The 134,971-nt window shown below is 45.0% G+C and overlaps 1 protein-coding gene across 1 annotated transcript; it reads right to left on the reverse strand.

Moving 5' to 3' along the window:
* Positions 1 to 23,187: 23,187 nt before the first annotated feature.
* FSHR (follicle stimulating hormone receptor) lies at positions 23,188 to 121,566 on the reverse strand. Its single transcript, XM_054395296.1, has 10 exons — positions 121,331 to 121,566; positions 84,739 to 84,810; positions 54,955 to 55,029; positions 54,500 to 54,574; positions 45,314 to 45,385; positions 41,155 to 41,232; positions 36,559 to 36,627; positions 36,374 to 36,448; positions 29,995 to 30,180; positions 23,188 to 24,415 (listed from the first exon to the last, which is right to left on the reverse strand). Exons 1-10 carry the CDS (start codon positions 121,513 to 121,515, stop codon positions 23,188 to 23,190), a joined length of 2,115 nt encoding a protein of 704 aa, XP_054251271.1. The 5' UTR covers positions 121,516 to 121,566.
* Between the last annotated feature and the right edge of the window lie 13,405 nt (positions 121,567 to 134,971).

Genomic DNA, 134,971 nt, shown 5'->3' on the forward strand with positions numbered 1-134,971 from the left:
TTTTTTGTTTTGTCTTGGTTTTGTTTGTTTTTAATGCCATACCTAAAGGTTTTGCAAGCTCAGAAATCATCTAGCCTAATGAGCACATTTCCCTGAGGTGTGGAAGCATGGGATTTGCTAATCCAGAGTATTTTTTTCTAGTCGAAGTGATTAGTAAACAAAAAACTTCCCTGTGTGAAATCATAGAACCATAGGAGCTGGAAGGGACCTCTGGAGAGGTCCCACCCTGCCAGAGCAGGACCACCTAGGGCAGGTCACACAGGTACACATCCAGGTGGGTTTCAAAAGTCTCCAAGAAGGAGACTCCACAACCTCTCCATGCAGCGGGCTCCAGGACTCCAGCACTCACGGCAGTGTTGTTCTGGTGTTGAGGTGGAACTTCTTGTGCTCCAATTTACGTCTGTTGCTCCTTGTCCTATCACAGGACACAACTGACAAGAGCCTGGCCCCTTCTTCTTGATGGCCAGCCTTCAGATATTTGTGGACATTGCTCAGATCCCCTCTCAGCTTTCTCTTCTCCAGACTAAGCAGCCCCAGGGCTCTCAGCCTTTCTTCAGCACACAGATGCTGCACTCCCTTAACCATCCTCATAGCCTCTATTGGACTATCTATCTCTGGTAGTTCCCTGTCTGTCTTGAACTGTGGAGCCCAGAACTGGACACAGTACTGCAGATGTGATCTCACTAGGGCAGAGCACTTTACTTCCCTGAGCAGCTGCATAACCCACTAGATTTTAGTTCACAACATGAAAAAAAATTATACTGCTTATCCAAAATGGCTCAAAGGTCCAGAAAATCTTGACTGAACTTCTCGAGTGTGTGCTCAATGAGGTCTCCCCTCAGCCTTCTCTTCTCCAGACCAAACAACCCCAGTTCCTTCAGCCACTCCTCATATGCCATGCCCTCCAAACCCCTCACCAGCCTTGTTGCTCTTCCCTGGACACACTCTAGGACCTCAATGCTATCCCATTCATATATTCAGCACTGGATGCTGTAGAAATTCAGGACAGCTGCTTTCTGCTTTAGAAGAAAAGAGAAGCGTCTGAATTGTTAGTGTGGATGGATTGAGTCTGGATATCTATGCAACTGCCAGTTAATCCCAGTAAAGGGAATGCCTAGGGAGGTGTGATGAAGCCTCACAAGAACCAAAATAGCAGGTGGTCAGAAAGCCATGGTGCTAGAGGAGGGTGGGCACATTGCACAAGCTTGCTCTGTCCTCTGGCCCCACCAAGCCCAGCTGGCAAGAGCTGAAGAGCAGCAGGGACAGCGCACTGCCAGGTCCCCATCTGCAGATGCTGTGCCCTTCCCCTCTGCCTGCAGAGATTACCAGGTGGGGCGAGAATGTGCTAAAGAGCTAGGGAATGTGAAGGGGGGGGTGTGTGTGGGAAATGCATGTTCCCAGCAATTGCCAAGCAAAAGGCATTTCTGCTTTCTAGAGCAGCTGCTCAGTGCTAGGAGCTTGGCTGGGCTGCCTGCAAATTGTGAGGCACAACCATCCAGCCAGCCTCATTCTGTGGCTTGAGGATGCTTAATAGAGGGTTGTTTTTTGTTTTTTGGTTTTTTTTTTTGTTTGGTTTGGTTTGGTTTGGTTTGTTTTTTGGCAGGGCTTTGAAAGCACAGCAGATTTCTTTAGGCTGCTGCTGCTCTTCTTAGCTGGTAAATGCCAGCCAATGTCCTGTAAATAATGTGACAGTCAGTTTCCTTAATTGCTAGCATCCCTACCTCTCCATCTCAGAATATGTAAACCTTGCTCTTCCAACGGTTTAGTCTTTGGTTGCAAAAGCTGACCCTGGATCTCCAGGATCCCTTGGGTTTGGCCACTGCAGTTCCTTCCATTTCTTCTTCTTCCCTGCTCATCAACCTCTTGACCAAGCTTAGATTTCTTACTTTGAGCTCCTTAAATCTCCCCTCTAAACTGTTTGTGTGCTTGAAGAGTGTAGGATATCCCCTTTAGACGTGAAACATCTCGGTTAGTTCAAAGAAATGTATCAGGGAAGGAAAGGGCAGGAACAGAAAAGCATTTAAGCAAAAGGAGAGAAAGAGAACACTCTGGAGAGATGGTGAAAGAAACACCACAGGGGGTTACAGAGGAGAAATGTGGTGCAGCTTGGTGAATAAGGAAGGTGGCACCGTAAGAAGGAGCTGTAACAGTGGCAGAGCTGTAGGCACTGCAAGTGCTGCCTGATCCTCAGAACCAGCTGGACTGGCTGCTTTCTCCTCTTCTCAACAAACAGATGCTTTAACTTCTAAAGTTCTACACCTAGAAAATACGCAGGCTTAGGTAGGAAGCAGAGGTTCTACCTCTCCTCCCCTAAAATAGCCAGGTCCAACCCTGGAGTAGCTGTCAGGCTGCCCTTGCTTCCACCAAGCCTGCAGATCACACTCTTCAGAAGCTAAACTCTTCAAGCAACATCCTATTCTTGTTCGTTTATGGCTTAAGAACAATGCAGTTACAAAGCACAATGTGTTTGCTTCCCCAGCTGCTTTTTGGCTCCCTTGCTCTTCATACATGTGCTAGAACAAACGACCTGTGTGAAATGGTAGGGAGGGCAGGGACTCTTTTCAGCGGTGGCCAGTGACAGGACAAAAGGCAACAGGCACAAACTAGAACACAGGAGGTTTCACTTGGACTTAAGTAAAAAAATTCTTTATTTTGAGGATGTCAGAGCACTGGAACAGGCTGCCTAGAGAGGTTGCTCTGGTGAGATTCCAAACTCACTTGGATGCTTTTCTGTGTGACCCGCTGCTTTAGCAGGGGGGTTGGACTGGAAGATCTCCAGAGATCCATTCCAATCCCTACCATTCTGTGATTCTGTGGCTCCTCAGCCCACTGTCTGCTCTCCTCCACGCAGCCCTCACTATCTATTGTACTTTAATGCCCCCACAGTAGGTGGGACATGATATGCTCAGTTGTTTTGGGTGCTTTTCTCTGCAGGTTCCTCTGAGGCTGTGTGCCATCAGAACCGATGCTGCAGAAGCGCTGAGGGAGCTCTCTCGTTTGGCAGCACTGACACTGCTGCCTGGGGAAAGCGTTCTTTGCACACACGTGTAAGTTTGCCAGTTCCAATTACCTCCAAGGAGGAAAGAAGAGGCTGGCTTCCACCTGCTGATACTGCTGTGATTGTTGATTTTGACATTAGTAAGGGATGGGGGTCCCAGCAAGAGAGTTTACTCTCTCCCAGGAGGAGAGTTTACTCTGTCACTAGCGGAGATATTAATACCCTGTGCAGGAGTGGGGAGACTATGAGAGTGGCAAATGGGATACTCATTGCACACAGGCTTTCTGGTGGTAGGAAGAACTCGGTTAGAAATGGATTTCTCTCATGAAAACTGAAGGAAAAGATGGAGCTGAAGCCTGGATGTGATGAGCCGTGTGACACTTGCATTCGGCAGTGGTGACGAAACAAAGGAAATGGACATGATGGAGGGGGTCCCAGGAAATGCTCAGGAGTTGGAGCACCTCTGCTATGAGGACAGGCTTTGGGGGCTGGGGTTGTTCAGCCTGGAGAAGAGGAGGCTCCAGGGGGCTTAGAGCTGCCTTCCAATACCTGAAGGCATCCTACAGGAAGGTTGCAGAGGGACTTTTCACGAGGGTGTCTAGACACAGGCCAAGGGGGAATGGTTTGAAGCTGAGGGACAGCAGGGTTAGACTGGAGCTGAGGAAGAAGTTCTTCAGTATGAGAATGGTGAGACTCTGGAATCAGCTGCCCAGGGATGTTGTGGATGCCTCCTGCCTGGGAGTTGGCCTCTAGCTGAGAGGTGTCACTGCCCACGGCAGGGACGTTGGAATAGATGATCTCTGAGGTCTCTTCCAACCTGATCCATTCTAGGATTCTATGAAAATGCTGCAGATGCAGCCACGAGAGCTCGTGGGGATGAAGGTGCCACGATTTCCTAAATGTTGCCAAATCCCTCTGAAAGTACTTCAGTGAATGACACGCTAAACGTGATGTGCAGTCTCTATTTTTTTTGGGCCATGCACACAATATATTTCAGAGGGCTGCCTACAGAATCAACTCACAGCACCTGTTTTTCCTTTCCATGCCTTCAGGATCCACTGAGGTGCTCACCCTGCATCCCCAGCAGTAGAAAACAATGTGGGATGTCAACACTCCCATGCGGGTTTCTGTCAGGAACTTCAACCATTTGTTAAGTGCTGAACTCTTTCTTCTAAAATTCCTTAGATTTTGGAGCAGAACGTGAAGCCAGATCTAGCTCCTTTTGTGAGCTGCTCTTGCATTTAGTAGAGGATAAACTTAGTAAGAGATGAGTCTTCCAGTTGGTCCTAAGTGACTTAAGGGGCTAGAAGGGGCTGGGCTTAGCTCTGAGGAGATAAATCCATGTCATGTGCAGTGGACCCATCACCAGATTCCGAAAGCAGGAAGAGGGCTTTCAGGTAAGCGTCCTGCTTGGCTGAGACAATCCGAGGCCCTCCCTGGGCTTCGGACCCTATCAGCAGCTGTGGCTCAGCCGGCACAGCTGCCTGCGCTTGGCTACAGGTGTTGCTCATACATACACCCAGTATAAAGAGGGCAGTGTGGAGAGGAGGGGGAGCTTCTGCTAGAGCTTCCTGCTGGTGCTCCTCCTTCTTCTGCTCCTGAGGACCGTCTGCGTGGATGTTGTGCCTGCTGCCTCTCAGTGCTGTGAGTATCACTTTCTAGGCTTTGGCCTGACGTTACCCTTAGTTTGGAGAGTTGATTAAATCCCTTTTCACTTCACCCTGTGGGGCTTCTCTCCCGCCCCCTTCTCTGTTGGGGAGGGGTCATCAGGGGAGTTTAGCCCCAGGCACAAGCTAAATGCCGACACCACAAGCCCGGGGCTGTGTTTGTACCTCAGCTTCCCTGGTGTGGAGGGTGGCCAAGCTGCTGTGCCTTCAGCAGTTCCACGAGGACTTGGAGCTGCCCTGGGGTGCTGCGTGGAAGAAGGCAGGCCCCGGGCGAGCTCGGTGGAAGAACAGCTGCCCACCCATGCACCATTCCTTCCTGGTGCCACAGGAGCAGAGGCCAGCAGCTGCTTCCTGAGCCCTGTGCTTTTCTTCAGCCCCCAGGTGCTGCTACTTGAGGTTAGTTGTGTGCTCGGCCCCTGCTTTGTGCTCCGAATAGCCCCGGGGCTAGGGGGACGCTGCAGGAATCGGTGCCTGTGGGGGCAGCACGGCAGTGTGAGGCAGTGGGTCCTTTCCCCCCGGGGAACACGGGTGCGTGCCACAGGGACAGCAGCTCTGACCCTCTGTACAGAAGCTGCAAAGGTCTGGGGAACGAGCTGCTTTGCTTTGTTTGGGATGCGCTTTGTAAATCAACTCTCAAGAGGCAAAGGCAATGAAGGGAGGGCACAGGGCTCAGCACCCTGGAAGCAGAGAGTTTCACAAGGCAGTCTGCAGCCAGGGTGGAAGGAACAACATTACCCTGGGACAAGGGGTGTGACGCTCACGCTTTGTGTTTTGCCCTCTCAGGAAGCTAAGGCTCTCTCTCTGCCTGTACTGGGACAAGGGGAAGAGTTTTCCTGTAACTCAGTTCCTGTTTTCTCCTGCAGCCAGAGGATGGTGGCCAGCAGGGCAAAAGACAGGATGCTGTGCCTGCCTTGGCTCTGCTGTGCACAGGCCCTACCTGCAGTCCTGCCTTCAGGTCTGGTATCCCCAGCAGGAGGATCCAGAGCTGCTGGAGCAAGTCCAGATGAGGCCACAATGATGATCCAAGGGCTGGAGCACCTCTGCTGTAAGGCCAGGGTGAGGGAGTGGTGGGGGGGCATGCAGCTGGGAGAAGAGGCAGGCTGTAGGGAGGCTTTTCCTTACTCCATGCTACTTTATGAACTGACAAGAGGGAGAGGGTCGGGGTCACAGAGCTTTCTACACAGACAGGAGCTGAGAGTAGAGCTGCAGTGAAACTGACTCTGTAAACTGTTTTGATACTTTTCTGTAAGTATTTTTTTACACTTTGGGTTTGGAAGGGGAAGGGGGTTGGGCTCATGTCTCTACAGGCATGGTTGGGCAGGGCATTACTTGTGCCTTGAAGGCTGGGGGGACTAGTGCTGGCATGGGCTTGTGCCTGTAGGCACTGTGCTGGACATGGCCCTGTGTGGGCTGGACTGAACTGGGGGGGGGTGGGGCGGGGCTTGTGTCTCTGAGGGCTGTGGGGGGGCTAGACTTGCACCTCCGGGAGCTGGAGGGGGCTAGGTTGGGCTAGGCTCGTGCATCCAAGGGGTGGGCTGTGCTGGACTCACGTTTCCAGGGATGGGCTGGATTTGTGTGCTGGGGGTGCGGGAGGGGGGCACTGGGTTTGTGCCTCTGCTGGCTGGGCTGGTTTGGGAAGGACTCATGTCTGATGAGGGGCTGGATTTGCATCTCTGTTGGCTGTGTTGGGCTGGACTCATGCATCTAAGGGATTTCGGAACGGTTCAGATCATGTTGGAATGGTTGGGATCATTTCGGAATGGCCCTGCATCAGATGCATGAGTCCAGCCCAACCTAGCCCACAGAGGTGCAAATCCAGCCCACCCCTAAGACACACAAGTCCGTCCCACCATTTGGAGATATGAGGCCAGCTTAGCCCATCCCTTGGACACAAGAGTCCAGCCCAGCCCACAGAGATGCAAATCCAGCCCACCCCTTGGACACAAGAGTCCAGCCCTGTCTAGCCTTCACAGACGCAAATCCAGCCCACCACTCAGACACACAAGTCCAGCCCACACCTCCAAGGCACAAATCCAACCCAGCCCAGTGTAGCCCACAGTGGCACAAGTATGGTCCACTCCTTGGAGATATGAGTCCAGCTGCCCTGTCAGCCACACAAGTCCAGCTCAGCCCATCCCTTAGATGCATGAGTCCAGCCCAACACAGCCCACAGAGGTGCAAATCCAGCCCACCCCTCAGACACACAAGCCCAGCCCAGCCCTTGGACGCAAGAGTGCAGCCCACCCCGTGGAGGTATGAGTCCAGCCAACAGAGATGCAAATCCAGCCCCTCATCAGACATGAGTCCTTCCCAAACCAGCCCAGCCAGCAGAGGCACAAACCCAGTGCCCCCCTCCCGCACCCCCAGCACACAAATCCAGCCCATCCCTGGAAACGTGAGTCCAGCACAGCCCACCCCTTGGATGCACGAGCCTAGCCCAACCTAGCCCCCTCCAGCTCCCGGAGGTGCAAGTCTAGCCCCCCCACAGCCCTCAGAGACACAAGCCCTGCCCCACCCCCCCCAGTTCAGTCCAGCCCACACAGGGCCATGTCCAGCACAGTGCCTACAGGCACAAGCCCATGCCAGCACTAGTCCCCCCAGCCTTCAAGGCACAAGTAATGCCCTGCCCAACCATGCCTGTAGAGACATGAGCCCAACCCCCTTCCCCTTCCAAACCCAAAGTGTAAAAAAATACTTACAGAAAAGTATCAAAACAGTTTACAGAGTCAGTTTCACTGCAGCTCTACTCTCAGCTCCTGTCTGTGTAGAAAGCTCTGTGACCCCGACCCTCTCCCTCTTGTCAGTTCATAAAGTAGCATGGAGTAAGGAAAAGCCTCCCTACAGCCTGCCTCTTCTCCCAGCTGCATGCCCCCCCACCACTCCCTCACCCTGGCCTTACAGCAGAGGTGCTCCAGCCCTTGGATCATCATTGTGGCCTCATCTGGACTTGCTCCAGCAGCTCTGGATCCTCCTGCTGGGGATACCAGACCTGAAGGCAGGACTGCAGGTAGGGCCTGTGCACAGCAGAGCCAAGGCAGGCACAGCATCCTGTCTTTTGCCCTGCTGGCCACCATCCTCTGGCTGCAGGAGAAAACAGGAACTGAGTTACAGGAAAACTCTTCCCCTTGTCCCAGTACAGGCAGAGAGAGAGCCTTAGCTTCCTGAGAGGGCAAAACACAAAGCGTGAGCGTCACACCCCTTGTCCCAGGGTAATGTTGTTCCTTCCACCCTGGCTGCAGACTGCCTTGTGAAACTCTCTGCTTCCAGGGTGCTGAGCCCTGTGCCCTCCCTTCATTGCCTTTGCCTCTTGAGAGTTGATTTACAAAGCGCATCCCAAACAAAGCAAAGCAGCTCGTTCCCCAGACCTTTGCAGCTTCTGTACAGAGGGTCAGAGCTGCTGTCCCTGTGGCACGCACCCGTGTTCCCCGGGGGGAAAGGACCCACTGCCTCACACTGCCGTGCTGCCCCCACAGGCACCGATTCCTGCAGCGTCCCCCTAGCCCCGGGGCTATTCGGAGCACAAAGCAGGGGCCGAGCACACAACTAACCTCAAGTAGCAGCACCTGGGGGCTGAAGAAAAGCACAGGGCTCAGGAAGCAGCTGCTGGCCTCTGCTCCTGTGGCACCAGGAAGGAATGGTGCATGGGTGGGCAGCTGTTCTTCCACCGAGCTCGCCCGGGGCCTGCCTTCTTCCACGCAGCACCCCAGGGCAGCTCCAAGTCCTCGTGGAACTGCTGAAGGCACAGCAGCTTGGCCACCCTCCACACCAGGGAAGCTGAGGTACAAACACAGCCCCGGGCTTGTGGTGTCGGCATTTAGCTTGTGCCTGGGGCTAAACTCCCCTGATGACCCCTCCCCAACAGAGAAGGGGGCGGGAGAGAAGCCCCACAGGGTGAAGTGAAAAGGGATTTAATCAACTCTCCAAACTAAGGGTAACGTCAGGCCAAAGCCTAGAAAGTGATACTCACAGCACTGAGAGGCAGCAGGCACAACATCCACGCAGACGGTCCTCAGGAGCAGAAGAAGGAGGAGCACCAGCAGGAAGCTCTAGCAGAAGCTCCCCCTCCTCTCCACACTGCCCTCTTTATACTGGGTGTATGTATGAGCAACACCTGTAGCCAAGCGCAGGCAGCTGTGCCGGCTGAGCCACAGCTGCTGATAGGGTCCGAAGCCCAGAGAGGGCCTCGGATTGTCTCAGCCAAGCAGGACGCTTACCTGAAAGCCCTCTTCCTGCTTTCGGAATCTGGTGATGGGTCCACTGCACATGACATGGATTTATCTCCTCAGAGCTAAGCCCAGCCCCTTCTAGCCCCTTAAGTCACTTAGGACCAACTGGAAGACTCATCTCTTACTAAGTTTATCCTCTACTAAATGCAAGAGCAGCTCACAAAAGGAGCTAGATCTGGCTTCACGTTCTGCTCCAAAATCTAAGGAATTTTAGAAGAAAGAGTTCAGCACTTAACAAATGGTTGAAGTTCCTGACAGAAACCCGCATGGGAGTGTTGACATCCCACATTGTTTTCTACTGCTGGGGATGCAGGGTGAGCACCTCAGTGGATCCTGAAGGCATGGAAAGGAAAAACAGGTGCTGTGAGTTTCAGTTATACCACACCCGACCATGGGGCAAGTCAGCAAAGGACCAAGCAGAACCCTCTAGCCAAGAATACATCTCAAATATGTTTCATTCTCTCCCTTTGAGAAAGCAAAAGCCTTGCCTGAGGAAGAACATACACAGAAGTAGCACGAGGAGAGAGGGGGGAAAAACCCACCTTTGAGCTGTCCTCAAGAATCTCAGCTGTCAGAAAAAGGGAAAAAAAACTCCAGAACACACAACAAAACATCATCTTAGACTTGGAGGAAAAAAAGAAATTCTAAGGAAACTGAAAGGTTAGCGGTGATGTAGAAGTGCTCTCGAGCCCCCCCAGAGATCTTGAAATGTTTATCTTCACAAGAGGCTGGCCCAGGTCTCTGAAAACATAACAATCAAGGTATGAAAGGGAAAGATTGCCTGTAGCAGAGCACCAGGCTGAAGAAAGGGTGAAAAAAAATGACACAGAAAAACATCTGGTTGGAGGAGACCTCTGGGATCATCCAGTCCAACCCTCGACCCGGCATTGCAGGGTCAATGCTAAACCATGTCCCTAAGTACCAGGTCTTCTGCAGGCAGCCCTCTGAAATAAAATCTGTGCACAAAAAACAGAGACTGCACATCATGCTTAGCGTGACTCAGATTGTTGCTGTAGCTACAGTGGGGAGAAATCTCTTCTTGAGTCCTTTTTTTGTGCTGGGAGGAGAGGAAGAAGGTTCCCCAGACAGGCTGAGAGAGTTGGGGTGGTTCAGTTTGAGAAGAACAGGCTCTGAGGAGACCTTATTGTGGCCTCCCAGTATCTGAAAGGGGGCTACAAGAAAGCTGGGCAGGGACTTTTTAGGGTGTCCGGGAGTGATAGGGCTAAGGGTAACGGATCCAAGCTACAGGAGGGGAGATTTAGATGAGACATTAGGAAGAAGTTCTTCACCATGAGGCGGGTGAGAGTGGCAAGCCCACACCTAAACAAACCAGAGCTCAGTTGGCACTTCCCAAACCTCATTTTTTGATGCCAAAGTTTGGTTCACTCAAGGCTTATAGCTCTTCATCCACATGCCTGCAGGCCCTTATTCAAGCTATCCTTGATTATCTATTTTGTCCCAGAATCATGGAATTGTTTTGGTTGGTAAAGAACTCAAAGATCACTAAGTCCTACTGTCAACCCAACACCACCACAGGCACTAAATCACATCCCTAAGTGCCATGTCCACACATTTCTTGAACACCTGCAGGGATGGTGACTCCACCACATCCCTGGGCAGCCTATCCAGTTCTGGGCTCCCCAGTTCAAGAGGGACAGGGATCTGCTTGAGAAAGTCCAATGGAGGACTAACATGGATGAAGAGATTGGAGCACTGCCTTGTGAAGAAAGGATGAGAAACCTGTCGCTGTTTAGTCTGGAGAGGAGAAGACTGAGAGGGGATCTGATCAATCTCTACAAACATCTGAGGACTGGGTGTCAGGAAGGAAGGGACAGGCTCTGCTCAGTTGCATCCTATGATAGGACAAGGGACAAACAGATGGAAATTACAGCACAGGAGTTTCCACCTCAACACAAAGAAGAACTTCTTTACTGTAAGGGTCACAGAGCCCTGGAACAGGCTGCCCAGAGAGGTTGTGGAGTCTCCTTCTCTGGAGACTTTCCAGGCCTGTCTGGATGTGTTCCTATGTGACCTGCACTAGATTCTATGGTCCTGCTCTGGCAGGGGGGTTGGGTTCAGTGGTCTCCAGCAGTCCCTTCTGAGCCCTAACATTCTGTGATCATCTTCGTTCCATGAGTGCTTCACATTACAGCACCATGGGTTGGCCACATGCATTCTCACTGACTCCCCCTGAGCCTCTCTTACCCTATTATCTTAATCCAAGTCTGGTTCAGAGGTGTCCCTGCCCCATGGCAGAGGGTTGGGGTAGATGATCTCTGAGGTCCCGTCCAGTCTGAGCCACTCTGATTATCCTCTTACCCATTACTCTGTGAAGTCTTTCAGTAAGAGCAGTGTATTAAAACCTTTCCTCCAATCCTTTAGTCTTTTCTTGATGCTGCTTTAGGGAAGGATTTTTTTTGGTTGGCTTGTTTGGTCCCTTTTTTTTTGGGTTGGTGGTTTTTTGTGGGGTTTTTTTGGGTTTGTGGATTTTTTTGGTTGTTTTTTTGAGGGGGATCGTAAGGTTTTTGTGGTTGTTTTGGGTTTTGTTGTTTGATAATTGGTTGGGATTTTTGGAGGTGTTTTTAGGTTGGTTTTCTTAGGGGGTTTGTGGAGGGGTGTTTTTTTGTTTTTGTTTGGGGTTTTGGTTTTGTTGCATGTGGTTTTTTATTGTTATTAGGAGGTTTTTTTGTTGGTTTGGTTTTTCCTTTTTTTAATTTTTTTTTCTTCTTTCTTGCAAAGTTTCCTCTAAGGCCTCTGAAAGTTCATGCCTCTGAAAGAAAGTTTGGCACTGCTTTTCTTCTGGCATTCTAGACAGAAGAATTGGGAACCAGAAAATGATGCTTTTGTGTTTGCTGGGCATCCTATCAAGAGGAGGCTATTTTTGTTGTCTTCTCCACAGGATAATTTGATCAATACCTAACTACCTTTGACCCAACACTTTTTTGGCATAGGGCAGGAAGGGTAGGACCATGGGGAAAGGGAGCAAAACTGCAAGTGGGTAGATTCAGATCGGATGTCAGGAAGAAATTCTTCCCCCTGAGGGTGGTGAGACACTGGAACAAGTTGCCCAGGGAGGTGGTGCAAGCCTCATCCCTGAAGGTTTTTGCAGCCAGGCTGGACGTGGCTGTGAGCAACCTGATCTAGTGTGAGGTGTCCCTGCCCATGGCAGTGGGGTTGGAACTGAATGATCCTTGAGGTCCCTTCCAACCATGATGATTCTATGATTCTATGACTTGTTGCACTTTTTTTTTTTTTTTTGGTATTAAGAGATTATGAATGTAAGAGCAATAAGCTCACATTTTTCACCTTATTAATGCACACACTGAATGCTGGAGGCATTTTGCCCACTTGTATCCGGTTTTCAAGGCTCTTTTTTGGCACAGTGACTGACCTATCACACAGCTCTGCCTCAGCTCTCGCTGACATTAACGTTCTCATGCCAAACACAATCTGCTGCCTGTTGGCTCACGTTTGCTGTCCCAGAAATGCTCTGTGACTCATTTTTAGGAAGCCTTCTGTTTGTGCCCTGGCTACCTGAAGAACGTGGCACTTGCTTCAAGGTGGTTTGTTGAGTTTTCAAAATACTCAGAAAACCGAAAACATAGAGCAGTAGGGGTTGGAAAGGACCTCCAGAGATCACCCAGTCCAAACCCCGCTTCCAGAGCAGGATCACCTGAAGCAGGTCACACAGGAGCACATCTAAAGGGGTTTTGGAAGTCTCCAAAGGAGGAGACTCCACAACCTCTCTGGAAAGCCTGCTTCAAGGCTCCAAAACTCTCACGGTCAAGAATTTTTTCATGTGAAGGCAGAACTTCCTGTGCTGCAGTTTGTGTCCATTGCCCCTTGTCCTGTCACAGGACACAACAGAAAAGAGCCCGACCCCTTCTTTACAGCCACTCTTCAGGTATTTGTAAACATTCCTCGAACGCCCTTTCAGCCTTCTCTTCTCCAGGCTAACCAGCCCCAGGGCTCTCAGCCTGTCCTCATCACACAGCTGCTCCAGTCCCTCACCCTTGTAGTCTCTATTGGACATTCTCTGTATATCCCTATCCTTCTTGATCTGGGGCGCCCAAAACTGGACACTATTCCAGGCATGGTGTCACCAGGGCAGAGTAGAGGGAGAGGAGAACCTCCCTAGACCTGCTGGCCACGTTCATCTTAACACACCCCAGGATGCCCTTGGCCTCTCTGTCTGGTGTCTACCACAGGAACTGTTTCTTGGTGTGTGTTCCAAATTGAAGCCCTCCTAGAAGGAAGGGAGCAAAGCTTTTTCTGGTCACCTTCACACATTTCCCCAGTCCTGTGCTACAGACTCAGGGAGGCTGATACCCCCCCCCCCCTTCATGGAAGCACTTAACTGCGCCCATAAATTCCTCAGCTTCCAATGGGAATTCAACACATTGAATCCTTGCCCTCCGTCCTGGCTTTCATTTCAGTCTCTCCCCCCAGCTCTGTTGAATTTTTGATAGATCTACAACTAGTTTTCCCTATCCAAACTCACATAGCGCAGCCATGCACTCTCGAAGCTTTCCTTGTTTTACCTCATTCTCTGACGGGGGGAAGTGGATCTACCAACAAAAGAGTCATGATAGAACAGGCAGGTTTATAAAGTTCTTCTAAACAAACTTTTGAGAGGTAACTAATTGCAGGTGAAGTGTGATGGCTTTCACTGCACCTATCAAAGCTTCTCTTCACTGGGGAAATTATAACATACAGAAACTCACAGTTTAATAGGTAGGAGGCCACAGGAATGAGGGGGACAGACAGTAATTTATCATTATTCATACAGCCTCCAAGAATGTTTTGGCTCTGTGCTGAGACCCTGAGAAAGCACATCAGACATGCTTAGTCCTTCTCCTTCTCCCAAACATTCCCAAAAGAGAGGTTTTAATAAAGACAGAGGCTCAACAGGGAGAAAAACATCCAATATCTCACAGAAACAAAACCACAGAAGCCAAGCCCTTAATTCCCTGTTTTGAAGCTCTGTCAAAACAGCAAGACAGTCATTTTGCCTTTGGGAAGAGGAGCAGCATTGCTTCACTCAGCATCTCAGGAAGCCCCAGTTCCCATAATACAATGCCAGCTGGGTGCTTGTTTCCTTCAGGTTTCTTGAAATACACTAAGCAAAGTATACAGACAGTTCCTTCACACACAGAGAAGAGTACTTTTGTTACTGCTGGCTGTGTTTAGCTTCCATCTGGGGCTAAACTCCAGCAGCTGCTTTATCCCTGATGACCCCTGCCCAGCAGAGAAGCCCCACAGGGTGAACTGAAAATGGATATGATGAACTGGCCAAACTAAAATTGATGTCAGTACAGAGTATAGAAAGTGATACTCATGGCAGCTGAGGGGCAAGAGGCACGGCAGGCAGGCAGCGCTCAGGAGCAGGAGAAAGAAGAGGAGAAGGGTGAGAAAGAAGCCAAAACAGAGCCTCAAACTGGAACCTCCCTTCTCCCCAGCCAACTTCCCCCTTTATCGTGGTCGTGGTGCTCATGGGCTGGGACATGCTTGCAGCCAGCTGCAGTCAGCTCTGCTGGCTGGCCCACAGCTGCTGGAATCTGTCCCAGCAAACCAAGACAGGTAAGTTCTGCTTCAGAGCAGAATTCCTTTCCTTCCTTTCATGAAGAACTTTTCCAAGCTCGTGTTTTCCAAGCAAGGTCCTTGCAGGAAGCCAAGCAAAGGAGATCAGAGAAGGTCTTCACAAAGAGGTTAGGTTTTTTTACACATTGTGTTGCTTTGGTGCTATTTTGTGATGCAGAGCTTCAGAGCTACAGGGGCACCCACAAATGTGGGTTAGGAGTGGCTGGGGGCAACGGGGCAGCCACAGGCAATTTTTCACTGGTGAAACACCAGGGTTCTCTCTTCGGTGTGCAATTCATTGCAGTGCAGAGGGCCAGCACAAAACTTACACATCCTGTCTGCTCCACTTTAAAGGTCATTTAAATGTGGAAATAGGCACAGAATCACAGAACGGTAGGGGGTTGGAATGGACCTCTGGAGATCATCTAGTCCAAGCCCCCTGCCAAATCAGGATCACCTAGGGTAGGCCACACGGGATGCATAGTCTTTGTGCTGGTTCTCTGAAAAGGGATGAATATTAGCCTTGGGGGAGAACATTAGTTTGCAGGAGGCTCAGCTTAGAAAAATTACCTGGTGTTTTTTATAAGCCTCCTCAGTGCAAATCTTTGCACTCCCCTCATAAGAATTATTTGCAGAGTCTGATTTTAAGGAGGAGAAATTCCATTCTCCCTACCTTCCTCCTTCCTCTACACTGTTTCAACACTAAAAAAGAGAGAAGGCCTTTCAAAGCCTCACTAGAACTCCTTACACAGCCATCTTCTCTTTGCTGGCTGAAGAGCACAGGACATGGAAGACTTTGCCCCGGTAATACCATCTGGTTTCTGGGTGCAGACGTAAGAAAACTGTTCTGCTTCTGACATATGTCAAAAACTCCTGTTCAGAGCACTCATTTTCCTGGGCACTATCCATTCCTCTCTCCCTCCCTCTTTCTCCCATTTGTGATGCTCCTCACTCAGCTACCAGTGAGTGCTTCTCCAGGCTTACCTCTTAAAAGCCTTTTTATTCTTGTGGTCTTTTGGGAAGAGGGAGAAAACAATGTGGGTAAGAAGGGCACTGCTGGGGAACAGCCTTTGCGTAGGTAAGTATTAAAATAGGGCAGATGATAATTTTGCCTCCTGCGAAACCACAATCCCTCCCCCAGATAGTTTTATAAGACTCCAGGGATGCTAAAATCCTCAAGTCTTCAAAGGCTGTCTGCCTGTGAATGCCCATGAATCACAGAATGGTGTGGGTTGGAAAAGGACCTGTGGTGGTCATCTAGTCCAACCCCCCCTGCTAGAGCAGGTTATACAAGACGGGGTCCGAGTGTTCTGGAGGTCTCTCTTAGGAGGAGAGGCTGAGAGACCTGGGGCTCTTTAGGCTGGAAAAGAGCATCCTGAGAGGGGACCTTATAAATGCTTATGAATATCTAAAGGGTGAAGGTCATCAGGGTGGGGCTGGGCTCTTTTCAGTGGTGGCCAGTGACAAGGCGAAACAAGTACGGACTAGAACGCAGGAGATTTCACTTGAACTGAAGGAATCCTACCTAATTCCTCAGGTCCCTCTGAAGATCTCTGCCTAGGTTCTTGACTACTGTGTACATGGAACTGTCAAGCAGAGCTTTGCAAGAGTGAGGGAAATGTGGAGGTTGCAATAAATTGAAGATTAAAGGAAGCCTGCAGTTATGCAAACAGCCTCAGCTGGCTCACAGCCTTAGGCACTGCCATCTGTAGCTGCTAGGCAAAAGAGTGCCAGACAGAGCACTGATGTTGTCTCTCACCTTTTGGAAAGGAGACAAAAGGATCTTTAATTATAAAAGAAGTAACCAGAAGCCACTTGGGCTATGACTCACATGGGACCCTTTGCAGAAAGAAAATATATTAATGAATTATTCCCAAAGGGGAGACAGATGAATGGATTCCTGGATGATTATTTTCTAGAAATTAGCTCAGACCTAATTAGCTTCATAATTATTTGCCTGATTACCTAAGCAGTTAACTGTAAATGATCTTTTAAACTTGTGGTGACAAATGCATGCATGCATGTTACACAGAAGAGCTCCTACGGTGCTTTGCAGAGTGCAGCTCTGAAATAGAATCATAGAATTGTTAGGGTTGGAGGAGTCCTCAAGGATCATCTAATTCCAACCCCCCTGCCATGGGCAGGGACACCTCACACTAAATCTGATTGCCCAGAGCCACATCCAGCCAGGCCTTGAAAACCTCCAGGGCTGAGGCTTCCACCACCTCCATGGGCAACCTGTTCCAGAGTCTCGCCACCCTCGTGGGGAAGAACTTCTTCCTTACATCCAATCTGAATCTACCCGTTTCTATCTCTGGAGCAGGCTGCCTGGGGAGGTTCTGGAGTCTCCGTATCCAGAGATTTTAAAAACCCACCTGGACATGTTCCCGTGTGTCCTGCCCTAGGTGATGCTGCTTTGACAGAGGGGTTGGACTCCATGATCTCCAGATGTCCCTTCCAAGCCCTAACATTCTGTGATTCTGTGAAGATAAGTTAAAGCTGAGGGAATGAAAAGACAAGAATATAGACACAGAATCACAGATTTGTTAGGGTTGGAAGGCACCTCAAGGATCAGCCAGTTCCAACCTCAGACTGGATCAGATCGCTCAGAGCCACATCCAGCCTGGCCTTAAAATCCTCCAGGGATGAGGCTTCTACCAACCTCCCTGGGCAACCTGTTCCAGTGTCTCACCACCCTCATGGGGAAGGATTTCTTCCTGACATCCAAGAGGCACCTGCCTGTCCATGCAGCATAGGCATGAAAAGAAAAAGAAATTGGGAGCATTTCAAGCTAATTGGCATTTGTAGCTCACAAGCAACACACAAAACTGCAATGGAAAAGTGAGTGATGATGGTGCAGTGTGGATCTTTGATGGTCCCTAAAGGAGTTGCTGTCCCTTTTACCAGAGGTAGCACCTACACACTATTTCTAGCACTGGTTTGCTTTTATTCTTTAATTGTGAAGTAAAAACTCGTGGCCTGAAGTTCCTTTTAAGTTTATCTCTCTTGTAGGATTTTTTCCATGCAAATTTCTGTTGCTCATACCCTGGGAAAACAGTCCCTTTAATGCAGAATTTTACCACTGGAGATTCAGATGACTCAACAGAAAAGCCCATATTGCTCAGTCCTGCTCCACAATCTTCCACCCACTCATAAAGACAGTAAATTCCCATCTGTGCACTGCTCTCACTGTGATCTTCCTAATTTTTCCTGCTCTTTTCTTTTTTGTTGTTGTTGGTGGGAGGGGCAGAGGGGGAGGATCCATCTTAGAATCACAGAATTGTCAGTGTGGGAAGGGACCTCAAGGCTCATCCAGTTCCAGCCCCCCGTGCCATGGGCAGGGACACCTCACACCAGAGCAGGTTGCTCACAGCCACGTCCAGCCTGGCCTTAAAAACCTCCAGGGATGAGGCTTGCACCACCTCCCTGGGCAACTTGTTCCAGTGTCTCACCACCCTCATGGGGAAGAATTTCTTCCTAACATCCAATCTGAATCTACCCGCTTCTAGTTTTGCTCTATTCCCCCTAGTCTGATCATTACCTGACACCCTAAAAAGTCCCTCCCCAGCTTTCTTGTAGGCCCCCTTCAGGCACTGGAAGACCACAACAGAGAAGAGCCTTCTCCTCTCCAGACTGAAGAACCCCAACTCCCTCAGTCTGTCTCTAGAGCAGAGGTGCTCCATCCCTCTGATCATCCTTGTGGCCCTTCTCTGGACATGTTCCAGCACCTCCAGATCTTTCCTGTAACAGGGGCTCCAGAACTGGACACAGTACTCCAGGTGGGGTCCTGCCAGAGGGGAGCAGAGGGGAGGAATCTCCTCCCTTGCCCTGCTGGCTATGCTTCTGTTGATGCAGCCCAAGATGTGATTGGCTTTCTGGGCTGCAAGGGCATACTGCTGGCTCCTGTGGAGCTTCTCACCCACCAGCACCCCCAAGTCTTTTTTTTCAGGGCTGCTTCCAAGCCAGTCCCTGCCCAGCCTACATCTGTACTTGAGATTTCCCCGACCCAGATACAGGACTTTGCATCTTGGTGCAGTAGTCCAGGCTGGGGTAACAAAGTTCCACGGAACACATGCAACATCTGCATGAGAGAAAAAAGAAAATGAAATACATACGTTACAGCAAGGGTGAGGGAAGCCTTCATCTCATGTGTTGGACCTGGAAACGTATTTTTGTCTCATCCAGCATCGTTTCTTCTGGAAAACCAATGCTTCACAAAAGATTTTCCATGGACTTGGTGAGGTTGGAGGGCAAAGGGTCTTTCTTCACAGTCTCCTAATGCTTGAAATCCATTCCTGAGTACTTTCATCCCTAATTAAAGGTCACCTACTGGTTTGAGTACAACTGTTAATGCAGAGTTTAATTATCCATCTGACAGCTGTAAAACCCTACTCCTGTACTTAAACAAGTCCCAGATTTTTCAGTATCTGCTGGTAATCAAGCACTGAAAGCAAAAACTCCCTCTGAGGAAGAGTCTGTGTGTGCAATTCACATTTGCATGCAGAATGGGAGCCCATATTAAAGATGCAAATCTGTCAGGAGGTTTCTCTGTGCTTATCTGACCATTTGAACCAGACCCACCTTTCCCTTCTCTTCTTTCATTCCAGGGAGGGGCAGGGATGGTTAAATTATTCCTGCAGGATAAATCATTTCACATTATTAACTCTTCCTAACAACAAAGCTGCATAAATTAAACCTAAGATGATCTGCTGTGTCCTCAGTGGAATGATTAGGAGGGAATCTACAGGAAAGAAATGTGGTCAAATTATTTGAAGACTTGCTAACTGGGATGCAAAGCCCTCATCACGCATTCTTAACAAGCTGGAATGTAGACCTGCCTTCTAATGAGCGAACCCTGCCTGCCATATCTGTGCAACCCCCATAGCAAGGCTGTAAAGGAAATGGCTCATGGTTTGTTTTCTCTGCTGAGTGGAGGGTTTTGTTTTGTTTGGTTTTGTTTTTTTTCCCTCCTCCTTTATTGATGCTTTTGACTGGCTGCTCCATTACCTATGGTGGTAATTTCCCTCAAGCGGTTTTCAATCTGCCAGGCTGAAGCGGCTCCATTTCTCACTTCCCATCACAATACCAGGGATGTGTTTCTTGGGGAAGTCAGGTATGGGTTCCCCACAATATCCCTGCATGAAAGAAGGATGCTTCAGTCAAGCTGATGAAGAAATTGCTTATCGTGTCCTCGCTGCCGGGACAGTTCCTCTAATGATGGCACCAAAAGGGCAAAGACAGTCATTATTCTTTAACCCTACATTTTCTGGGGCCTAGTGGACACTGAAATTCGAGGGCCACATATAGGCATGGAGGAAGATCAGAAGGTATTAAAACATTGTCAACTATCAGGTGGGCTTTAGGCTCCAAGTTAGAACTGCAAGGTGTTTCCTGTGAGTCACAACTTTGACTCAGTTTCCTTGTTACCTGTGGCTGATCTCTCCTCCACACGTATGCACACAGAGACATGCTTCTGTGCATCCAGGAGGACCTGGATGAGCTGGAGAGGTGGGCCCAGGTGACCCTCATGAGGTTCAACAAGATGAAGTACAGGATCCTGCACGTGGGTTGGAACAATCCTCATTACCAATGCAGGCTGGGTGATGACGAGATTGAGAGCAGCCCTGTGGAAAAGGACTTGGGGTGCTGGTGGATGAGAAGCTGGACATGAGCCAGCAATGGGTACTTGCAGCCCAGAAGGCCAATGGCAGCCTGGGCTGCACCAAAAGAAGCCTGGTCAGCAGATGGAGAGAGGGGATTCTGCCATTCTGCTCTGGTGCGACCTCACCTGGAGTACTGTGTCCAGTTATGGGTACTTCAACACAGGAAGGACATGGACCTGATGGAGTGGGTCCGGAGAAGGGCCATGAAGATGATCAGGGGACTGGAGCACCTCTGTTACGAGGACAGGCTGAGGAAGCTGGAGTTGTTCAGCCTGGAGAACAGAAGGCTTTGGGAAGATCTAATAGCAGCCTTCCAATACCTCAAGGGAGCTACAAAAAGGCTGCAGAGGGACTGTTTCCAAAGGCCTCCAGTGATAGGATGAGGGATAATGGTTTGAGATTAGAGAAAAGCAGACTTAGACTGGATATTAGGAACAAGTTCTGCACCATGAGGATGGTGGAACAGTGGAACAGGTCACCCAGGGCTGTGGTTGGGGCCCCATCCTTGGAGATATTCCAGATCAGTCTTGATAAGGCTCTTAGCAGCCTGACCTAATGGAGGATGTCCCTGCTCACTGCATGGCAGTTGAACTAAATGACCTTTGGAGGTTCCGTCCAACCCAGACCATTCTGTGATTCTTTGATTCTGTCTAAACAGAAGCCTCAACCAAACCACGCTCCAAACACTGGCTACAAAGATGAAGGAAAGAAAATTATAGTACATCACATAAGAAAATCCATTTATATATCTGAGAAAGGAGGATAACACTTCTTAAATTTCCGTCAGTGTCCTAGAACCCTGTTTCATAGGCAATGTGAATTAATAGAACAGATTGGTTCCAACAAAGACAGCTCAGCTTTAGCAAGTTACCTGTTTGAGAGGTTTCAAACATACCTTTCTCCATTTGGTTAACTGTCCAGGAGGGTTTTCTTTGCAGAGTCTCCCATCAGCTGAGTTTCACCCATAGGTCGCTATGCCCAGACTGCAGAGGCTGTGCCGTGGCAGTGGAGCTCTCCAGATCAGCAGTAACCTTCAGCCTGTCCTTTGCCTGCATGGCTCTGGCCATACACTTGTTCTCGAGGCATTCTGCTTTGATATTGGTTTTATTAAAATAGATTTCAGAAAGGGAAATGTAAAATAGCTTAAAGATTGCACACAGAGATCTTGGTCAGTGCTGAGAAAATCCACACCAGACACCAGGAGGCTTTTTTGACATTAAAAACACGAATAAAATATATCCTGCTGCCTTTTTTTTTGCCTTTTCCCTTCCCTTTGCTTCCTTTCCCTTCCCTCTCTGAGCCAATGTCCCACACAGAGAAAGATACAGGTCCTGCAATGCCCCTCACGATTCAGAAGGTGCTCCAAATCCAAAGCTGAAATTTAAAGAACAACCATGAAAAAAACATTTCTCTGCATAGTGAAAGTCAAGGAGATCTGAGGACTACAAGAAAGAGGTTTTTGCTTTGGCAGCCACGTGCTCAGCCTCCCAGCTTTGCAGCTGCTGCCGCAGGCTGAGCTGCCACTGGACCTCCTGTGCAGCACACATGGGCAGGATGATGTGCTCCTCAAGCACTTTTGTGCTGTCCTCCTGCTAGGGAGGAGGTAAGGTGTCCAGTTATGCAGGCTCTACTTGCTCTTCAACTATCATCCTTTGTCTGCTCTGGAGGAAAACCGTAGTCTAGATGTCTTCATACATTGGATGCTGCTCTGATGCTGGCTAGAAGCCCCACTCCTGCAAGTTCTCTGGTCAGGCCTGGTTATTGTGTATGTGTAAGGCATATTTAACTGGGTCCTGCTGCTGCAGCTGTCTGGGCAAAGGGTCTGTATGAGGTAGATGAGCTGTACCAAGCTCATGTGCCTGATGTATGAGACTGATTTCTAGGCTGTGCCTGTGATTTTCTGAGGTGCCAAGGTTCCATCCTATTTCCTTTGCAAATGGTCAGGACTTGGGAAAAAAAAAGTGAGGCTACGAGAATTTCCATTATTCATCAGCAAAAATTGGCTAGTATTTACTCAACAGACCCCTCATTTTTTTGGACCAAGAATAGAATAAGGAGTCTGTCTTTAGACCAACTAAAACATTTGCTGTTTGGGAATTGAGATACTTCCCTTGGGATGGATTTGAATGGCTGCACACACATCAAGCATTTGGGAAGCAATGACTTCTCTGACAAGTCAGCAGAGCTTCCCACAGATGAACTGTCTCCTTTTTTTTTTTTTTTTTTTTTTTTTACCTTCCCCTTTTTCTCTTTCATTCTTCTTTCTCCTGGATCTTGCAGGGAATGTTATTTGTGTTGAGTATTGCAATTCCCCCCTCCAAAACACACCGTCTTTGATCTGCCCTGTTTTATGCACTAGAGAGCTGATACTTCCTTCCCTGGCTAGGACTGATTGAATAATCATCTCCTGTAGTTATTCCCATCAGGTTTAGATGCTGAAACTTAAAGCTGATGACAGAGGAAGTTATGGATAGAATTCCACTGACATTTTAGGAGTGATATGCAGGCAGGCAGCATTCACAGTACATCACCTTTAATCATGAAGGCTCCAAAGATTCATAACCTCATAGGGCAAAACCATGAGGTGGGAATAAAGCCCAGACTCTTTTCCTGGTGTTTTGTTTATGCCTATCTACCCATACACAGACAATTAGCAGGAGAAAACCTTAGTCAACTCTAATTTGTTTCTGTGTGTTTGATTTGGAATGAATCACCCTCAAAAGGCTTGGTATTCAAATCATGTGAAAGACTCTGTACAATCACTGACATGTTATTCAAAAACCCTCTCAAATCAGCAAGTCTTGATGAACAGTTGAGGGTTTTTTATTAGTCTTTAAGGCCAGGATGGATGAGGCCTTGAGTGACCTGGTCTGGTAGATGGTGTCCTTGCCCAAAACCAAACCAAACAAACAAAAAATAGCAAGGTAAGAAAATGTGTGTTTTTTTTTTTTTTCTCATAAAAACTAAGTTTATAATCTATGCTGAAGTCACTATTCAAGTTCGCAGTTGAAAGTGACTATCACACTGCCTCACACACAATTCATGCAAGCAATTCAGTTCAAATGATTCAAAGGAACCAAGGTATACGTAGTGCCCTCGCTGTTTTTTGATGCAGGAGGGCAATGGCCATTTCTTGTGTGGAAATTATGAGCAGACGAGGAGGTCTCTGTTCTGTACATCTGGGCCTGCATTTCACAGCAACCGAACTTGCTCAGCAGGATGAAGAAATCCCTGCGGAAAGTCTTGGTGAAGATGGCGTAGAGGAAAGGGTTAGCGCAGGAATTAATGGGGTAGAAGAGAACCAGAAGGATCTTGGATTTGGACACTGTGATGAGAGGCACCTTCAGCGAGGCTGATATTGCAAAGAAAGAAATCGGTGCCATGCAGAGGAAATCCGTGAAGATGAGTACGGCCATGCGCTTGGCGATCTTGGTGTCGCTGTTGGAAGCGATGACGTTGGGGTTTCTGACGGTGAAGTAGATGCAGATGTAGCAGGCACAGATAGTCACAAAGGCAAGCACGTTCAGCACCAGCAGAAAGATAACGTAAGCCTGAGAAAACGGCGTCTCTATATCCATGGGCAAACAAATGCTGACCTTCATGTAGCTGCTGACTCCAAAGATGGGCAGCAGTGCCACGGTGAAAGCAAACGCCCAGCCGACACCCATGATGAGGACGGCGTGGCGGAAGCGGACCTTGCGGTCCAGCTGCATGGCGTAGGTGATGGTGTGCCACCTCTCCAGGGTGATCACAGTCAGGGTGTAGACCGAGAGCTCGCTCGCAAACACCGTAAAAAACCCTGCAGCGTTGCATCCCGCCCCGGTTTGCCAGTCAATGGCGTAGTTGTAATACTGACTTTTGGTCTGGATATCGACGGAGGCGATGAACAAGAGGTAGATCCCTATGCAGAGGTCGGCAAGAGCGAGGTTGCACATCAGAAAGCGAGGCACGGTGAGCTTGTACTGGCTGCTGATTAAAATAATGAGGACAACGATGTTCCCGGTGATGGCTAAAATGCTGATAAACCATATCAGGACTCTCAGGATGTTGTACCCCATGATGTCTTCACACGGATTGAAAGCGTCGGGCTTAGGCGAGCAAGCTACATTGACTACCTCGTTGCATAGACCGTAGTCAAATTCGTTCTCTGCTGGGTCAGATCCTAGGCCGTAGCTGGAAATGTCATCTTCAGCTGCAAACTGCCTGTGTGGCCTATTCCCAGCTTGCTCCCTGAGGTCTCGCTTGGCCTGAGATATGCTACATATCGGATGCAACTCGGTGCTGAAATTGTAAAAGGAGTAGAGTCGGAAACAAAAAGACGAGACGGGAGTTATACAACAAAGACAAAATCGTCCCACTGCTGTCAACAGCTCAGTTTTTCTGCTTAGCTGACTATGCAGACTACCCTGGAGCTGGAAATAATAGCCTGGCTGGCCCCTATTTATAAAATACTCTATGAAAGTCTAAATTACTTGGAAACATCATACACTGTAAGGAAAAGGAAAGCCTAATTTTGCCTTACTAACATTCACGATGCAGTTGTCCACCTGGGTAATGCATTCTGTGAGAAGCCTCCCTTCTTTCAACTAAATTTCTCACTTAAGCTGTCATCAACAAGCAGATTCTTGCATGAGGGAAATATGTGATGATGAATTCTGATGGTAGACTGAACCTTGAAGAATGAGTCGATTCAGCTCTGCCCATAGGAGCCTCTACAGTCATAATAATGCTACTAGCCCTTAGTATTACTCTCAAATTCTCATTTTCCTGGAGTTCTTGACAGTTAGTGTGCCGTGTTCTAGCTTGTAGTTCCTGTCAGGGCATAGAACAGCTTCAGTTTGTGTCAGTCAATTCAAGGATCTCATATCAGATTGGTAACACAAGTAAAGCATCAATAGGCTTTTGCAGGCATCCAGATGGGACATGGAAGCCCAGATGCCAACACAGATATGAACACAAGACACGGTAGAACATTTTACTTCCAAACTGTTTGTCAAGGAAAATGGGTTAGAAACCAAGGGAAGCGCAGTCAAGCCAAGACACACCAAACCAAACCTTACCAAACCAAACTAGAACAAACCACACCAAACTAAACCAAATTACACCATACCAAACTAACTAAATCATACCATACCAAACCAAAATAACCAAATCACACCAACGAAACCACACCATACCAAACTAACCAAACGGCACCATACCAAACTAACCAAACCATACCATACCAAACCACACCAAGCTAACCAAACCACACCAAACTAACTAAATCATACCATACCAAACCAAAATAACCAAATCACACCAACGAAACCACACCATACCAAACTAACCAAATGGCACCATACCAAACTAACCAAACCATACCATACCAAACCACACCAAACTAACCAAACCACTCCATACCAAACCAAACTAACCAAACCACACCATACAGCACCATACCAAACTAACCAAATGGCACCATACCAATCTGCACCATACCAAAATAACCAAATGATATCATACCAAACTAAACCCAACCATACCAAAGCAAACTAATCCAAATCACACCACGCCATACAAAACCACACAACAGAAAATTAAACCAAACCAAACTAACCAAACCACACCATACTACACAAAAACAAACCACAGCGTACCAAACCAAGCTAAACCAAACCACACTGTACCAAACTAAACGAAACCACACAATACCAAACTACACCACAGAAAACTAGACCAAACCACACCAGAACAAACTAGACCAAACCACACCATACCATACCAAACGTTTCCATGCAAGCAGCACGTGCTGTTGTTTCTGTCAAAAAATCTTTTTTAAACGGAGAATTTTCGGTAGCAAAGATAAATATAGGAAAAGAGTTTAAAGGAAAAGGTGCCCTTGAATGTAAAAGTAGTATTTTTGGGTAGTTTGGGCTTTATTTCCTAGAGTATTAACTCTGTGTCTTTCTCCATACCTAGACCAACAGTACAAGCAAGTATTTTGGCTGAGATGATAGAAAGACAATTGGTTTCATCACGCTAGCAAGGTGGGTCAACAGGAACTAAAAGATCAGATTTTAACAGCTGCTTCTCCTAGACCACCCATGAAGTTTGCTGTCCCCGAAACTTGCATCTATAGCTTTGCATAAAATGGACCCAGATCTAATCTGAGCTAGGAAATAAACCAGCTTAAGATGTATTGCACACCCAACACGGTTCAGCTCTGCCTAACTTTCACCTACAGCCCAGAGAGAAATTTACCTATGCGATTTCTAGGACAGGACCTCAGTTTATCTTCCACCCCAGCTTGCCATACAGTTGGGAGAAGAGCTTTCTAGGCAAGCTAGTTGGAAACTTTGAAACAATTGGTAGCAGCTTGAAAGGAAGAATTCTTCTGCTTAACCTAATTTTACCCTTTGGCATTGTACACTCAACACACCTTCCAAAAAAACCAGAGTTTGAAAGGTCTGGCAAGAAAGGAAAACTAATGAAGGCCCAGCACCTGAAGGTGAGGGACGTTCTCTGTGAGGTTCTGAACATCCTCTGCTATTATCAATATTTTTTATCTTGCCTGTCAAGTGAGGCAGGAAACTGATTTTCTGTGAGGTCAGACATGCACTGTGGAGGTCACAACAGCAATAACATAACATTGTGTTCCCCTGTGTTCTGCTTGCATAAGGATGAGCGAGGGGTCCAGTGTCCTGATCAATATATCAACAGTTCTCTAGCTCAGGGGGAATATAGGCTTTCAAGGAGCAATAACTGCAGAGAAAGTCCCTTGGATTTGAGTGCAGCAGACGCTTGAGAGTGCTGAAAGCTACTGGAAATGAATCGAGGGAAGCGTTTTATCCACCAGTTTGTCAGTGATGAGTTAAATACAAACCTTTGCCCAGCTTATGGAGGCACTGCCTGGAGCTAAATCTGCTAAGTCTGCTAGGTAAGGCCAATTAATAAATATTTCTGATTATTACAATTTAATTGTTGGAATCATAGAACTGTTTCTGTTGGAAAAGACCTCTGAGATCATTGAGTCCAACCATCAACTCAACACCACCATGGCCATTAAACCGTGTCCCCAAGTGCCATGGCCACACACTTTTTGAACACCTCCAGGGATGGTGATTCCACCACCTCCCTGCGCAGCCTGTTCCAGTGCCTCACCACTTTTGCAGCAAAGAAATTGTTCCTGTTATACAAATTGCTCCCTTGGTGCAATCTGAGGCCGTTTCCTCTCATTCTATCACTTGATACTAGGGAGAAGAAACCAATCTGGGTCCAACTTCCTTTCAGGGAGCTGTTGAGAGCAATAATTTTTACAATGGTTGTACAGAGCAAATATTTTACTGCCAGCAGTCCCAGAGAAAACCGGGGTCCCACAGAGTCAGCTGCTGTCTTTGCTCCAAGGGAAGGTGGTGGTGAGTCTCCTGGCTGTTTACCTCTACTGGGAACAGCTAATATGGGCAGTGGCAAATTCCCCATGGGAAAAGAGGGCCATCCTTTCTTCTGGTACTGACTTAAGGTACAGACTGCTTACCTGTTATTTTCCCTGGGAGCTTTGCCCTTCGGGCTCTGCAGTGCATTCAGAGAAACAAAACTTTTTTTTGGCAAGGAATGGGTCCTTGCTTCCTTTAATGGGTCCTGGCTTACTTTTGAGATCCATAGATTCATATAATGTTTTGGGTTGGAAAGGACCTTAAAGATCATCTAGTTCCAACTCCCCTGCCACGGGCAGGGACACCTACCCCTAGCCCAGGTTGCTCAAGGCTTCATCCAACCTGGCCTTGAACACCTCCAGGGAGGGGACATCCAGAACAGCCCTAGGCAACCTGTTCTAGTGTCTCACCATCCTCACTGTAAAGAATTTGTTTCTAATCTCCAGTCTAAATCTTCCCTCCTCAAGCTTAATGCACTTTCCCCTTGTCCTATCACTACAAGCCCTTGGTAGGTGTCATCATACAATTCATTTATTCAGCCTTTTTGTAACCTTCTGTTGCTGTTTAACATTGCTTTGCTCAAGTCAAACCTCTGAAAAATAAACTAGAGAAAGGACAACTTAAAAAAGTAACATTAAAATTGGCAGAGTGCTCAGAGAAAAAATACCCCCAAATTGCTACTTTTGTACATGTGGTTGTTTTATGCACTTCACCTGGATCTGGTGGCAGCACGATCTTGTGTGCTGAGAAACATGCTCAGCAGAAGCAATAGTACTGACCTGGCTTCTGTATTAAGCCCTGTCTCAACCCAACTGTCCTCACTGAGAAGTGACATCAAGTGAGCAACTGGTACTATGTTCTCATGAGACAAAGTCCAAACACAACTCCTGCTGCTGCCACATGTTTGTTTTGTTTTTGTTTTTGTTTTTTTTTTTAAACAGAATTTCAAGTGACAGCTCCTCCAAAACGTAATGATCAAGTGCAAGGACAGAGCCATATCAATGTCATTCTTGCAGGCAGAAGGTGAGCTTTATGTCAAGGCAAGCAAAAAGCTTGCCGAAGTTCATAATGGTTTATGTCAAGTTGAGGGTTTTAACATCCAACCTCTGCCCTTTCTGCACTTCAAGGATATTATTTTCCAGTCACAGAAAAATGTGAGGGGAGTTCAACATATTGCATTGGGCTTGTCCTCTAGAAGCAGCTTACCTTTCCTCAGGCCAGCATCACAATGTTCCGTTCTCTTCAGTCCTCCTTTTCTTGCTGATATTTTTGTAGAAGCGTTTCCTGTTATCTTTAACAGCTGAAGCCAAATTAATTTCCAGTTGGACTTTGGCCCTTCTGATTTCCTCCCTGCATAGTCTCATGACAATCTTGTAGTCCTCCTGAGTGCTGTGCCCCTTCTTCCAATGACCATAGGCTCTCCTTTTCTCCATAACCAGCAACCAAACCTTTCCATTCACCCAGGCCCCTTCTCTGCTGACTCCTTTTTGGGCGCATGGGGACAGCCAGTTCTATGCCTTTAAGAGTTCCCTCTTGAGCAGTATCCAGCCCCTCAGGACTGCCTCCCAAGGGACTCTGCCCACCAGTGTTGAACCAGGCAGAAGCCTGCCTGATGGAAGTCCCAGGTGGCAGTTCCACTGACCCCTCTCTTTACTTCTCTGGAAGCTGAGAACTCTGTCATTTCATGGTCCTGTGACCAAGATAGCCCCCAACCATTACATCTCCCACAAGTCCCTCTCCGTTCACAAACAGCAGGTCCAGCAAGGTACCTCCCCTAGTTGGCTCTGTCACCACCTGTATCAGGAAGTTTTCCTCTACACACTCTAGGAACCTCCAGAACTGCTCCCTCTCTGCTTTATTTCCAGGAGACATTGGGGAAGTTGAAATCCCCTGCAAGAACAGGGACCAGCAATTGTGAGACTTCTGCCAGATGCCTAAATAATATTTTAGCTGTCTTTTCAGCCTGGTTGGGTGGTCTAGAACAGACTCCCACCAGGATATCTGCTTTATTTGCCTTCCCTCTGATTCTTACCCATAAAAACTCTATCCTCAGCATTCTCAGCCTCAATACAATGCAAACAATCCCTGACATACAGGGCCACGCCATCACCTCTCTATCCTTGCCTATCCCTTCTGAACACTTTATAGCCATCTGCAGCATGGCTCCAGGCTGATCAAGGAGAGGAGGTTGCAGTGAAAGATGGATCTGTGACAGGTGAGGACTAGAACACAGCTGGCAAAATGTATTACCCCCCAGTGACACATTTACTGGAGAAGCAGTTCACTGTGTAGCATGCATCAGCCTGTATGTGTATTTTTTTCTATCCATTTACTCACCTGCACTGAAAAGAACCTTTTTCATGCAGATTTTGGAGGAAGTTTATCTAATTCACTATTCAACTACTGAGAGGCAACAAAAAGAAAAAAACAAATGTACTCACTTACTTTTGTCTTTTCCAGTTTGCAAACGCACAGCAGTGGCTGGGATAGGTGAGGTTGGCCTCAATCAAAGATCTAAATTTGCTTAAATCAGGAAGCTTTTTTAAATTGGATGTAGACCTTGCTCTTAGCTTCTTGATGAGTTCTAATCCATGACTTGGCAGGAAACTGATTCTTGTCCTTGAAATATCCCTTTAGGAAAACATATGAAAATCTCAGTGCAAAGCAAATTTGCTTCTGGTCCATAGTGGGTATGTGGTTTAGACTGTCCTAGCTAGAGCAGGGATTGAAAAGAGATCTGCTGGAAATCTACACTGAAAGGATCCAGGGATAAATTAGGTTTTTCTCCAGGAAACCTGAACTATTATAGCCATAGGAAACAACAATCAAATTATGTTAGCCTGGGCTGAGATAAAAGAAAAAAAATAACTCCCTGGTAGCAGGGACATAAACCTTTGATACTGGGCTTAGTAAATATCCAGTCAATGCAACTATCAGAGTGCTGTTAAAGGACAAAAAAATGTTGATGAAAACACAACAGAGGTTTGCTACATGGGTGTCACATTATGGCAAAGCTGCTATGGAGATAGTAAACACAAAGAAAGAAGCAGTAAACACAAAAAAAGAAGCTCAGATAGAGATACAGACATGAGGAGAGGTTGGAGATATCAGGGTTTGGTACTCATTAGGAAGGAAAAGAGGTTCAAAAGAAACAGGAGTGACATGGGTTAAACTGTAAGGGACAAAAAATAACATTCCCAGAGGTTTAAAAAACAAAGGGAGCACAGAACAAAGTGGAGAAAGGGGCAAGATTACAGGAGGTTAGGAGAGATGTATTTCTGTGGAAGACAATTACTGTGTGGGACAGGCTATCAAAGGCAGTGACGGAAGCAGCAGCTACGACTGTATTAAGGAGAGAATTAGTGGGGCTTTTAAAAGGAACCACATTATGCAGGCACTAAATCTTCACTTGTGCCATACAGATGGGGAAAAAGAAGAAGGACCCCAGGTGTTCCATCTCCAAGATAAAAGGTACTTGGGAACCCATCCCCATGATTCCAGAGTATAGCAGCTGGAGCAAAACATCCCTACATTTGCCTCGTGAAGGCACAAACTGTCCCACTCAGCTCATGACTGCACTTTCTCCTCAAAACGACACTAAAAATGAACTGAACAAAAATCCCCCTGCCCTCCCTTAGCCCCTGTGTTTGCATGGCCTGAAACAGCTCCAGGATGCAGTGGCTGCTGAGGTGGCTCTGCTCTCTGTAGAATCATACAATTCTCCGACACAAGAAAGACTTTTTCTCTAATCATAGAATCACAGAAGCACAGAATGGCTTAGGTTGGAAGGGACCTCAGAGATCATCTACTCCAACCTGTCCACACTGTGCCCACAGCTGAGCCTTTGCTCCCAGGCTCTCAGGGAATGCACCACCTTTCACAACTGGACCTTTAGCTGTGGCAGCAGAGGGACAAACATGGATCCCCCTCTGCCACTCTGACCTAGGGCCATTGCTCCTACTGCAAAGGCAAGACAGACTTGGTGGAGCCAGAAATGCTTTGAATCTGTGCAGGTCGAGTTAAGAGAAGCCACACTATGGTCTTGATGTTGTTCTGGGCTTGACCTGCTTCTCATAGGTGATAAAAGCTAAATTTTTGGCTACCATTTTCTCATGCAGCCACTTGAAGAGATAGTTGGGTGGCAACAACCAACCTCGATTGTTTCATGGACTACTGCCCTCAGTACCTTCCTAATGGCAAGTGTCACCTAAAAGATCTGCTTGTGACTCCAGAACTAAACAGCAGTTTTCTTCCTAAATCCATAGACAGAATCATTAGGAGCCTGTGAAACTTCACAAGGGCTCATAACTCTGAACAAGACCACGCAAAATCTTTTCTTTGCCTTGTTAGTGAAAAATCTTTGCCAAGTCCAAACCGTAATTATTTTGGGTGGAAATAACAAGTAAATATGAATGGCACTCACTCTTTACATCTTTGTAAACATGAATGACGTCACCACTTAGTGTCCTCCTCTCCAAGCTAAAGAGCCTCAGCTCCCTCACTCACTCCTCATAAGGAAGATGTTCCACTCCTTTCATCATTTTTGTGGATTTGCACTGGACTCTCTCAGGCAGTTCCCTGAGTCCCTTCTTGAACTGAGGGGCCGGAACTGGACACAATATTCCAGATGCAGCCTCAGCAGGGCAGAACAGAGGGGAAGGAGAACCTCTCTCAACCTACTAACCACAGCCCTTCTAATCCACCCCAGAATGGCATTAGCCTCCTTGGCCACAAGAACACATTGCCAAGCAGTTGATAGACTAAGCCCCTGAACAGCAAACACAGGCATCGTGCAGCTTGTTAAGTAACTTACTCTGCTGAGACACCACATGCTGACCTCGGTGCAGAGGTTCTTTGGGATGCTGCTCTCTAGATAGTGCCTTGATAAATTAATTAAGCATGAGGAACAAGATAATAAGGTGGCAGGAGGAAGTCAAACCAAAAAGCATTAGCGAGTGGAATACAGGAATAATGCTAGTCGTCAGCCTTGACAGCAGTCAGTGCAGGAACAGCACAATGAATCTGACTCTAATCCAATCACTTTGCTTTCCCACTGGGAGTCTGCTGGATTAGCAAAAACCCTGACCAGCTGATGAGGTGTGAAAGGCAGAGACAGAAATAACAAGAAATGGCTGGTGGAGCAGAAATCAGAGACTCATCACAGACCCATTTCCTCTGTGCTCGTCACCGAATGGTAGGGGTTGGAAGGGACCTCTGGAGATCATTTAGCCCAACACCTTTGCTAATACAGGGTCACTTAGATCAGGTTGCACAGAAAGATGCTCACTGCAGGGGAGTTGGACTAGATGACCTTTGGAGGTCCCTGCCAGCAGAAACCATTCTATAGTTTTATGATTCTATGTCCAGGAGAATTTGGAAAGTGTCCAGAGAAGGAGACACCACAACCTCACTGGGCAGCCTGGTCCAGTGCTCTGTCACCCTTAAAGAAAAGAAATTTCTTCTTAACTTCAAGTCAAAAGTGATCTCTGGCTGTGCTTGAGGGACTCAGCTGTTGAGCTAGGGATCTACTGGAGCACTCCTGAACTTGTTGATGACAAAAGAGGGTTGACTCATTGGCGGATCCTGAGGCAGTAGAAGCCAGCAAGGAAATCAAGGAGAGCTCTGGTAAATGGTTGAGGCCCCATCCCTGGAGACCTTCAAGATCAATCTCAATGTGTCCCTGGGCAGCCTGATCTAGTTGAAGGTGTCCCTGCTGAGTGCAGGGGATGTTGGACAAGGTGACCTTTGAGGGTCCCTTCTAACCCAATGCAATCTGTGAATCTGTAAAGACAGATTGCAAGAATAGGATCGGCCGCAGCCATACCTTGTCCTCCATCTGAAGCAGAATGCAGCCAGAGGATTCCCAAGGACTTCAGTAAAAGTTGGTGCAAGCCACTACAGCTCTGGGAGCACCAGAAGATGATGAAATGAAACAATATGACTGAAAATTGAAGCTGTGAAGCTCCAAGTTGGAAACACAGTGCATTCCTCTATAGAAGAAATATGCATAGTTGTGGCAGGAATTAGCTATTTGATTTACTTGCCTGCTGTCAGTGCTGAAATCCTTTAATTCAAAATTTGATGTCTTTCCAAAAAACGACATTCTAGTTCAGCCAAGAGCTGCAAGCCTGAGAGAGAGGATTTGATTCATGAAATTGTGCAGCCTGTACAAGGGCTGAGATCAGTGCTTTCTGCTATTCCTGTTTGTGTTTGGTTCTCTTTCACATTATTTTAAAATCATAGAATGCACAATTCTGAAATAGAAGTTGGTGTTAATTGCATCAAAAGAAGTGTAGCCAGCAGGTCGAGGGAGGTGATTCTCCCCTCTGGTGAGACCCCACTGGCAGTACTGTGTCCAGTTCTGGAGCCCCTATTACAAGAAAGATCTGGACCTTCTGGAATGTATCCAAGTGAAGGACCATGAGGATGATCAGAGGGCTGGAGTTCCTCTGCTATGGAGACAGAGTGAGAGTGTTGGGGTTGTTCAGTCTGGAGAAGAAAAGGCTCTGAGGAGACCTTCTTGTGGCCTTCCAGTATCTGAAGGGGGCCTACAAGAAAGCTGGGGAGGGACTTTTCAGGATGTCAGGTAGTGATAGGACTAGGGGGAATAGAGCAAAACCAGAATTGGGTAGATTCAGATTGGATGTTAGGAAGAAGTTCTTCACCATGAGGGTGTTGAGACACTGGAACAGATTGCCCAGGGAGGTGGTAGAAGCCTCATCCCTGGAGGTTTTTGCAGCCAGGCTGGATGTGGCTCTCAGCAAACTAGTGTGAGGTGTCCCTGTCCATGGCAGAGGGGTTGGAACTGGATGATTTTTGAGGTCACATCCCTGACAATTCTATGATTCTATGACTGTAGCACACTGGTTCCTGAAAATCAAGAGTTAAAACATTCTGATACTGATTCTACTTAAACATTGAAGTCTGCACTGCAGATTTGTCCCAGCAAAGACATGATTGTGGGTCAGTCATCTACAACAGTGAAAGGCCATTCCTGGTCCACACTACAATGATGGATGAGGATTCATGACCTGAGGATATAAAGGTGATTTCCCACCCATGGAACAGTATCTGTATCTTGGTAATGGGACAGAAATCTACTTACACAAATAACTTGGTGTTAGAAATGGAACTATCAAATGAACCTGAACTACAGCCAAATCAATTTGATAAGCCTCCAGTATATGGTTGTAGCAGATACAGTTTGCAAAAAAAAAGAAAAAAAATTGCATTTACTTCTTGCTACAGGAAACTAAACTTTTCCAACCAAGCCTCTATGATATTACTGGTGAAAAGATGCTCCACTGGCAGTCTCTCCCCCAAAAAGTAAGGCTCTGAGGGAATAATGGAAGGAGAGCAGAAGGCAGTAACCTGTACCTTAGCTCTTTACATCATAGGTGCATTGACCATCACAAAAGGCCTTCAGAAGAGCTCTCACCTGAACTCAAGGTTAAGCAGACATTTTTCTCTCTCTTTTTTTGAGATTTCTAGCCACCCTAACCTCTCCCAACAGCTCCAATAACCTCTTTTTCACTCTTTGTAGGTGACCCCTAGACCTATCTGGACAGACATGATAGATGGGAGGAGAGAAATGCTCTGATGCACTTGTTACACAAAAAAAGACTCCCATGTGCTTATTGCAGCCTTTATGTCTTGTGGCTGGTGCTCAGAAACACAAACAGATGTGCACACTCACAGGCATTTTCAGATCCCATGGTAAATTGTGGCTTGATGTAAGAGTGACTGAGAATCCTGAGCATCCTGCTGCTGAATTCTCTACTGCTGAGATCTTGCTTTCCAGCTTGTCAGCCACCAAAGGCATCCTGCTGTAACAGTGTGAGATGTATTTCATGCCTATCTCTGTAGGGGATGGGACATCCCAGTGCCTGTCCCTGTAGGGTAGGGGTTAAGCCTTACAATCCAGGGGGGTTGTGGAGTCTTCCTCTCCGGAGATATTAAAAAACCTGCTTGGATATATTCCTGTGTGACCTGCCCTAGGTGATCCTGCTCTGGCAGGGGGCTTGGACTAGATGATCTTTCAAGGTCCCTTCCAACCCCTAACATTCTGTGATTCAGAGATGCAGAGGCAGGTCTTCAGTGGTTAGCAATTCAGATTTAAGCACTGAGGACCCACTCACTCATTCTTGATTCTGCTTAAACAGCAACAAAAAAATCCCCTCGCAGCATTTTACTCTGGAGAAAAAGAAAAATCAAACAAAACAAAGCAGAAGTATTCTCTTCCAGTGCTTCATCAGCTTGGGAGAGGAATCTGAACCTAAATCCCTAGATCCAAATACTGCTCTCTTCCAGAGCATCATCAGTTGGGGAGAGGAATTTGAACCTAAATCCCTGGATCCAAATACTGTTCTAGAGCTTCATCATCTGGGCAGGGGACTCTGAACCTAAATCCCTAGATCCAGATACTGCTCTCTTCCAGTGCTTCGTCACCTGGGGAGAGGAATCTGAACTGAAATTCCTAGATCCAAATACTGCTCTCTTCCAGTGCTTCATCACCTGGGGAGAGGAATCTGAACCGAAATTCCTAGATCCAAATACTACTCTCTTCCAGTGTTTCATCAGCTGGGGAGAGGAATCTGAAAGCTAAATCCCTGGATCCAAATACTACTGAAAAACTTGAGGACAAAGTGAAAACATGGATCTAGACTGAAAATTCAGTTATGGCTTCTGGGGTTTTGTTTTGTTTTGTTTTCTGCTTGATTCAGAACTCCAAGATTTTGAGTGAGATGTTGAAATCCCTATGTTCTTCTCTGTTCTTTTCAAGGGAGGTAATAATGAGGAAAAAAATGATCTGGATATTACTTACAAAACAACAGGCCCGTTGGCTCCATGGAAGACCTCATTTGGTAATTTTTCTAGGTTATGATTATCGCTTAAGTTTCTGAAAAACACAATAATATTTATGCTAAGGCAATCTGAGATTAAGAAACACCCCAAGTTCTTCCCTCCTAGTGATTTATTTCCAGAAGAGCAAGCAACAAAAATAGTTACAGCTCATCCAGGTAGGTTCCATTGAAGGCATGGTTCTCAATTTCCCGAATCCCATTTTTATTCAGCCACCTGCAATAGAGAGAGAGAAAAAAATATATATAAATAAAAATGATTGTGTTCTTATCCCTGCTTCATAACTAATATATTTCTAATTAAAATCTTGGAAAGGGATCTCATACATATAAAATTAATAAATGGTGGAATTTCTAGGAGTATTAGCTGCTAAGGTCCCGATTGTTGGGAGGGAAGCTTTGGAAAGTACAAACATGAACAGGGCAGATGATTGCTGGAGTAGGTTTCTGAAGCAAAGGCAGAGCTGATGAAGAATCTGGTGGTGCTCACAGCTGCCCTGGGAAGGTTGCAGTGGGGTGAGTGGAGGCTCTTTCAGATTAATCCCAGGAGTGATGGACATCTGGATCTTTCCTTCTGGCACTGTGGGTGCCACTTAGCTTTACTTTTGTTTTGTAAGGTGCTTTTGAAACACCAGGCCATGGCTTAAGTTTTGCCATTTATTAGTAAAAAAGACCTTCTGTGGTGGTCTGACCTCCTCAGCTGGGCAGGTGGGGGAGGAAGGCTGAGCGTCGCTGAGCTGTGCGGGAGGACAGGAGATGGGCGGTGACGATGCCCAGCTGCCCGGGAAGCAGTTGATTCCTCCTCTGTCTGCTGCCTTTACAAATTACACTCCCAGTCTCCTCTGCTGCCCCAGTCCCACCTCCCCAGGCTCCGTCCTCCCCAAGAGGAGATAAGTAGTGAGCCTGAGAATTGCAGCTCCCAGGGCTTCCTGCCAGATTATTACCGTAGTGCATTAACTAATTAACATTTCGCGTCCTTCCTTCTCTTCCCTTCATGCTCCTAAACATTTACATTTGGGTCAGTCCTATTTGTCATCTTTATGGTGCAATCTCTCACCCTGCTTTACAAATGTCACTTGGCAGCTCACCTCCTTTCCAACAGCTGATGACAGCTCTGATTGATGGCAAAAACCCGTCCTGATTTAATTAAACTGTCAGCAAACCTGGAGGTTTTGTTTCTAACTCATGCTGAAAGCTGAGCATGCAAGTGACCCTCTTATCTAAGGTCTGAGGTGGTGAGCTAAGGTCAGCAGGAAAATCAGGTATGGGCCTGGCTGAAAGGATTACCCTTCTGACCATGACAGGCAGATGTGCATAGCTCTGTGTCCATAATGTCTGTCAGGTTGGATCAGGAGACCTGTCACTGTCCCCTTCACTTGCAAGCACTATTAGACATGAGTGAGCAGGCAGAGAGGAGAGACATGTCTCTGCTTGGAGCATTTAAAACATTTATGATATTACATTGATCTTATCCTTTCACTGCTGCCAGCCTGATAGATATGCTTTTAATCACAGTATTAGCACTTACTGCCTTCTCTCACTGAACATGATGCTAATGCAATGAGATACTAAGGTTGTAAAATCAGAGTCACAGTTGCCAAACTCTACAGTCCTGTCACCTGGCTGATTGCATTCAAGCAGCAAAAAGGGAAAAAAAACCCAAAACCCAAAAAAACTTACTTAAATCCCAGTACCTCATTGTACTCTATATAGACAAACTTCTGTTGAGACTAATTCTTCCTTCGCTTCAACCAGTGTCCTTGTGACTCCACCAACTCTTTCTGTTAGTGACAATGGAGGCAGGAATCCAGAGTTTGGATAAATGGGCTTTTCATGCAGGCATGGAATGGTTTGGGTAGGAGGGGACCTTACTGATCACATAGCTGCATCCCACCCCTGTCATGGCCAGGGACACCTCCTACTAGACCAGGTTGCTGAAGGCCCCATGCCACCTGGCTTCATGCCTGTGGCAGTACTTTTAAGGTGCACCTTAAAATTCATCCAGTGCAGGAGTCCACTGCCCCTGAGGCACTATTTACACCTCATTTCAGGGCAGGAAAGTTCTATCTTGGGCTCCAAGTGGGCTCTAAATGGCATGCAGACCTGGAAGCAAGGTGAATCTCTTCTGTTGCATTTGGGGTATCATAACTTGCATATCATAGAATGGTCTGAGTTGGAAGTGTGTCGGTGTGAGCTGAAATTCCCCGCCCCCCCCACCAACAATAACCAGGCTAGCCCAGTCTGGAAGCAAATGAAAAGCTGTATTTACAAGCAGAGTCTAAAATCTACGATGAAATGCAATGAATATGTACAAATACACAAAATTCACAACATTTACAAATATATACAATCAACAGAAAAGCACAACCGATCTCCCTTTGCTTCCCCTCAAGGGGACCCTCCCAAAGGGGCCTCTCTCTCTCCCAGGAGCTTCCCCCCCAGACCCCCCTGGACAGAGAAGCAGAGTTAGTTAAGCAGAAAGTTGTTAACTTAGCTGCCAAGGTCAGTACGTGTTATCTTCAGCCAGAAGAGAAGAAGAAACAGCAGCCAGACAGCCCAGCAACTGCCCCCACTGCCGAACGCAGAATGTGCAGAGTGCCTACTTTGTTTTGGGTAATAGTTCTTAAACATTTCTATCTATCCAATGGAAGTGTTTAGAACAATCGTCATTTTGCTTTCTTACACCCAGTAGTGACTTATTTACATTCTTTCACTTTCTCTGTTCTGAACTTTGCAAGGAAAAATTAAAAAGACAGTTTCAAACCATCACAGAAGGGATCTCCAAAGGTCATCCAGTCCAACCCCCCTGCAGTGAGCAGGGACATCCTCCAACTAGATCAGGTTGCTTAGAGCCTTGTTGAGCCTGACCTTGAGTATGTCCAAGGATGGGGCCTCAACTACCTCCCTGGGCGACCTGTTGCAGTGTTCCACCACCCTCATGGTGCAGAACTTGTTCCTAACATCCAATCTAAATCTGCTCTTCCTTTGTTTCAAACTATTGCCCCTCATCCTATCACTGTAGGCCTTTGGAAACAGTCCCTTTGCAGCCTTCTTGTAACCCCATCAGGTACTGGAAGATTGCTATGAGGTCTTGCCAGAGCCCCCTCTTCTCCACGCTGAACAACCCCAGCTCCCTCAGCCTGTCCTTGCTGGAGAGGTGCTCAAGCCTCCTGATCATCTCTGTGGCTGTCCCCTGGACCCTCTCCATCATATTTTCCTTGTTTGAGAAATCTCTTTGTGTTTGTTTAAAATTTCAGAGACTCTGACACAGACAAAGATTGTGCATGCCTGGTGGGGAAAAAGAAGAGCTCATAGTCATGTAACTTGTTGCTGGCTTCTCTTCAAATATTGGTGGTTCAACCTTGCTCCAACCCAAATCAAGGTGAGCCCTACCAGTCAGGCAACTCTTGCTTGTCTACTTCAGGCTATGTAGTAAATTGCACACACACAGTGGGAACTTTTTGCAGGCCAGCCACTGGCTAGGTGAAATGAAAGCACCTTGTTAGCAAGCAAGCAGTTTTGATCACACACAGAATCACACAGAATTATTGAGGCTGGAGAAAACCTCTGAGATCATCAAGTCCAGTCTATGAGCTAACACCACCACATCAGCTAAACCATGTCACCAAGTGCCACATCCAAGCTTTTCTTAAAGACATCATCCTTAAAGGGATGGTGACTCCACCACCTCCCTGGGCAGTCCATCCTAGTGCCTAATCAGCCTTTCTGTGAGGAACTGCTTCCTAATATCCAACCTAAACCTCCCCTGGCACACCATGCCCTCTTGTCCTGTCACTGGTTGCCTGGGAGAAGAGCCTGACCCCCACCTGACTACAACTTCCTTTTAGGTAGTTGTAGAGAGTGATGAGATCCCCTCTAAGTCTCCTCTTCTCCATATCCCTCAGCCTTTCCACATATGCTCTCCAGCCCCCTCAGCAGTCTGGTTGCTCTCCTCTGGACCTGCTCCAGCACCTCAAGATCCTTCCTGCAGTGAGAGGCCCAGAGCTGCACACAGTATTCGAGGTGAGGCCTCACCAGTGCCAGTACAGGAGCAGAATTCCATCCCTAGTCCTGCTGGCCACACTATTCCTGATACAAGCCAAGATGCCATTGGCCTACCATGCCACCTGGGCACACTGCTGGCTCATGTTCAGATATATCAACAGGAAGAAAAACCTAAGGAGGCAGATAGTTCCATAAAATACATAAGTGTTCAAGTCAAATGTAGAGTCATCTCCCCATGCGGCTTGAAATTGCATTCTGAAGCAGTGTGTGTGTGTGTGTGTGTGTGCATTAACACTGTGTACAAACACACCACATTCCCACTGCAGCTGCATCTATTTTGCCTGAGTAATAAACATCTCTGAATGATGTGGCTGGCTGTAAATATTTATGAACCATGCCATCCCTTTGAACACAATTTGTATCACATGGGATTGTTGTGGTGAGTGGAATGTGTTTAACCTTGCCATCAGTAATTACTAAATTTGCTCTATCCTGTGCTTCTGAAATAAAGAGCAGGACTAGAACACAATAGGAAAAAAAAAAAAACAACCTGCAAACATTAATTTTTCATGACAGGGAAACAGAATGCAGAGATTTCAGAGATAAGGAAGAAGTCTAAACCCACAAACTGGATTTGGAAGCTTGAATGGTGTCATTCCCCTCGTTTCCTTGACCCTATTCTGGTAAAGAAATGAGCTAAGAAGGAGAAGAAGGAATGAATTTGCTCAGTCTTACTTACAGAATCACACTTTCAGAACTCAGGCCCACGAAGGAATTTCTTTCAATGGTACATATGTTGATATTGTCTTGAATATCTCTGAAAATTAAAACATAATAGAAAATAGACTTTTTGTTGTTTTGTTTTGGTACTTCTGTGAGCTTTTCAATAAAACATACTACTTCAAACATCATATTTTCCCTCACATTATCATAAAATTACAGAATGGTTTGGGGTGGAAGGGACCTTAAAGTTGCAGGCCCTCTGCCATGGGCAGAGACACCTTCCACTAGCCCAGGTTGCTCAAAGCCTCATCCAACCTGGCCTTTAACACCTCCAGGGATGAGGTGTCCACAACCTCCCTGGACAACTTGTTCCAGTGTCTCACCACCCTCACTGTGAAGAACTTTTTCCTAATATCCAGTCCAATTTTTCTTCCTTAACCAATATTTTCCCCTAATATTCAGTCTGCTGAAGTATCATAGGTAATGACTTGTGCTTTAGAGACATTCTGTTTGCAAAACACAAAGGCAAAGAAGGCTGGAGTGAAACTCTTTGAACACCTTCCACCTCCCCTCCCTACTTTCCTCCCAAATAGGCTGAAGCCCTGAAAACATAACAAAGCTGGAGCTAGATGAAATAGTTCCTCCAGCAAACACACTACTCAGAACATGAGTGCAGGCCACCCTTTCTAGCAGCCTCCCATCAAGGCGAGGCAAAGCTGTTAGCCCTTTCTGGCCTGATTCAGCAGGGTACCCCACCAGCCTATGAAGCAGTCCCTGCTGATGGCAAAAGGGTTGCTTACAAGCTTTTGTGGTAGTTGCAGGCTGTGCCTAGGGAATTTTCCACAAATTTCGAGCAGAAAAGTAGTAGAATGTGAATAACTTACCATTGGATGTAAAAAGGAAAACAATGATAAGGTCTAAATAATGCCATTGCTCTGAAAGCTAACATAAAGCTAGTTGTGTAAACTAACTCTTGCTCTTTTCAGCTTCTAGATGTTTGCTTCTGACCTTGGCTGCATTTCTTTGTTGTGCCTAAGTACTAACAGCCTACTCTCTGCTCTTCTCACTCTCTCTTTTACCTTGTCTAGTGTGGGGAAAGGGAGCAGGGAAGGGGAAGTTGTTGGTAACCCCCTGGTTTTGTCCAGGGAGGTTCTGGTGTTGTTCATAAATTGTAACTACATATAAAATCTTGTGTATTTTGTACATAATCATTGCATTCCATATTTCTAGATTTTAGTGTGTTTGTAAATACAGCTTCATTTGCTTTCAAACTGAGCTGCTCTATCAGTTTTACTTTGGGGGCTGGGGGGAGGGAATTTCAACCCACCACAGCTTTGTATGTGCTTAAGAACTACAGACTTGGGAGCCCTGTCAGTGCAGATTGTTGCACTGACAAGCAGGCATTTCAAAACCTTTTAGAAGTTTTGACTGGTGCAAGGGAAGGGCTGGCTGACAGACATTCTGTTGCTTTCTCAAAATAGATCTCCAAGATCTTAAGTAGCACTACTCATCATTTAGACTGGGGATATGGTTGTTTTCCTGCTGTTTCTGTTGGAAAGCACAGAAGAAAATTAATTATATCCTCAAAGCCTGAAGTTTAAGTGCAGCTCCAGAATTACCTCATGCTGACAATTCAGTGTGGCCACAGCTCTGCACTTTGTGACACACAGAGGACTCGTTCTATGAACCGAGGTCAGCAGAGGTAGGAATAGGGAAAGTGCATGGCAGCCATACAAGTGAAGTGTATCCCTTTAGTAAAGCTCTACACAAGCCCTTTGTAAACCTCACTGACCCATCAGGACCTATTTTAGAGGCTTAAATATGGCCACGGCTGAAGCCAATGGGAATTTTCTTAATGACCTCAGTGGAGCCAGGATTTGAGCCAAGGGTTAGTTTGGCACTCGAGCGCTATCAAGGCCTAGGATATTAGGAGGAAGAAGCTCTTTGTAGTGAGGGTGGTGAAATACTGAAACAGGTTGCCCAGAGGTGTGGTGGAGGCCCCATCCCTGGAAATGTTCAAGGTCAAACTTGATGAGGCACTGAGCAAGCTGATCTAGTTAATGATCATAGAATTACAGAATTGTCAGGGTTAGAAGGGTCCCCAAAGATTATCTACTTCCAACCCTCCTGCCATGGACAGGGACACCCTCTGCTACATCAGGTTGCTCAGAGCCACATCCAGCCTGGCCTTCAAAACCTCCAGGGATGAGGCTTCCACCACCTCCCTGGGCAACCTGTTCCAGTGTCACAGGATCCTCATGGTGAAGAACTTCTTCCTGATGTCTAATCTAAATTCCCCTCCTCTAGCTTGGAGCCATTCCCCCAGGTCCTATCACTACCTGACACCCTAAAAAGTCCCTCCCCAGCTTTCTTGTAGGCCCCCGTTCAATTCCGGAAGGCCACAATAAGGTCTCCTTAGAGCCTTCTCTTTTCCAAACTGAACCCCAACTCTCTCAGCCTGTCCTCATAGGAGAGGAGCTCCAGCCCTCTGGTCATCCTCGTGGTCCTTCTCTGATGTCCCTACTCACTGCAAGGAGAGTGGACAAGATGACCTCTGAGGGTCCCTTCCACCCCAATGCATTCTATGGTTCCATTTATTCTTACAGGAAAGTGAGGAGGGTCACCTGAAAAAAAAAAAAAAAAAAAACAAAAACAAACCAAAAACAAAACCAAAAAACCTCTTGCTCAACAGCACACAATAATTCAGGTCTGGTTGAGCCTGATGATCACCAGAAAAAAACCCCAACTTAGACAATTGCAGGATTAATGCTTCTTCAGCTTGAAGTCTTCTAATCAAAGATTTAAACTCTAAGAATTTTGCCTGTGCACTAGCAATATATCTTGTTCAAAGGAAGAGAAGAAACAGTTGCTTATTCCCTGGGTTTTGTGCTTGAAGTTATACTAAGAACTAACTGCAAAATTTATGTTAAGATCTTTTGCAGTAAGAAGAAAAAAACCACCACAAACATAAAAATCAAGTTTTTTCCTGATATCTGTTTTTTTGAAGGGAAAAAAAGAAAAAAGGTGTTTTTAGAGGAAAACATTGTACAATCCCCTCCCCACTGGAGGGGCCACAAGAATTTTCCATAGAAAATAATATTTCCTTGTCTGCACAATTTTACAGCAAGTGAAAAACAATGAGCACAGTAGAGTTATTTCCCTGATGTTTATCCCTTTTTCTCTCTCTCTGTGACATGGCCACCTCGACAAAGAAAACACTTTTGAGGTCAGCAGCTCTCCATGCAGGCTGGAGAACTGTCACCAGGTGGCAACAAATTTCCACTGTCACCAGCCTGGTTTGGATTTCAAGGGGTGAAAATGCAGTAAAAGTCCTCTGGGCCATCCAGGCATACATACACAGCATGGCTGAAGCAATAGTGGTCATAGAATCATAGAATCATCAGGGTGGGAAGGGACCCCAAGGATCATCCAGTTCCAACCCCCCTGCCATGGGCAGGGACACCTCACACTAGAGCAGGTTGCTCACAGCCACATCCAGCCTGGCTGCAAAAACCTCAGGGATGAGGCTTCCACCACCTCCCTGGGCAACCTGTTCCAGTGTCTCACCACCCTCATGGGGAAGAATTTCTTCCTAACATCCAATCTGAATCTACCCATTTCTAGTTTTGCTCCATTCCCTCTAGTCCTATCACTACATGACACATTAAAAAGTCCTTCCCCAGCTTTCCTGTAGCCCCCTTCAGGTACTGGAAGGCCACAATAAGGTCCCTTTGGAGCCTTCTCTTCTCCAGACTGAACAGCCCCAACTCTCTCACTCTGTCTCCATAGCAGAGGAGCTCCAGCCCTCTGATCATCCTTGTGGTCCTTCTCTGGACATGTTACAGCACGTCCAAATCCTTCCTGTAACAGGGGCTCCAGAACTGGACACAGTGGGGACTCCAGGTGGGGCGTCACCAGAGTAGAGCAGAGGGGGAGAATCACCTCCCTCAACCTGCTGGCTGCACTCCTCTTGATGCAGCCTAGGAAGCTATAATGCTTCATAGAAGGCAGATCTAGAGAGAACTGGAACCTTTTGGGCCATATTACCATCAATGCCTACACAAATACAACCCAAAATGCTTCTGTGAGGGAATTATGTCTCAAAAGGTTTGGATGGATCAGGAGAACATTCAAAGGGAGCTTTAAAGAAGTAACAAGCAGACAGTAATACTTACAGTAAAACCTTCTGGAAAGAGTGCACCTTATGGAGGACAGGTAAAAAACGAAGGCCAGTGTTTGATATTAGCCTAAGGGAGAAAAGAGATAAGATTATCACAGTATCACAGTACATTAGAGGTTGGAAGGGACCTCCAGAAATTGAGTCCAACCCCCCCTGCCAAAGCAGGATCACCCAGGGCAATCTGCACAGGAATGCATCCAGGTGGGTTTTGAATGTGTCCAGAGGAGGAGATTCCACAACCTCTCTGGGCAGCCTGTTCCAGTGCCCCATCACCCTCACTGTGAAGAAGTTTCTTCTCATGTTGAGCTGAAATCTTCTATGTTCAAGCTTGTACTTGCTGTTCTTTGTCTTATCACCAAAAAGAGATTGCCCCCCTGCACAACACCCACTCCTCAGATATTTATGGATATTGATCAGATCCCCTCTCAGTCTTCTCTTCTAAACAGCCCCAGGGCTCTCAGTCTCTCTTCCCAGGGCAGATGCTGAAGTCCCCTACTCATCCTCATGGCTCTCCATTGGATTCTCTCCAGCAGGTCTCTGTCTCTCTTGAACTGGGGAGCCCAAAACTGGACACAGGATTGCAGGTGTGGTCTCACCAGGGCAAAGTAGAGGGGGAGAAGAACCTCCCTAGACCTGCTGGACACACTTTTCTTGATGCATCCCAGGATACCATTATTGACTGTGAAGGACAACCCTGTACCCACAGCCAGGAAGGAAACATGATGACAGTTATCCACAGAGAGCTACCATGTCCAGTTTAAGCAGATTTTATCATCCAGAGCAGTAGCAAGGACAAGACAAACATGATACTGACATGCAACAGGAGATGGCTGGAAGGAGAACTGTGAGCAGGAGGAAGGAGGAGCTGGACCAGGCTAGGCTTTGACCAGCTGGCAGTTTTTCCCAGCCACCAAAAAAAAAATCTGATTTTGACTCTACCAAACAAAGAGAAAAATCTACATTAAAAGGTTAGTTTTATCATGTGAGATGGTAGAGAAGGTAACCTTTAACTGAGACTATTAATTCCTTAAGGAACATAGTAGTATATGGAAGGTATTTTTTATCCTGACACATAAACAGAACAATATTACTTCATTTTTGGATGTGGGGTTTGCTTTGTTTGCAGATTTATTTCTAATAGTTGAATGAACAGGCTGGGGAATGATGAGATTGAGAGCAGCCCTGCAGAAAAGCACTTGGGGGTGCTGGTGGGTGAGAAGCTGGACAGGAGCCAGCAATGGGCACTTGCAGCCCAGAAGGGCAATGGCAGCCTGGGCTGCATCAAAAGCAGCCTGGCCAGCAGGTCGAGAGAGGGAATTCTGTCACTCTGCTCAGCTTTGTGAGACCTCACCTGGAGTACTGTGTCCAGCCTCCAATAGAAGAGAGACATGGACCTGCTGGTGGCAGTCCAGAGGAGGGCTACAAAGAGGATTAGAGGCTGGAGCACCTCTGCTATGAAGACAGGCTGAGAGACTTGGGGCTGTTCAGCCTGGAGAAGAGAAGGATCCAGGGAGACTTTAGAGCTACATTTCGATACATGAAGGGGACCTACAGTAATGCTGGGGAGGGACTGTTTAGAAGGGCCTGTGGTGATAGGATGAAGGGCAACGGTTTGGAACTGGAGCAGGGCAGATTTAGGTTGGCCATCAAGAGGAAGTTCTGCACAACGTGAGTGGTGAAATACTGGAACAGGTTGCCCAGGGATGTGGTTGAAGCCCCATCCCTGGGACATTCAAGATCAGTCTTGATGTGGCCCTGGGTAGCCTGACCTAGCTGGAGGTGTTCCTGCTGATTGCAGAGGAGTTGGACAAAATGACCTTTGAGGGCCCCTTCCAAACCAGCACAATCTGTGAATCTGTGAAAAGCACTGGAAGAAAGTAACACATCCATTTGATGCTTGTTATGAACCTGGATTATTTCATGAGAGTTGCAACCTTTCCAATTTCATAACCTAAACTGGAACTGAACACCTCCATGTGACAGCAAAATCCTCCACTTGGGCCCTCAGGGTGACACATAGGTCCATGAAGCTGTCCTTCCCTTGCATAAGTATTGCTGTGAGCTCTCTGAGTTGGACATCCTCAGATATTGAAGAGCCAAATTCTTATCTTGCTTTTAGTACATTACTTTTTGATATTAAGATATGCAGGGGGAAAAAATAGAATTAAAGAAGTGTAATGAATATAAAAAGAGCCTGTTTGGGAAAGTTGCTGAAATGTCACCACTGTTTCTACTCAGGAGTCAAAGTGGTGTGACATTGCATTGACTTAAAAATAACAGCTGTCAGTTGTGGCCAAGGAACCTCTCTGAAAATGCCTGTGAAAAACTGTTGCACATGGTTAAATAGAAAGCATGAGTAATGAGGAGGTGGATTTCACAAGGCCGTTGTGATTTACAGTATGTCTGCACTCACACTTTGTAAAATCACTTAGCTGAAAAAATGAGGAGCACTAGAAGAACCTGAAACTTCCCTCTTACAGCATTTTTAAAAGATACTCTCTAAATTACTGGAGATCTACAAGGTTTCAGTTGCAGCCTGCCTTTAACTTTAAATGAGTCAAATGCTAAGAATTCTCTGTAAGAACCTTGTTAAATACAAATTATGACTTGTGGTTCCCTTAGTAGGTAAATGAAGAAGCAAACTGCTGCCAAGTAGTGTATGGCTATTGTAGGTCAGAGGAGAAGACAGAAAAAGCTTCCCTTTCTCCAGTACATTCCCTAGAAAATCTCAGTCTCCACATTGCAGGAATGACAGATGATGGAACTGGAACATCTGCTAGCCAAACACTGGGGACAATGGCAGCTTACTCCCAACATTTCAAAATGCCACACTGGTTAGCAGCCTTTCACCATGCATGCTTCTGGGAACTCCTTGAAAGAGTCCAGCACAGCCACAAAGATGCTGAAGGGAGTGGAACATCTCCCTGCTGAGGAAAGGCTGAGGGAGCTGGGGCTCTTTAGCTTGGAGCAGAGGAGCCTGAGGGGTGACCTCATTCATGTTGATAAAGATGTGCAGGGCAGTGTCAGGCCCTGCTCAGGGATGTCTAATGATAGACCAAGGGACAATGGGTGCATGCTGGAGCAGAGGAGGTTCCATAGGAACAGAAGGAAAAACTTTTTCACTGTGAGGGTGCCAGAGCCCTGGAGCAGGCTCCCCAGAGAGGTTGTGGAGTCTCCTTCTTTAGAGACCTTCAAAAGCCTCCTAGATGTGTTCCTGTGTGATCCACCCTAGGTTATCCTGCTCTGTCAGGGGGTTTGGACTAGATGATCTTTTGAGGTCCCTTCCAACGCCTGACATTCTGTGATTCTGAGATGGGGAACAAAACACATTCCAAGCCTTGAGTGATGCCACATTCCTGATCTTTCCACTAACCACAAAGCCTTTGGGGCTCAATTTGTACTGGTGTCAACTGAGCAGCATGAGATGAACAGGAAAGCAATGCTGACAAATCATCCTATACTGAAATACACCTACAGGTGGCAGAAAGCACTGATTGCACAGAGGTGCAGAGCAGTGATTAGGAGAGGATGTTCTTTTAATTAATTGCAGGAAAAGAACTTAAAAAAATAGATTTAGGTAGGCTACAGCCCAGATCTTCCCTCCTCTTTTATTCAACAAGCAAATCTCCAGAGGCTCTTAAGTGGATAATCTTGTTAAAATGTAGATAATCCAATTTATGGAATATCTTTCCTGCAGGACAGTTTTGTCAATATATTTACCATAGAACACATACATCCTTAGTAGCCTCACTCGAAACAAGTGTCCCCTTTAATTTGTGCTACTACTGAGTTCCCCCTTGCCATGCATAAACAGCTCAGTAAGAACCTGGTGTTTTTCAGATGGCTGATGGCTGCTTTCCAAAGCAGGAATTGTCTTTCTGAAAAGGCTTACTGCAGTCAGCACTTGAGAAAACACAGCACCATCAGCAGCAGGGGAAAAGAAATCTTTCAGAAATGAATTCCTGGAAGGTTCTGGTTGCTCATCTCCAGATATAGCAACATGGCTACTGGCTTTTATGGCAAAGAAAGTAATAGGAGCTACAAAACTTGAAACACACTTTGCCTGATTAATTTAATATAGGTGTTGGCTAAATTGCAAACCCCAGGTAAGCAAAGATAAATACAGCATCAGTCAGGAGACAATTTTTGTGTCCCTTATTCATTTTAAACTAGAGCAGGGTAGATTTAGATGGAACATTAGGAAGAGGTTGTTCACTGTGAGGATGGTGAGACACTGGAAGAGGTTGCCCAGAGAAGTTGAGGATGTCTCATTCCTGGGAGTGTTTAAGAGCAGGACGGATGAGGCTTTGAGCAACCTGGTCTAGTGGGAGGTGTCCCTGCCCATGGCATGAAGGGTTGGGTGATCTTTAAAATCCCTTCCAGCTCAAGCCATTCTGTGATTCTTATGCTGAGTACTTCATACTTGACATGAGCTTGACTCCAACAAGATCTGGATTTAGACTGGATCTTAGGAAGAAGCTCTTCAGTATGAGGGTGCTGAGACTCTGGAACATGTTGCCCACAGTGGTTGTGGATGCCTCCTCCCTGGGAGTGTTTAAGGCCAGATTGGATGAAGCCTCAGGCAACCAAGTCTAGTTGAGAGGCATCCCTGCTCATGGTGGGGAGTTCGAAGTATATGATCTCTGAGGTCCCTTCCAACCCAGGCCCTTCTCTGATTCTATGGTTCTATGATTCCTTTGACCCCTGTGTCCCATCCATGCAGACTAACCCACGACACCCACTTCTGGGGCAAGGTCTTTAACTGCTATGCAAAAGGAAGGAGTGAAGCTTCACTTCTTTTTTAGTGAAGAACCAATTCCATGCAAAGGGTCAGCAACTCTGGGGACTTCACTGCTTCCACAGCAAATTCAAGTCTGGATGCTGGATTTAGGAAGCATGCCAAGTATGTGTACAGAATCATAGAATCATAGAATTATCAGGGTTGGAAGGGACCCCAAGGATCATCTTGTTCCAACCCCCCTGCCATGGGCAGGACACCTCACACTACATCAGGTTGCTCACAGCCACATCCAGCCTGGCCTTCAAAACCTCCAGGGATGAGGCTTCTACCACCTCCCTGGGCAACCTGTGCCAGTGTCTCACCAGCCTCATGGTGATGAATTTCTTCCTAACATCCAATCTGAATCTACCCATTTCTAGTTTTGCTCCATTCCCCCTAGTCCAATTACTACCTGACACCCTAAAAAGTCCCTCCCCAGCTTTCTTGTAGGCCTCCTTCAGGTACTGGAAGGCCACAATAAGGTCCTTCACAAAAGAAGATCAGACACATAAAGCATCTGCAAAACTTTAATGTGAGCTCTGCTGTCCCCAATTCAAACTATCTTGCAGGTGAAACTCATGCTTTTGTGACCTACATTTCACCTCATCTCCAACTATCCAGCTGATAGCTGATCTGAGTGCTTCTTTCACATCTTTCTATTTTAAACTGAGATTGCTTAATACAGCACATCGACACATCCACTGTAAAAAAAAAGAAAAAAATCCCACCAACAACCAAAGGACAGAGATTACACTTGAGAGCTAATTCTGGAGAGAAAATAGGTTTGAAAAGCCGTCATTACATTATTAAACAGACAATGCCACAGCCCTCCCTAATGAGAGCCAGATAAATAATCTTGTACCCATGAAAAGGTCAATATGTTACCATTTTGAAGCAGTCTGTCTCGTTGGCATATATCCAAGAAGGCCAATTAAAAATTCTCTCTACTGCTTCTGAAGGACTGGTGAGGAAGTTAAGGTTGTGAACTTTTGTTTTTTTTTTTTTTCTAGAAGGTTTAAGAGTATTTCAGCACTGCATTTTTAAAGCTTTTTTGTTTCCTCCTCCACATTTTGGCCATACTAATAATGACAATGCAGGGGACAAAGAGATGGGGGTGGGGGGTGGGGAAGTGGGAAATGTATTTGTAGCCCAGTTGACAGAGATAAAAGCATCTTAATGTTCAACAGCTAGTGGCTGTAACGAGCCTGTGAATCTGATGAGAGATCTGACAAGGCTAGCCAGAGCTTCTTGTCTGCTCATAAATAAGACTTAGTGGCTGTACAACTATTTGTGAAGAATCACAGAGGAAGCCTTGCAAGCAATGTGTTGCAGAGGTCATCAAACTGATGGGTGCTGGTGCCTGGGCTCAGTCTCAGGCATTAACACTGACTAATTTTTCTCTTTTTATTTTTTTTTTAAATGAAAACTGCCAGCAAATATATTTTTCCTTTTATTTTCTTTTTCCTGAGAGATTTTCTGAACTGTGTTTTAACACTTCTGTCACAGCCACAGCATTGTTGTGAGGAATCAGACCACACATCTCATACCTTGCCAGACTGCCACCATGACTGGAAACTTCAGAACTGCAACAAGCCAGGCAATGGGCAGGTACTGAGTCCCTCTGCTTTGCTGTGCTGGTTGCTGCTATACAGATATATGGGGGTGCCTGTGTCAGATGTCCTGGGTCTCTTTAGCTTGGAGCAGAGGAGCCTGAGGGGTGACCTCATTCATGTTTATAAAGATGTGAAGGGCAGTGTCAGGAGGATGGAGCCAGGCTCTGCTCAGTGTTGTCCAGTGATAGGACAAGGGGCAATGGGTGCAAGCTGGAGCAGAGGAGGTGCCATGGGAACAGAAGGAGAAACTTTTTCACTGTTTTTCAATCATATGGAATTCCATCTCTACATGAGGAAAAGGTGAGGGTGCCAGAGCTCTGGAGCAGGCTGCCCAGAGAGGTTGTGGAGTCTCCTTCTCTGGACACATTCAAAACCTGCCTAGAGCTGTTCCTGTGTGACCTGTCCTAGGGGATCCTGCTCTGGCAGGGGCATTGGATTGGATGATCTTTAGAGGTCCCTTCCAACCTCTAACATTCTGTGATTCTGACTGGTAGGTCAGAGCAGAAAGGGCTTAGAGATCTACAGCAGAAGGTTGGGCCAAGCACCTCTCCAAATATATGCCTCTGTCTCCAGCTGTGCTGCTTCAACCTGGACTGTTGGGAAGCTGTCATAGACTCCAGCTGGGGAGGAGATACACCACATGGGTAACAAGAGTATGTCCCATGGTTGTGATCTATAAATATTTGTTAGTTTGCCTTCATGGCCTTCAAATTCACATCATTTATCAAAGGGCTGTTGATAGCATTTTTACCCACACAGAGTGTTGGCCCTTTTCTGAATTATTTAAAACTCTCACCCCAAATGTTTGCAACCTTCTTTTACTTCTCTATTGGGTGAAATGCTTAAAAAAAACCCAAAACTGAACCCACACCAAAACCCTCAGAAAATGAGCACAAAACCTATTGAACCTCATCAGCATCTCCTCTTCTGTTTTCACTGACTGACCCTTCTTCAGATGTCACAGGAAGGTGGGCCCCAGCACTGGTGTCTACATCTAGCCCATATCTGGGACTGAATTTGAGCAGTTGCTCTATCACCCCATGATCTCTCCACAGCAGAGAAAAGGAGAGAACGAGAGAGAAAAAGAAGAGAATACACAAAAGTTGAAATGGAAAAAGAATGTAATAAAATAGCAAAACTGGTACCAATGATACCTGTGGGGCAGCTACCTCAAACTTAGTCATTGGAATCAGAGAATCACAGAATGCACTGGGTTGGAAGGGACCTCTAGAGGTCATCTAGTTCAACCCCCACTGCAGTAAGTAGGAGCATCCCCAACTATAGAGGTTGTTCAGAGCTCCATCAAGCCTCACCTTAAAAGGTATCCAGGGATGGGGCCTCCACCACCTGCTGGGCAATTTGTTCCAGTGTTCTATTACCCAAATGGTAAAAACCTTTTACCTAATATCCAAGCTCAACCTACCCTGCTCTAGTTTCAAATCATAGTCCCTTATTCTATTGCAGCATGCCTTTGTAAACAGTCCCTCCCCAGCTTTCCTGTAGGCCCCTAGAAGGAAGGCTGCTCTAAGGTTTCCCTGGAGCCATCTCCAGACTGGCCAACAACCAACTCTCTCAGCCTGTCTCAGGATGAGACACATTCATCTATTGTGACACTTACACCTTTTGTACTACTTATAGTCATAGCTGAGGGGCTGGTGTTTGCCTCCAGAAATGAAGGCTCAGAGGGGCTGCAGGGTCAATCCATTGGTGAAGTAAACACCAAAGACGGGTTTGATCAATTGAAAAACTTTGGCAGAGCAATGAATGTGAATGAAGTGGCCAGGATTTAAATCAGAGGACATTTTCTAGTTACTGAATCGTTGGACTTCTGGAAGAAGAAAGAAGAAAGCAAGCAGGGAACAGTGGAAAGCATCAAAAAATGTCAATAAAGCATTTAATTAATGGGATGCCTGGAATGGAGCCAGTGAGAAATGGAATGGTCTGGGGAGTCTTTGTCAATCCTGTGCTCAGAAAGGAGAGAATACCTTAACAAGTACTCCAAATATATTTTCCTCTGATTTGAGCCAGTGAATAGAACTAGCTAAAGAGGAGTGAGGAATGTATTTTCAATCTTCTGTATTTTCAAGCTAAGGCCCTCAGTCCACCTCTCCAGCCTGCACTGGTACCTTTGGATGGCAACCATCTTGTCCTTCAGACTTACCAACCACACCACTCAGCTTGGTATCATCTGGAGACTTGCTATGGGTGCCTCAATCTTGCTGTCCATAGCATTGCAACCACATTTATAATGAGGCTGGCTAATGAAATAAAGTTAATCCATACACCAAGATATTTGCATTCTAAGGTTGTAATCATCTCACATCAAGCATTAATGAAAACCATTGCTATAGCACTGCCATTGCTAAGGAAGAGAGAACTTGAATGCTTAATACCATGTGCATGAAGGCTAACAGAAGGCAGAGCCATAGCAAAGAGATGAGAGAGATTTTGTCCCAAAGCTCTCAGTAGGAATTTCAACCGAAAGTTGTTTCTATAGACAGAAAAAAAGCCCAGCTTCTTTTGTCACCATGCAGGTTCAAACCGTTGCTTAGAAAGTCTCAAGGATCTTATGTGTGTGACTACTCCACAGAGGGTATTATGTTCAGCTTTCCTGAGGATTGTGAGCAGATGTGGGGATGAAAACGTGGATTGACAATGTGGACCTAGCAGGGGAAGAGAGGGCATTATCCTGTCTTATTACCAAAAGTGCTCAGCACAGGTTGCACAGAAACACAACTGACTCATGCAAAATGACTTGAAAAACTTGAAAAAAGCAAAAAGATCTTACAAATATCTGAGGCTTGGAAGGTGTTGGAAGGCATCTTGATCAATGTACACGAGGTTGTTGGCCTTCTCAATTCTTCTGCAAAAAAGAACATGAAACAGCAGAGGGAATCGATCAACATATTGGTCTTAAAATACCTGTGGCTGCCCCATGCTGTAGTGGTGCAATACACTGAGGCTTTCTTTTTGACAGCAGAAGATCTGCACCTTTTCAAAGGCTTACCATAGACCCCACCACCTTTTGTTATCAGCAGTTGTTTGAGGATAAGTTTCAGGATGAGCAGGGAAAGAAAGGGACAGTTAGATAAGAAGATGGAAAAGACGGAGGGGAGATTTCAAATGTTCCTTTATCGCTATGATTTCTTCAGAGCTTACCCAAACCAAACTGCCAAACCTTTGATACTTGCTCATAACGAATCTAGAATTGTCTCTTTTGAATTTAGATTGCTCATTACTTACATTTCATGCAGTTTGGGAAGGCTGGAAAACACATTTGCTTCTATGACCTCCAAGGCATCGTTCTGTGAGATCTCTCTGGAAAAAAAAAAAGAAAAAAGAAAGAATTTAAAAGTTAAGATTTTTTTCAAGCCATGGTGAAGGAAAGAATAGGCAAGTGAAAAACTCACAAGGAACTTCTTCCTAGAGCTTTAAACATAAGGTGGATATCAGATAAGAAAACACATCCCCCAAAACACCAATGAGCTGCCACCGAGCCAAAAAAAGAATTCAGGAGCAGATATCTTCTGGACAGGAGGTTTGTAACAGCAGTCCTGCACCTCCTGCTGCCACCATTCCCTGTGCATCAGCAGGCAGTGCCCATCCATCGTTAGCTATTGGATCTCTGAGATCACTAATTACTGACAGAGCTTTAATGAAAGCTTTTGACTTGGTGAGGAAGGGAGGGGTGAAAGGTGACTGAAACAGAGAAGGCAGCAAAAAAGTTGCCAAGAAACATGGCACAATTTCAGCAGTAGGCCACCATTCTGCCTTGACCTAACAGAAATGACAGAGATTCAAATTAAGCTGTCAGCAGACATGTCCTTATTAGCAGGAGCTGGAGACCACAGACATGAAGAAATCTTTCACACCTTGGAGAAAATCCTATTTGATCTCTTCTGTATACAATTAATGCTCACTTCCAGCCCCAGAACTGCAGGATGAAGCTAGCCAGTTGTCTGTGATCAACACCCCAGAATACATCTCCTGCTGGTCCAGAGGATATTTTGATTTTATTCTATCTTAATCTGTGGCTTGGCAAAAAAAAAAAAAAAAAAAAAAAGATGGCTCAGCAGCTCTCCTGGTGAATCAAGGAGTAATAACTGCAGTGCAACCTGTCCTGATTACATCTCTTACCCAGGCAGTCACCAGGAACATGGAAGTAAAGCCAGCTATGCCAAAAGAGTTCCCCACTGCTCCATTTTGGAAGTGGTACAAAAATGCCATTTTCCCAGGCTGAGGTCGACTGCAGGAAGTAAAATTTGTAACCCAGACGTAACTCAGTGATAGTCTACTGGATTTTAATGGCAAGGTAACTGAGCACATCTTTGGAATGAAACAGCAGATAAACAGATTGCAAACTGGCTGGCACTTCTTCCTCAGTGTCTTGTGCTTTTGAAATTAGATTGGTTGCAAATAGATTTGAACAGGCTTGAGGTAGAACAATAGATCACAAGGATAGGTGCAGGCTCACAAAAATTATTACAAGTAATATAAAAAGTATTCCACTTCCTTCTCACTACCAACTGAACCATACCTGACAGATTACCTGCCCGTTTAAGACAAACAAAAGTTCTGCAGAAGAAAGGAGGTTGCTCATCTCACCTTTTCTGCTCTATAAAAACAACTCAGTGGTTTGAGATATTTTCTTTTAGTAAGAAGCTCTCCCTCTTGTTTCCTCAACAGTTGTTTTTTTTTTTTTTTTAATAGGAGCTTTTTTGTGCTCTGGGAGCTCTCCACTTACTGGATGACAAGAAAATAAAAGTACAGGAGGACTGACAGTAGAATCACACACCCCTCAACTAGGCTTGGCTGTTCAAAGCCTCATCCAACCTGGCCTTGAACACCCCCAGGGGGAAGGCATCCACAACCACTCTGGGCAGCCTATTCCAGGGTCCCACCACCCTTGTACTGAAGAACTTCTTCCTAAGCTCCAGTCTAACCCTGCTCTCCCTCATCTTCAAACCATTCCCCTTCTCCTGCCTCTAGACACCCTGATGAAAAGTCCCTCTCCAAGAGGTGCTTGGTAGGGTGCAATGAGAACTGGGTTTGGTTGGCAGGGAACAGCTCACATATGGGCAAATTTGCCTTTATGGTTTCAGCAGCATCAAAATGCTTCGACTGGGACTGGAATTCCTGCCTGCTGTGCCAGCCATTGCAAGGGGTGTTTCAAAGATTGTTTTATCACCTTCCTGTTTCCCTTAAAAGAAGGCAATGTAAGATAAATGGGAGAAGTGATCACCTGTATTGTGTTTTTATTACAGTAAAATGGAATTGCTTAACTAGAAGATTTATCAACATGGGAGGTGTCCCATAATATTGAGATTCAGGGGAGTGTTGCTCATGTTCTTTTTGGGTGGCCAGCAGTATATTTGATACCCCCCTCAATCTAAAAATCAGTTTGCTAGAAACAGACATCCTAGAAAGAGCAGAAGATTTGATACCCATAAATCCATTTAGCTAGAGGAGACTTCATGCCACTGAACAGCTCAGGGAAAAATGGTGCAGATCTGTTGGCCTTATACAGGCAACAAAAAGTTTATTAAGGAGCCACCCTACAGGAGTGACCTTGCCTAACAAGTAGGGTTGGTGAGGGTAATCATTTTTTGTCATCCAATCTGCTATCTAACTTTGGAACAAATTATCTCTTTTAATGGAATGTTTAAAACTCCTTCTGCATCAGCAGAGTGGTTTGGCTTCCTGAGATTGGGATGGGATGGGTTGGGAGTTTTGTTTCAGTTTGAAGAATGGAAGATGCAGAGCTGATGAAAGCAGGGCACGAGTAGGCCATGACAATTTGGGAGGCATAGTTAAGGAAGGAATGAAAAAGAGGAAGGGAGACCTGCATCTCCAAACTCTTTTTGCAAGATTAAGGTTTAAAAGATTGAAATAAAAGTCTAGATGATCTGAGGTTGGACTAGATGATCTCCAGATGTCCCTTACAACCCCTACCATTCTGTGATTTTGTGATAAGGGGGTTGTTTAAGAGATTTGAGGACTGACATGGATTGCTTTCTAATGTTTCTATTCACAGGTGCAAAAGCATTAGCCTTTTTTTTTAATAGGCAATGAAAATATGCCCATCTAAAATTATTTTTGTTGTCCTCCAAGTCAAGCAAACAAATACTGCAGCCATTGTGGTTATGAGCATCTCATAACCTCTTGCAGTGAGTGTTATGGGCCCCTCACTACAAAAAGGACATTGGCAAAGCAATGTGAAGGGTCTGGAGAACAGGGCTGGCGAGGAGCAGCTGAGGCAACTGAGGTTGTTTAACCTGGCAAAAAGGAAGCTGAGGGGAGACCTTTTCATTCTCTACAATTCCCTGAAATGAGGTTGGAGTGAAGTTGGGGTCGGTCTCTTCTTCCAAGTAACAAGCAATAGGACAGGAGAAAAGGACCTTAAGTTTTACCAGAGCAAGTTTAGGTTGGACATTAGGAAAAATGTCGTGACCCAAAGGGTTGTCAAGGCCTGAAATGTGCTGTGCAGGGAAGTGGTTGATTCACCATTCCTAGAGGTATTGAAAAGATGCAGAGATGTGGCATTTAGGGATGTGGTTTAGTGGTGACCTGGCAGTGCTGGGTTAATGACTGGGCTTAATGTTTTTTTTTTCCATCATAAAAAATTCTGTGATTCTATGAAGACAAGAGAAGGGAACAAAAGGGTAACTTGTCAATGGCAGAAGGCAGTAACCCTTCTGGTGCTGGGCTTCATCCTCTGTGTTCAGGGGAATTCAGGGGGTGGGGGAAAAGGGCAAGACCTTCTGTTCCCTGCAAGGAATGTCTGTTCACAGAAGAATCCCAACAGACTGTTTGTTGACTGTTATTTGCTGACAACAGGCTGTTGTTTTTTGTATCCTTTGGGGTGTCCCTACACCTGCTAGAGGCTGTCATTCAGGTAAAAAGGGTAAATTAAAATAACACATTCAGTTTAGACCAGGCACTTGCTGTGAACCACGGGCAACAGTACTGTGGGATTTGCTTGCATAATTTGTGTAAACCATTCATTTGTACCTGGCAAAACATCCACACCCTACCCATGGAAAACTGAAGGAAGGCTATCTTGGCATCTTTGGCATTTCAAGTACAAACCACTGATGCTCACCTCAACCAAACAGCTCAGCAAACTCTTGTAAAGATCTTCTCCTCCTCTACTCTGCCTTGGTGTGAACACACCTGGAGCATTGTGTCCATGTCTGGGTTCCCCAATTCAAGAGAAAGAGAAACCTGCTGGAGAGAATCCAACCAAGAGCCACAAGGATGCTTAGGGGACTTGAGCATCTCCGCTATGAAGAGAGACTGAGACACCTGGGGCTCTTCAGTCTTGAGAAGACTGAGAGGGGATCTGATCAATGTCTATCAGTAGCTGAGGGGTGGGTGTCAAGTGGAGGGTGTCAATCTCATTCTGATGGTGCACAGTAATAAGACAAGGAACAATGGATACAAACTTAAACAGAGAAGGTTTCACCTCAACATGAGGAGAAACTTCTTTACAGTGAGGGTGACAGAGCACTGGAAGAGGCTGCCCAGAGAGATTGTGGAGTCTCCTCTCTGGAGACTTTCAAAACCCACCTGGATGCATTCCTGTGCAGACTACCCTAGGAGATCTTGCTTTTGGTAGAGGGGCAGTACTTGATGATCTTTGGAGATCCCTTCCGACCTCTAACATTCTGTGATTCTGTGAAAGGTGAGCAAATAATACCTGCAGCAGCAGCTGCAAGCAGGGAAAAAAAGGGGGTTGCTGGCTAGCGTTTGTGCAAGCGATTTGTCTTACAGTCTAAATGCACACAATCAGATGATTGCTTGTAATGCATAGCTTATTATATGTCATCACAAGAGGAGATGGAGCTGTTATTGCGTTGTTTGCTTGTAATGAATGATTCTGTTAGCTCTACTGGTAGCTTTCTCAGCAAATCCAGATAATTTCAGCCTCATGTCTGATGCCTGCAAGCCTTTGAAGAGATAGAATGCCAAGTAATCAGGGGCAATATCTTAAAAAAAAAACCCCAGACCTCCAAACCCTCAAACCACCCAGTGGTTGCAAAGTGCTCAGGTATCTGCCTAAACTTAGTTTCCACTGCCTGCACAGCTCTACTGATATCAACACTGATTACAAGCTTACATTTTTTACTCAAATACAGCCTAAAGAAGGAAAAACTACTCAGCAAAGATGTTTTACAAAGAATAATTTTTTTACTTTTATTCACAGAATGCTTCGGGTTGGAAGGGACCTCCAGAGATCATCAAGTCCAAGCCACCTACAAAGCAGGACCACTTAGGGCAGGTCACACAGGAACACATCCAGGAGAGGTTTTGAAGATCTCCAGACAAGGAGACTCCACAACCTCTCTGGGCAGCCTGCTCCAGGGCTCTGGCACCCTCACAGTAAAGAAGCTTTTCCTCATGTTGATGTGGAATTTCCTGTGGTTGAGTTTATGTCCAGTGCCTCTCATCCTGTCCCTGGGTGTCACTGAAAAGAGCCTGGCTCCATCCTCCTGACTGTCACCCTACAGATATTTGTAGACATTGAGAAGGTCTCCTCTCAACCTTCTCTTCCCCAGACTAAACAGCCCCAAGTCACAGAATCAGTGAGGTTGGAAAAAGCCTCAGAGATCATCAAGTCCTACCTATTACCTAATATCTAACACCACCTGACAACTAAACCATGGCTCCAAGTGCCATAGTATTCCTTCCTTTCAATATCACAGAATCACAGACTGGTAGGGATTAAAAGCAACCTCTGAAGATCAAATCCAGTCTCTCAGCCTTTCCTTATATGAGAGATGCTCCAGTCCCTTCATCATCCTTATAGCTCTCCATTGAACGCTTTCCAGTATTTTCCTGTCCCTCTTGAACTGGGGAGCAGAAAACAAGACACAGTATTCCAAATGTGGCCTAACTAAAGCTGAGTAGAGGGAGAGAAGAACCCCTCTCAACCTGCTGGCCCCACTCTTCTTAATGCACCCTAAGATATAATTGACCTCCTTGGCCAGCAGGGCACATTGCTGTCCCATAGATAACTTATTCTCCGCCAGGGCTCCAAGGTCCTTCTCTGCAGAGCTACTCTACAGCAGGTCAACCCCTAACCTGTACTGGTGCATGGTGTTTTGCCTCCCCAGGTGCAGGACTCTACACTCACACTTGTGGAATTTCATTATCTTCATCTTTACCCAGCTGTCCAATCTGTCCAGCTCTTGCTGAATGTCAGCACAGCTTGATGGGGTGTCAGCCACTGCTCCCAGTTTGGTGTCATCCAAAGAGAACATTAGGATGCAACGACATCATGGGATGAAGAATGCCTTCTAATTTGCCACTGAGGTAGCAAAAGGTCAGCAAAACAGCTGACTGCAGTGTAGCATTCCCATGTGTGGCAGCCAAAGCCAGGGACAGCAGAGAAAGAGAGGGAAAACCAAGAGGAAGAGGAATGTACTGCCTAGTTTCAGTACAGTCTTAGCTTAGTTTAAAGCTGCCTTCAGGCAGGGCTGATCGTACATCTTTGTGACATCTGTGCCAGAGCCCACTGCAAAACATAGGAAGTTTTCCTCCTCAAACCAGCTGCACTCAGAAAGCAAGCCATAAAAATCAAGATACATTGAAATGGCCTTTTAAACAGATCTATTAGCAAGGATTTTATAGTTCATGGCAGATTCTTTGTAGTCCTCTAAAGAAAAGGTTTCTTAGACTAATCAAAGTCTTGCAGCAAAAGCAGGACCATTAAACTCACAAGGAAGGGTGTTGCAGCCAAGCGGCCTCGTATTTCAAACTAATGAAAGAATAAAAGCCTGGACGTTTATGTGCCTTTTATGCTCAGAATTCCTTTCAGGATCAGTGTAGAGCACCCAGACAAGGATAAGGACCTTTTTTTTCCCCTGCTAGGAAACGTACCTATTTAAAAAAACTCTGTGTGTATGGATGTCTGTGCCTGTATGGAGAGAGAAGTTTAACAGAGAGGAGCAAGCCCAAACTTACGTCAAAAGAGGAGCAAAGGACATACATGGCAGAAAAGCAGCTCAGAAGCAGTGCCTAGTGATATATGCTCTCAGTCACAAAGATCTGGCTGCACCAGTGGGTAAGGAATTGGTTGGATGATCACTTCCAAAGGGTAGTGGTCAACAGCTGGATGTCCAGATGGAGATGGGTGACAAGTGGTGTCCCTCAAGGGTCTGTACTGGGATCAGCGCTGTTCAATATCTTCAGCAATGCTATAGACAGAGAGACTGAGGCAGGTTTGCAGTTGATACCAAGGTGAGTGCTGCTGTTGATAAGATTGAAGGATGAGATGGGATGTCATCCAGAGGGACCTGGACAGGCTGGAGAGGTGAACTGAGGAGAAGCTCATGAGGTTCAATAAGGCCAAGTGCAAAGTCCTGCACCTAGGTAAGGGCAACCCTTCATATCAATCCAGGCTGGGGGATGGTGAGATTGAGAGCAGCCCTGCAGAAAAAAGGACTTGGGGGTGCTGGTGGCTGAGAAGCTGGACATGAGCCAGCAATGGGCACTCACAGCAGAGAAGGCCAATGGCAGCCTGGGCTGCATCTGAAGAAGTGTGGGCAGAAATGAAGAGAAGTGATTCTGCCACTCTGCTCTGCAAGATGTCACCTGCAGTGCTGTATTCAGCTCTAGGGCCCCCAGAACACAAGACACAGCAGAGAGGGCAGTTATTTGGTGCATGTACCTTGCCCACAGACATGGCACATGGTGTGCAGGGCAGATTTTCCCTCCCTCCATTCACACTGCTGGGGGCAACCCATTCCCTGCAAACTCCTGAATCTTTCCTCAAATTTCCTTCCAGAGCAGATATGTGCATGGGCTACACACTTCAGATTTCACATTACATCTTACAGAATCATTGAGGTTGGAAAAGACCTCCGAGATCATCAAGTCCAACTGCTGACTGTACACCACCATGCCCGCTAAACCATGTCCCCAAGTGCCCTGTCTACGTGGCTTTTGAACACCTCCAGAGGTGGTAACTCCACCACATCCCTGGGCAGCCTGTTCCAATGCCTGACCACTCTTCCAGGGAAGAAAGTTTTCCTAATATCCAACCTAAACCTCACCTGGTGCAACATGAGGCCACTTCCTCTTGTTCTAGCACTTGATACTAGGGAAAAGAAAGCAAGCCCCACCTCACTCCAACCTCCTTTCAGGGAATGGTAGAGAGAGAAGATCTCCCCTCAGCTTCCTATTCTCCAGGCTAAACAACCCCAGTTCCCTCAGCCATTCCTTGTAAGACTTGTTCTCCAGACCCCTCATCAGTTTCATTGCCCTTCTCCATTAGATGTTGTACAATGCCAAGATTTGGGAAAAGCAGAATCCAAGAATTATGGAACTGTTTCCTGAAATACATAAGAACTGGGCCTTTTATCCTCAGCCTCCCAGGCATTTTTTTTTGTGGGATAAATATCCTGTAGAATCCCTCTAGCAGTGATACTGGAAGCATCAGGTACTGGTTCCCGGAGCAGGTGATCTCATTGAACTTTCTGCATCACAACAGATCAATACTTTTGCAGTGATTTAAGGGAAAAGGGAAGGAAAAAAAAAGATGCCAACGATTTTGATCTTCTTCCTCCTTTCTTTAAATGTAAATACTCTTTAGAGAAATTTGCCAGGTCACCTTTAATCAGTGACTTGGTAAATCCAAAAGAGAGGAAATGTGAGAGAGCCAGCTGCTACTGTAAAGAGCTATGTATCTGGAACACCAATGCCCCAATTTATGTTAGTCTTAAGAAGGAATTAGCAGCAGTGTTGTGTCACACAGGCAACCCTGCCCAGCATTCACTGGTTGAGCACCCACAGGAGCCATCTGTGATATGTCTGAGCTGCAAAATTAAACACCTGGCTACCTCTGTCTCTATGCTGTAGATGGTCTGATCAGAAATGAGTCAATCTGAAATCTCCTTTAGAAGACTTCCCTCTAAAGTGACAGCAAAATGCTACTACATTGATTTAAACAGGTTACAAAAGAAAATCTGTTTTCCTTAAAAGTATTAGAGGCTTTGGACCTTTTGAAAAGAGATAGTTGACACTTTCCCCTGCCACTTTCCTTGTGAACATGAAAAACTTGCCTCCCTACCATGATTTATTGGGCATCAGGGAGTTACAGGCTAACACATCTTGGCAGTTAGTTATTGGCATTTCAAAAATGAATTCAAGCACTGACTCTTCTCATCATCTCTCTACTTTGCACATGTTCTACTGACCTGACTGAATAGATGGGCTCCTCATTTGACTAATTGAGTATTAATAGTGATTTCACACTTAGAGCTAAATAATGTATGTGTAAGTCTTTGAAGGACATAACCAGGAGGCACCAATCCTGTGCCTTCCTCTGTTCCTCCTGACACCATATTCTCCAATAAATCAGTGCAGGCATGAGAAAAAGAAAAGGTAAATTTCCCCACAGCAGATGGAAGCAGAGGGGGTTTTATGTCTATTGGGGTCAGTGATCCAGCTGAAAGTCTGTTGAGAGTTTGGCAGCACCAAATTAATTGTCCATGTAGCAGTTTTATGCTGGAGTCTCTGATCTGCACAAGCAGATGATCAGTCTGCAAAATGTGAGCTGAGAGCAACCTGATCCAACAGCAGAAGACACAGCATTGTAAGAACTGGATGGAGCCAGGCTCTTCTCAGTGATGCCCAATGACAAGACAAGGGGCAAGGGTGGAAGCGGAGGCATAGGAAGTTCCATACATGAGGAAAAATTTTTTCACTGTCAGGGTGATGGAACATTGGAACAGGCTGCTCAGGGTGGGTTGTAGATTCTCCCTCTCTGGAAATACTCAAGACCTGCCTGGATGTGTTCCTGTGTAACCTGTTCCAGGTGATGCTGCTCTGGCAGGGGCATTGGACTGGATGATCTTTTGAGGTCCCTCCCAACCCCTAACATTCTGTGATTCTGTGAACTGATTTTGCCAACTTCATGAAGGCAGAGTGCAAGGTTCTGCCCTGGGGTTGGGGCAAGTCCAAGATAAATAGAGGCTGGATGATGAGTGGATTGAAATCAGCCCTGCAGAGAAGGACTTGGGGGTACTGGCTGATGAGGTGCTTGACATGAGCCAGCAGCTTGTCCCAGGCTGCATCAAAAGATGAGTGGCCAGTAGGTCAAAGGAGGGGATTCTACCCCTCTGCTCTGCATTCATGAGACCCCACATGGAGTACTGTGCCCAGCTCTGGAGCCTCCAACATAAGAAAGGCATGGACCTGTTGAAGAAAGTCCAGAGAGGACCACAAAACTGATCAGAGGTTTGGAACACCTCTCCTGTGAAGACAGGCTGAAGGAGTTTGGTTTGTTCAGTCTGGAGAAGAGAAGATTCCAGGGATGCCTTAGAGTGGCCTTCCAGTACCTGAAGTGGGCTACAGGGAAGCTGGAGTGGGGCTGTGATCACAGGAGAAGCGGCAATGGTTTTAAACTAGAACAGGGGAGATTTAGATTGGACATTAGGAAGTAGTTCTTTACTATGTGGGTGGTGTGGCAGTTTAGGCTGGGTGCCCCCTGCTACTGCCGCATGAGATACACCTCTGGTGTCCTGGGTGCCCACCCACAGGGGTGGACACAGGAAACGGCGTATTTCTACCCATAAATCCTGCACCCTATAAGGCCATCTGCAGAGTCATTCTCTTCCTCTTTCTTCCCTCTCTGCTCCCATGGGAGATGTCCTCTCTTATTGGGTAATGCCGGGGGAGTATCCTCAAGGCCTCTTAGGCCTGTCTAGGCCTAATGCCAGGAGGAGAATGGAGGGGGGGCAGTCTCAGACCTGGCCAGCCTGAGACTTGCCTAGCAGTGGGAAGGGGAAGAAAGAGCCCTGGGGGGTTTGGGTTTACCCTCAGGTGGGAAGAAGGGAAGGATTGGGAAGCTTTGGGAATTCTGTGAGGGGTTCTGTACACTTTGGGATACTCTTTGTCACTATGCTTTGTAGCTTGTAGTTCTCTGTAGCTTCACCAATTGCTTTTCCATTTAAACTTTCCATCACTCTCCAATCCATTTGTGTGAGTCTCATTCTTTTGTCCCTTTCGGGGCAAGAGACGATCTGTCTGGCCCCAAACCAGCACAGGTGATGAGACACTGGAATAGATTGGCCAGAGAAGATGCAGAAGTCTCACCCCTGGAAATGTTGAAGACCAGGCTGGATGAACCTTTGAACAGCCTGGTCTAGTGTAAGGTGTCCCTGCTGATGGAAGGGTACCTGGAAAGAAATGTTCTTTAAGGTCTCTTCCAACCCAAACCATGCTATGATATGACATTTCCTCATAGTCTAGCACTAAAGGGATGTATGATACTAGTTTTAGCTTGTTGCCAGCAAAGCTGAAATTGTGTGAAGCTTTGTAAAGTCACACAAGGCTTGGGTCTTTGGAGGACAGAACAGCTGTCTAATAAAATGTTGACTCCACACAGCCAGCCCAGAGAGATGAGGTATGAGCTTTGTAACTCAATGCCCTCCAGTTGCTAGGGCAAATGTACCTGCTGCCTTCCGCATTTGGGCATCACCAAATTGTACCTTTGACTATAAAAGCTTGTAGGAAGGCAGAAAAATGTCCTTCAACTGCAAACAGCCACTCTGGCAATGGCACTGTTTATCTCAAATGTAATGGATTCCAGAGGATCTTGGGAGCACACTGGCAGACAAAGAGGATTGTTCAGCTGGAGATGGATCCTCCTCCTTCAGAGATGCTGACACAAGCTGCATGCCCACATCGTAACTCCTCCATGGAAATAGGCTAGCAGCATTTATTGCCACTTATCTTTTATTATTTCTCTTCTGGCTTTGATAGCCAGCTAATGATGAATAGTTTTATTAAGATGACCTGGGCAGAGGAGGAGAGTACCTCTGAGATAATCACTCAGGAAAGCATCAGGTAGGGAAAATAATTTCTGGGGAAAATCAATAGGCAGACTGCCTTGGACTGGGGGAACATTTAGCTTCCAGAACCTAGAGCCAAGTGATGGCCTTTCCAAACAGATCATCTTGAAGAAGTCATTCCCAGATGCTTCAGCATACAGTTTTGAAGTGCTTTAAGGAGGCACAGAAGCACAAAAGGCCTCTCTGGAAGCCAGTTCATGACTACCTTAAATAAACTACAGAACCAGGAAGATTCAGACTAGCAAGTGCCTCAGATAGCCATAATTAAGCTTTTTAGCTAAGAGGTAAAACTGGAATAAAGCTTCCTTTTACTCCTCAATTCTGGCATCAAAATTTATTTCCAGGCTTATGAGAGGACTCTCAGTATCCACCAGAGCCAATCATGCAGCATGTTACACTGACTTCAAGTGGAAATAAACCTCCATGACTTGATCCGTGATGAGAAAAATATTATCACTGCCTGGTGTTAAACACAATTGTCAGTGCAGACATTATCTTAGAGCTGCTAACACCTCCCACTACATCTTTCAGATGTCTTCCTGAAGTGATTTTAGGATTCTTTTATTGCATGTTACCGTCTCCCTGGGAAATAGCTTTTTTTATTTTCCAAATAAAGAGATTTCCTTCTGTCTTCTCTTCCTGCTTCCCTTCCATAAAAACTTACAGGTTTCCTTGTGGTTCATATTTCACCAAGACACTGATCATACAAACTCTTATCCCTGAGCTTTGGCTCAAGCATAAGCAGGACATGGAACTGCTGGAGTGGGTACAGAGGAGGGCCACAAAGATGATCAGAGGGTTGGAGAATCCCCCCTGTGGAGAAAAGCTGAGAGAGTTGGGACTGCTCAACCTGAAGACAAGAAGGCCCTGGGAAAAAAGCCCTGGGGCTTATGGTAAACCCTGGGTGGGGAAGAAAAGGAGTACTGGGGCTTTGGTCTGAATTGGTTGGCCTGGTGTAAAGAGAATTTGTGTAAAGCTTTGGCTTAATGAGCTTGTGTGTTAAGCCTTGACTGTGGATTTCTCTGTATTTTATATGCTTTTCTATGCTCACCATTATGTAGAACTGTAGCATTATAGTTTGCAAATAGCCTTTCTGCTGAAACTTTCCCTTACTCTCCAACCCATTGTGTGAGCATTATTCTTTTGCCCCTTTTGGAGCAACAGAGCAGTCTGTCCACTCATTAAACCATGACAAGAGTCTAGGATCTATCTATAATCTTATTTGACAAATAACTGAACAGCTCTCCGTCTCTGAAACTCTGGAAAATCACACGCCTCCACCTGACACAAACAACCCTCAGCAGCAGAGGATGCTGCCAGGCTGCACAGAGACAGCAAAATCTTAATAGGGGGAAGGAAGCATGTGAGAAAATGTGAGCCAAAATTTGGTATCATAGAATCTACAAGGCTGGCAAAGACCTCCAAGATCATCAAGTCCAAGCATCAACCCAGCACCACCATGGCCACTAAACCATGTTTCCAAGTGCCATGTCCATATATTTCTTGAATACCTCCAGGGATGGTGACTCCAGCACCTCCTTGGGCAGCCTGTTCTAATAAATTTCCAGTCAAGAAATTTTTTCTGCTGTCCAATGTAAACCTCCCCTGGCACAATTTCAGGCCATTTCCTCCTGTCCTTGTTCTTACATGCTTAAATATTATTCTTAAGGTCTGCTTAAGAGAACTGTGATTAAAAGATGGCTCTGTGCAACTTGAGGCCATTTCCTCTTGTCCTGTCACTAGTTGAGTGAGAGAAGAGGCCACCATATTTCTATGCATGCACACAATATTGCAACAAAGACAACAAAAATAATAGACTTAAGGCCACATGATGGTGCTTACTCACTAAAATCAGCCAGCAGCATCCTTTCTGTACATCTAATCCCATTTATAAATTAAGTTGCTCATGTATAGCTGCCACAGCTATGGTGTGTAACTCACGTTTGTAGAAATGCCAGACAAGCAAGACAGTCCTCAGACTGGAATCAGCCCTTTGATGGGGAGTCCTCAAGAGTGTAGGAATGAGGCAAAACTCTAGAGAACCCAAAGGCAGTTCCCAGCCTTTTTGTTTCTCCTGCATAAGAGCACTTTGATGTCCCTGTGCCCTTCTCCTCCACACTATTCTAGGCCATAGCTAACTGGGAACATAGGAAGAAGTTGGAGCTAGAGATGATGCAAAAAAACCATCTCTAAAGTACTTCTTCCTTTTTCATCAAGGGAAAACTAAGATGAATGTTGCTCCCCAGCCACAGCACTTAAAGAAGTCTGAACAAGAAATGTGGTTTGAATTAAAAAAGGATGTTTTCCTTGGAAGTTGCTATGTCTATTCTCTTGCTGTACTGCACTGCATATACTTAGGATATTTTTCTATCTGTCTTCCTGTACTGATGTAAACTAACTGGAACTAAACAGTTTGCACACAAGCCTGGCAAAATCCAGTTTCCACTAAAACACTTGGAAAAAAAATTGCTGATGAGGTGGTAGTGGGGAAAGAAAACCTTGAAGACATCCAAACCCACTAAAAATGACCATTTGGAAAAGTTAAGTTGGTGAAATATCCTTAAAAAATAATAACACTGGTAAAAAAATAATGAAGCTCAGCACTTCTGATTAGTATCATTGGCTTAATTGAGAGTGAAGGAGATTTCAGGCTCAGCAGCAGAAGATGCAGAAAGCCATTGATTTTCATATGGCTGATCTGTATTTATGTTAATATTCTACATTTTGAAGGAGTTCATCTTTTCCTGTAGTTTAAAATAAGCATTCGCATTAGAAAGCACACAGCTCAATACACAGAAGGAGACAGAAATACACAAGCTTGAAGGTAATCCCATGAAAGCAATTTAGTTTTCCTGTTTAAAGGAATGCTTTGTGTATGTTAAATGCTGAATTCTAAACTAAAAGCCAACTCCTCAAAACCAGAAGGCAACTCCTGTGTTATTCCTTCCACCTGACTGAAAACCTAACATGCATTCTTTTTATTATCTTCAGAGGAAAAGCAAGAAACAAATATAACACATTCTGGGACTTGATCAGAGCTCCTCTGACAGGTGTTCTATCTTTAGGTTAACCAAATTCCTAAGGATGCAGACTGGATCCCTGAACAGGGGTGTATTTTCCTTAGGGGCAGAGAGCTACAGGAAATAGAAAGCATCTAGTAGGGTCTGTACTGGGACCAGTGCTGGGGGATAATGAGATGGAGAGCAGTCCTGCAGAAAAGGTCTCAGGGGTGCTGGTGGATGAGAAGCTGGATGTGAGGCAGCAATGGGCACTTGCAGCCCAGAAAGCCAATGGCAGCCTGGGCTGCATCAAAAGAACCCTGGCCAGCAAATGGAGAGAGGAGATTCTGCAACTCTGCTCTGGTGAGACCTCACCCACAGTACTTTATCCAGCTCTGGGACCCCCAATACAAATGAGACACAGACCTACTGGAATGGGTCCAGAAAAGGGCCACAAGATGATGAGAGGGCTTGAGGCACCTCTGCTGTGAAGACAGGCTGAAAGAATTTGGGCTGTTCAGCCTGGAGAAGAGCAGGTTCCAGGTAGACCTTCTAAGGGGACCTACATGAAGGCTGGGGAGGGACTGTTCAGAAGGGCTTGTAGCAAAAGGGCAAGGGGCCATGGTTTGAAACTGGAGCTGGGAAGATTTAGGTTGGACATCAGGAGGAAGCTCTTCACAATGAGAGTGGTGAAATACTGGAACAGGTTGCCTAGAGACGTACTTGAAGCCCCATCCCTGGAGACATTCAATATTGGACTGGATGTGTCCCTGGGCAGCCTGCTGTAGTTGGAGGTGTCCCTGCTGAGTGCAGGGCTGTTGGACAAGATGACCTTTGAGGATCCCTTCCAACCCAACTGAGTCTATAAATCTGTGACCAGTACACACCTCATTCTTTCACAGACAGGTAACAGATTTTCATTATCTTCTTTATATTAGTTTGAAGATGGCTCTGGATAAGAGATTCCTCAGGTGAGTCCCTTGTGCCCCATGTCCAGCAGGGAACCTCTGGTGAAGACAGATTAGGCAGCAGCCAGGTGTAAAGGTTTTTAATTTGTGCTTCCTGGGGGTATGAATTACTGGTGGTATTTACTGGGTACTTCGAAATGGCAGGCTCAGGACTTGTCTCCACAGAGCCCCCAAACAGATGTTTCAGTTTCATTGTCAGGGTGTTTTTACTCTGACATAATTGATCTTTATAATTTCTTTCATTTATTTATTTGGGTTTTTTTGTTTGTTTGTGGTTTTCATTTTTGCCTTTGGGGGGGGGGGGGCTTTGCTTATTTATTGTTGTTTTGGGGTGGTTTTTTTGTTCTTTTAAGTGGCACACAGTTTTTATTAATCAATTTTCAATTAAATGAATGCAACTCCAGCAGCTTGCAAGCCCCAAGAAGTCACACAGAGAATACTCCATTTATTTATGTGACCTGTTAAAAGAGTGGCTGCTCACTTCCTTCTTTGTGCAGCTAAAGTCAATTTAAGGGCATTTATCCACTGAAGCCTGAGAGAAGCAGAGGAACTCATGTTCACTTGGATATGAACTGAACTCAGCTCACCCCGATTTCCCATCCAGTCCTGTGACTCACTGAGATGCATTTTGCCTCATCATTCAAACTGTCTAGAAGGGTAGCAACCTCCTCCTCCTCCTTAAAGACATGCAGATGGAGAGTCATTAGGAGAGCAAAGATCTGTACGTGACATGATTAGTTAGCAAGGAGGAGAAGGAGGAGAGGTAAGATTCCCAATAAAAAGGGAAGAATTCCTCTTGGTTTTTCTTTGGGTTGCATTTAGTTAAAAATAGGTTGAAAAGACTCTGTTAGATGTGTCTGGCAAAAGACTCCGTTTATCCACAGCTGAGGCACAGCATAGCCAAGGCAAACCAATCAACCCACCGTGGCCAACGATGGAGCGTGGGCACCCACTGAGACACCAGCTCTGCTGCAGAGCCATTTCAAAGCCTAGCCAAAAGAGGCTGCTGCTGAAAGCCAGCTGCAGCAGCCCTAGCTTGCAATGAATCACCATCTCCTGAGGGCACAGGCTGAGATCATCCTCTCATGGTATGCAAGCCACCAACCTATCCATGTGAAAATAAACCATTCATCACCAATGTGCAGACTGGATATGAATAAGTGACCTGGAAACCTAGGGGGGTTCCAAGTCTTTGTACCCTCTGCCTGAGTCACTCTGCCATCACAAGCAGCCTGTTCTGACATATTTAGTCTGGGCTGCAGGGTTGGAGGTGGTGGGGGGTGGAGAGCAACCCCAAATCTATTTTGTCACTTAGTCCTAACTCACTCAATAGACAAAGAAGACAATCACTACAAAAGAGGAAAACATGGTAGGGAGGGAAAAACTTCCTTGTTGCATATTGTATCTTCATTTGACTGCCAGAATAAATCTGAATGAATTATGCATTTTAATTTGTTTAACTATGCTAATAGTCACCATGCTCTAGTGGGTTTAGCATTATTTTCTCTTTATGTGTATGACTCAAGGATTACCATAGCAACTTGCTTCCTAATTAGCCTTCAGTTACCAACAATCAATAGAATTAGACAAGGTCAGTGGTGGAGTAAGCTCCAGAGATTTTGAAAAGGCTACTGAGAGTCAGTAATGGCAAGAAGAGGAGGAGAGGGCTCCTGATGATTTTCCCCAGAGGATGGTCACTGGTCTGCTATTATTCACCCTCCTATAAACAAAAGGAGCTGTGGCAAATGGGAGCTTTGCCACTTAGACAACTGCAGAAAGCTTTTAACCTGCCAACCAATTCACAAACCATGGAGAAGAGAAGCATCCTTAGATCTGCAGATAAAAAGACATCTTCCTGTCACATCGCTGGGACTGATGCTGACAGCACACCACCAAAACCATGAATAAATCTGTCATAGATTTTGATCAACGCAGCTACACCTGATAATCAATCTCCCTGCATGGGAGGGATTCCTGAAACCTGGAACAGTGTGACACTGGCCAGAACTCAAGAAGATGCCCCCTGGGATTGAAACCTGTGCAGTGCTCAGCTGAGAGCCCATTAGCAGCTCCTCATCTGGTGACCTGAGCGATTGCCCGTTGCTGACACAACTTCCCTCTCATTTTTACAGCCTGTTTCAGTTGTTCACACCTTATCTCTTACCCCGAAAGCACAGTGCCTGGCAGCACAGTAGGATGAAAACATAATGTGCTATTCAGATGCACTCTGGGTCCTGGGAATACAAAACAGGCTCCTTGGTACAGACAGATGAAGGCTTGTGAAAAGCCACTTGACTTGTTAGCACGTCTAAGATTGCCACTGAGGCACACAGGCAGAATCAAGCTTATTTTTAAATAAACAGTGTGTACTGTCAGTTATGCCTGGGCACGTGGCTGCCACAGAACAACTGTGATCCATAATTACTTGTCTCTGCAAAACGTGCTGCCTCTCCTCTGTTCCCCTCTAGAGGTTATCTCTCTGCTGTGGCTGATCCTTCAGCCTCAGCTCAGCCTGGCTCCCGGCCCCGTGTCCCCAAAGAGAAGGTTGGGCTCAGGGAAGAGAGGAGCCAAGATGCAGCATAAGGTGAAGATGTAATGACATGACAGTCTGATCAGAGCTGTATGATGCCCCTTCAAGCCAGGAGCTTGAGACATATGTCTTGATCTTCCTCTGCACAAAACAGCCCAAAGAAGAATTAAAGGATTTTAAGCCCTCCACAGAGGAAGGACATGGACCTGATGGAGTGGGTCCAGAGGAGGGCCATGAAAATGATCAGGGGGTTGGAGCAGCTCTGCTATGAGGATAGGCTGAGGGAGCTGGGGGTGTTCAGCCTGGAAAAGAAGAGGCTGCAGGGAGACCTGATAGCAGCCTTCCAGTACCTGAAGGGGGCTACAGGAAGGATGGAGAGAGACTGTTTACAAAGGCCTGCAGTGATAGGACAAAGGGCAATGGCTTCAAACTAGAGAAGAGCAGATTTAGATTGGATGTTAGGGACAAGTTCTTCACTATTAGGGTGATGGAACACTGGGAAAGGTTGCCCAGGGATGTGGTTGAGGCCCCTTGCCTGGAGACATTCAAGGTGAGGTTTGATGAGGCCCTGGGCAGCCTGATCTAGTTGGGGATGTCCCTACTGACTGCAGGGAGGTCAGACTGGATAACCTTTGGAGGTCCCTTCCGACCTGGACCATTCTGTGATTTTATGATTCTAAGCTCAATAAAGGCAGTTTTTATTAGAAAAGAAATGAGGATAATGAAATTTACAACAGAAAATCCTTAAAGGATATTGGAAGAGAACTGATAAGAATTTATATGTCCCCCTACCCTGACAACCAGTGCCTTTGGAGTTCCTCAAATGGCTTATTCCAAGTGGCAATAAACTCCTCCAACCTCTGCAAAACCCTTTTCATGACCCCTGAGGCTGCTCCCTGCTCTTCAGTGCACTATCCTCTCATCTGGAAACCTCCTGTCACTAGTAGCACCTCAAAGCTTCTCGCCTCCAAACATACCCATTAGCCCTCAAAGGGAATACACAACCTCTCTTCCTCCAGTGAGCTCTGATGCTGCCAGTTTTCCTAAAGGACATTAACTATTTGGGAACAGAAGTAACAAAAAAGCAAATCCTTTTCACCCTGTCGTACTCCACCCTTTTCTCACTGCACAGATGAGGAAAGCCAAAATCCTAAATATTCAGCACTTACAAATTAAAAAAGTGGAAAATCAATCTAAAACCCACATCCTCAGAGAATCTCATTCAAAATGAAAGAGAAGTAATTAGTTAAGCAGTATGGGTTTTATGGATGAACCACTCAGTAGATAGAGAACTGGCTTGATGGCTGCACCCAAAGAGTGGCTGTCAATGGGTCCACACCCAAGCGGAGGCCAGTGACAAATGGAGTTCCTCACGGATCAGCACTGGGACCAGCCTTGTTTAACAGCAGATCGAGGAAAAGATTCTCCCCCTCTACAGCCCTCTACACTAGGAGTACTGTGTCCAGTTCTGGAGCCCCTATTACAAGGAAGATCTGGACCTGCTGGAACGTGTCCAGAGAAGGACCATGAGGATGATCAGAGGGCTGGAGCTCCTCTGCTATGGAGACAGAGTGAGAGAGTTGGGGTTGTTCAGTCTGGAGAAGAAAAGGCTCCAAAGAGAGACCTTCTTGTGGCCTTCCAGTATCTTAAGGGGGCCTACAAGAAAGCTGGGGACAGACTTCTTAGGGTGTCAGGTAGTGCTAGGACTCAGGGGAATGGATCAAAGCTAGAGAAGGGTAGATTCAGACTGGATGTTAGGAAGAAGTTCTTCCCCATGAGGGTGGTGAGACTGGAACTGGAACAGGTTGTCCAGGGAGGTGGTAGAAGCCTCAACCCTGGAGGCTTTTGCAGCCAGGCTGGACGTGGCTGTGAGCAACCTGATCTAGTGTGAGGTGTCCCTACCCATGGCAAGGGGGTTGGAACTGGATGATCCTTGAGGTCCCTTCCAACCCTAACAATTCTATGATTCAGGAAGTAGTTTACTCACAAAAGGTACACCCCACTCTTACTTATTATTAAAGACTCAAAGACATATGTGGAAGCTTTCACCAAAACCAGGTTACTACTCAAGAAATCAAAACAAATATTCCAGTATTTTGTAAGCAAATTGTTCTTGGCTTGGTCACAAAACAAATAATGGGCACAAAGAATGCCTGGTTTTACACCTGGGATGAATAGGGAGCAGCAGCATTGTTCATAGAAAAATCAAAATGCAGCTCACTAATAATGATAAAATGCTCAGCTGCCTCTCCACTGAGGAAAGCAACCATTAAACTAATGATTAAACCCACATCAGTCATTTGTCAGAAGAGGAAAAAAGGCCATGCAATATAATGTTGTCAGAGAATCAGCATCTCCTGCTTGGAAAATGAATGTCTTGCCTTCATCTTAACATTTGTTTTCTGTAAACACTGAGGTTTCCATCAGCATTCACAGAGCAATGGGAAACCATCCTTCATTGCAGGGTGCCAACCCCACTAACATGATTCTTAAAAGCAACAGAAAAGCAAGATAAAATGTATGTGGGGAAGGTGTTTCTGAAATCCTCCTGAAAGTAAATTATCAAGACTGATCTGGTGCCACACTTCCTTCACACAATCACAAAACTGTTCTGGTTGAAAAAGACTCTCAGGGTTACCAACTCCAACCGATAACCACACTCAGAATCACAGAATCAGCCACACTGGAAAAGACCTCTGAGATCATCCAGTCCAACCTATCACCCAACACCATCTAATCAACTAAACCATGGCACTAAGTGCCTCATCCAGTCTTTTCTTAGACACTTCCAGGGAGGGTGACTCCACCACCTCCCTGGGCAGCACATTCCAATGCCTGACCACTCTTGATGGGAAGAATTTTTCTAATATCCAGTCTAAACCTACCCAGTCAAAGCAAAGCTTGAGGCTGTTCCCTCTTGTTCTGTCACTAATTACCTGTGAGAAGAGACCAGCACCAACCTCTCCACAAGGTCATTTCAGGTAGTTGTAGACAGCAATGAGGTCTCCCCTCAGCCTCCTCTTTTTCGAGCTAACCATCCCCAGCTCCTTCAGTCACTCCTCATCAGATTTATTCTCCAGGCCCTTCCCCAGCTTCCTTGCCCTCGTCTGCACTGTCTCTCTTAGAATCATAGAATCATAGAATCAAGAAGGCTGGAAGAGACCTCAAGGATCATCGAGTCCAACCTGTCACCCTACACCTCATGACTATCTAAACCATGGCACCAAGTGCCACGTCCAATCCCCTCTTGAACACCTCCAGGGATGGTGACTCCACCACCTCCCTGGGCAGCCCATTCCAATGGCCAACCACTCTCTCTGTGAAGAACTTTCTCCTCATCTCGAGTCTAAACCTCCCCTGGCACAGCTTGAGACTGTGTCCTCTTGTTCTGGTGCTGGTTGCCTGGGAGAAGAGACCAACCCCCTCCTGGCTACAACCTCCCTTCAGGTAGTTGTAGACAGCAATGAGGTCTCCCCTGAGCCTCCTCTTCTCCAGGCTAAACAGTCCCAGCTCCCTCAGCCTCTCCTCATAGGGCTTGTGCTCAAGGCCTCTCCCCAGCCTCATTGCCCTTCTCTGGACATGCTCCAGCAATTCAACATCTTTCCTAAACTGAGGGGCCCAGAACTGGACACAGTACTCAAGGTGTGGCCTAACCAGAGCTGTGTACAGGGGTACAATGACCTCCCTGCTCCTGCTGGCCACACTATGCCTGATGCAGGCCAGGATGCCATTGGCTCTCTTGGCCACCTGGGCACACTGCTGGCTCCTGTTCAGCTGCTGTCAACCAGTACCCCCAGGTCCCTTTCCACCTGGCTGCTCTCCAGCCACTCTGACCCCAGCCTGTAGCTCTGCATGGGGTTGTTGTGGCCAAAGTGCAACACCCAGCACTTGGATTTGTTGAATGCCATCCTGTTGGACTCTGCCCATCTGTCCAGCCTGGCAAGGTCCCTCTGCAGAGCCCTTCTACCTTCTAACAGATCAACACCTGCTCCCAGCTTGGTGTCATCTGCAAATTTACTGATGATGGACTCAATCCCCTCATCCAGATCATCAATAAAGATATTGAACAGGATGGGGCCCAACACTGATCCCTGGGGGACACCACTAGTGACAGGCTGCCAGCTGGATGTGGCACCATTCACCACCACTCTCTGCTCAAAACTGGACACAATACTCAATACTCAAGGTGTGGCCTCACCAGAGCTGAGTACCAGGGGACAATCCTCTCTCTACTCCTGCTGGACACCACATTTCTAATCCCAGCCAGAATGCCATTGGCTTTCTTGGCCACTGCCTCCTTAGCACACTGCTGGCTCATATTCAGCTGCTTGTCCATTAGAATCCCCAGGTCCCTTTCTGCCAGACAGCTTTCCAGCCATTAGTTTTATCAAAAAAAATGGAATTACTTAGATCAGAGAAATAGTCTGAAGCATCGTGAGAAGAAACACCTTTTGCCACAAATTACATTTGGAAATGTAAAATCCAATTAGAACCAGCTACTCTGAGTTCTCATTTCATTTTCTGATGTCAATAGGGAAGTTTCATAAATGTATTACTCAGTTTAAGAATCATAGAATGACCTAGGCTGGAAGAGACCTTCGACATCATGTAATCCAACCTCCTTGTCATGGGCAGGGACAGCTTAGACCAGGTTACTCAAGACCCTATCTAACCTGGGCATTGAACATCTCCGGGGAGGAGGCATCCACAACCTCTCTGGACAATCCATTCCAGAGTCTCACCACCTTCATAGTGAAGAATTTCTTCCTAAGCTCCAACCTAAACCAATTGAAATCCATTTCCCCTTGTCCTGTTGGTGAACACCTTTAAGAAAAGTCCCTCTGTGGCCTTCCTGTAGGTTCCCTTCAGGTACTGGGAGGCAGTTATAAGGTCCCCCAAGAGTCTTCTCTTCTCAACTTACATGGTCACTGATTCCAGTTTAAAGTAGAAGAATCTCAAATTAAAATACAACTTGAACTTTGCTTTAAAATAGAGTGAAGCTCCTGGAAGGAAGAGATGAAAACTGAAGAAGTGACATGTGTGCAGGAGGAAAAAACTGTCTCTGCCAGCAGCCAGCTTGCATTTTACAACACTGTTTATGGCCTCTCTTGAAGCAAAAAACCCACCCAAAATCACTAGAGATGAATCTCAGAAAGCTGGCTGGTAAGTGGATGTATTAATCCTGCCTCTTCAGTATGCATAAAGCATACCCCACAAGAGAAAAGAGGAAAGATTATGGTATTAATTCTGCACCATGGGATAATTATCAAATCTGAGGCTTCTTGCTATGTTTATCAGTTGCAATAATCAGCCTCATGCCTCTGATGCAAAGACTTAGTGTGAAGCTGCCTTGCAAAAATGGAGTGATTCAAAGGAAGCAAATATCTACCAAGTATCTCCCCAGGAATAACCACAGCATGCAGCCCACCTGGCCCAGCATCCTGCTCTAGTATTGGTAGAGAAGGTCCAGAAAATGGTTTAAGGGCAGGGCAAACCCGTTGAGAAACAGTAGCTGAGGACAAAAAGTCTTTCTCATTGGAACATTTTCATCTGGAGAGGTGTTTCTCACCGCTGAGCTGAGAACTCTGCATCTCACCCTCAAATCTCATTTTAAACACATGAGGCTACCTCAGAGCCCCCCACACATGTGTAAGAGCTATTTGATTTTAGTCTGCACTCAATTTTATCTGATTTCTTTGTGCAGAGGAAGGCAGAAGAACGCTGGATTGAAGTTTCCTCCTAAAGAAGAGGGAGAACTCACAGAAGCATTTGCCCACGTTTCATCTTTGATGAATTCAGGGAACCTGAACAGTTTGTCTCTGGGGAGAGGCATGAGAGCATTTAGCATACATTCAGAAAAGTGGATTTCCCTCTTTTTTTTTTTTTTCCTTTGTCTGTCTCTCTGTCTAGAAAGCTGTAAAGCAGGGACCAGAAATTATGTCCAAGATGATTCTTGCATTAAATACTTCAGCCTCTAACACTGGCTTCATGCCAATGCAGTTAGTGAATGAAGATTCTGCTAAGAGTTCATTATGACCAAATTTGTTCTTATTCAACAACAGGAAATAATTGCAGAATGCATTCTCTTTTCTTCCTCCCACCCTCCCCCCTTCCTTTCTAAATCTCTTTAATTAAAGCAAGCAAGCATCAAGATACCAAACTACACAGAAAGAATTGTAGAATACTTCTTTTCTTGTCCTGTAACATATTTCAATTAAAAAAAGCAAATAGTAGCCTGAATTCTGGGACTTTTTTTTTTTAACAGAAAAAATAACACATGTTGATATGGACACTATGAATTGATTTTACATTTTCTAGCTTCTTCTTTTAAGGGTTTTTATTTTATTTATCATTTTTTGTTCCACCCAAGTGTTACCAAAAGATTGAGACTGGGTTGAGCACTTATTGAAATCTAACAAAGCTGTAATTAAAAGCTCTGCTCTTTGACATCAGCAGTGACTTACTGACATGGATAATAAAAGCCCACCTCAATTTTTAAATTTTTTTTTTTGGCAAGTGTAAGGTCTCTTCCACCAAGCAGAATGCCAGGTGTCCCCAGGTGGGACATGGTTTAATGGCTGTGGTGGTGTTAGATCTATGGTTGGACTCCATGATCTTAAAGGTCTTTTCCAATCAGAACAATTCTGTGATTCTATGATGATGCAACAAAGTGTCCTTTCACTACTTTTCTGTTTAGAACATAAGGCATAGCTTCTGCTTTCAATGAAGAAGGTGGTGGAACACTGGAACAGGTTGCCCAGGGAGGTGGTTGGGGCCCCATCTCAGGAAATACTCAAGGTGAGGCTTGACAGGGCTCTGAGCAACCTGATCTAGTGCTTACTGCTGAGGGGGTTGGACTAGATCACCTTTGGAGGTCCTTTCAATCCCAGACCATTCTATGATTCTATGAAGAAACTGAATCAAGAACACACTGGGCTTCCAATGTATTCATACCACCACAGTGGTCCCATTAAAACACTTTTTTTAGGATGTCAGCCTGAACTTTGAATTTCTTTGCTCATGCTGGTTACTCACCTGAGTGTTTTTGAACTCTAGTTCTCTGTTTCCCTGAGAGAAAATGCATATTTAGACTCATTTAAATGCATTAAGTAGTATAGTTATTTTCATGCCCTGTCCTTAAGATGCAGAATATTGCACATAACTTCCTATAATGTAAATTAGAATTTAATCTCCATGGAGTTGCACCTAGAGAACATAGCCTGGAGTATTTATTATCAAAGTATGATTGTTACTTACTCAGTACATAATTTGGCATAGAGAATGGCCTGATCCCTGCTTTTACCATAGACAAATATTTTGGAAACGATCACTATTTAACTTCTATGTCATAGCAGAGCCTGCAAATCCAGATTTTGCCTCTTGCAAAAACATAAAAAGCAGATTTACCCAAAGGGTGAAAACAAAGAGATAGGAAGGAACTCCTGCCTAAAACCAATTTCCAAATGTCTTGGTTACACTGAATCCTAGCCATTTTCTCAGAATAGCTTTAATGATCTTATTTAATCACAGCCTTTCACATACCAAATGAGGCAGCACATGATACTGTGCAAGAAAAAATAGAGAAGCTGCAGAGCCCAGAATTGGACACAATACTCCAGATGAGGCCTCATTAGGACAAATAAAGGGGGAGGAGAATCTCCCTAGACCTGATGGCCACACTATTCTTAAAGCACCCCAGGATACCATTGGCCTTCTTGGCCACAAGAGCACATTGCTGGCACATGGATAACTTATTGTCCACCAACACTCCAAGGTCTTTCTCCACAGAGCTGCTCTGCAGCAGGTCAATCCCTAATCTGTACTGGTGCATACATATATAATATACATAGGCATACTATATGCACATATTATATGCATATCGTAGTCCAACAGAATAAATAACTGAAGGTGACTTCTCTTGTGCCTCAGGGTACAAACGTGAAGCCTGTTTGGCCTGCATATGGTGAGGCAATCAGGCAAAAGTTCCTATAAATCTGATGTTGGAATCAGATCTTGCCAGACCAACCTGCACAAATCTGCTTTGCTACCTTGTAGTAAAAAGAGGAAACTTAGCAAGAGAAAAAGGGAGACTTCAATACTGCTTCAGACTGTCTCTCCTCCAAATTAAGCAATTCCACATAGGTTGAAGATGACGCAGCAGATGCAGAGCACGTTGAATTGATTTTGTCAGGTATGTGCCTGCACAAGGCTCCTTTTTAATTTAGTAACTGGGGGGTTAATTAGTTCTGGGAGTGTGAACAGGTTGATTGAGCAGGAGTCCAGGTGAGCTGCCACGTTCCAGTTGGCTAAAACCTTGGAGCAGACTAAATGTATTGAGAAAAACTAATCTGCTTCCCTAGATATCCATTTGTTAGATTAACACGAAGCAAGAGGTGTGCAGAAGTTGGAGAACTGCTAGCAATAAGATGGTTAGGCTGTTCCTCACATCTGTGGCTTTCTGAAGCAGTTTTGGATAAGAAAATTCATGTTGCACATTTAGTAAGAGAGATTTCAGATGCTTAGAGCCTGTCAATTTATTTCATAACATGAAACATTCTATTTAAGAAGAAAAGAAGGGTCTTCCTCTTAGAACGTGCTTGGGAAGTGTTGTTCCTCTGTATGACAGTCTTCAGAATGGACATTTCATGGGTTTGGAGTAGCTGAAGAAATTTAGATGGATGAGAAGAAAGCAATGAGCTAGAGAATGTTCAAATGGTCTCTTATTCTCTCAAAAGAACCTTCCAAATGGCAAAATTATCCCAGTGACAATTTCACCAAGTAAAATTCCAGATTGCATTTTGCCATATTAAAAGCAAATGAAAAGGGGAAAAAAAAAAAAAGGGCAAAAAAAGAAAACTCCAGCATATAAAAACCAAAAGATTTTGACTTGGTAACTAAACCTGGAGCTTCACAAGGGAGGGCAGATCAAGTGCTCCATGCTGACATTTCCAGGTCACACTTTATGAGTCCATTCTGGAAAGTCCAAATGGGAACCAACCAGGACCTTCCCTGGATACTGTGACTGAAGCCTGACTAGAAATAGCTGGAAGTATTTGACATTTTGTGGAAAAACACATCTATCTGTTCAAAGCTCTCAGCTCTTTGGGTGTTTAGAAGGAAACTAAGAGAGAAAGGGAAAGCAGGAATGTTGAAAATGTTATTGAATGATTTTTCTTTGAAGACCATAGAAAGTTTTGGTCATTGCGTCCAAAAGCCTTAATTCATTTTGAGCATAAATACAACAGAGTTAAGATGCTGACAGAGGACTCATCTCTGATTTAACTTGTTTTCAACCAGGTCATCCTTAGCAGATGATTCCAAAGACCAACATTCTCCGGAATGTCTGGGCTTTAAATCTGACCTTGTTCTCAGAGTCACAGTTAGAAACAATCTGGGAATGATAAAAATCCTATGTTGGACTGTATGAAACACTGGTCTTCTTTAGACACCTTCAAGATCATTGAGTCCAACCATCAACCAACACCACCATGGCCATTAAACCATGCCCCAAAGTGCCATGGCCACACATTTCTTGAACACCTCCAGGGATGGTGACTCCACCATTACCCTAGGTTCCAATGCCTGACTGCTTTTTCAGTAAGTTCTTTTTCCCCCCAATATCTAATCTAAACCTTCTATGGTGCAACTGGAATCCATTTCCTCTCTTTCTGTCACTTGATACTGGGGAGGAGAGACCAATCCCCACCTCACCACAACCTTCTTTCAGGTAGATGTAGGGCAATGACCAGTAACACCCTCAAGAATTCTGCTTAGTTCTAGGTGAGCACAAGCCTGTACTGCATTGAAGTATCTCATTTGTATACATCAAGCTATCCACAACCTACCATATGGAGACATCACATTATTAATAGCTGTTTTCTTTAAATAGACCAAAATTTGCTTTCATCTGCCTTTCCCTGCACGATCTTGCAAGAGTGAAAAAAAAAATAGAAAAGCTTCTATACAAAGGCTGTGTTTTTATATGCAAATCTATCAGTTGATTACAAACTTTTCTGTCTCTACATTATGATGACTATTTCTGATGAATGTTTTAGGGGTTAGGCTTAGGATTTGTGAGCTATTTCAGGTTGTATCTGTTTGCAATATTGATGGCAGTTGGTCTCATTTACATATTTACCACACTTCTATTTTTCAAAGGTGGTTTTTTTTTTTTTTGCTGTAAACTGTCTGCCCCAAATTTCTTCTCCATGGATTATTAGTAACAGAGACATATATTTTCAAGTTAAGCTCTTTTCCATGGATTAGTTATTTATTTGGTTAATAAATCACTTAGAGGCATCCTATTCTATGTGATCACCGCCTTCATACATATCTGACATATGGCTTCTGAGTAATTAAAGGTAACTGAAGCAGCTTTCAGTGCACTTTGCAACCCACTTCATAGTCCAGAGAGCTCAATGATTTTCCATAAGGACTAGGCTGAAAGGAACCCTGCAGGACTAGAGAGAAGCAACTGCCAATAAAATTGTGGCTGTAGACCTGATTTTATTCCTAACTGGTGACTCATAGCCACAAAAAGGAAGACTTTCTTCCTTCTATTCTCAAGAAAAATGACCACCTACAGCAGTGCTTGCTGGGCTTATCACAGAATCACAGTGTTAGGGGTTGGAAGGGAACTCGAAAGATCATCAAACCCAAACTCCTGCCAGAGCAGCATCACCTAGGGCAGATCAAACAGGAACACATCCAGGCAGGTTTTGAAAGTTTTCAGAGAAGGCCAATGGCATCTTGGGGTGAATTAGAAGAGGTGTGGTGAATAGCTCCAGAGAGGTTTTCATGCCCCTCTACCCTGCTCTGGTGAGGCCACATCTGGAATATTGTGTCCAGTTCCAGACCCCTCAGTTCAAGAAGGACCTCAGGAAACTGCTTGAAAGAGTCCAGCACAGAACCATGAAGATTGTGAAGGGAGTGGAACGTCTCCCTGATAAGGAAAGGCTGAGTGAGCTGGGGATCATTAGATTGGAAAAGAGGAGATGGAGGGGTGACCTCATTCCTATTTATAAAGATGGGAAGGGCAGGGTTAGGAGGACAGAGCCAGGCTCTGCTCAGGGATGTCCAATGATAGGACAAGGGGCAATGGGTGCAAGCTGGAGGAGAGGAAGTCCCACATGAACAGAAGAAAAACTTTTTTGCTGTGAGGGTGGCAGAGCCCTGGAGCAGGCTGCCCAGAGAGGCTGTGGAGTCTCCTTCTCTGGAGACTTTCAAAACCTGCCTGGATGTGTTCCTTTGTGACCTGTCCTAGTTGACCCTGCTTTGGCAGGGGAGTTTGGACTAGATGATCTTTAGAGGTTCCTTCTAACCCCTAACATTCTGTGATTTGTGATTCTGTGAAATTCTCAATACAATCACTTCCCCATGGTCTACTGCTGTGGCACTGTATTTATTAATGGCAATGCCATTCCCTGCTGATCCAGTCCTTTCACTGGAGACAGTCTGCTTGCTGATATAAAAATGCTTTGATGACAACAATGTTTTGGAACATGCTGCTAAAAACATAGAAAATGTTTCTTTTGTATTTTTAAACAGAAAGATGAAACTACATGAAGCTCAGAGATAGAGGCTTGCTCACAGGCCATAAGGGGACCTGAAATCAGAAACCATTGTTTCAAGCAAAATAAATGTTTCCCAGTAAGCATTGACATTATCCTTACATTTTCTCCAGGTCACCAAGTCCTGCAAAAGCTCCTTTTGGTATGACTCTCATCTTGGTGAGGACAAATCTCCTGAAAATAGAGAAAATTGGGTGGTCAGTCACTATTCATCACACAGGACTGAGCCTTGTCAGCACAGGAAAGGTCTTTGTCACTGCTACAAGGACAGTGTCCAGGCTGAAGGCTCTAGTGCTTCAACTGGTGTCATAGTATTATTAAGGTTGGAAAAGTCCTCTAAGATCACTGAGTTCAACCATCAACCCCACACCACTGTGGCCATTAAACCATGTCCCCAAGGTGCCCTGTCCAGAGGTTTCTTGAACACCTCCAGGGATGGTGACTCCACCACCTCCCTGGGCAGCCTGTTCCAATGCCTGACAACTCTTGAAGCAAAACCCCTTAATATCCAGCCTAACCCCACCCCAGTGCAACTTGAGGCCATTTCCTCTTGCCTTCTTGCTAGTTAGTTACTTGTGAGAAGCGACTGACCCCCACCTCGCTACAACCTCCTTTGAGGTGTATGTTCAAAGGCTTTGTGGGATTCCAACTGCCTGCCCAGATCAGAAGTAGAGCATCAGGCTAGCTCTGGAGCTCCTTAGGGGGAAAAGCACCCATCAGGAGCTCAATTCCCCTCTTTTGCCTCAGCAAGAAACCAGACCCAGTCACCAGAGCTTTTCTGTGTACTGGTAGTGGACAGTCTCATCTTGACCTTTCTTTCTCATCTTGGCCTTCATTTCTCATCTTACCCTCTCTTTCAAAGGATGCTCAAGCACAGCCTGTGGACCCTGGTTGACCTGGGTTGCTTTCACAGGTGGTACCTGCATGCTCATTCAAGGCAAGCCTTCACATACTGCACAGATAATTTAAGGAGTCAGCTACTATCTCCCATCAGTGCAACTTCAATGGCCTTTTATTGCTTCTCACAGTCTCTCTTCTAATTAGTTCATAATGTGCCACAAAATTGGGACTTTGGGATACACAACTCCATCATGCAGGCACTAAGACAACATTTTAATCATTTTTTGAAAGGTCACAGAATATGCTTTATGAAGGAAAAAAAAAATCACTTAAAATATCATATAAAAGTTTTTGTTAACCTGGACTCATCTCCTTTTATCACAACAAAGATGAGTACAAAACTTCAGATGGCACTCAGGAAATGAAAAGTAGAGGTTTTACAGCCCTTGCAGTAATAAGGTCTTATCTGGGTAATTGTTTTCTTTCACACATTTAATTACTCAGACACAGTGAGCACAAACAATTGCACATATTAACACAACCTGCCCATCACCATATGTGCTTCACATGGTGTGCTGCTGACTAGATGCCAGGTCAAGAAAGCATAGCTGAGACACAAGAAATCACAGAACCACAGAATCACAAAATGGTTTAAGTTGAAAGGGATCTCAGAGATCCTCTACTCCAAACCCCCTGCCATGGAGAGGGACACCTCCCAACTAGATTTGGCCACTCAAGGCTTCATCCAACCTGGCCTCGAACACCCCTAGGGAGGAGGCATCCACAACCTCTCTGGGCAGCCTATTCTAAAGTCTCACCACCCTTGTACTGAAGAACTTCTTCCAAAGATCCAGTCTAACCCTGTTCTCCCTCAGCTTCAAACCCTTTGTGCTGTCTCTAGACACCCTCATGCAAAGTCCCCCTGCAGCCTTCCTGTAGGCTCCCTTCAGGTATTGGAAGGCAGCTCTAAGGTCCTCCTGGAGCCTTCTCTTCTCCAGGCTGAACAACCCCTGATCCCTCAGCTTATCCTCACAGCAGAGGTGCTCCAGCCCACAGGTTGTTTTGTAGGGAGAAATACTGTATTTTTTGTTTGCTGCTGAGAAGAAAAACAAATATTCAAACTTCCAGTTATTAAATACCAAGCAGATAAATAATCAAGACATCAGATAATACTGGTTGTGCTGAGTGATAACTGTTGAAGAATGATATTTTCTTTTTGTAGAAACCCCATCCACTGTGTTACATGCATGGATATCCCCTTCTGATTCCCTTTCACAAGGAAATGGAAATTAATGGTTTTCTGAAGTCTATTTCTTCTCAGTGAGCCTGACTGTCAGACCATCCCTCATTTTTATCATCTCAGAACCGGTTTTACCTGGCTACTTGGGATCACCTTTCAGCTGTGCTGACTTATTGTAAGGTCTGCAAGAGGATAGAAATGGGAACTCAGCCTGGTGTTACCTGCTGTGCAGGTCCTGAAATTCTTAACACAATTCCTCAAAACCAGAGAATTACTTTCTTACCCTTTATATAAAGTATTCATGCAATCCTCATCTATTTTTTATTTCAGCTGATTAGTTTAGAATTTTCATGGGGCATTATCATGCTTTAATCAAAATTTTAGGGAAAAAAAAAAAAAAAAGGTATCATCCTGATAGACTACCACTGTGAAAAGTTCCTATTTTTTTTAATTGTGGGTCTTCAGGAGAATCTAGCTCCCTGTTTAGGTTCCCAAAATATGAGTTAATATTTACTGAAGCAGGACAAAGCCAATGTATGCATCACCTAGCTCTAGAGAGGCCACTGTGATTACAGCAGGACTGAGCCTGGTGTTGAAATACTTTAAACATTGAAATCTATGGCATTCACAGTCCTGAAAGATGATGAAGTCCATTTGATACTCCATTATTCTTGTAACTATCATTAATGCAAGTCAGAAAAGAACTCCACCATGCTGTCACACCAGAATTACACCATTGAGATCATTATGTAAATGTTAGAAGGACTGAAGAGCTTCTAGAAAGGACCTAGCCTAGATTAGGCAATTTGTAAAGCCCTGCTGAAAGCACCACCAGCGTAAGGCATGCAAAGCCAGGGCTGTGCTTTCGGAGTGCAGCTGGGGACAATGGATCCTTGCAGAACACCCAGCAGGCTTAGAGCTACAAAGCTCAAGCATCAGGGAACTCTTTAACTTTGATCTGCTTTGAAACCTTTCCTATGCTTTCCTTTGTAGACATGCATGCCTAATTTTGGAGCCCTAAAAAGCAGAGTCTGAAAAGCCACCTACCTTTCCCCCCCACCCCCCTCTTCTTTTTATGGCAATGCTCTGAAATGAATCCTCCCTCTGCAGGTGCAGAGACCAATGCCATGCTTGACCATAACATGAATTTACAGCCTGGTCCCAAAACAATTTCAAAATTATTACAAAAAGCTAATTACTAGAATCACAGACTGTTAGGGATTGGAAAGGACCTCCAGATATCTTCTAACTGCACAGGAACACATCCAGGTGGGTTTTGAAAGTCTCCAGAGAAGGAGACTCCACAATCCCCCCTGGGCAGCCTGCTCCAGTGGTCCAGCTGAGATGGAATCTCCTGTGTTCTAGCTTGTATCCACTGTCCCTTCTCCTCTTACTGGGCACTACTGAAACAAGCCTGGTACCTTCATCTTGACAGCCACCCTTCACATATTTATAGACATTGATCAGATCCCCTCTCAGTCTTCTCTTCTAAACAGCCCCAGGTCTCTCAGTCTTTCTTCATAGGATGTTCAAGTCCCTTAATCATCTCCATAGCTCTCCATTGGACTCTCCCCAGAAGTTCCCTGTTTCTCTTGAGCTGGGGAGCCCAAAACCAGACACAGTATTCCAGGTGTGGTCTCCCCAGAGCAGAGTCCAGAGGAGGAGGAAGAGAACTTCCTTGATAGATGAGGCTACCTATATGAGGAAAGCCACAAGTGCATGGAAGTAAAAATCAAACCTTGAGTTTCTTTGTTGAACACCCTGTTATCCTGCCTTAACAAGAAACCAGAATTCAGGAGCCATGTGTCCAATACCCTGGAGCAGTTAAAGTAGAATCAAAGTCTAATAGCTGAAGTCCCACATTCCACTTAAAAAAAATTAAGGTTAATTGTTTTTAAATGTCCCTAAGTAGGCTAATAAAGTCAGCCTTAATGGTATAACAAACACTGAAAACGAGAATCAGCTACTGGGTGAATTATCAAGTGTGCAATGAATAGGCATCTATTATAAGTAGCCAAATGCTGTATTGTCAATAAATCTCACCAATTAGGCCCCAAGAATCAATCTGTACTTAACTTGACATACTGGCTGCTCAGTGCCAATGCTTTCTGAAGCACATGGAGAAAGTAATGGAAAAGCATTTCTTTGGTTTTGCTGACAGCATTATTTTTGGGTCAAAGAAATTAATGCAGCCCACGTTAGTTCAAGTGTGTTTCAGGTCAAGAGAAACAAGTAAACAAAAACATCCTTTATAAAAAAAAAAAAAAAAACCCCACATGTTGGATGGAGAGATGTAGTATTTGGGCCTGAAAAATTGTGTTAGTTCTTAAGCACCAGCAGGAAAGCACTGAACAGATTAAACAATGTATGGTGTGGAATTGAAAACCCACAGCTGGATGCCTGATAGAAGGTCAGGCTGAAGGTTAGGTGATCCAGAGGTCTGTGCACACAACTAGCCTTCAGGAAACACTAAATCTCATCTCCCAGAGCTTTCAGATGGATGTCAGAGTGTGGCAGCAGCCTCAACACACACAGGGCGCCCACACTGGCAGCAGGCTCTGCCAGGAGAGGAGGAAGGCATCACAAGTCTCTCCACACAGTCCTGGCAGCTGAGGCACAGACACAGGGGAGAGGAGTCTCAGCTTCAGGAGCAGGTCAGCTCCCAACTTGTATTGATATGTGGGATTATTCCTCCCTAGGTGCAGGACCCTGCACTTGCTCTTGTTGAAGTTCATAGGGTTTCTCTCTGTCCAGTTCTCCAACCTCTCCAGGTCATGCTGCATGCCAGCACAGCCTGATGGGGTGTCAGGCACTCTTCTCAGTTTGGTACCATCAGCAAACTGTTGATGAATACATTGAACAAGACTGGTCCTAGTACTGATCTCTGGGACATAACTCTCTAACATTACCAGTCAATAAGAGATTCACTGAAATTTTCCTGAAATAGTCTTCTACAGCTGAAGTAGTTTGGAAATGAAGAACACGTGGCATAAAAGGGAAGAAAAAGCCCTCCAGAAAAATCAGTATTCTTTCACCCCATCCCCACATGAATCCAAGCACAGAAATCAAACTGACCTCATCATGAAGGGATGGAAGACTGACTGTCACTGTTCAAGTATGTGGTGCCTAAGCTGTGGGTGATTAAAAAGACTTGGTAAACTACAAGAGAAAAAAAGTGAACCCATACAGGTAATCTCTACTAAATGTCTCCAAAATAATGTGCATAGGAAACCTGTGGTTTGTGCAGATGAAGTAAATCAATGTAAATACCCCATGTTTGGGAGGTTAGCCACTTATGTGCAGATTCAAGCCTTTTGCATATTTGCTAAATGAGTTCTCACAAGCTGGTCCCACACATTGTTCTCTTGAACAACTACGAAGATGCTTTTTGGCATAGCTTCTCCACCAGATCTTACTCCTGCACCACACAGGGGCACCCTCCTCTCAGCCCTTTTCCTTAGCATATGCTCCCCACCACCAGCAATAACAAAGGGCTGCACTGAGCCACAAAGATGCTGAAGGCAGTAGAACATCTCCCTGGCTGAAGGAAAAGGCTGAGGGAGCTTGGGCTCCTTAGATTGGAAAAGAGGAGATGGAGGGATGCCCTCATTCATGTTTATAAAGATGTGAAGGACAGGGTTAGGAGGACAGAGCCAGGCTCTGCTCAGGGATGTCCAATGATAGGACAAGGGGCAATGGGGTGCAAGCTGGAGCAGAGGAGGTTCCACATGAACAGAAGGAAAAACTTTTTCACTGTGAGGGTGCCAGAGCCCTGGAGCAGGCTGCCCAGAGAGGTTGTGGAGTCTCCTTCTCTGGAGACATTCAAAACCCACCTGGATGAATTCCTGTGTGACCTATTCTAGGTGATCCTGCTCTGGCAGGGGGGTTAGACTGGATGACCTTCAGAGATCACTTCCAACTCCTAATGTTCTGTGATTCTAGGAAATTAGACTAGCTAAAAAAAAAAAAAAAAGGAAAAAAAAATCTGCTCCGTAAAGCATGGCTGAATTTATGTTTTTCAAAACACCCTTTAAGACTAATTTCTCAGATCTACTTAAGTCACACACAGTTAATCAGAAAATGTGTGCATTGTGGAATTATCTTCACTGGCTCATGTAAATTGCAAATCTGTGATGTTAAAGTGAACTTTATCAAGCAGACACTATAAACTTCATAACTTAAGGACCAAAGGAAAAAAAAAAAATAAAGAGCCAAAAAGGTTTGGTGACCATAATGCTAAATCACCAAATCCAGTTCCAAAGAAATAATTGTGAAAGGATTTTGAAGAACATTTTACTTTAATCTCTGAGTTAATAGCCTGATGCTATCACCTTCTAATCCTCTGTAGCAATGTGCATTTTGTCAAAGAAAGATTGACAGTGAAATTCAATTTACTCTGTAAAAAAATTGGTTTTGGTTGTTTCTTTGGGTTTTTTTCCTTCTTGCTTTGGAGATGTCCTGGAGATTCCAGCATGAGCAACAGATGAATTTGCTTTGCATCAGAAGACACAACAATTCCCTTACCTATTTAATGCACTCTTGATTAAATGCAAAAAAAAAAACACCAAAATCCTGTCCTCTGGTTTTTATTTGTTTTCCTTTGATTAGTCAATGCAACAGTGAAGAACTGTTTGCCTTTTCATACTCTAACAGGAGACAAATAGGTACTGAGGACTGGTGTAAATCATTCAGGCTCTGGCATTTTAGCCCTAAACTTTTGTCTTAATTCACAGTGGAATGAATCATAAATTCCCTTTGAGCTAAATGAGATTTAATTTAAATTTATGAAGAACATTTGTGAGCCCCCACTCATTGAAATAGGTTTACATTACCATATGACTTCACTATGACCAGGATCTTGTTCTAGTAGACAGCTCACTAGGGAGGGGCATGGAAAGATTTTTCCTCATCAGCTGCCTTGGTGGAAGATCTTTTTAGGTGCTAACATAGCAGCTGGAGTAGGCTGTCCAGAGAGGCTGTGGAGTCTCCATCTTCGGAGACTTTCAAAACCTGCCTGAATATGTTCCTGTGTGGCCTGCCCTAGGTCATCCTGCTTTGGCAGGACTGTTGGATTTGGTGATCTCCAGATGTCCCTTCGAACCCCTAACATTCTATTTCAGGCTGTGCTGGTCCTGGCTAGGAACGAGTTAATATTCTTCATGGAATCTTATACAGTTCTGTGGTTCAGATTTTTTACCCAAACCATACTGATAACACACTAATCTCCAAGCTTTTGCTGAGCACTGTTTGCAGAGCATCAAGGCCACCTCTGTGTTTCTCTCTTTGCCCCCTGCAGTGAACAGCCCAGAGGGTGGGCTAAAGGCTGGAGGGGACACAATCTGGCAGGCACCCCCACATAACCATGGAAATATTCTGTACCGTATAATCAGCAATAGAAGTGGAAGTCATTCTTCTGACAGAAAAGTGAAAGATAAATCTGGGAGGGTGTGTGCCCTCCTTTCAGGTATGCTCCCTGGGAGTCCCTTCTGCTCTCGGAGCAGTGGAAGGAGCAACTCTGAGAAAAAAATTGAGTTTGATTTGTGCACTGTCAAAGAAAGGAATGCACAGACAAAACAAACAATTAGAACACTGACGATGGAGTTATTAGTGATGCCCATCTGTTTTGCAGGTCTGAATCTAAATGGCAATATGTGCAGCAGCTCGTGAAAAATCACTCCATCTTCACCAGTGGCCTCCCTCAAAAATCAATTTCCTTTCTTGGTTTTTTTCTTTTCGTTTTCTTTTCTTTTTCTAAATTGGATTAAAAGAATAATGAATAGTGTTGGTAGCATTCCTATTCTAAAGTCAGTTGAATACTTGCTCAGCTAATAATGCCACCCAGCCACAAAAAGATGAAGGGAAGCATTTTAAGACCATACAGCTGATGTCCTGTTGGCATTTTGCTTGTGGAGTGCTCAGAATACTGTAAGAGGGATAACAAAATGCCCATTTCCCCAGCAGTGCTGTGATGCTGTTGGCACAGGCACACAGCAAAGTTGCTGTGGGATTTGTGTTTTCTCCCAGAACCTTGCTTAGGTCAGCTAATAAGTTGCACACAGTGCCCTGCAGCAGCTAACAGCTGATAAGGAGTGATAAGGAAAGACAGAAAATTGTTGTGAGGAAAAAAAAAAAAAGAAAAAGAAAACCAAACCACAAACCCAAAACATCTAAAAAAGGCTGCAAAGTGGTCAAGCAAAGACACTTGCAAAGCTTACTCTCCCTCCCCCCTGCCTTAGTTTTCCAAAGCCATGGAGTGTTTAGTCTCAGCACTGATAGCCTTTTCATTTCTGGACAAAGCATACATTGTCCTCAGTAACACTGCACATCCCCCCGCATGCAGTGCTGCAGATAGCTTCTTTCTGAGGGCACATGTGCAGGCAGTTAAAAATAAAGTTCCAAGATGCTTTTAAATACCTCTGCTTGAATAGGGTAGGATGGATCTGGAGACAAGGGACTGGGAAAAAAAAACCCACCAAACTACCAACAAAACCCACCAAAAAAAAAAAAAAAAATCAAGATGTTAGGAAGGGGAAACCATAACTATGTCTGAAAGCAGCTACAAACTAATTAACAGATTACAGAGATCTTCCATCTAAGCAGCTGTAAAGAAAAATAAAATTAAAAAAAAAAGAAGGTTGCCAAATTCCCAATCAGAAAAAGAGATGCAAGAGCAGGACTTTTGCTTGATTTGAAATGTTCAGTGGTCTACACTTAGTGCAGTTATTTCACTGTACTTAGGCAGATATATAGATGTTGTTCCTTACCAAGTTGTTCCAGAGCTGTAGATTCAGACCAGTTGCTTGCATGTGTTAACTCATCTGGCAAAGGGCTGAATAAACTATTTTGTTGAAGATTTAGGTGCAAGTAGTAGCAACACACAAGATGTGTAACAAACACAAATAACATCTGCCCTGAGCAGACTTAACTGCAGAGCACCCTCTGACAAAAAGGGGTTGGTCCCTTTTTGCTGGATCTGGGTGACTGCAAGTCAAAGGACAAAGTCTACTTGCAGCAGATAAAGCAATCCACAAAGCAATGCCATCCTGGCAAGGAAGGATGTCCTGCTTTCTTTAAGCTTGCCCGGAGTTTGAACAAAGGGAAGCAAAGCTGGAGCTCTGGATTCCTCTACACATAGAGAAGGAAGGCTTGCCAGCCAGCACAAATTGCAACTAAGTAAGTCCTCTTTAGGCCTCTGAACAGAATCACAGTTATGTTCAAGTCTGGGAAGAGTTGAACTGCTCAGAACAAGTTGCCCACCAAAAAAAAAAAAAAAAAAAAAAAAGCAGCCAGCAATAAGCTTGAAAGCACAGTTCAAATTGCTCCTAATAATGTCAGAGGCATGCTGTGAAAAACGTTTTGTGTAAGATAAATAACACAAAGGAAAGAAGTTATCCCGACTTGGTTACAGAGAGCCAGAAAATAGAGATTGCTTGATTTTTACAAATAGCTATACTTTTAATAGTATTGATTATCCTGGGAAACACTACCCTGCTTTTAGGAGAGCACATCCTCCTTCCTCACAGCTCACTCACACAGGCCTTTGAGAAGTGTTCAGCATGTGATAAATGTGCAACTTCCTTAAAATCTGACCTTGATATCTGCAACCGCCTTTGCAGCAAGGTTCCATCAAAGATTCATTCTCTTTGCAGACACTCTCCCTGTTGCCTGTATTTATATTCATATCTCTGCATACTTCCCTAACAAAAGGAGCATTGTATAAGCACAGGGTATTTTCTCCTTGCAGAAAGAGCTTTTTACTTTGCATTCCTTCCCATGGGCAACTTGTCAAAGAAAATAGGGCTGTGGAAGATGTGCATGGTCTAACTAGACGGAGGGGCTTTTTAGGTATCATCTTCAAAGTTTTCTTCCCTTCTTTTGATTCAGAGCAAGAACAGCCATCCTGCTCACACACTTCAGCTCTTTTCCTGTCCCAAGAATGTGTCAGTAAAGATCTTACTCTGCAGCACGGAGAGAATAGTGGTTGAAAGAATTTGGGCTGCTCAGCTTGAAGAAGAGAAGGCTCTGGGGAGACCTTAGAGCTACTTTTCAATATCTGAAGGGGTCCTACAGGAAGGCTGGGAAGGGACTGCTTAGAAGGGATTGTGGTGATAGGATAAGGGGCAATGGTTTGAAACTGGAGCAGGGCAGATTTAGGTTGGACATCAGGAGGAAGTTCTGCACAATGAGAGTGGTGAAATACTGGAATAGGTCGTCCAGGGATGTGGTTGAGACCCTGTCCCTTGGAGACATTCAGGATCAAAGTGGATGTATCCCTGGACATCCTGATCTAGTTGGAGGTGTCTCTGCTGAGTGCAGGGGAGTTGGACAAGATGATCTCTGAGGGTCCCTTCCAACCTGATGCAATCTGTGAATTTGTTTATTCATTGGCTGAGGCCATAGCAGAAAGGTGTGAGGTGATTCTGCCTAAGTTGGCAGGCCCTTTATACATGATGCTACCTTTATTGATCAAGACAAATCATTCAGGGACCAAATTCCTCCAGTTCTGAATTGGAGTTCTGGGTGAATGAGAAAGCTTTTCTGCAAAATGTCTTGCTGAACCATTGGTGTTTAGTACAACAACAACAACAAAATTCCTACTGTCACTATCTTATATGACAAATTCATTAGAAAAGAGCCAATGTGCATTTTACCTCCTTTCTCATCCATCTCCTCATAGGTTGCTTAATGGGACACAACTGAAATATCACACAATATTAATAAAACAAAAAGAAAGAAGCCCACTGTTACATTCCCTAATTAGCACACACAGCCTAATAAGTAACAGGGTCCCTACCGAATATTTGGATTAATTTGGATCCATCCAAACACTTCTTTAAGTTGTAATGAGATATAATGGACCTGATGGAGCAGGTCCAGAGGAGAGCCACAAAAATGATCAGAGAGCTGGAGCACCTCTCCTGCGAGGAAAGACTGAGGGAGTTGGGGTTGTTCAGCCCATCGAAGAGAAGGCCCTGGGGAGACCTAAGAGTGGCCCTTCCTTCTAGGGAGCCTACACAAAAGCTGGAGAGGGACTTTTTACAAGGGCTTGTAGTAGTAGGATGAGGGACAATGGTTTCATACTAGAACAGGACAGATCTAGGTTGGATGTTAGGAAGAAATTCTTTACTGTGAGGGTGGTGGAACAATGGAACAGGTTGCCCAGGGAGGTGGCAAAAGCATCATCCCTAAGACATTCAAGGCGAATCTTGGTGGGGCTCTGAGCAGCCTAATCTAGGTGGGAAGGTTCCTGCTTACTGCAGGGGGGTTGGACTGGATGACCTTTAAATGTCCCTCCAAACCCAGTACATTCTGTGGTTCTATGATTTTCTGATCTGATACTCCTTGATACCAGAGCAGCCAGAAAACATTTAAGGAATAACATTTGGAGATCTGATCATGTTTCTTTTTCCTCTGGATCTCAGTTTGAGTTTTGGAAGAATAAATATTCTCTCTGCTATCTAATACATGCTGTATTTTCCAAAGAGCAGCCTGAGTGCCAAACACAGCTAACATGACTTCAGTTCTGGGAAATCAGCATCTCCTGATCCAGGGGTCCTGGATGCAAAGAGCACCAGCTAGACTTGTGCTGACACAAATGAAACACAGAAATATGCTGGGCCTATGCCATATGCTCCCACTTCTCTCTTGCTGTGGTGAGTGGAGCATTTCCTTTTCACATGCAGAAGTCCACATTTACATTTTAAGTACTTACGGTTTGAAATAATACTTAAAGGAACAAAGTTGGAAAATCTCCATGGTTTGTAACCCTAGCACCATGCAAAGAAGCAAAACCACCTGTTCATCTCCTCTGGTCATGCCTTCCTTTAATCTGAATTGTCTCCACTGACTGTTTCCAGGGGGACAGAAGCTTGTACAAGATGATGAACCAAGCACAGAGCACAGTGAGAACGGGAGCACCCACCAGATGAACACGATCACCAGTAAGGCCAGTGGGCTCCTGGAGTGAATTAAGAATGTGGCCAGAAGGTCAAGGGAGGTTCTTGTCTCCCTCTACTATGCCCTGGTGAGACTACATCGGGAATATTGTGTCCAGTTCTAGGCTCCCAAGTTCAAGAGGGACACAGAAATACCAGAGAGAGTCCAGTGGAGGACTATGAGGATGATAAAGGGACTGGAACATCTGTTGGATGAGGAAAGGCTGAGAGACCTGGGGTTGTTTAGTCTGGAGAAGACTGAAAGGGAACCTGATTAATGCTCATCAATAGCTAAAGGGTGGGTGTCAAGAGGAGAGGCCCAGTCTCTTCACTGGTGCCCTGTGACAGGACGAGGGGCAAAGGACAAAAAAATAGAACACAGGAAGTTCCACCACAACATGAGGAAAAACTTTACTGTGAGGGTGCCAGAGCCCTGGAGCAGGCTGCCCAGAGAGGTTGTGGAGTCTCCTTCTCTGGAGACTCTCAAGGCTTGCCTGGATGCGTTCCTGTGTCACCTGCCCTGGATGTTCCTTCTCTGGCAGCGGGGTTGGTGTTAATCACCAGAAGTCACTTCCAACTCCTACCATTCTATGATTCTATGATCAGCCTCCTGTGTGTGTAAGAGAGCTTGTGGCTCTTGCACTGCAGTGCACTTTGCACATTCTATTCAACAGTGCAAAGATTCAATGTAAACATTCCCATGCAGTGCCATTGCTCAGCACACTTTCCCATGCTGCTGGTGCTCTTCCTAGCCACACAGTTTCCACATCAAGAAAATTTTTTCAACTCATCTTATAGTGATTGTTGGGGGAAACATCCACAGAGATAGAAATTGGATGGACTCTCAATTTCATCCTGAGCTCTCCTGAGTCAATCTCATCTCCATTACAGTCTTTCCCTGTTATTGAGACCTCTTCCCTGTAGACATCACCAATTTGATAAGACAGGGAACAACAATGCAAGGAAGCCTTATTGCTTCTTGCACTATCAAAAATTGGATAATTATGCTTTCCTATGATTTTAGCAAGAAATAAGCATTTGCCACTGCAGATGCTGACTTTATCTCTTGACTTTCTACTAGCCATCAATTTACTTTCATATTTTAGAGTTATCACAGAATCACAGAATGCCAGGGGCTGGAAGAGACCTCAAAAGCTCATCCAGTCCAACCCCCCTGCCAAAGCGGCATCACCTAGGGCAGATCACATGGGAAACCATCCAGGCAGGTCTTGAATATCTCCAGAGAGGGAGACTCCACAAACTTCCTGGGCAGCCTGTTCCAGTGTTCTGTCACCCTCACAGGGAAAAAAAAATTCCTCCTGTTTCCATGGAACTTCCTATGCCTCAACTATCACCCATTGCCCCTTGTGCTGTCATTGGGCATCACTGTGCAGAGCCTGGCTCCAGCCTCTTGGCACTCATCCTTTACATCTTTATCAACATGAATGAGGTCACCCCTTAGTCTCTTCCTCTCCAAGCTAAAGAGCCCTCAGCTCCCTCACTCTCTCCCTTAATCATTTTTGTGCTGGACTCTTTCAAGCAGTTCCCTGAGGTCCTTCTTGAACTGAGGGGCCCAGAACTGGACACAGTATTCCAGATGTGGCCTCCCCAGGGCAGAGTAGAGGGGCAGGAGAACCTCTCTGGACCTACTAACCACAGCCCTTCCGATCCATCCCAGGATGCCTTTGGCCTTCTTGGCCACAAGAGCACATTGCTGGCTCATGGTCAACCTCCCATCCACTAAGACCCTCAGGTCCTTTTCCCCTTCACTGCTCTCCAAAAGGTCAGTCCCCAACCTGTACTGATACCTTGGGTTGTTCTTTCCCAGGTGCAAGACTCTACACACTTGTTCCTGAATAAATCCAGCACAGCAGCTACTGTGTACCAGCATCCTTAAAAATACTATTTCCTTTAAGATTGACAGGTCTCTTCCCACTAGCCCACAGGGAAAATCTTGCACTTGTGTCAAGTGTGGACCTTTAATGCATTTGAAAGTGAGTTTTACTGTTTTAGAAAGATGCCAGCTTAACCACACTGGCAACTGAAATACCAGCACCTTCTGAATAAAGATGTGCTTAGTGCTCTCACCTTCAGTGTGCTGCTCAAACACAAATCCTCTATGGAGCACTTACATATAATAAACATACATGGTCCTCTCAAAAAAGGGTAATAAACCAGTGAAACAGAGATGGGAGAAACTTGACCTGCTCATGGCACACCTGATGGTTTTGAAAGATCTCTAAGAAAGAGAAAATATATCCTTTGCAATATCTAACCTCACTCGATGAAATGCAGACTTCTGCCCCCTTCCTGCATGCCCTTCCATCAGTTTCTTTGAAGTGGCTGTGTCATCAACCTCTCTAAATGACTGATCACAAAATCACAGAATGTTAGGGGTTGGAAGGGATCTCAAAAGATCATCCAGTCCAACTGCCATGCCTAAGCAGGATCACCTAGAGTAGGTCACATGAGAACACACCCAGGCAGGTTATGAGTGTTTCCAGGGAAGGAGACTCCACAACCTCTCTGGGCAGCCTGCTCCAGGGCTCTGTCACCCTCACAGTGAAAAAATTTTTCCTTCTGTTCATGTGGAACCTTTCTCTGCTCTCGCTTGCCCCCATTGCCTGTTGTTCTATCATTAGACATCACTGAGCAGAGCCTGGCTCCGTCATCTTGACACTGCCCTTCACATCTTTATCAACAGGAATGAGGTCACCCCTCAAGATCCTCTGCTCCAAGCTGTAGAGCCCCAGCTCCCTCAGCCTTTCCTCAGCAGGGAGATGTTCCACTGATAGACATCTTGCATGAAATGGGATAAAATCTGAATTGATAAAACAAGGATAGATGGGACAGCCATCTGAACAAAGGAAGCTCATGAATGGCATCCTGTGGAAACCCACATGGGACCTACACATTATAGTCACAAGAGATCTGAAAGCAGGGTGAGAAGCATGAAGGTGACAAGATCTGAGGGGGTGAGGAGCACGTTGAGAAGCATGTGTGATAACCAGAACAGTAAGACAAGAACTCAGTGAGAAAATTCACTAAGGAAGAGGTCAGTCTTCATGGAGCATGGAGCTGAACGATGCAGCTCCTTGCTGCAGGACAGTGTGGCTGGTAGACATTCCAGAAGAAAGATATAAATACATAAAAGCAAAATATGTCAAGAGGGTTGACTATCAAAGTATCACTCTACTGAGATACCCCTGGGCCAGGCAGAGCTGGAAAGGTACACACCTCTCTGTTGAGCCACACATCAGAGCAGCAAAGAACCTGTCCTGCAACCAGCCTGGGACAGCTCTTCCAAACTGGGCAGACACATCCAGGTCAGCACAAGCAAACCTGTTTCAGCACTCTTTGAAACAGGAGCTCTATCTAGGTTGAGACATTGACAACTTCTTCAGTACTTACAGCTCACCATGCTCTAAGTGCTTAATGGTTTCCTGTCAGTTGTTTGCTGCACTCTTTCAAAAGTTTTCCTCTCCTTTCTCTGTGGTGAAACAAACAAGTGGCCTTTGGATAGAGGGTGCAGTTCTGATCCCTTTTATCTCAAAAAGGGTATATGAGCATTGGGAAAGGTAAAGAGGAGGGCAAGCAGGCTGGTGAAAGACATGATATGGCCTCCATAAGAGGAATAACTAATTTGTCTGAGGCTTTTCAGTGTGGAAAGCTTAAAGGGATGCCAGAGGTCTACATGATGCCTCCAGAAGGGTAGCCAATGACTGTTGCTTTATCAGCTCTTCCATTAAAAACTTAAGAGGTGAGACCAGAGGCATACCAGTATGGCAGGATGACTGTATTTAAGCAAATACTCTGATTTCCTTCCTAACATAAAAAACACTACTGTGCTTTGATTTAAGACAGCAGAAAACAACACACAGTGGGCCACCTGAGCAAACCTGCAGGAATATGAGCTAGGTAAACTTTCATGAGCTCACCTCATATATCAGAAAAAAAAAAACAAAAAGGAATCTAGACACCCCCTGCTCTCAGTGGAGGTGTGAAATTAATTTTTTTTTCTTTTTTTCTCAGAAAGACGCAGAAGGAAAAAAAATAATAATGAAACAGAGAAGAAAACTCTGCTTGAAATCAGAGAGAAAATAAATCTGCAGTGAATGGATTAGCTTCAGATCAGACTGCCTGGAGCGGCCTGATCTGGAACAGCAGAGCACTGAGGGCTTGTGTTTTTTAAATTAGTTTTTAATAAATAGAATCAATAGCTCAAATTATGAAGAAGAACAAAAGCAGAGATCAAATCAATCAAGACTATAGCCTATCAGTATAAGCCAGAGGGTGTCTTCTTGTCTGAGTGAGATAAGGTAGCACAAGGATCCACTTGCAGCTTTTCACTATCTCTCCTAGAACAGCTGGACAGAGTCTGAAAATTCTCCTGGTTATCCAAACACAAACACAGCTTCCTTTTCTTTTTCCTGTCCCAGAAGGAAATGAAACCTTTATCCTGAAGAAAAATGTAGGAATTTAGAGGGAGAAGAGAACTAAATTGACAATCAAGCACAAAGTATCCTGCCTTATATATGGGATTTAGTGTTCAGGTGAAGAAATTCTGGGTCAAAGCTACTAGGAAAGTGTCTTTCCAAATGCTAGGTTAGGAAAGGGTGTTGGAGAACATTCAGGAGTTCTCTCTTCCCTGAACAGTCAGCCAAGGATTATCAGCTGGAGGGAAGCGTGGGGGGATAGCATTAACTGGAAACAGGATTTTGGCAATGGGAGGAGGCACTTGCACACAGGCACTTTGTTTTCCTCTCTGTGTTTTGGTTTTTGGGCTTATTTTTTTTTATCATAAAGGGACTTTACTGCAGTGTCTCACTTCAGAGCTGGCTCTGCTCACACAGTGTTGGTTGGATCACTGTGGAGGGGAGCAGGAGCACGCTAACAGCTGAAGTCCCTGCTCTGCATGAGGTACCTTTAGCTGGGCACACAGCTGCTCAGGTGCTCACAGCAAGAGATGATCTCTGGCAGTGTAAGAGTACAGCACACAGACATTCCTGCTGCACAACACACCACCTACACAGGCAGGGGAAAATGGAGAATCCTGTCTGCCTCCTTACACAGGGTAATAGGAAGATGACTATGCTTTAGATAAGCTGGTTTCAGTTAAGAGTGGTCCCCTCCCTCAGTAATGAAACCCAAGAAAAGCTCCAAACAGTTTTTCAATTCTCTGTTGGACTCTAGGTCACCAGCCCTGGGCGTGCTGTTCATCCTCTGGACATCACATATTGGTTTGAAACGAGAGAAGAGCAGATTTAGACTGGATGTTAGGAACAAGTTCTGCACCATGAAGGTGGTGGAACACTGGAACAGGTTGCCAGGGAGGTAGTTGAGGCCCCGTCTCTGGAGATACTCAAGGTCAGGCTCAACAAGATTCTCAGCCACCTGATCTAGTGGTAGATGTTCCTGCTTACTGCAGCAAGGTTAGACTAGATGACATTTGGAGGTCCCTTCCAACACAAACCATTCTAGGATTCTATGATTTCTATCACTGTGAGCTCCCTTTTCATGGCAGGAGTTTTATCCTCAGCTCTGCAAGCATCAAATTTCAAGCACAAGTGCTGCACAGGGAACTGAGATGCTTAAAAGTTTTTTTTCCCCCCTTCAATATAACTTTCTTATTAAAATTAAGCCAAATACAAACTACCAGCCCTGAATTTCTTCCATCAAATACAATACAGTTGAGAGGTATTGGCACACCACAGGACCCTCTAGATGTGAGAGCAACGCAGGGGGATGATAACCTCTGCTAACTCTCATTAATCCTCAGGTTAAAAAGCTGCCATCAGCTACGTGGGCTTTCTGCCCACATATATCACATATGAGTCCTTTCCATTGTTGTTGCTGAATTATAGATAAACAGCAAGAGGTGAACAATAATCTAAGAGAATACATGACAGAGGTACTGCTGAAAGTCATTATGAGCATGGTTCAAAGCCTATCTGCAATAGCCTTCCAGCTTGCTAATAAATATTCAGAGACTTTTTAATCCTCAAGGGCATAGTATCGAATACCTGACAGAAAATTCAGTGTAGATCCATAAGAGGGTTTTATTACATTTCAATTGGGAGGAGATTTTGTAATGTTTTATAGCCAGCAGTGCCTTTGCCAGAAGACAGAGAACGTTCTTGGCCAAAGCAGGTGGCGGTTAACTGCAAGTCCAACGGAACAAACCAAATACCAATTATGATTCAAGTGTAGTCAAAGTTATTTTCTATTCAGTGAGGAAGAATTGATTTTCCCAGCAGTGTCACTTACACTGTAATGATTATTGCATGTAAGACAACTTAAGAAAATAATGGAAAACCAAATGAGATAGGCTGCAGATCACTGGCTTATCTTGACTGCTCACCTTGAAGAGAGAGTTAGCGAAACATAATATACAGCAGTGGATGTCAGGGTGCTTCAAACCTCTGCTCTCCTCCCACCTCCTTGATAATTCACATTAAAATTTCACAATGGAAACAAACATTCCCAGCAGGGATAAAGTGGGAAGCAGCACATCTTGCCAGTCTAGGGACATTTGCTTAATTAAAACCAATGATAATTTGCTGTGACAGAAGATTATTAAAGAGGTATAAACTGCATAAGAACTTGGCTTTGTCTAAAGCTCTCACTTTGTGTACATATCTACTAGTGAGCCATGGGAGAAAAATGTTGCCAAGGCTCCTTGGCTTTTTTCATCTGACAATAGTCCTGATGGCCAAGTGCTAAAGCAATGCAGTGAAAGACTGGGCCTAATATTGTGGCAAAATAAGTATTGGGAAATACTCAGCAGGTCTAGGGAGGTTCTCCTCCCCCTCCTCTCTGCCCTGGTGAGACCACACCTGGAACACTGTGTGTGCAGATTTGGGCTCCCCAATTCAAGAGAGACAGGGATCCACTGGAGAGAGTCCAACTAAGAGATACAAGGTTGATGAAGGGACTGGAGCATCCCTCCTACAAAGAAAGACTGAGAGATCTGGGGCTGTTTAGTCTTGAGAAGAATAGGCTGAGAGGGGTTCTTACTAATGTCCATAGATATCTGAAGGATGGGAGTCAGGATGAGGGTGCCAGGCTCTTTTCAGTGGTGTCCTGTGATAGGACAAGGAACAATGGGCATAGACTGGAACACAGGAGGTTCCACCTCAACATGAGGAGAAATTTCTTTATTATGAGGGTGCAGGAGCCCTGGAGCAGGCTGCCCAGAGAGGTTGTGGAGTCTTCTCTGGAGACTTTCAAAACCCACCTGGATGCCTTGCTGTGTGGCCTGCCTAGGTGACCCTGCTGTGGCAGGGGGCTTGGACTGGATGATCTCTGGAGGTCCCTTCCAAACCCTAACATCCTATGATTCTATGATTCTCTTGGACAGCCCTTTTATTGGATGCATTATCCTGAAAACTGGGAACAGAGGTAAAGCATCAGTGACGCAATGCAGAGATGGAACAATCCTGATCAGAGTTAGCAACAAAAAACCGGAGCTGGCCTTGCATCCACAATCAGCCAATGTACTGCACATTAAGTGCTGCACGTCTTATCTGGCTGATAGAATTTGCTGTAAGAGGCTTGCTTAGACTTGTTTGGTTTTGCTTTAGGGCCAGCAAAAATTACAGACAGCATCATCAACGAAGCTGAAATGCCATTATGAATGTCTCTTCCAGAGACGCGAAGATTTCCTTCAGATTGATTTCTAAGATTTGCATTGTCACCTTACAATACTTTAATTGCAGCTTCCTTGCAGGATTTATCTTTTTGTATATATATATATATATATATAATGTTTTATTTATTTATATGTATAAATATATATACACATACACACATATATATAAAAAAGTATATAATTTTTAAATTCTGTTTTACATGGTAAATTTTAAAGATCACAGAATCACAGAATGTTAGAGGTTGGGAGGGACCTCCAGAGATGATCCAGTCCAAGCTCCTTGCCAAAAGCAGAATCATCTAGGGTAGTCCACACAGGAATGCATCCAGCTGGGTTTTGAAAGTCTCCAGAGAAGGAGACTCCACAACCTCTCTGAGCAGCCTGCTCCAATGCTCTGTGACCCTCACTGTAAAGAAGTTTCTCCTCATGTTGACGTGATACCTTCTATGTTCAAATTTGTATCCATTGTTCCTTGTCTTATTACTACACACCACCGAAAAAAGATTGTCTCCCTCCACTTGACACCCACCCCTCAGATATTGATAGACATTGCTCAGATCCCCTCTCAGCCTCTCTTCTCTGGACTTAGCAGCCCCAGGGCTCTCAGTCTCTCTTCACAGGAGAGATGTTCAAGTCCCCTAATCATCCTCATAGTTCTCCATTGAACTCTTTTTAGCAGATCCCTGTGTCTCTTGAACTGGGGAGCCCAAAACTGGACACAATATTGCAGGTGTGGTCTCACCAGGGCAGAGAAGAACCTCCCTAGACCTGCTGGACACACTTTTCTTGATGTATCCCAGGATACCATTTGCCCTCTTGGCTACAAGGGCACATCGTTGTCCCATGGAGAACTTGCTGTCCACTAGGACACCAAGGTCTTTCTCCATGGAGCTGCTTTCCAGCAGGACAACCCCTGACTTGGGCTTACAAAAAGATGAGAGAATGCATAATTTTGTGTCTGATTACTTAGTTGAGAAAATGTGCCACTGCCTCAAAACCTCCTGATCTGCTGGGTTAGATGTAGGACTTCTTTATTGCAGCCTTTTTGATTATTTCATCTCAGTAACCTTTTTTCTTTGTTTTTAGTGTAACATCATTACCTGTTCTTGTAAATACATTGTTCAAAGAGTTGACACAATAGTGGTCACTCTCACTTTCTAAGATGAAAGCATGCTTTTGGCAATGGGAAAATGAATGTTTACTCTAAGTTTGGCAGTTTTAAGGATGATAGTTTTCTAAGAATTTTTTTAATGTGTTTAAATTATTATTTTACTGTGTTTTTGGCAAAAGTTGCAGGTTTGTCACCAAAGCAATATTTGGGGACCATATATTGAGTTAGAACAAATAACATGCAATGGAAGCATAGAAAGTCAGGCCCAGCATATTGTCTGCCTTTGTGTATGCATTCTGGTTTTCCTGTCTCCTTCATTCAAGGGTAATCCTCTGAAATACACAGATGCTTCAGCTGATCATCTCTTTATCTGGCAGAAGTAACCCCTGGCAGAGTATTGCTATTTCAGCATCAAGATAGCAAGGAACAATGAATGATTGGTTTGATACTATTGTGGTTTATTTTTGTCCTGGAAAGTATTTCCAACATTACCTCTTCAAGAAGATCAACAAGAAGGAAGAACCATGCAAACCAAACATAACTTGGAAACATGTTGTCAGGCAGGCTAGCAGAAGAAGCATGGTCATTGATCCTACAAGGATCTTACAGAGACCCTACAGGAAGGCTGAAGAGGGACTTTTCATAAGGGTGTCCAGCAACAGGACAAGAGGGAATGGTTTAAACCAAAGGGAGAGTAGGTTTAGAGTGGAATTTTGAAGAAGTTCTTCAGCACAAGGGTGGTGAGATTCTGGAACAGGTTGCCCAGGGACGCTGTGGATGCCTCCTCCCTGGGGATGTTCAAGGCCAGACTGGATGAGGCCTTGAGCAGCTGAGTCTAGCTGAGAGGCATCCATGCCCATGGCAGGGATTGTCTCTGAGGTCTCTTCCAACCTATGCCATTCTATGATTGGGTTCTGTTACAGCAGCTGCTGAGATACAGATGTTGGAAAAGGACCTTCCAACTGGGGAATTTCAATGTCGTATAGTCTAGGTCCCACTTCTTTGGAGCATTTTAAGAAGAGAAGTTGACAACATATTGGAGTAAAGCATCTGGGACTTGTGGACTTCTAGGATTGAGAACCAACCTGAATCAGGTGAGTTCAAGCTATGGAAACCCTGAGTGTTTCTATGCAACACAGACTGAAACCCAAAGCTTTAGCTCACAGAAGTAGGATAGTAGCATAAAGTGTTTTACAGAAACACATAAAATGCTTTACATGATAACCATTGTAAAGACACACTCTAGCTGGCAAGTCAGGCATTGCTAACCAAAGAGCAGCCTCTCATCCTTTCAAAGCAGAGGTTAACAACCTTTCTCTGGAATGCTGAGTATCTGCAAGGAGACGCAAGCAGGAACTTCTGAGGCACCCCTGCCTCATTCCCTATTTTAGCTGATAACCACCACTACGTGTGCTCAGCCTGGAGGACGTTAAACACATGGAATCTACACCTAGAGCCAAGGCCACCTTTTGGCAGCCTGAAGTGGAAGGGGGAGGGGGGAAGAAGTCTTTCAAAGTCTTGTAAAAAAAAAAAAAAAGCCAGTGTCCCTGTTTTTTTAGTGCTGCTGGAGAGCTTCTTCCAGAGAACGTTTATGCCTCTGACAGGAAAACTAAAGGTCAAATTCCTAGCTGGTGATGGTCCACAGCCCTGAAGCCAAAAGGACAAGGACACAAGTATGTCCAAGAGCAAGCATTCCTTGACAGATGCTTCATGGAAACTCAGACCTCTGTGTAGTGCTCCTGGGAAGCCCTGGATGGGTGTGCACCAACAAAAGTGATCCAAGAGCAACCTGATTTCTGGAGTGTGTCCATGCAGTATGCTCAGTTGCATTGATGTCACATGGCAATGACATCTACAGAGATGGAGGAAGCCAGAGTGATAGTGCTTGGTTTGAGTTGGAAGTGACCCTAATGATCATCTAGTTCCAATCCCCCGTGTTTGATACATGAATACTTGTTCCAGCTAAGGAAAAACTGGAGAGAGTACACTACAAAGAGTAGTGAAACTGCTAAACACTACAGAGAGTAGTTAAACTGCTAAGAGTTTTCCAAGTAGCGCTCCACAGGCAGCCCTACTGACCAGGACAGAGCAAACAGCCAAAACCGAAATGCCCACAAAAAACTCCGCCTCAGCTGTCTTGAAATTACTGACTGCAGCATTACTGTGAAATGCTGTTCTTCTGAAACAGAGACAAAAGAGGATAGAAGAAAAAGTACAGCAGTGAAGAAAGCAGAAAAGGTGATGATGCAGAAGTACCAGATCAGTAAAAACAGACTTGGGGGGGGAGGGGGGGGGGGGAATCCAACCACCTGAAACTCTATACATAGAACGTTAAAAAATAGTAAAGCTGTGACTTATATAGGAGACTTAAACCAGCAGGCCAATATTTCATGCCACTGAGCATAAAGTGTGATGAGAACTAATTATTTGAAAGGAACATGAATGTTTCAGAGGTAATGTTCATGTATTTATTATTTTTTAACAAGGAAATACTTTGCTATGGCACTACAGTCTGGTAAATAAGGTCCTGAAGGAGCTATAGTCTCAGCTAAACCACTAATTTATTTCCTTGTACTCTTGAGAAACTGCTTCTCCTTTACAAGCCATAGCTCTGCTGTCTCTGTAGTGGAAAAAAAAAATATGTTTACACACTCACCAGAAATGTTGTGAGATCTGCTAATATTTATGGGAAACTTTGTGAGCCCTAAGACAGCCTTAGCATTTCCATACATCCCATTAAATCAATTAAAACCTCTCCTAATAATTTAAAATAAATTTAAACAGTTGGTCGTTGATTTCATTTGTGCTTTCAACATCCATCTTATGTTTCCCTGGAGTGGTTTCCTGTCTACCACAATAGCACAAAGTCCTGAATCTGCAAATATGTCCAGATGGGTAGTTTCACACTTATGATTTGTCCCACTGGAAAGGCAGCAGAGCTGCTTGGGCAAGCAGTTAGGATGAGTACAAATGTCTGTGGAATTAAACTCTAGATTTTCTTGTAGGGTATTCCCTCACAGGGCCCTCTAATGCTGATTTCAAAGGCCTGAAGAAGGAGGTTTGGGCTCCATCTGCCATGGCAACAAGATACTACAGAGAGGAAATTATAGCTCCTGGGATTCACATACAATGAGTATTTCCCCAAGCCAGTAATTCCACCTAGAGACAATTGTTCTGCCGAGGGCATTTCTTGGTTTGCTGTCATTTTCCAACACACTCTGTACTTCTTTTATGACTCTCTGCTTGCCAAAAACAAAAGCCAAAAATTTCCACAGCAGCTCTGACAGCCAAAGAAAACTTAGGAGAAAGGATGGATTTTTCAGCATGAGTCCTCTGTCTTCCTAGAGCAAGGCAGGGTTTATAGCACCTCTTCCTATACCTTCCTTTTTCAGAGATTTCTATATGTCCATAAATATTCCTACTGGGAGACTGCACTCTGAGGAAATACTTCAGAATTGATTGCTTCCCAGCAGCTAAAGAGAAGGAAAAGATGAATTTGGCTGATCTGTGCTCCTTTTTTGCAGCTGTGGAGATGCTGGAGACACCAGGGAATGCAGCATGGGCAGTGCTGCCACTGCCTGAGACAGATTTGCTTTCTTACACTGGTGAGTGCCCACAGGCCTCACAAACATGAGTGCTTCCCATTGAATAGGATGCCCTTTACAAAGGCTCTGTCCTCAGAAAGGCTTAATAGGCTACTAAAGGCAATAGCCTAATATATTTTTATCATGTGATGGTGCAAGCAATGCTACAGGCTTGGGGAAGTGTTGCTGGAAAGCTGTCTGGCAGAAAGGGACCTGGGGGTTCATGGACAAGCAGCTGAATACGTGCAATCAGTGTGCCCAGGTGGCAAAGAAAGGCAAAAGCATCCTGGCTGGGATTAGAAATGCCGTGTCCAGTAGGAGTAGAGAGGTGATTGTCCCCTTGTACTTGGCACTGTTGAGACCACACCTCAAGTATTATGTTCAGTACAAAAAAGATGTGGAGGTGCTGGAGCCAGTGCAGAGGAGGGCAAGGAAGCTGCGAAGGGCCTGGAGAAGAAATCTGATGAAGAGCAACTGAAGGAGCTGAGGCTGCTTAGTTTGCAAAAGAGGAGGCTGAGGGGAGACCTCATTGCTGTTTACAGCTACCTGAAAGGACCTCATGGAGAGGTTGGTGCTGGTCTCTTCTCACAGGTAATTAGCGATAGAACAAGAAGGAACAGCTTCAAACTGTGACTGGGTAGGATTAGATTGGACATTAGGAAAAAAATTTCCCATCAAGAGTGGTCAGGCATTGGAATGTGCTGCCCAGGGAGGTGGTGGAGTCACCAACCCCAGATGTGTTTGAAGGTTGTTTGGATCCGGTTTAGGAGTGAACTTTGTAGAGTAAGGTTCTGGGTTGGACTTGGTGATATTTTCCAACCTGAATGTTTCTGTGATTCTGTGAAGTCAAACCAGAAATCAAAGCTTACCCTGAAGCTGTCGCTGAAATTCCAACCTCTCAAAGCCAAGGATAGGCAAGAATGTTACACCATGGATGGTTTCCAAGTACGAGGTGTAGCACTGAATATAAAACCATTAAAAGGCCTTCAAAAGGTGTGCAAAGAAAACTGTCACAATCTTTAGCCTACCTATGTGACAAGTGGTGAAGAAAATCAGCCTCAGATAAACACATGCACTTTTTTCCCACCACTTCTTCATCCCATCTTCCTCATCTTTGGAAAAAGGGACAGGCAGATAGTCCCTCCTTCCCTTCCCATTCTCTCCCAGCCGAGCTTTGGCCATTCTAGCAAGTACAATTATGTATAGGTGGTACTCTTTTCCCATCCTCATTTTATTTGCCTGGAATCAAATTGGTGGAAGAGGAAGATAAACACCCAGACCCACCTCATGCACACATGGAGTATGTGCAGACAGAATATTCCCTTTGCTTCTTTGGATTGGATCTGGTTTGAGGTAAGGGTGAAGGGATGTTGTTTTATAAGTATTCCACTGCATTCCACAATTTTATGCTCAGAACATCAATAAAGAACATGAGAAAGTCTGCTGAGAGAGCAAACATCACTTTCTTTTTCATTCTTCACACAATCAGCCCCCTTCTTCCTTGCACACTACTATTTCAGATGAAAATAAAACATCTACTGACCATCAGCTGAAAACATATTCCCTCCTTTCTCCTCTCTCACATCAAAGATGAGTCAAATAATTAAAACTGGGACGTTCTCCCCACTGCATGTTTATGCAGTTGGTGAGTTTTGGAGAACCCCGAAAGATTGACATATTCCTTCCAAAGAAATATTCATAAATTAATTCTGATTGACTGTATCTGGACAGGGATTCATTCAGAAAGTACATGTGTGGTATAGAGAAACTTTTATGTCAGCATGACCACTACCAGAGCAATGCCCCCTGGGTGCTCATTACTTAACTAGTCCAGACAAAGACAGAGGTTCAGAAAGCTCAATATACTTTATCACAGAATGGCTTAGCATGGAAGGGACCTCAGAGATCATCTACTCCAACGTCCCTGCCATGGGCAGAGACACCTCTCAACTAGACTCAGCTGCTCATCCAACCCGACCTTGAACACCCCCAGGGAGTGGAGACATGCACAACCTCCCTGGGCAACCTATTTCACCCTTATACTGAAGAGCTTCTCCTAAGATCCAGTCTAACTCTACTCTCCCTCAGCTTCAAACCATCTCCCCTTGTCTTATTGCTAGGTACCTTATGAAAAGTCTCTCTCCAGCCTTCCTGCAGGAATCCTTGAGGTATTAAGAAAAAGCAGAGTGGGACATCTGAGTTGGATTTAAGGCTGCTGTCATTTCACTCAGAAAAATAGCTCCATCTGCACATAATAGCAGTCTGTAAATTCTCCTGTAGCTAACCAGGAGCAAATACACCAAGTGGCTTGATAAGGAAATGAGAGATAAGAAGCATCTCTATTTTCCAGGCTGAGCTCTTGAAACACTTAAGGATATTTGGAGGAAAACATGAAGCAAAAGCAAACAAATCACAAGCTTTCCTGACCCTAGATCCCCAAAATCAAGGAAGCTGCACCTGAGTAAAGGCAGAAATTGGGCTGCTTATTACAGTGTTTGCCAGACAATTAGAAGAAATAATTTTCTATACCTGTATGTGAAATCTAGGCTTGACTCTGACCTATAATTGGAAATAAGCTTCGTTTTAATGACTTCAGTTTCACTGCTAATTGGTGCAGTCCAATCAAACCACAGGCAAAGAGTGTGAAATAATTTGCAGGTTTTGCCTGAAAAGGTCGAGGTCTTGAGGAAAGAAAAGTGACTTTTCCTACCAATATGCTTGCCCCTCACTGTGTAAAACTAATAGACTGTTATGAAAAATAATACCTGCCTTTGGTGCCCAAAGAATCTTGTTTACCAAACACACAAAGGCCTTGATTTCCAGTCAGCTGCTGCCAAAACAAACACCACATGGCTGACAGAGGTCCCCATCACCAGACAGTACAAATGAACTAACTTTTCTCCCCTGAAGTTAATGAAGCTCTGACAGTTAAAATAGCTGTGAACCTACCCCAAATATCTTTTTATCTTGCCTGCACAAGGATACTCCGGAAAGTTAAGCAGAACTAACTAAAACAGAAGGTAGAAGAATGTGAGGCACATGGAACTTTGCTTGGATTTCTTTTGCTCCTCAGGTAGACACAGGTTTATTTTAATTTGGTAGATAATTTGGCAGGGCTTTGCGGGACCCCTCCTGCATGCAACCAGTTAGAGGAGCTATTCCCTTCATGATGCATTTTCACTTGGTATCTTTCTGCTGTGCAGCTGTTCTCTCTGTTCTTGTGGCATTCTTTGTCCACTTTCTTCTCTCAACCTTCGTGAGGTCTCCACATAAGCAGTATTTTCAGAATCATACCAGGGTGGTGAGAACCCCTTGGCACCTACAGAGGAAACCCTTGAGTTGCACAACAGACTTCTCCTGCTGACTTATCTGGTGACACATTCTGAATCCTCTTCCAGAGGAATTCAAATCAGAGCTTTTAATGACACCTTCTATTGGAGAACTCATACTCATTACACCTCAGAAATGCTCCTGGGAAGATCAAGTATTTGAGAAGCTTATTTATTATTTAGAAAGCCTGACCTGAGTTTTGAGGAAGATAATGAGCTTTGTTCTTCAAGACTGCAGTGCTAATACGATTTTGCTAAGGTCCAGATCTGGAAAATTATTTTCTCAAATTCCCCAGCTGTCATTTATGAGGTGCAGAAAGCATATTGCATGGTCAAATGGAGATACAGGATAAAGGATGAGTTTTCCTGGCTTTGTGGCTCTTACTGCACAGTATCCTGTACCCTTCTGGGTCAGAGCACGAGGGCCAAACACAGCCATAAACCTTTCTGTGTCCCTCTCTGTGCAAATATCCTGAGCTCCCTATGCAAAAGATGAGAGGGCAACTCTGTGAAGCTGAGGCAGAAGCACATATAAACATTTAATGGAGAAGAGAAGGCTCTAGAGAGGCCATCTAGCAGCCTTCCAGTACCTGAAGCGGGCTATAGGAAAGCTGGGGAGGGACTTTTTATAAGAACATGTGGTGACAAGACAAGAGACTTTTAACTAGAGCAGAGTAGATTTAGATTAGATATCAGGAAGAAGATCTTTCCTATGAGGGTGGAGAGAAGCTGGAGTGGGTTGCCCACAGAAGTGGTGAATGCCTCATCTCTGGCAACGTTGAAGCCCAGGTTGGATGGGGCTTTGAGCAAATTGGTCTAGTGGAGGGTGTCCATGCCCATGGGGGGCAGGGGGTCAGGTGTGTGTGTGTGTTAAGGTCCCTTCCAAGTCAAGCCATTCTATGATTATGATTCTTTCAAACTCATAAAAGCACCCTTCAAATCTTTTCCCTAGGGCCCTGACTATGCTCTGCTTTCCCAGCTAGCAACAGTCACCTGTGACTATCAGTAAGATCCCCATGCCAAAGTGTCTTGACCTGCCTGACTGCAATGAGAGATGAAGTTAATACATTTTAATATTAGAAAAAGGAAAGCCAAAGCCTAAAATACAAGGCTTGAATTCTGTGCAGTGGAAACTGATGAGTTCAGAGGAGCTGTGGTAAGAGGAGTATGTCAAGCTGGGTTGTGGCATAATATTCAGAGCAAAAGAAATTAACTGCTGCATGAGACTAGTGAATTAATGATTCTTCAAATATGTTCTGTGATTTGTGTCCTTGTTAGAGAAATAAAAGATAGACATCCATCCACATTGTAATACTCCCTAGGCTTATCAACTTCTCCATTTTAACCACATTTGAGTTGAAAACTACTTGTTCCTGATCTTAAATGGGCTTTTCTCTTGCTGTGTCTGTATGCTAGACCCTGGCACTTAACAGCTTGCATCTCAGGAATAACATTATTGTCAAGCTCTCCTAGGTTATAATTATGTGAAACAAGAGTTGAATGAGAAGATGCCCAAGAAGAAGACACTGCAGTTGAGATAAGAAAACACCTATAAATGACTGCTTTAATCTTCCAAACACTTTAGAAAAACATTGATGATAATCTCATTCAATAGACAAGCTTTGATTCTTTGTAGGAAGAGAAGCAGAATGTACCTAAAACGTTAATAGAGAGGCTTTATTTCAGGAGGTGGAGCTGGCTGAGGCCCAGGAACCTATTTTACCTGGTATTAGATGTGTGGGGATGTGACATGGGCTTTCTAGGTTTTTTTTCCTATGTGCCTGAGTGACACAGGCTGCTGGAAAAGCCAAAACTGGTACCTCAAGAGCATCTCTCTGCAGCTGACCCCAGTGAAAGACATCAGCTGGCATAAACTTTGGTACTCTGCCAGTGTTTCAGGTAAACAAAATCAAGTCTTGGCTTTGATTCTGCATCCCTGAAAAAGCTTAGTGGCTAAGCCTAGGTGAATGCACTTTCATTTCAAAGATACATGAGATCTCTATGCACACATCTATACATCTTCAGACTTGATCATACATCTCCCAGAGCTGCACCAAGCTGCAGTCATTATAAGGCAAGTGAAAGCCTCGTGTATGTATTTATTGCCATGATATCATCAGTAGGGCAGCAGAGTAGCTCCTGCTGTGTGCAGCATACCTCCTCGTGGTGAAAAGCTCCTGAAGCTTTGGAAAATGAAAGTTTCTATAGAGATATATACTTGGTAATTTATACCAGCTGAGGAACTGCCCTGCAGAGTTTATTATCCTTTAGTGTCACTTTCTTCCTTTTCTTTTTTTTTCTCTCTTATGCTCTGCCTATTTCTTTTTATCTTCTCAATGAAAATGCCAAATAGAGAATCCAGTGTAAACATTGGACTATTCCAGCAGTATACAGCAACCTCTATAGCCTTCTGCTTCAAAGTATGAGCTGATCATAAATTCAGGAAGAGAAGAATGTGGCACTAACTGCAGACCCTTTTTTCCTACCGTAACAGAAGCAAAGCTTGTTTAAATAAAAGAAAGAAAAAAAAAAAAAAGGGAAAACTTTAGGAAGCATGTAATACATTATCAGCATGCTCTGCTGTGCAAATATTCTTATCCCCTTCTGAAAATTGATTAACTACATAATTAACCATCAGAACACAGGGGCTTGAAAGTTTCACGTGTCTTCATTTTGTTAGCTTGCTGAATTCCTTTCCTGTCCTGGTGCTGCTGGGACAGGCTCCCAGGCCAGCCGGGGGCTGCAGGCTATTAGCAGTGCTGAGTCCGCCAGGACAGCTAACTGGAGTTGGCTGCGGGTGGGACAAGCATCACGACCAGAATAAAGGAGAAAGTTTGATGTGGAGAATAAATCTTATGAAGAGTGACTGAAGGAGCAGGGGCTGGTTAATTTGAACAAGAGCAGGCTGAGAGGAGACCTCTTTGCTCTCTACAGCTCCCCTGAAAGGATGTTGTGGAGGGGCTGGTGCTGGTCTCTTCTCACAGGTAATTAGCTATAGAACAAGAACAGCCTCAAGCTGCAAGAGGGGAGGATTAGGCTGGACATTAGGAAGAAATTTTTTCAAGGAAAGAGTGGTCAGGCATTGGAATGTGCTGCCCAGGGAGGTGGTTGAAGTACCATCCCTGAATGTGTTTAAAGGTAATTTAGATGTGGTGCTTGGGGATATGGTTTAGCGGTGAACTTTGTAGAGCAGTGTCAACGGTTGGACTTGATGATCCCAAGGGTCTATTCCAACCTAAATGAATGTTTCTATTTATGTGATTTCTGAAAAGGGAGCTTCCTGCTAGGGTTCCTTCTCACCCTGCTCCTGTTGCTGGCTCTTGAATCCTGCTTTCCAGTTCAGTGTGACTACTGTTCCTTTGCTGGCCTGAGTATAACTTTATATATCTTGTGTTGTCATTGGTATTAATTTGGCTGTTTCATTAAATCCATTTTAATTTCAGTCTGTGGCCCTTCTCTTCTTTTCTTGGTTTTCTCATTCTCACCTGGGCAAGGTCGTCAGGTGATAAAGAAACTGCTGGAGTTTAGCCCCAGATACAGAGTAAGAGTAGACACAGTCTGCCTATCTCTGATGAGGGTCAGTCCACCAAGATAAATACCTGAACAAGAACTGTAATTGTTTGAAGGTTTCCCTGTGATTTCCACTGTAAGTGTGAAAACAAACAAACAAAACCCATCCTGATTGCAGCTGTCAGTAGCAGCACTGCAGCTACTTCTCACATCATTTGCAGCTCCTGCCGCAGGGAAGCACATCTGACTCTGCATATAACACAGAATTTGCTATTTCAAGGCAGCCACTGTTTCAGTGGCCAGATATCTATTCAGCCTTGACTTGATAGTCTAAAATAAATATCCTTGAGCAACTGTACAAAAACACCTATGCAGAGAGCAAGTTAAAATCCCCAGTGTGCATAGTGTGCAGATGCTGGGAGAAAACACTCTGTCTGATGGAGTGGTGGTTGCCAAATGATGGACTACTTCTCTTGTCAGTAATTTCAGTTGTCTCAGCTGCTCCTTTCCAAAACTGGCACTAATCTCCTGCTGAAGCCTCTGGCATGCTAACACATTAAACAACACCTTTTAATAAAGGGAGACACTAGATTGTGGCTGGACTTGATGATCACAGAATGGTAGGGATTGGAAGGGACCTCTGGAGATCATCAAGTCCAACTCCCCTACCAAGGCAGGTTCACCTAGAGAAGTCCAGGTGGGTTTTGAATGTCTCCAGAGACAGAGACTCCACCACCTCTCTGGGCAGCCTATTCCAGTGTTCTGGCACCCTTAAGTTAAAGAAGCTCTTCCTCATGTTTAGATGGAACCTGTGTTCAAGTTTGTGACCGTTACCCCTTGTCCTGTCACTGGGCACCACTGAAAAAAGCCTGGCCCCATCCTCCTGACACCCTCAAACCATAACACCACAGAATAGTAGGGGTTGGAAGGAACCTCTAAAGATCACCTAGTCCAACCCTCCTGACAAGTCAGGATCACGTAGAAACACAGAATGCTGTCCATGTGGGCTTTGAATGACTGCAGCATTCTGAGTTGTATTCCCATTTGATACAAATACATTCCTGCTTCAAGGAATTTGCTAAATCTTAAGAAAGATTCCTTCCACTCTGAGAACAAGTTAGTGCTGTTTGCATTACTTACTCAAAGCAAAGCCTCTACTAGCTAAATAAAAGCTTAGTGGATTTGAATGATGGATTTCAAAGCTTGACACTGGATTTTTAAAACTATTTTAAATTTTCTAGGCGTAAACTGCTTTAGGTGACCATTAATTTGCTTCCAAGCTCTTAGTCTGCAAGGCAATTAATCCTAGAATCATCGAATCAGGTTGGAAGGGATCTCAGAGATCGTCTACTCCAACTTCTCTGCCATGGGTGGGGACATCTCTCAGCTAGATTTGGTGGCCAAAGGCCCAACCTGGCCTTCAGGGAGGAGGCATCCACAACCACTCAGGACAGCCTGTTCCAGAGTCTCACCACCCTCAAGAAATTCTTCCTAAGATCCAGTCTAACCCTGCTCTCCCTCAGCCTCAAATCATTCCCCCTTGTCCTGTCTCTAGACACCCTTATGAAAAGTTCCTCTGCAGCCTGCCTGTAAGCTCTCTTCAGGTATTGGAAGGCAGCTCTAAATTCATGCTTCACATCTGAACTTTTGGGCATCTCCAGTGCCATCTACATTTCACAGGATGTTAGGGGTTGGAAGGGACCTCCAGAGATCATCAAGTCAGTGACTGCCAGAAAAAGATAATACTAAAACATCAGTGAATTGTTTATATACACATCTGTGTTGCTATCCAACCCCCCTGCCAGAGGAGGACTATAGAATCTAGTGCAGGTCACATAGGAACACATCTAAATGGGTCTATAAAGTCTCCAGAGAAGGAGACTCCACCACCTCTCTGGGGAGCCTGTTCCAGTACTCTGTGACCCTCACAGTAAAGAAAGGGTTGAGTCCCTCATGTTGAGGACACAAAATGCCTCACAGGCATTTTGATATGTATAAAACACAATTCTTCTATCCAATTTCTTTTCCAGGTGAAGATTCTAAAGGAGAACAAGCAATAATCACAGCTTTCCCTGCAAACGGTTGGAGCCACCAGTTGCAGCATGCTTGCATATCTGCAAGAAGCAAGATGCAAACCAAGCTGTAAATATCCTCATGAGATTTTGGCCTGTAAGTGAACAAATAGATGTGGCAGAAAGAGCAGCAGTCTTGCTGTTTCTGATCCCTGCTCTGTTTCCACATCATAAGCACAAACCAAACTCCCTCACTTTAAGAGGTTGCCAGCTCTTTCTTTTGCAACAGCCTTGTTCAAGTTGATGCTAATCCAAGGATCAAAAGCCCAGCTCTTGTACCATGCTGCAAAGCATAAGTTCTTGCTCTCTGGAAACCAATCACAAGGAAAACTGTTACAGCAGCATATGTCAGTGTCCAACTTTCAAATAACCACAGAATCAGAATGGTAAAGGTTGGTAGGGGACTCTGGAGATCCTGTAGTCCAACATCCTCGTTAAATCAGGTTTACCTAGATCGGGTTGCACAGCATCACAATGTTCAGGTAGGTTTTGAAAGTCTCCAGAGGAGACGACTCAGCCCCTCTAGGCAGCCTAGTGCAGTGCTCTGCCACCCTCCAAATGATGAATCATAGAATCACAGAATTGTCAGGGTTGGAAGGGACCTCAAGGATCTAGTTCCAAACCAACCCCCCTGCCATGGGCAGGGACACCTCACACTAGATCAGGTTGCTCACAGCCACATCCAGCCTGGCTGCAAAAACCTCCAGGGATGAGGCTTCCACCATGTCCCTGAGAAACCTGTTCCAGTGTCTCACCACCCTCATGGGGAAGAATTTCTTCCTAACATCCAATCTGAATCTACCCATTTCTATTTTTACTCTATCCCCCCTAGTCCTATCACTACCTGACACCCTAAAAAGTCCCTCCCCAGCTTTCTTGCAGGCGCCCTTAGGATACTGGAAGGTCATAATAAGGTCTCCTCAGAGCCTTCTCTTCTCCAGACTGTATAGCCCCAATTCTCTAAATATGTCTTCATAGGAGAGGTGCTCCAGCCCTCTGATGATCTGCCATGGCAAGGAGCAGAGATAATGGTTGTTGAGAGCAATATTTTTACCATTACCTTGAGTTTTCCTACCAGGTAACAGAGTTGGCTGCCTCATGCCAGCTTTCTGACTGCGGAAACAGCTGCAGCTGAACAGAAACATACAGCATCAGAAGTGCTTGAGACTTATCAGGCTCCTGCTCTCTCTCCCAAGCTTTCACTGGCACGTTATTCAACATCTACTAGGCACCAAAAAAGGACTCTAGGATGGCTTAGGAAAGCTGTCAAATGCACATAAGAGAAGGTGAAGAGCTCTAAGTGTACTGAAGGAGTCTCCCTCCTTAATGACAAATGAAAAGAGACTGCATCCAGTACTCCCAGAATGAGCTTTTAAGTGGAAGAAGTACATTGCAGGAGCTGTACTTAGCAAGAAGTCTCTGCTTGTACTCCGCACAGGATCCTATACAGGGTCCTTGGACACCATAGCTATTTAAGCTCAGGTCACTACCCTGCTTTTAAAACCCCTTTGACTCATTGAGGGCGTTTGAAGAAATAGAAAGCAAGCTTTTTCTATTACCAAGAGTGCATTTGCAACAGCACCTGGAGCAGTGAAGCCTATTTTAGTCACCTCAATTGGGCACTCAGCAGAAGGATGCAGAGGAAGGCACCATCATAGAGTCCTTCTTAGACCCTGAAGGAAAAAAAATAATAAATCCAAGGTTCCTCTGTTACTTATTAGCTCACCAGCTGATGTATCTGGCTTTAATAACACTAACATTTGGTGTTTTCAAAGCAGCTCTCCATAGTTTTCAGGAATAAATTTTTATACCATGCTGAAATCGGTCCCAGGGCTATACTGACTGAATGGGACCAGAACCGTCTCCCGAGAAGCCAGAAGTTGCTGTGAGAAAAGAGTCAAGTTGAGAGATTCTAACTTCAATATTTGCACAGAGGAAAAGATTCAGTCATTGTTTTCAGCCACACAAACGTTGTAGTTTGCCTGTTTCAGGGAACACACGTGTGGTGAGGAGCTCACCAAGTGGCATCCTCCATCAAGCCCTCCAGAAGTTAAGAAGGATCTGCTGTGAACAAAATCCCATTTTACTAGCAGGTGCTGTTAGTGAGATAAAACTCCCCCTCTTTGCCAGATGCTTTTGCTCGGTCCCTAGAAGGCAGACCTTAACTGTGTGATCTAAAGAGACAATCAAAGTAAAATTAAACAAAATTAGCAGTATCTGCCTGGAGCACAGTTCACTCAGTCTTTAGTTGACCAAAGTCAGATGGATTATTATTCCCCCTATTTGGAAGAATGATTTAAACTTTTACTGACCTTCTGTGGTTAATTCAGTAATTTTTCTCAACTTCTGACTGCAGTCAGAACTGCATAACAACTCTTCCCAAAGAAAACAAAACTTCTATCCTAGGAAAACTGTGGGATAGTAATGACCACAAAACTTTTACCCTAGGAAAACTGCAGGATAATAGCCAGGGATATATTGTGGTCTGTAAAATCAGGATAGTCGTATTTTTTTCCCAACTAGTGACATAACATTGTTTGTTGTATCCTCCCTCCAAACTTGCCACTCCACTTATCAATCAAAGGGCTACTCCCTTTGCTTTTTCTTGAGGTCGTAATGATGTCAGACAGCTGTGGGTGTAGGCAAGGGGGAATATAATTTGCTTTAAAAAGGAAAAAAACAGTGAAAACGATTACTTGCACAGTTAATGCTTGTCATTTGCATGACTTCTTTTTACCTTCTTGTGCTACAAACACAGAAAAGAGCTGCCACATAGTAATTCTTGCATTCCTTTATGGAAAGCAAGGAGAAGGTTTAAGCTAGATAAACCCCTTCCTGGAGTAACGCAGTAACGCTCTCTCTACATTGCTCACTGCCTCCCGTCGCAGCCGTGCTGCTCCTCTGATAGAGAAGGATCACTCTGGATGGCTATCAAATAATACTTCTGTGATTTCAGAAAAGAAAACACGAAAGCTGCTTCTTGGCAGACAAGAGGAAACCTTTGGAAAGCTCCCACAGTACAAACGCAAAAGCTCCTCATCAAGTTGTTTTGGGGCAGACGAGTCGCGCTACGTGTTTCGACAACTTGGAGGCAAGCTGTAAAGAAAGCTTAGACTTGATGCTTCAAATTGCTGTCACAGCACCAAGGAAGCTTGCTTGAAGGTTACTCTGTGCTTTGCACCATAACGTACTCATGTATTTTCTTAACAGAGATCTTAAAACGAGCACAGCCAGAGTAACGCAGAGGAGCTTCAAGATGTAATGAAGGGAGGGCTGGAGGAAAGGCTGCGCTTTCCGAACAGCTGCTGTAACTCTCCCCAGTGACTCCCTGCAAACCCGACCCTTGGCTTGCCAAACAGAAGTTTTGTTTTGAGAGCCAGCAAGAAGGCATCTCCTCACAGCAGATCCCGCTCCCTACTTACAGTTCGGTGGTGTTGCTGGGGATTTCCCGGGGAACCTGGACGACTTTGCTCTCCTGGCAAATGAAGACCCTGCCTGTGCAGCGGCAGGTGTGGCGCTGGGATCCTGAGCAGCCCACCAGCAAAACCAGCAGCCAAGGGAGGACTGGAGACATCCCTGCCTTCACATCTGTGCCCATCTCTTTCATCTCAAAGGGAGGAGTGCAGACATCTCCCAGACTAACTCCCTGAGTGGATGATCCGCCCCAAGAGCCAGGAAGAACCACGTGGCTTTTGGGGAATGACTTCCCAGCAAGTTGAAACTCATTGAACTCAAGTTCACGGACCCAGAACCTTTATGGCCTCAGAGCAGGGATGGAGATGAGCGATGCTGATTTGCCATGACTAAAGTATTTTATATTTTAAATGGTGTTGAAATCACAGGCCTCAGCTCAACTAACCAGGGTGCTTTTGATGTATTGGATATCTGTGCTGGGAAAAGATCCTTCCCTCTCAGCTGCACTACTTTGCATGCATTATTTAGTAAGACCAAGGAACAGCAAAGCATTTTTACTTTCTACAGCCCAGGGACTTTTGTCCCTGAAGGAGAAGCAGTATTTATGCTTCCCTTCATGGATCTAAGAGCCCTGCTTTTGTGTTGCTTCTAGGCAAAAGAGATGTTGTTATGTTTTTTACAGGATATAAATTCTCTTTGATAGGTTAAAAGCTATACAGTCCTAAAAGCCAGAGCTAAATAGCACATCTGTATTTTCAACTCTATTCTTCATGCACTTGCTGATTCACCTCTTCTTTCCCTTGGCACCTTGATAGGAACCCAAACACCACAATCCCTGTAGACTAGTAAACTAATTTCACCATCTGGAAAAAAACCCCCAAACCCAGAAATATATAGACTGACTCTTTGTGACACAAACCAGGAACAAAACAACTTCAAAGAACATCATCATAATGCCTGGATGTTGAATCTCATCTTGGAGTCCTCATTTGTTTTATTTACTTTTTTGGACTGAGCTAAAAAAAAAAAAAAAATCTTTCTTGTTACAAATATGATTGTCTACGGAAGGGCTTTGCTACTGTTTCCTGCCACTGAGTTATGCTGCACCAGGCTATTAACTGGAACAAGGGTTTGTGTCCAAGACATCTGAAATGAGAATTTTGAGATACAAAAGTGGGAGGTTTCATTGATTTTTTTTTTGTATTTTTTTGTTTGTAGGGGCTTTTTTCTTTTTTTCTTTTTTTTTTTTTTTTTGGTGGGGAATGATGGCTGTGAGGTATTTTCATTTGTTCCATTGTTTCTTGGTTTTCTTTTTGGTTGCTTTATTTTATGGGGTCTTTATTTTTCTTGGGTTTGCTCTGTCATTTTGGTTTGGTTTTAGCTGTTTGGTTGGTGCTTTTATTTTGCTTTTCCTTTAAACTGTAAATAGCTGTTTCAGACTCACAGAGCTTTTGGATCACGTGCATTTTAAGTGAGTGCTGGAGCTGGATTACCGTGGGTAATTCTGCTGAACTTGACTTCACATTGCTCAAAAAGGTTTTTTCATCTGATTAAAAGCAGCTGTTAGGTTGGATCTTTTGCTGGGTGTTTTAATTTATGCTTGTTGGGCTGGGGAGGGGTTGTGTTTGGGGTTTTTTATTGTTGTTGGTGGTGGGGTTTTTTCCCTCTCTTGCATAATTAAAAAGCATAAGGAAATGTAAGGAAGCACAAGACAGCATCTCTGAAGTGTGCTGGTTGAAAGATTCTACCATTCTCACCTTTAAAAAAAAATAAGCCTCAAAATGTAGAGGTTTCTGAAAGGAGCTGTGTAGGAATTTTTTTTTTAAAGCTAATTCATCTAATTCTTTAAATTATCTTGAGAATTACCCTAACGTTACCAATTGCCATCAAATATTTGTTATTTTTTCCACACTCATTTAAGTCTACTCAAGATAAGAACAGCGATATTTACACACAAAAAAGGGAGAAAAAAATGATAACAATCTTTTAACAGTGGTAGGCTTGTAATGATTTGTTTAGCTGCATGTGTAAAATATTTTGCTAAGATATCTAAATCACAGAAAGGCTTAGGTTGGAAGGGACCTCAGAGATCATCTACTCCAAACCCCCCTGCCAAAGGCAGGGACACCTCTTAGCTAGACTTGGTGGCCAAAGGCCTCATCCAGCCTGGCCTTCAACACCTCCAGGGAGGAGGTATCCACAACCACTCTGGGCAACCCCTGCCACAGTCTCAACACCCTCATATTGAAGAGCTTTTCCCTAAGATCCAGTCTAACCCTACTCTCCCTCAGGTTCAAACCATTCCCTCTTGTCCTGCCTCTAGACACCCTTATGAAAAAGTCCCTCTGCAGCCTTCTTGTAGGCTCCCTTCAGGTATTGGAAGGCAGCTAAGAGGTCCCCCTGGAGTCTTCTCCAGGCTGAACAACCCCAGCTCCTTTAAGCCTATTATCCTCATAGGAGGGGTGCTCCAGCCCTTGGATCATCCTTGTTCGACAGAGAAGTTTCACAGAAACCCAGAATCACAGAATGTTAGGGGTTGAAGGGACCTCCAGAGATCATCAAGTCAGTGACTGCAAGAAAAAGATATCAGTGATATTTTTTCCTCATATATATATATATACATATATATATGTTTTGCCATCCATCAATCCATCTATCCGTCTGATCTCATTTCTTTTGAAAGGTCTTAGACATGCAAGATCTTCTGAAATAAGCACAACCTTTCATTTCCTTTGCACTGAATGGGATGAAAGCTTCAGAAGCCCATCCTGTGATCAAACAAATTCCCATTTAAGTAAGCAATCGCTGTAGGCTACTGCAGGATTTAAACAAATGCCAGGAAGACAGTTGTTCTGAGGCTTTTCTGGTTTTGTCTTTTCAATAGCCACTCTCTAGTTTCTACAGCTGTAAACTGAATAAAACCCAAACCACACTAGACAGGAAAAAGGAAAGAAGAAGCTTGAGTTATATACAGGGCAGAAGAACTTTTGGTTACAGATGAATGTAGGGCAGAGAATCATAGAATAGCTTAGGGTGGAAGAGATCTTAGAAATCATCTAATCCAACCTCCCTGACATGGGCAGGGACACCTCTCAAACAGACTCATCCAACCTGGCCCTGAACATCTTCAGGGTGGAGGCATCCACAGCCTCTATGGACAATCCACAGAGTTTTACCAACCTCTTAGTGAAGAATTTCTTCCTAAGATCCAATCTAAACCTATTCTCTTTTAAGTTAAATCCATTTCCCCCTTGTACTGTTGGTGGACACTCTTGTAAAAAGTCCTTCTCTAGCTTTCTTGTAGGATCCCTTCAGGTATGGGAAAGTAGCTCTAAGGTCCCCATGGAATCTTTTCCAGGTTGAAAAACCCCAGCTTGCTCAGCCTATCCTCATAGCTGAGGTGTTCCAGCCCCTAGATCATCTTTGTGGCTCTCCTCTGGACTTGTTCCAACAGTTCTATGTCCCTCTTACAGTGGGGACACCAGAAGTGGTATGTCTTTTCATCCTGGAATACATCAGTATAAATGGACAATTATACTGATGCAATAGATTGCAATATTTATGATGCTTTAAAACGTGGTAAGGTTCTCTGAATGTCAAAATAATCTGCACTGCTGCAAAGACACCACAATTTGATTAACTTTGGCTTTCATCTGTCAAACTACAAGATTTGTTTCAGATGATAGGAATAATTTCTCTGGTAGAAAAACCATGTAAAGTAGGGGAGGAAACTGCCAAGGTACTTTGTAGCCTCTTTCTGGGGGGGTTGCACTGAATTCCATTAGCACTGGGTTGAAGCTAAAACTACACCTGAAAACCTCAAGTGTCTGCTGCAGGGAATCCATGAGCCTTGTCTTTGTGCCATCACGGGGTGTTGTATTTTTCCCTCAGTAGCTTGTCTGAAGCAAGGCAGCAAATCCTGTCTCCAAAGACCTGCTACATCTACACACTCTTAATACCTTTGGAGCATCATGTGCTTGAAGCAAGGCCCTCTCTCATGGAGATGGCTGCGATGCACTGTCATTGAGACACGCACTGTTGACAGCAGAAATGCAAAGATGATGGTGCTTTCAGGTATTTATAAGGGCCTTATCTTTGCATCCATTTTGAAAGCACTATGCTCCAGCTGGCAAATTGGTCTTGAGAGTGTAAACTGTTTTCTTGAGTAAGAAAACAGAAATTTCCCCAAATTGAAGCACTTCAGCAACAGACATGCAATTAAGCAAATTATGATGGAAACACAGCAGTGATATTCCAGATCATGCAATTAGATGGTTACTGGGATAAACAGTTAATTCAAGGTTATATGGTCACTAAGAGAATCTCTTTCAAGACAGTAGTAAAGGAGTCTGGTTGATAGGACTGGCCTTTAATATCAGCATTGCCCTCTAAAATTGGCACTGATCTGATTCTGCAAGCACTGAGCCCATAGAATTATAGAATCAACAAGGTTGGAAAAGATCTCAGAGATCATCAAGTCCAACTTATCACCCAGCATCTCATGACTAACTAAACCATGGCTTCAAGTGCCACATCCAATCCTTTTTTGAACACCCCCAAGGACAGTGACTCCACCACCTGCCTGGGCAGCACATTCCAATGGCAGATCACTCTTTCTGTGAAGAACTTTCTCCTCACCTCCAGCCTAAATTTCCCCTGGTACAGCTTGAGACTGTGTCCTCTTGTTCTGGTGCTGGTTGCCTGGGAGAAGAGACCAACCCCCACCTGTCTACAACCTCCTTTCAGGTAGTTGTAGAGTGCAATAAGGTCACCCCTGAGCCTCCTCTTCTCCAGGATAAACAACCTCAGCTCTCTCAGCCTCTTCTTATGTCCCAGGCCATGCTGTTGCCTGGATTGATGAGGATACAGTGGGAAGTAAAATAAACCATCCCAACTCTCTCCCTCTTGCCTTCCCTAAACATGCTCCAGATGCACCAAAATTACTCTAAATCTTTCCTTCATGGTGTAGACATAGTCAGCCTAGGATCTCAATCAGCTATTGGAGCTGTGGGAACAACTCTTTTACGTAAGGCAGGGATTTTATCAGCTGTTGGACTGCATCAACCTAGAGGCAAGTAAGTTCACAGCAGTTTCTGTGTTCCTCTCTTTTGAAACACAATCTGACAGATAAGTAAGTATATAAGAGTATATAATACTCTTTCTGCTGTCATTTCTCAACCTCAGAATCATGGAATAATGGAAAAAACCTCTAGGATCATCAAGTTCAACCATCAACCCAACACCACCATGAGCCTGAACACTGTTTAATTACTCAGAAGAGAGTTTAATTACTGAGTGCCACTGTAACACTTTGCTTAATTGTAAGCATTCAATAAAGAAGTGGAGGCAATGAAATTGCCTGTATGAACAGCTGACACACCAGCCACACCCCAAAGAAGTTTATCTTTCAAAGAGTGCAGAGTTCTCACTCTTTTAATGATGTCCAGCTTATAAGGTTCTCCCTGTGGGTTGATATCACGGCAGTGAGGACAGGAGATGCTATTGCTCCTTGTGAAGCCACATCTGCTTACAAAGGCCTGCAGTGATGGGATGAGGGGCAATGGCTTCAAACTAGAGAAGAGCAGACCTAGACTGGATGTTAGGAAGAGATTCTTTATCATGAGGCTAGTGGAACACTGGAACAGATTGCCCATGAAGGTGGTTGAGGCTTCATCCCTGAAGATATTCTAGGTGAGGCTGGACAGGGCTCAGGGCAACCTGATCTAATTGACCACTGCCTGCAGAAGGGGTTGGACTAGATGACCTTTGGAGGTCCCTTCCAACCCAGTCCATTCTGTGATTCTATGATTCTCTCATCTATTGTCCTGACTATTACAATATCATTAGGAAAAAGCATTTTCTACCCACAAAAGCTTGCAGTGTGAGGCATAACAGAAAGAAACCTACAAGGAAATAATTAAAAAGGGAGTTTGACACATCATTGATTTAATTTTTGTGAATGGCCAGCTTCAGTTTTAAACCAGCAGATCACTGGGGCCAACAGACCATTTGCTTGCTGAAAATACAATGATTTATGTTTCTTTTCAGAAATAATACTTCTGAATAGATTTTTTTTTCATTTTATTTTAGCTTGATCTTTCTCCATGAATGAGGATTATTTTTAAAATACATTTAAATGGCCAGGCTTTATCTGTGCCCTCAGTGTTGAGAACATAAAACATTAAATTAGCCTAATAAAAGCAGTGGTTTATTGCTCTCTCAGTTCTTTAAGCCAGCTGCTGGCATGAAACCTTACCTCAGGAAAAAGGAGTGAGATGGAGCCAGTAAATTACCCAGCAGAGGGAGTGCATTCACTCGAGAAGAGAAAACACACCAGTGTAAGGGTTAGAAATTGTAAGGAATGAATGATGCTCATATAGATATCCTGGGATTGTCTGCCTTTCAGACTTCCAAACCTGGCCAAGACTTAGCTCCCTTCCCTGCATCTCTGCAGGTCACACAACAGCCCACCACATGGTTTTATGTTTCATGAAGCAATGACTGCCTCCTTCCTTCCCCTCCTGTTCTCAATCTCCTGCTCCCTAAAACCATTGCCCAGCAGTTCTCAGCAGTAAGCCTGTGCTTCTGGTACAACTTATGGGCACAGGGAAATCATGGATTCACAGAATGGTTTGGGTTGGGACCTTAAAGATCATCCAGTTCCAACGCCCCTGCCATGGGCAGGGACACCTCCCACTAGCTCAGGTTGCTCAAGGCCTCACCCAACCTTGCCTTGAATGCTTCCAGGGATGGGGCATCCACAACCTCCCTGAGCAACCTGTTCCAGTGTCTCATCACCTTCACTGTAAAGAACATCTTCCTAGTCTCCAGTCTAAATCTTCCCTCTTCCATCTTCAATCCATTCCCTCTCATCTTATCACTACTAGCCCAAATAAGAAGTCCCTTCCCAGCTTTCTGTTGGCTCCCTTCAGGTACTGGAAGTCTACTCTAAGGTCTCCTCAGAGCCTTCTTTCCTCCAGGATGAACAGCCCCAGCTCTCACAGCCTGTCTCCATTGGTGGCATTCTTCATTTCACTCTGTCCCAACGCTTTTGTGGCTTTGATTGCTGACAAGCTCCCACCCTCGCCAGGCCAAGAACCAAGTCCCATCAGTGATGGCAATCAGGCAGCACCTCTGTGATACAACTGAGGCAAACAAGAAGAGGAAAAAGCCTGCACCGCAGGCACATTGATGAAATGATACAGGAGAGAGTTGAGAATATGGAGAAACACCTCTGCAGATGCCAATGTCAGTAAAGAAAGGAGGAACAGGAGAGTGCGCTCCCGACCCACAAACCCCGAGATTCCTCCGCTGCCAGCCATTCGTGAAGACCATGATGAAGAGGCCTAACACACTCCTTGCAAGCGCCCATGGGAGGTTACAGAGTGCCACTGCAGATATGGGCACCTGTCTCTTCCCATCTGGAGGTAACCCAGCCTCAGAGAGGATGACAACATGGTGGATGCCTCGTGTAGCGGGCGAAGGGTGTAGCAACCCCGCGTGAGGAAGGCCCATGCGTGCGAGCGAACCCAATGGGGAGAGGAGACAGACTATATTGGAGCATGTTTGTTTGGCTCCATACACTCTGTGTACTTCCTTGCAAAGTACCATCTGCGTCGGAGCTAACGCATCGGACTGTGATCATCCCAACAGATACATGAGAATAGGAACCCACCTGTGTAACGGAACGCGCGATACCGACGCAGACGCCAGACGTCCATAGACACAGTACACGCGGGATACGCTCCGCGTGAGAACCCATTTACTGCACATGATACACCACCTAGTACCCACCTTGGTGGTCCCCTTTCCAATCCGACTGCTTCTTATGATTCCCTCATGCCGTCTAGTGTATTCGAGAGAAACTTCACAGAGTGACCTGTCTGCTTGTCTGATAGGGTGGTATAGGCAGCAATGCTGGAGCGGGGGAAGAGGGTGTGAAATGCCACAAGAAAAGGTGTGATGAGCTGACTGAAACCCCCATTTCCCTGCACTTTCTGGTACGGCACGACCATCAGAAGGCTTATTTTCGCATCATTATACATACAAAGACTCTCACGCTATGGTGATGCTACCATATCAATTATATCAGATCCCCAAGCAGAGTCTTGGTCTTTGCTCTGTAGGTGGCTTATCTTGCGCGATGGTAGTGTCTGATCTCGTTCTTCTGTACTTTTACACGCAGATCCACACCCAATAAGCCCCTTCCCTCAGTTCATCACTTTCATTTTTCACTCAGCGATGCCTGCTGATCATGGCACGAAGATCAAGGAAGCGAGCAGACGCAAAGAGCGTATGTGTGGCACACATGACATTCAATCTACCACGTCATAATTACACGCATAAGAAGAAACTACCTATGCACCGAGACTAAACCTCCCATAAACAAACATAGTGGGTCCCAATAGTCTTTTATTCTATTTCAGTACTAATTTACCCAAAACCTTTCGGTGGTACAATTAAGTGAAACCAGATTACAGTCAGGTTATGAAGAAGGAAATAAGCCTTCATCGTCTTGTTGCATCCCCAACAGTGAGTTATAATAGAAGGCACATGAGATACGACTTAAAACCATTCAGGAAATTAACATAATGATAAAATTCACCTGCGAGGTGCATCCTTTAGGTGTATCGAAAGGTACATCAAGATTCATTGTCTGTGACACTCCAAAACCAAATAATCAAGTAATGACTAACAAATGAAATCCGAGAAGTGTCACCTAGCAAAAGCACCAGCCCCTGGAATGGGGCTTCCAAATTTCATGTATCTGTGGAGAGAGAAAGCCTTCACCACAGAATGGCCAGCACGAATCATTCCTTTCTCCATTTCCATTTGAACTGTGCACATGTAGCAATTTAGTTTTTGCCTTAGTTCAGCTATTTTTTAATTGTGCTTGAGTCTTACACATGACTGGCAGGTATCAGAAAAGATAAACACCAAGCATTTCAATTTCCAGATTTCCCTCATGGCCAATATCCCTGGTTTCATATTTATCACAAGATGAACAGAAGAAGATTATTTCTGGACCTCAATTTGCCTATCTCTCTTCCTCAGCTCCACCCTCACTCTCACCACACAGAGTCAACTTTGAACTACGACAGCAAACAAATAAACAACCTCACCACGGACCCAGCACACACGACACACAATCGGTGGAGTAGTCCAGCACAGAAATCACTGACACATACCGATTATATTTGCTTCTCTCTGACAATAAGTAATCCCTCATTAACTAGGTCCAATTAAGATTACAATGAGGTGTCCTAATAATCCTCAGAATCTACCACTCGAGAAACAGAATCAATCCAGAAAACTAACTATAGGTGCGCAGTGGGTGCGAGGAAGCTATTGAGTCAGCCAACTCAAAGACCCACAAAAAAGCGAAGGGGACAGATGTGCGCGAAAACATAGAAGAATAGCCTTACCACCACATGAGATGACAGAGCTGGTGAAGAGCTGGGGGTGTTCAATCACCCTACATTTAAAATAAACTTTACTTGTCTAGGACCGGGAGAAGCAAGAACATGCTGCGAATGAGGACAGGAGCAAATGAGTATTTGAAGGGAATCTCAAACTTTTTAAGATCTCATCTGAGCTGCAAAAGGCTTCTCACTGTGGCAACCCCTTAAGAGAAGTAGACTTTCCAGTACCTAAGGAGCCACCAGGCAGCAAATGGAACATATGTGTTTGTAAATTTTTGGATCAGTGATTTGTGAATCCTAGGTTTATTTCTGCTCAGGGGACTAAAATGTCCAGACTCGACTGCTAGTATCACTCACACGGGGTGAAACCATTCTTTGTACATCTTATCTCTTTGCGTGGGCATTAAAATTAAGTACTGAATGATTTAGGCAACTTGTAATTTCTCTGCACACGTCTGACTGTGAGTAGGAACATTGAAGAGGATTGAAGAATGGAAGAGCGGTACAATCGACCCTGATTAGGGAGTATGAGTCGACAACAATGTGTGAGATGAAGATTCTAGGTAAGTCCATAGAGTTCTTATTGTGTGCTCTTAATTGCTGAGCATGAACTCTGAGGTATGATGATACAAACGCTTCTTGGTAATATCCCGGGTTACAACCTTCGTGTCGGTTTTGGTACAAGAATCACATAATGTGACATGTCTGGTGTCGACTCGGATAGTCCGCTTTATTTCCTCACATTTGCTTAACCCCTTCCTACGGCAAGCCAAGTTACTTCCTCTCTGGGGAGCAAGCATGAAATCTTAGCAGACGAGTCACAAGAACAAAAAGTCTTGCCTCACGTCTATAGAAGCAAAGCTCCCTGAGAAGCTCTTATGCGGTAGGCCTTTATGAGTACACACCAAACGGTAAGTGCCCCCATACCTATCAGCTGAGCAACAATGGCAGACGTCTCAGGACGTTGGACAACCTTGCACTGAGGACAGGTTTCTTTTTCTCTAATTCTACAACAGAGATACGTTCGAACCCCATCGCCCAAACCTTCCTACATTCTCTCGTGCCGGACACATGAAGGCCCATAGCAAGAGACTGAGATTTTCGGCTTTTTGGATCTACAGCCCTATTCTTCTAGTTTGCACACCTCTCCTTGTAGTTCCTACAGGCAGACAGGCTTAACTGCCTGAAGGGGCTAATTTATCAATGCACATACACTCCGTTTCACAACATCCCAGTTAATGGCGGGTTTCCCAGATATTTCAGATGAGAGGTGGTCAGACCATTCAGTGAACAGAATCTTTTAACGAAACTACAGGGAGACAAGGGTGCAAAAGTGGAAGAGCGCGCTTACACAAGGGCGGTCTGGGTAACGTCGCTCTTCTCAGTATGATAGCGCGAACACTATTTAACTACACATCCAACTGGGAACACACCCGTATTTCCTGTCATTTGTAAAAGACCACACTGTAGATTGTGGTGGTTGCATTGTACTTCTTACGTAGACGTTGAACACTCGTGCAGACTAGATGAAGGGAAGGCAACTGGAATCCCAAAAAGGACAGCTCTGAATGGCGCGGACCCCCACAAGGATTCCTAAGGAGCGACAAGAGACCTGTTGGACAGAGGTGATCCAGGCACAAAACCCAGGGGATAGCGTTAAACCGTATATGGACCATCGACAGGAGCGTAATTCACCAGGGTACACTATCTACAATTTCATCAACCTACAGCAATGCATCTTATCACCTTACTGAAAACACATTATGGTATGAGTTGAGTGTAATTTATTACTCGTGCATGCATTGATTTTGGTTACTTCATCCTCGTTCCTAGATCACGTTATGCTGATATTCTCAGATGTTGCGAACTCTCCCTGCCACTCTTGCTGGGTGCGCTTCTTTTTCTCTTAGCGCTGAGCTTTTCAACATAAGTCCGATACCCTCTAAGCTCCCAATCCTTCCTTCTTCTTCTCTTTAGTTTTTAATTCGCTAATAGTCTAGCGAGTACTCACAAGTCATACACCATGCTCAGCCTTAGCACCAGCTAGGCTAAGATACTTAATTGGCAAGACTGAAGTGAAGAGTCACACGGAGCTTACTCATACTGCCCACGTTGCCTCGTTGATATGTCAATTTGTTATTTGGCCTCTTAATGTATTCTTTATGAGCAATTCTTAAGATTTAAATTGTTACTGCGTTTTTCTTCCTACTTCAACACACAGTCCTATGCGTTTGACGTTCGCAGGGCAATATTGCGTAGACCAGATAAAGTCAGGCGCGGTTCCCTATGTTTATTTGTTCTTCTATTACTCTTTAATACACTCTTCTCTCAAAACAACAACAGAAAACCCTCGTCTTTCCTCTCCCCTAGTTACCTTGCATGTGCTGTCCAGATTTAGCCACTGAATGTTAGAACAAACACACAAATTTTCTAAGAGATGGCGTACAAAAGAAAACAAACATATTTGTCTTCAGCGCAAACTTAAATAAACTCTCAATTCTCACAATGAAACAACATTTTTTCCACAAGTCTTTCACTGACTACAAACATAACTACTACAAAAGACTACAAACATGGAGTCTGCACTAATTTTTTCTCTTTAGTCCCAAACTCGACAAGTTACTTGAGCTGCGTGTATAGTAGTATTCTTCTTGAGCCCCAAGTGATCGGGCTGGGTTTAAAACGGTAAGCTGGCCATGTCCTCACTGGAAACAAAATTACAATCAATCCACTCTAGATTTCCTCAAATTCCACCCAGAAAATCTTCTTGGTTTTATGCACATACTACTTTGAGCGCCAGTAGTATGTGGAGTTTTAAGCCTTTATGCCCCTTCTGCAAGAGCCACTTCTTGCCACCCCTAATTCAAAACGCCTGCGCGCAGGCTTTTGATATGCGCGTGTTTAGGTATCCGACAAAACTTCATAGCCATCGATCTCCTACTCCCTAATGAGCCAGATGAGCAAGCTTGCTTGCCAAATATGATAATTCCATCATGGAACAAACACACCTATAGTCATGAATCTCCACTGTAACTAACTTCCACATCAATCAGCACACCAATGCCCCATGATCTAACTCATCCAGGGACAACGGGTCCCGAGGTGAACATTGGGAATGAGTCCATGGTTGGAAGGCGATGACCGTACACCGAAACACGCGCGCTATGCAATTTCACTAAGGTATTCTCCCAAGCCCTCGTCGATATTTTGCAAGTCAGAAGCAAGCGTATGGTGGGTCCGGTCAAACAATAATGAAAGGAAAACAAAAGTCCATGGTTGGCGAGCCTCCGGTGGAACTTGAGGGGAACGGGGGGGCGGGGGGGGGCGCGGCGGGGGGGGGACGGGGGGGGGGGAGGGGAGGGCGGGGGGTCGGGTGAACGGAGGGGGGGGGGGCCGGGCGAGGGAAAGCGGGGTGAGAGGGCGCGGGGGGCGGGCGATGGGGTGGGGGGCGGGTGCTGTCGGGGGGGGGGCGGGGGTGGGCGGGAGGGGGTGGCGGCGCGGTTGCGGAGCGGGGGGGAGGGGGCGGGTGGGAAGGTCTGCGAGCGGGTGGCAGGGGGGGTGTGCGCGGGGGGGATGGCGTGTGATGAACCTTCCCCTTGCTCCAGCCCCTCACTCTTAGCGCAATCATGTTCTCTTTCAGGGGCATGAAGCCTCAACCTACCTTTCATGGTGCAATTCTGTATTCCTGTGGCTTTCCTCGCCCCCTTATGACCTCTCTATCTGTCATTAAAACGTAACAAAGCTTCTCACTCTCCAATACATCCATACTCTAGGTTCTGCTCTTCCTCTAAGTAGACAGCCATTTGTCACCCCCTCATCAAACCATTCACTTGCAGTGCCGTTGTACAGCAGATGTCGCTCTTTCACAAGGCGCACATAGCACTCCTTTGTCCTCCCACTGCCCCTCCGTCTGATTTCGGTCATCCGACTCACTAGGAAGTAACCCTTATAAGCTGGCACTACACATTAAATAGAAGTCTAAAACTCAGCATCTCCTTTGCGAAGCAATTTACATACTCTTCTCCGTGTTTCGGCGGTGTGGCGCTGGTACCTAGTGGTTCAGCACATGTTTTACCTGCAAACTCCTTCTACAGGCAATCTTTCACATTCGCCTCTCCCACTTTTCCTTTTAACTTTATGAATGTCTCACTACCCAACTATTCAGCAGTCAACTACATTTTACAGTGGCGGGGGAGCTCAGTTAATTATGAATGATATAGTATGTGT

The sequence above is a fragment of the Indicator indicator genome, chromosome 2 (assembly GCF_027791375.1).
Source record: "Indicator indicator isolate 239-I01 chromosome 2, UM_Iind_1.1, whole genome shotgun sequence".
Taxonomy (NCBI): Eukaryota; Metazoa; Chordata; class Aves; order Piciformes; family Indicatoridae; genus Indicator; species Indicator indicator.

Excerpts from the sequence above, each read along its gene's own strand:
- FSHR (XM_054395296.1), bottom strand. The coding sequence starts at position 121,515 with ATGAAAGAGATGGGCACAGATGTGAAGGCAGGGATGTCTCCAGTCCTC. Across the intron at positions 55,030-84,738 it reads CTTGGTGACCTGGAGAAAAT|AGAGATCTCACAGAACGATG; the intron begins GTAAGGATAATG and ends TTTTTTTTCCAG. Across the intron at positions 45,386-54,499 it reads CTTCCAAGCCTCAGATATTT|GCTAATATCAAACACTGGCC; the intron begins GTAAGATCTTTT and ends TTTCTCCCTTAG.